The 144179-nt window shown below is 42.5% G+C and overlaps 2 protein-coding genes across 2 annotated transcripts; both read right to left on the bottom strand.

Annotated features, from left to right (window-relative positions):
• Positions 1-66790: 66790 nt before the first annotated feature.
• Positions 66791-112499, bottom strand: CYP19A1 (cytochrome P450 family 19 subfamily A member 1). The gene is made up of 9 exons (XM_075276203.1): positions 112355-112499; positions 110799-110949; positions 88878-89032; positions 82050-82226; positions 75345-75459; positions 75118-75232; positions 74061-74223; positions 70458-70699; positions 66791-67036 (listed from the first exon to the last, which is right to left on the bottom strand). The coding sequence occupies exons 1-9, from the start codon at positions 112497-112499 to the stop codon at positions 66791-66793; spliced, it is 1509 nt and encodes a 502-aa protein (XP_075132304.1).
• A 13185-nt stretch (positions 112500-125684) lies between these two features.
• Positions 125685-143059, bottom strand: GLDN (gliomedin). The gene is made up of 10 exons (XM_075273443.1): positions 142545-143059; positions 138604-138655; positions 135695-135712; positions 135161-135268; positions 134039-134194; positions 133772-133900; positions 130172-130255; positions 129970-130098; positions 128521-128671; positions 125685-127054 (listed from the first exon to the last, which is right to left on the bottom strand). The coding sequence occupies exons 1-10, from the start codon at positions 142917-142919 to the stop codon at positions 126589-126591; spliced, it is 1668 nt and encodes a 555-aa protein (XP_075129544.1). The 5' UTR covers positions 142920-143059; the 3' UTR covers positions 125685-126588.
• Positions 143060-144179: the final 1120 nt, after the last annotated feature.

Here is a 144179-nt window from a genome sequence, read left to right as displayed (position 1 = left end):
CACTGCTACATCAGATGTAGCAATCTGATGTAGCAGAGCCGAGGGTGCACTAGAACCCCTGTGCAAACTCAGTTCACGCTAATAGAATGCATTGGCCAGCGCTGATTGGCCAATGCATTCTATTAGCCCGATGAAGTAGAGCTGAATGTGTGTGCTAAGCACACACATTCAGCACTGCTTCATCAAGCCAATACAATGCATTAGCCAGTGCTGATTGGCCAGAGTACGGAATTCGGCCAATCAGCGCTGGCTCTGCTGGAGGAGGCGGAGTCTAAGGTCGCTCCACACCAGTCTCCATTCAGGTCCGACCTTAGACTCCGCCTCCTCCGGCAGAGCCAGCGCTGATTGGCCGAAGGCTGGCCAATGCATTCCTATGCGAATGCAGACTTAGCAGTGCTGAGTCAGTTTTGCTCAACTACACATCTGATGCACACTCGGCACTGCTACATCAGATGTAGCAATCTGATGTAGCAGAGCCGAGGGTGCACTAGAACCCCTGTGCAAACTCAGTTCACGCTAATAGAATGCATTGGCCAGCGCTGATTGGCCAATGCATTCTATTAGCCCGATGAAGTAGAGCTGAATGTGTGTGCTAAGCACACACATTCAGCACTGCTTCATCAAGCCAATACAATGCATTAGCCAGTGCTGATTGGCCAGAGTACGGAATTCGGCCAATCAGCGCTGGCCAATGCATTCTATTAGCCCGATGAAGTAGAGCTGAATGTGTGTGCTAAGCACACACATTCAGCTCTACTTCATCGGGCTAATAGAATGCATTGGCCAGCGCTGATTGGCCAGAGTACGGAACTCGACCAATCAGCGCTGGCTCTGCTGGAGGAGGCGGAGTCTAAGGTCGGACCTGAATGGAGACTGGTGTGGAGCGATCTTAGACTCCGCCTCCTCCAGCAGAGCCAGCGCTGATTGGCCGAATTCCGTACTCTGGCCAATCAGCACTGGCTAATGCATTGTATTGGCGTGATGAAGCAGTGCTGAATGTGTGTGCTTAGCACACACATTCAGCTCTACTTCATCGGGCTAATAGAATGCATTGGCCAGCGCTGATTGGCCGAATTCCGTACTCTGGCCAATCAGTGCTGGCCAATGCATTCTATTAGCTTGATGAAGCAGAGTGTGCACAAGGGTTCAAGCGCACCCTCGGCTCTGATGTAGGAGAGCCGAGGGTGCACTTGAACCCTTGTGCACCCTCAGCTCTGCTACATCAGAGCCGAGGGTGCGCTTGAACCCTTGTGCACACTCTGCTTCATCAAGCTAATAGAATGCATTGGCCAGCGCTGATTGGCCAATGTATTCTATTAGCCTGATGAAGTAGAGCTGAATGTGTGTGCTAAGCACACACATTCAGCTCTACTTCATCGGGCTAATAGAATGCATTGGCCAGCGCTGATTGGCCAGAGTACGGAACTCGACCAATCAGCGCTGGCTCTGCTGGAGGAGGCGGAGTCTAAGATCGCTCCACACCAGTCTCCATTCAGGTCCGACCTTAGACTCCGCCTCCTCCAGCAGAGCCAGCGCTGATTGGCCGAATTCCGTACTCTGGCCAATCAGCACTGGCTAATGCATTGTATTGGCTTGATGAAGCAGTGCTGAATGTGTGTGCTTAGCACACACATTCAGCTCTACTTCATCGGGCTAATAGAATGCATTGGCCAATCAGCGCTGGCCAATGCATTCTATTAGCGTGAACTGAGTTTGCACAGGGGTTCTAGTGCACCCTCGGCTCTGCTACATCAGATTGCTACATCTGATGTAGCAGTGCCGAGTGTGCATCAGATGTGTAGTTGAGCAAAACTGACTCAGCACTGCTAAGTATGCATTCGCATAGGAATGCATTGGCCAGCCTTCGGCCAATCAGCGCTGGCTCTGCCGGAGGAGGCGGAGTCTAAGGTCGGACCTGAATGGAGACTGGTGTGGAGCGACCTTAGACTCCGCCTCCTCCAGCAGAGCCAGCGCTGATTGGCCGAATTCCGTACTCTGGCCAATCAGCACTGGCTAATGCATTGTATTGGCTTGATGAAGCAGTGCTGAATGTGTGTGCTTAGCACACACATTCAGCTCTACTTCATCGGGCTAATAGAATGCATTGGCCAATCAGCGCTGGCCAATGCATTCTATTAGCGTGAACTGAGTTTGCACAGGGGTTCTAGTGCACCCTCGGCTCTGCTACATCAGATTGCTACATCTGATGTAGCAGTGCCGAGTGTGCATCAGATGTGTAGTTGAGCAAAACTGACTCAGCACTGCTAAGTCTCTGCATTCGCATAGGAATGCATTGGCCAGCCTTCGGCCAATCAGCGCTGGCTCTGCCGGAGGAGGCGGAGTCTAAGGTCGGACCTGAATGGAGACTGGTGTGGAGCGATCTTAGACTCCGCCTCCTCCAGCAGAGCCAGCGCTGATTGGTCGAGTTCCGTACTCTGGCCAATCAGCGCTGGCCAATGCATTCTATTAGCCCGATGAAGTAGAGCTGAATGTGTGTGCTTAGCACACACATTCAGCTCTACTTCATCAGGCTAATAGAATACATTGGCCAATCAGCGCTGGCCAATGCATTCTATTAGCTTGATGAAGCAGAGTGTGCACAAGGGTTCAAGCGCACCCTCGGCTCTGATGTAGCAGAGCTGAGGGTGCACAAGGGTTCAAGTGCACCCTCGGCTCTCCTACATCAGAGCCGAGGGTGCGCTTGAACCCTTGTGCAGCCTCGGCTCTGCTACATCAGAGCCGAGGGTGCGCTTGAACCCTTGTGCACACTCTGCTTCATCAAGCTAATAGAATGCATTGGCCAGCACTGATTGGCCAGAGTACGGAATTCGGCCAATCAGCGCTGGCCAATGCATCCCTATGGGAAAAAGTTTATCTCACAAAAATCACAATTACACACCCGATAGAGCCCCAAAAAGTTATTTTTAATAACATTCCCCCCTAAATAAAGGTTATCCCTAGCTATCCCTGCCTGTACAGCTATCCCTGTCTCATAGTCACAAAGTTCACATTCTCATATGACCCGGATTTGAAATCCACTATTCGTCTAAAATGGAGGTCACCTGATTTCGGCAGCCAATGACTTTTTCCAATTTTTTTCAATGCCCCCAGTGTCGTAGTTCCTGTCCCACCTCCCCTGCGCTGTTATTGGTGCAAAAAAGGCGCCAGGGAAGGTGGGAGGGGAATCGAATTTTGGCGCACTTTACCACGTGGTGTTCGATTCGATTCGAACATGGCGAACACCCTGATATCCGATCGAACATGTGTTCGATAGAACACTGTTCGCTCATCTCTAATTTTTAGTTCTAAATATTTTGGTGTTTGCAGCAGCCATTTCAGTTTGATATATCTAATAACTGATGGACACAGTAATATTTCAGGATTGAAATGAGGTTTATTGTACTAACAGAAAATGTGCAATATGCATTAAACCAAAATTTGACCGGTGCAAAAGTATGGGCACATATTTAGTAGATCCTCCTTTTGCAAAGATAACAGCCTCTAGTCGCTTCTTGTAGCTTTTAATCAGTTCCTGGATCCTGGATAAAGGTATTTTGGACAAACAATTCAAGTTCAGTTAAGTTAGATGGTCGCCGAGCATGGACAGCCCGCTTCAAATCATCCCACAGATGTTCAATGATATTCAGGTCTGGGGACTGGGATGGCCATTCCAGAACATTGTAATTGTTCCTCTGCATGAATGCCTGAGTTGATTTGGAGCAGTGTTTTGGATCATTGTCTTGCTGAACTATCCATCCCCGGCGTAACTTCAACTTCGTCACTGATTCTTGAACATTATTCTCAAGAATCTGCTGATACTGAGTGGAATCCATGCGACCCTCAACTTTAACAAGATTCCCGGTGCCGGCATTGGCCACACAGCCCCAAAGCATGATGGAACCTCCACCAAATTTTACAGTGGGTAGCAAGTGTTTTTTCTTGGAATGCTGTTTCTTTTTGGACGCCATGCATAACGCCTTTTTTTATAACCAAACAACTCAATCTTTGTTTCCAAAATGAAGTTGGCTTCTCCAAATGTGCTTTTGCATACCTCAGGCAACTCTATTTGTGGCGTACGTGCAGAAACGGCTTCTTTCTCATCACTCTCCCATACAGCTTCTCCTTGTGCAAAGTGCGCTGTATTGCTGACTGATGCACAGTGACACCATCTGCAGCAAGATGATGCTGCAGCTCTTTGGAGGTGGTCTGTGGATTGTCCTTGACTGTTCTCACCATTCTTCTTCTCTGCCTTTCTGATATTTTTCTTGGCCTGCCACTTCTGGGCTTAACAAGAACTGTCCCTGTGCTCTTCCATTTCCTTACTATGTTCCTCACAGTGGAAACTGTCAGGTTAAATCTCTGAGACAACGTTTTGTATCCTTCCCCTGAACAACTATGTTGAACAATCTTTGTTTTCAGATCATTTGAGAGCGGGCTGTCCATGTTCGGCGACCATCTAACTTAACTGAACTTGAATTGTTTTGTAGAAAGAAATGGTCCAAAATACCTTCATCCAGGATCCAGGAACTGATTAAAAGCTACAGGAAGCGACTAGAGGCTGTTATCTTTGCAAAAGGAGGATCTACTAAATATTAATGTCACTTTTCTGTTGAGGTGCCCATATTTTTGCACCGGTCAAATTTTGGTTTAATGCATATTGCGCATTTTCTGTTAGTACAATAAACCTCATTTCAATCCTGAAATATTACTGTGTCCATCAGTTATTAGATATATCAAACTGAAATGGCTGTTGCAAACACCAAAATATTTAGAACTAAAAATGATTAAGATTAATAGGGGTGCCCAAACTTTTTCATAGGACTGTATATAGAAGAGAACAAGATAAATGTGTGAAAATAATAATTAAATATTATTATTATTATTATTATTATTATTATATAGAGCACCATTAATTCCATGGTGCTGAACATTTGAAGGTGTACATAAAGTACACAAAACAAGTATATTACTAACAGTGACTAACTGGCACAATGAGATAGAGACAGTAGGTGAAGCTCTTCAGATGGTGGTGTGGTGGCAGTAGAGCTTTTGGAGATTGTATACCTTCCTGAATAGGTGAGTCTGCCTGTCACCCTCTCACAATATTACAGCACTCTACTTGGTGTTCAGTGAACAGGCTACAACACTTTCTTGAATGCTGTGATCTCTTCATTCCTAATAACACAATACATATTAGTCAGCAGTACAGAATGTACAAAAATAATAAAAATTCTAAGAACTGTTTTACATTATTACAGTTCCATTGTTATCATTTAGAGGTCTAATATCATATTGTTATATCATCCTTTTTGTAGTGTCATGTTGCTGAATACCTTACGGACAGTTTTATTGCTAAGTTATATGCTCACCTCCAAAGCACTGACCTGTTCTTTGTTCCTGTGATAACACAGTGTAGGAGATTAATGAAGACCAGCAATTTCAAGAGTGGTCTTCATATCTCCAGCAGTGGTAGAGGATGCTCCTCATTTATAAGGAGGTATACGGCTCTTAATAAATCAGGCACAACCTCCACTGGCCTTAACTGGCTTAGGTTTCGGAAATAAAAACTCCAGTTGAGAGAAATTTTGTTGTATCTGGCATTTCAAGAAATTGCAAATCTAAAGTGGCATAGGCAACTAATAAATTCCCTCTAGTGAGGTCAGATTCACAATGCACATATATGGGAAGGAGTCCAATAGAGACTGACAGAATGATATTTGCATTGTGAGTTTGACCTCCAGTTGTACAGGAAACACTAGGGCATATTTAATATGCCTTTTAGGCTATTTTTCCGAAAAGGGGGCATGGAGAAGGCATACAGCGGGTGGAGTCATTGTCCCACTAGATTTATCATCATTTATGCCATAAATCTGGAATAAATGATGATGGAAACCTATGCCACTCTTCATAAATCTCCCCCATTGTGTGCAGAAAGGACATCAGTGCTCTGGAGGAGAGTACCGAAGCGTCGCAATAAAGCTGTTAGTAAGTTATTTAGTAAGATTCCACAATACTCAGACTCATTTTAAAAGGATTTTGGTGATGAGCAAATATGCTAGTTTTAGCAGGAAAGCCTAGACTCATGTGTTTGGTGGTATCCCCACTTTTCCCCTTTGACACAGGTCTAGAAAAAGAATAATCAGACTGTGGGATATTAACATGCCCAATCATTTAGTTCGTAGGGGACATTCAAATGGGGTAATGCAGCGCTGATTCTTGCACGATAACTCACATAAGAATCAGCGCTGCAAAACAGAATCCCATTGACTTCAATGGGTTCCGTTTAATGCGTGTAACACATTGAAATCAATGGGAGGCTTTTTAACCCATTGATTTCAATGTGTTTTGCTGCGATAATTCTTACGCGAGTTATCGTGAAAGAATCAGCGCCGCGTTACCCCGTGTGAATTCCCCCTTATGGAGGAGAAGCTTCAGATAGAGGTCCTTCTCTCTGCCTATGCAGAACAGGTACCACAAGTATAATGTTATTAGAGAGTTGGAGTTATTTTAGTATATGGACATGAGTGTGAGCTCCAGAATAAATATCAGCAGAATGACATTGATAATGAGATTTTTCTATTTCACACTGAAAAAAATTTAAGTTACTCTTGTCTCAGCTGTGGCATTTTTGCTTATGAGGTGAGGCAAGGTAATACTTTACAGTACACATGATAAGGTGTTATGGGGAAAACATCTGAATTAGGTCATGTTACTGTTATAGACTAGGAGGAGTCCTGCAGAGAAAACAGGAAACTTGTGTACAGGCTATAGGTGCCAGAAATAATATGTCTGCTTAGCTGGTGGATAGCTGGGTATACTGAAGGTTACAGCTCAAAAACTGCTACAGAGATGGCTGATGGCATCTGCCACTTTGCTTCGGTATTATATGGTTTCATAGCATAAATAGAAACAAGTATGTTTGTTAAGCACTGATGTGGCAGCATTACATGCTACTAAAGCTGCCATATCATGACCGCTTCTGAGGATGCCAGGTGACAGACATCACCATTTATTTCATTCCTTATTTCAATGTATCAGCAAACTAGCTATATATTTATGCCAGAGAAAATGTGATCACACTCTTTACATTTTGCAAATAAACTTGTCTAAGCATATGTTACCCAAAGTACATTTCCACTTGTCATGAAATAATATGGAGCCAGGAAGTTAGCAGCTGCTTCTTGAACACATGCTTCTGTTGAATTTGTCAAAAACATGAAAATGTGGATTTACAGCCTGTAAAAGAAATATCACTTGTCAAGGGATTTATATAAGAGGAAATCCAAAATTAAGTAATTTTATGTATTTGTGAAAACTAGCTATTTAGCAGTGGATAAGAATTTGCCATAGAGTTGACAATGAAAGTTGCAGCAATAGCACTGAATGCAAATAGCTATTTGTACAGAAAGTCTACAACTGCTATTGCACCTAAATGAAGCTGCTTTACTGTGAAGATGAAAGTGGCAATTACTTTAAGAATAAGTGAATTGTTATTCTGGTCCTGATGTTAAGCAAGCAAGCATCTCTAGACCTCAGATTGTGAGAAAAAATTTTAAGTTCATCTAGTTTCTGTTCTGCATTGGGAGGTCTGGAGGGCCTATTACCTACATCGACAGATTGATAAATACGCTGTTTCCATCAAGGATATTCCCTGGGTTTGTGCTATTGGTAGTTGAGAGGGTAAGATCATGGCAAAAAAACCAGAAAACCGTTAAGATGTTTCAAAATGTTTCCCATTGTCTTTAATGGGAGCCGCTTGCTTTTTTCCCCCCACTAGCTAGTAGTGGAAAATAGAAGCAACATGACCTATCTTGTCATGGAAATTTGTTATCTGATAACTAAATTTTAACTGGACAACTTTACCACCAAATAATAACCAGAAAAGACACGCAGAGCAAAAAAAGTAAATAATAATTCTATATAAATTAATTGATGAAACCCAAAAATATTTGTAAAAGTATGTATACAAAAATATTAAATCTTAAATATAAACTGCCTTGGCCCAGCAGCTACTGGAAAATTTCAAAAATTAAAATGGGATGAGTTTTTGGGTGCAGTAGTTGCTGGGAAAGGGGAGGGGGTGTTTTGGTTGTCTGTCTGCCCCTTCCCTGAGCTTGAGGACTGCTCTTCCCCCCCCCACTTGGAATTCAGCCTGGCTGAATATAGCGTATCTGCAGTGCTCCTATTAACCCCTTTCCGACGGAACAGGAGCACTGCAGATACCCTATATTCAGTAGACCGGGCACTTTCAGACACAGGGATACCTAATGTTTATGCGTTTCACAGTAATTTTCTACTTATGTGTCTATTCTAGGGAAAAAGGATGTCAATCGCAAAAAAACATTCACAGCCCTAATCGGCCTGCCAGCAGATATAATCTTAAAAATCCGAAAACATTCTGGTATCAGATTTAATTACAATGTCCAAAATTGTAGGTCACTCACTCATCAGAAGCGTGTTAGGAAATCGCAACGAAGCTCCTTGGTTCCTCCGGCTTGGAACACAGATACATAGGACATAGAAAAAGACGTGGAGTCCAGCGAAATCCTCATGGATAAAAACTTGTCACTTTATTTAATCCATATTAAAAAATACATGCATCTCCATATAAAGTGCGCGTCTCAAGAATGTGTGGATAACTGAGAACACAGCAGATGTCAACGACAGACTTAGACTGACCAGCTGACGCGTTTCGAAACAAATCGTTTCTTAGTCATAGCTTGGTTTGTCTAACAAGCCCACACCCTTATATGGCGGAAGGGGTAGTACGTGATATCAGCTGAAACCCAGACTTGGTAAATTACGTACCACTATCTGTCAAAACACGTACATACCCCAAAACATTCAAAACAAAACACATCACATATAAATGATGATAAAATGGAATAAAAACAAACAAATAGTCTGTCATGACATAAATTACAGATGAAATACTATTGTAGCTAACAATGTGTTCATATGACGATATAATAATACTGTATTCATACAAAGAACCAAACATGTCACATAAGGACCCTAATGGTAATACACTATCCAACTATAACTATGATTGAATAGCCATATATATGTAAATGTGTGTATGTTCATCACACACTGAACCTCTCTGATATACAACAGACACAAAAGCTGGCTAAACAGTTTAGAAGGGCACAATGTACATAACAAATGGACCAACTTCAAACTGAAATGATCCTCTATGTGCATCTAAGTTGTTTAGATGTAAAATAACTCACCATAAGTCCAGCATGGAAGACCCCGAACAGAGGCCTAAATCCACGGTATCCATGTGAGTATAAGCGATGCACAAAAACAATGCGCATGCGCGATCTGGGACCCTACACGGAACCCCAGAAACATGATCTTCATGATATTCTAGGCAAAGGAGTGATTTAGAACTTTTAATTTTTTAATTTTTTTTAAAGCTTCTTTTTTTCCCCACTATTTTATGGGAGATTCTATACATTGATATTGCTGCTGTTTTGGTTTTTTTGCTGACTTGAGTATAAGCCGAGGGGGGCTTTTTCAGCACAAAAACTGTGCTGAAATATTCTGCTTATACTCAAGTATATACAGTAAATAACATAATTCATCATCAACGTCACTGCTTAGGAGATGGGTTGGTGAACACCTGTGCAAATTTGGGCACTTGCAGTGAGGTAATGTTCTCAAGGTATGTTCTGTAGAGTGCAATATTGGCAATGGTCCCATTTACCAATTAATATACCCCACCATAGATAGCTATGGAATTCTCAATCCAATGACCAAACAAACCATACCACTGTGAGCTGTATCCTGTATCATACCTGTGTGCTGTTCAGAGTGCTTTGCATCATGCATGTTGTGTGCTTATAGAAAATGATCATTGAAATTTTATTAAAGGTAGTCCACAAGGGCCTTCAGAGACACAGAGCTACTCCTATATGAACTAACTAATGCTACCCCATTCCATAAAGGTTTGAAGTAGTTGGTTGAGAGTAGTTTCTCACAGATTGACTTCAGCAGAGGAACACAGGCTGAGAACTAACAGTCAATTTGGTTCAGTCTGTCTTGGTAAGACATCCGGTAGAGTGTAAGTTTTTAACTCTTATTAAAGTAGCACTCAGAATTTTGTACCACTGTTCAATAATCTTATGATTTTCATGCACTGTAGTCTGGATTTTAAGTAAAAATGAAATATGAAAGTTCTTAGGATAGCCTATACACTTCTACCTTAAATTATATTCATCGCAGGATGACAAAGTCAAGTTTAATGTTGCTCCAGTTATATCAATGCATTTCTCTGTTTCACTTGTGAGACACCTAAATGCTCACTAACTTTTCAGACAACTTAGTCTCATTTAATAGAGCATATGATTCTGGACCACAATGTAATGTTTTTTAATGGAAAATGTGGCTGTTTTCTGCCTGAAATACCTACCCTAAAGTTCCTGCCACTCTTTGTCTCTCTTGTAGCTAGTTTGAAGTTCACTCCCTTTTTATAATGTTCATAGCAAGACATCTTCACAGTGAGGGGAGGGGTTGATTCTCCTCATACAACATCTACAAACAGATTTCTCTGTCCAAAGGATTGAACATTCTCCAAGCCTGACAGCTTACAATGCAAGACAAGTCTTATATGTACTTATTTCCCCTTCTGTCTGCTTGTGCGATGACAACATGGATATTATTCAGACAGCAAGCAGCTTTCCTAACATTGATCATAATTTTTTTCCCCTTGTGTTTTAGCTGCACATCTCCATGTAGTTACCCTATATTTACAGTGTTCCTGGATCTCCTACATTGTTGGCCTAAAGTATTGGCACCTCTGCAATTCTGTCAGATAATACTCACTTTCTTCCACAAAATGATTGCAAGCACAAACTATTTGGTATTAATATCTTCATTTATTTTGATTGCAATGAAAAAACACAAAAGAGAATGGAAAAAAAAGTCAAATCATTGATCATTTTACACAAAACTCCAAAAATGGGCCAGACAAAAGTATTGGCCCCCTCAGCCTAATACTTGGTAGCACAACCTTTAGACAATATAACTGCGAACCACCGCTTTCGGTAACCATCAATGAGTTTCTTACAATGCTCTGCTGGAATTTTAGACCATTCTTCTTTGGCAAACTGCTCCAGGTCCCTGAGATTTGAAGGGTGCCTTCTCCAAACTGCCATTTTGAGATCTCTCCACAGGTGTTCTATGGGATTCAGGTCTGGACTCATTGCTGGCCACTTTAGAAGTCTCCAGTGCTTTCTCTCAAACCATTTTCTAGTGCTTTTTGAAGTGTGTTTTGGGTCATTGTCCTGCTGGAAGATCCATGACCTCTGAGGGAGACCCAGCTTTCTCACACTGGGCCCCACATTATGCTGCAAAATTTGTTGGTAGTCTTCAGACTTCATAATGCCATCACACGGTCAAGCAGTCCAGTGCCAGAGGCAGCAAAGCAACCCCAAAACATCAGGGAACCTCCGCCATGTTTGACTGTAGGGACTATGTTCTTTTCTTTGAAGGCCTCTTTTTTTCCCCTGTAAACTCTATGTTGATGCCTTTTCCCAAAAAGCTCTACTTTTGTCTCATCTGACCAGAGAACATTCTTCCAAAACATTTTCCTGGGTATGCTACCATACAGTCCCTTTTCATTCAGACGCCAATGGATAGTACGGGTTGACACTGTTGTACCCTCGGACTGTAGGGCAGCTTGAACTTGTTTGGATGTTAGTCGAGGTTCTTTATCCACCATTCGCACAATCTTGCGTTGAAATCTCTCGTCAATTTTTCTTTTCCGTCCACATCTAGGGAGGTTATCCACAGTGCCATGGGCTTTAAACGTCTTGATGACACTGCGCTGCGCACGGTAGACACAGGAACATTCAGGTCTTTGGAGATGGACTTGTAGCCTTGAGATTGCTCATGCTTCCTCACAATTTTGCTTCTCGAGTCCTCAGACAATTCTTTGGTATTCTTTCTTTTTGTGGTACACACAAGGACACAGGACAGAGGTTGAGTCAACTTTAATCCATTTCAACTGGCTGCAAGTGTGATTTAGTTATTGCCACCACCTGTTAGGTGCCTCAGTTATGTAACAGGTGCTGTTAATTACACAAATTAGAGAAGCATCACATGATTTTTCAAACAGTGCCAATACTTTTGTCCACCCCCTTTTTTATGTTTGGTGTGGAATTATATCCAGTTTTGCTTTTTGACAATTCTTTTTGTGGTTTTCCATTGAAGACCAATTAAATGAATAATAATAATACCAGATAATAATAATATTATTATTAATACCATAATAATAATAATACCAAAGAATTTGTGATTGCAATCATTTTCTGGAAGAAAATTAGTATTATCTGACAGAATTGCAGGGGTGCCAATACTTTTGGCCAACACTGTATATTATGGTTACTTGGGATTTTCTCAGCTATTTGCCTGCTCTTGTACAGTTACTCCTGGCAGAATTACATATAAAGAATTCAGTAGTATCAGTAATGGATGGGGGGACAGATTGCTCCTTATTGTACAAACCCACAACTTCAGAGATGAATGCAAAATGTTCTGCATAATGATCCACCAGAATAACTGATATGACACTATGTATACAGTCATAGAACAGACTGCCTGGCAAGACCCTGCAGATATTTCAACTTTTTTTAAAAAACTCAGGTACCCTTTAAGACTTAAACAATGCTGAATGTTTTAATAAAAAGCAATCTATAAATAATTTAATTAACACACCAGTAACCCCAAGCTTTTCAGGCATCTGTGCTATTTCTGTGGTGGTTCAGATTCTTTCCTAGTGATCAAAGACGTTCACAGTAGGGACTGTATAATGAGTTCAGTCAATCAGCCTTATGCGTTTTCATGCAGATAATGTAACCTCAGTTTAAAAGTGCAATGACAAGAGTATCACGTATATGCCCTCAATGCACTTTTACTCTTTAAATGCTTTACACTCCATGAATGAATTTACAACTTAACAAAACCATGTGACTCATTCATTTTCATTATATTTCATTTTTCCTATGGGACCGTGCCTGACAATATCTATAAAAGCTCTGTGGAATATGTTGGTGCTATAGAAGTAAGTTAAATAAATGCATAGTTGAGTGGTGTAGCCAGATTCTCTTATTCAATGTCTTTGTTATTTTGTGATACTATATTTCTATGTGCTCTGTGAGATGCAACAATCTTTATATTCAGTATGTTGATCTCCATTAAGCACTTCTGCATATAAAGCAAGGTGTGTAATATTAGTACAGTTTACGAAACCTAAAGTCACTTGCCTATACCAATAGGAATGGTTACAGCTCACATTTTGCCTTATGGCTCTGGAGAATATACTACTCTACTTTGCTCTGCTGCACCATAAATGTGTATATGGGCAGAGAAAGCATCTCTTAAAATACTTCTAATAGCCGTACATCCAGGACATAGCTCTATTTCCTATAAGTGATCATCGATAATAGCACTATTTCATCTAAACACTGACGCAGATGCATGTCTGCATTGACTGAGGTGAAACACTACACAACATAGGTCAAGCAGCTTTTTCATGTTTGCATTGTATTTACTTGGTTTACAGCTCATGATCATTTTTTTAATACTTTTTGATAGATCCATCTGAGTGATACTGAATGGCCGATAATTTTATATTTTTTGGCTGCTGAAAAGAGTGGGAGGTAAACAGGTGCAGGAAATATTCCATCATTCGGAGCTGGAATATCTCTGAAGGCATTTATGTGCCAGAATGATAATACCGTGGCCAGAATATTATGTCCAAAATTGAGTAATTATTAAAATAACACATTACATGTTTACTCAACAAGTTTCTGTTATTATGGAACGAAAAGTTTGTGCCACTCCTGTGTGACAAATATATACATACAAATGGAAATAATTGGGCAAGGCTGCAGATGTCTGTGTTTTGGTTGGAAACATGTACAAGCACAGGTAGGAGATATATGAGTTGGAGATGTGTTCATGTACAGAGATAACGTGTATATAATTTCACAAAGTACATGCGGAGTGTCACATTAGGGTACCTAGGCTCCACCAGTAAAGTTCATTCTGTGGGCCCTCTATAGAGCTACATGCAGAAATTACCAGACCCTGCAAATTCTTAAAATGTCACCAACTAGAGATGAGCAAGTAGTATTCGATCGAGTAGGTATTCGATCGAATACTACGGTATTCGAAATACTCGTACTCGATTGAGTACCACTCGCTATTTGAATGGAAAAGTTCGATGCAGAACCAGCATTGATTGGCCGAATGCTATACAACCAATCAATGCTGGTTCTTCTTTACCTTTAGAAGTCTTTTCCGCGCAGCTTCCCCGCGGTGTTTTCCGACTCTGAATTCACTCTGCCAGGCATCGGGCCTGGGCAGAGCCGACTGCGCATGTAGTGCGGACATGCGCAGTCGGCTCTGCCCAGGCCTGATGCCTGGCAGAGTGAATTCAGAGCCAGAAGATGCTGCGGGGACGCTGCAAGGAGAAGACTGCTCGGAGGATCCAGCCCGACCCTCACTCGTGGACTTGGTAAGTATAATTTGATCGAATGTTGCCTACCCCTGAAACAAGCATTTTCCCCCATAGACTATAATAGGGTTCAATATTCGATTCGAGTAGTCGAATATTGAGGGGCTACTCGAAACGAATATCGAATCTCGAACATTTTACTGTTCACTCATCTCTATCACCAACATAATTTTAGTAGTATTTTGCTACCAAGCCAATGCCTCTGATTGTTTCTATCCTGGGGTCCTATCAGTAGCCTGCAGCCTGTCGCTTATCTTGAACGAGGGCTTGCTTACTGTAGATCTGTAAGCAAGGAATATACAGTGCCTTGCAAAAGTATTGATAGACCAACACAAAGTAGCCGATAATTATGAAGTGGAAGGAAAATGATACATGCTATTTAAAATTTTAATCAAATAAAAATCTGAAAAGTGTGACGTGCAAAAATCTTCAGCCCCCTGATATCAATACTTTGTAGAGCCACCTTTCGCTGCAATTACAGCTACAAATGTTTTGTGGTATGTCTCTAACCAGCTTTGCGCATCTAGAGGATGAGATTTTTGCCCATTCTTCTTTGCCTGTTGAAGATGTACATCTTGGAGATATGTACTTGTTCAAGGAGACGATATATAAATACAGAGCTAGGTGATCAGTACAAGTACAGGTAGAAGATGTTCAGAGTTAAAAAGTGTAAGTATACAGATAGAATACACACATGGAAAAAAAAGATATTCGCATTGTACATACAGTATACACTAGAACAGGTAGGAGATGTTTACTTGACAGAAGATCAGGGGAGGTTTTGCCAGCGAGGGCACGATGTTGACAATTACAGAAAGGGGCCATGATGATAACTTGTCTGTGGGATTATCCCGGCCTAACTCTGAGATTAGAAACAGCCGGCCTTTACTAGGGTTCTTATTTGATGCCACAAATGCGAACTCATAATGACACCTGTATTGTGTTTCCTGCCACTGCAGGGACAATTATTTCTCTCCCTTAACCACTGCGGTCTGGATATATTGTGAGGGTGTGGTCTGGGGTCTTAATTTATGTGCGCTGCTATAGAAGTTAGGGATAGCTTACAGAATCTAGAAGCCAAAAATGTCCTTAAGGTCGGGGCCCCATATGGCGTAAATGATGCAGTTTGGCCTTGGTGGAACATATCGTTTTACAGTCACTGCAAGGTGGATTAGATTCTAGCAAATCCCATCAGCACCTTGCAGAAAAATACCGCTTGTAGTTTTGGAAATTGCAGCATGTCAATTATATCTATAGAAACACTGTCGGTTTCCTTATAGGTATAATGAAAGCAGAAACTTTCTATGAAAAGGGCTGTGGGAAAAATCGCAATGCCTTGCCATCACGTTTTTTCCTGCAGCACTTTTTTTACTGCAGTCCACTACGTGGTATCTTAGCCTATAGCAAATTCTGCAGCTGTCGGGGAAAAAGGAATCATAGTAATCTGGGATGGACAGAGATGAAAAAGAAAGATCCAGTCAGAAGAATGTTACCTATGAGTCCCTGGATTATATTGGTATGTACTCTGTCTATGATTGTTTCTGATCAGTGACGTACTCAAATTTATAGTCTGCTACATTTTTATATGCTGCAAATTGCCTGTACGGACCAAATATCTGAACACTATTTGGCAACTGTATAGCAATAGAATAACCAGTAAAAATAAAAAAAAAAAAAAAAAATGTTGGATGCCTGGATGAGGTTTCTGCCAAGAGGACAACACCAAGTAATTGTCATTGAAGCAGATTTACAAATGCTGTCTAAGTTGGAAAAAGGGTAAACTTAGAATGGGCAGCTGTAAAATATTGTAGATTTATCACAGTGATGAAGCTGAATGATAAATCTGGCACATCGATAGAATGTGTAGACTAACTTTACACCAATGAAGAGCTGGCTTAGTTTCTGATAAAAATGTGTCACAATTTTAGCACACTTATGTGTATAGTATCACATCTTAATCCATTCCCAGGTACAAAAACTGTAAGAAACTGTGTTTAAAATAAGTTAATAAGTGTGGTGCAAAGTAAATTTGACTATTTTTCGTCACAAATTGCTCAAGAATTTTGGTGCTTTTTCAATAGTAAATTTGCTCCATTATTTGAAAAACCAAATGTTTTCATTATTTTTGTGTCCAATAAAATGAATGTTAAGTTTACATACAGTGAATGAAGACGAGATATTGATATGGCTGTCCGTATATGCTAAACAATAAAGATCTAGAAATGGGGTGCACTTACTTTTTCATATGACTGTTGGACGCTTAGGAAGAGAAAAGTCGTTTGTATTCATCTAGAAGTGTCTGTTCCTGTCTAGAACTCTGCGCTCTACTGAATTTAGAATACATTGCAAGATTTAAAAATGAGTTGAATATTCCTCAGTAAGCGCAGACATTTTATTAATGCAGATCCATCTGTCACGTAGTGATGGCTCTTCCTTTTTTCTTTGTTACTATTCTGTAACTGACAGTACTGTAGTTTAACTGCCCTGTACTGTAGTTTAACCTCCCCCTCCTTTCTCAAGGTACAATTGGCGGAAAGCTACACATGCTTCAGTGCCACCTCCTTGAACACGGTCTTGGAAACGTTGTGAAAATTAAAGGATTATATGAACATTTCTTGGCCACAATGGATTTGGGTGAAGTGCATTTATTTATAAGGATGGATTTCATATGAGGTGAGGAGAGAACTTCATCTGCAGAGGTGTTGCTTGTGGCTTGAACTTCAGTCAAAGGGACAAATTTATCAGAGGGGGATATTGAAGCACAAGTTTGGCACAAGGTCCGTTCTTGCACTGAACACTTGCCTCAAGCCCCGATCTGCACCTTGCTACCATTCTATCTTAACTGGCATGAGTAAGAAAGGAAATGTATGGCAGTTCCTATCTGGCGTAGATTTCTATTCTTGCACAAAGACATCTGAGAGATTTATGAAGAAGCTGCAGACTTTTCATAAATCTGCTGTTCCCTTTACTAGTTGGGTCATTTATTAAGACTGGCATACAATTCACCAGTCTCAATTAACTTGCTCTAGAGTGTATATTTTGCCTTACACGTAGTATAAATCCTGTACTCGTGTCACCCCTATTTGCTCATAGATTGTAAGCTCTGTGAGTAGTATCATCACTCCTATTGTCTGGATTGTTAGTTTGTTAAGCCTCATTCAATGTCTGTGTCTGCCTGGAGTTCTTCAGCATTGGGTACAGTGTGCTCTGGTGGTGGCAGGGGAGTCTGGCCTGGAACAGATGAGTAAATTATCAGCGATTAGTCACATACTGTGTGGGGGTCATTTACAGTGTGGGGGTTATATACTGTGTATTGGCCATATATTGTGTGGGGTTCATATGCTATTTGGGGCTCAAAATAAATGGGGACATAGACTGTATGGTGGCATAAAATAGGGTCATATACTATGTGGGGGCAAAAACCATCACTTTGTTCTGTGACATCACTTTGTTCTGTCTTCATCTGGGGAGTGCTGTGGACCTTCTGACCAAAGACAGACAGCACCGCACCTCCCATGAGGCGATCTGAAGCAAGTGCTTTAGGCGGCGCTATGCCAGGGCCTCAGGGAGGGCGGCATTTTTGGTTACCTAAGCCAGTCCAGGACAAGCTGTCCTGGACTGGCTTAGCACCGAGCGGTGGTTTGCGGAGGCCACTGGAGCAGCGCTGCTTCAGCAGCCTCCTCTCACGCTCAGGCAGAGAGCAGGTCGTCTCCGTGCCTGCTCTCTGCCGGCGAACGGCGCTAAGCCACGCCCCCTGCACTTCGTCACTCCCCCTCCGCTCCGTCACGCCCCCTCCGCTCCGTCACGCCCCCTCCGCTCCGCCTCCTCCTCCCGTCGGGGGGGGGGGGGGCTTTCTGTAGTTCGCCTCGGGTGGCGAAAGGGGCAGGTTCGCCCCTGCCCTGAAGACAGAGGCTTACCTTTTCTTCCTGGAAAGCACTGATCTGGCTTTAATGTCCTTCTGGCCATGTTGTCTCCTGCTCTATGGTATCAGTTGCAGTACCATAGTGCAGGGGACAGGATAGCCAGCAGGACAGTAGAAGATGTGCATGGTTTGGTGACACATCAGCGCTTTGCAGGAAGAAAGAGTTAGTATAAAATTCACCAGAATTGTGTGGCCTGGACTATAAGTGATGTTATTTGGAATGGGCTAGGGAGAACTATTACCTGTGGGAGTTACCTATATCTATGTGGGGGGGACAAATAGGACAGACTACGACACCGCCGTCAAAGATGTTTATTGTGTACACCTCGAAACCTGTCACAAAGTTCTCTGATTATCTTCATGCTCCTGTTTTCATGTCATAGCATATTATTTGAACTTTGATTGGGGAAATTCACCATCGTACTATCTGCCTCCACACAACTAGGCCTTTATGTATATATTTTGTATATATTGTGTAAATTATGTGCACATCACTGTATGGGGGGCACTCGTCCACATTAGGGAGAGTGTTTGCCTACATAGGCAGTACGGAGACTTACAAGTCATTCCTGCTCCGCTAGGGATTATGGGTAAAAAATATGCAAATCTAGTCTCCTGGATGGAATTAGGAGAGCAGAGTGCACTCTGTACACCACCCTATAGAGGGCAGCATCCTTAACATCATGAACAACTCAGTTATAAAGTCTTTTAATCATAATGTGGATTTAATTGCTAAATCAGTATTTCTGTCCCAAAAGGAACAGATTCCCAGCTATGGACAGCGCTGTTTCGGTCTATTGGGCCATCCTCAGCATAGCGTAGGGATACTGATTTAGCAGAGTGAGAGACTATAGACCAGGGTATGGGGGGCACTCGTCCACATTAGGGAGAGTGTTTGCCTACATAGGCAGTACGGAGACTTACAAGTCATTCCTGCTCCGCTAGGGATTATGGGTATAAAATATGCAAATCTATTCTCCTGGATGGAATTAGGAGAGCAGAGTGCACTCTGCCACCTGTAGCTCCCCTAGTTAATATTGCAGGGATTGGTGCTGGGGCTGTTTCTGGGGATGTGATAGCAGCAACAGAAGTAAGACATTGGTGAGCTGATGGACAAGGCCACTCCTCACCCTCTGAAGTATTTGTGTCTTCATGTTCAGTACTGTGATCAGAAGACGCCACAGGAGCATCTTGTAGATTGTCCATAGTTCTAAAATAAAATGGAAATAAAAAAAAAAAAGTTGCAAAAATTTTTGAAATAATGCTAAACCAAAACTAACATAATTTTCATTAAAAAATTTTTTACATTTGTTCTACAAGGCAAATTTCTAACATGGTTTTAAAAGACTCAAAAACCTTTGAGAAATACAGAAGTCGCATTAGTACTGGTACATTATACTGTCACATTATACAGATTTCTATTTTTTTTCAGCATGGTAATTTTTCCAATTTCATATATTTTATACTTAAAAGGCTCTTTTGAAAACCTGTATTTTCTTTCCAGCTTGGAATACTTGCAATGATTAAGAAAACCGCATAGATTGTCTTTGGTTAAGTGCATTGTGTTTGGGACACATTGTATCAGTTCTTCATAAAGACAGTGTTTTCTACCCATTAACATGCACATTCTGCAGAACAGGATTGTCATCTGTCAGTTACAATATCTGCTCAGTATCTCATAAGGTTTGAAAAATGGTGCTGAGTTTTTGAAACCCCATGAATATTATGAAATCCTTGGTGTCAGAGGTGCATGATATTATTGGTTAGGGGGCTGAGAGCTACGTAATTCAGATCATTCTACAAAAGTACAAGACAAACCAAAAACCTATTGACTGTAAACTAATCTTAATTTTATCACAGAACAACTATTAGCGTGTATTTAGGTATGTACGTTACAGACACACTAAAACAACAACTAAAGCCTGGATCACATCTGCGTTCGGGTTTCCATTTGGGTAGTCCACTAGGGGACCATGATGGTTTTGGAAATTGCAGTGTGTGCACTGCATGTATTTTTCCGCAAGGTGTGGATGATATTTGCTAGAATCCCATGCACCTTTCCAGTGCCTGTAAAACGCTGCATTTTTTAATGCATTTACGCTAGGTGTCCCAGCCTAAAAGGTAAACTGTCACCAGGTTTAGGACCCCTTTTGGGGTCCCTGGTAGGGAATTTATTTAGTGAATCTAGATTACTAGATTTAGTACCCTAAACCCCAGCAGCATAAGGGTACCTTACTGATGGGGAAACAAATATGGCAACAAGTTTCCTTTTTGTCTTTTTGTATTCCGTCAATATTACCACTTAATTCTGTCCATTTTAAGACTTGTAAAAAATAGAAAACTGCCTTATCCAACAGCTTTTCATGTACTACTATATAGTATCAATTGCTGGGACTTGTTCTGTCTCTTCACACTGTGGGTTATATATTAGAATGAATCTAAATTAGGAAACATCTGTGGACTGGGAGTTCTGTTATGTGTGTAGTTTAATTTGCAATTAATTAAAGCACCACATAAAGCTATAATTAACTGCCGATAACAAAAAGCGCCATGTATCCATGATAAGATTCTAGTGTAGGATTAGAGTGTCAGGATCTGACATTATTACTTGCATCAAACACCAACTACACTATGACTGTGAAAGAGATTACATGTAGGCACAAGGCCAAGAATTATTTGTCCATTGGTCCAGTTATAATGTTATATAGGTTTGGTTAAGGAATGATCTGGAATACCATGTCAATTAAATTATATTGCACTTAGAATATAAAGCTGTACAAGCTGTCCCCAGATAGTGATTTTGTATGCACAGATCTAAAGAGCTTGGCCATGAAGGGTCATAGATTATGAAAGCATCATTTGCTATAGGATAATGCAAATGAGAAGAGGTAAACAGAGATCAGGGATAATTTGGGGTGAGTAAGTATAGAAGTGTTAAATTACAATGTGTGATATGCCTGTCTAAAGAGATGTGTTTTTATGGCGTGCTTGACACTATGGAAGTTGGGAATTAATTTGATTGTCTAGGGTAGTGTATTCCAGAGAACTGGTGCAACCTTAAAAAAAGATTATAGAGGATTTTGACCTCAAGTTTTAAGCAGAATGTGGAACACAAAGATGAGATACAGGGAGGTAAAACACTGTGGACATACAACCACTGCAGGTACTGGCACAGAGTGGAAGCATCAGCATATTATTTACAGTCCTATGAAAAAGTTTGGGCACCCCTATTAATCTTAATCATTTTTAGTTCTAAATATTTTGGTGTTTGCAACAGCCATTTCAGTTTGATATATCTAATAACTGATGGACACAGTAATATTTCAGGACTGAAATGAGGTTTATTGTACTAACAGAAAATGTGCAAGATGCATTAAACCAAAATTTGACTGGTGCAAAAGTATGGGCACCTCAACAGAAAAGTGATATTAATATTTAGTAGATCCTCCTTTTGCAAAGACAACAGTCTCTAGTTGCTTCCTGTAGCTTTTAATCAGTTCCTGGATCCTGGATGAAGGTATTTTGGACCATTCCTCTTTACAAAACAATTCAAGTTCAGTTAAGTTTGATGGTCGCCGAGCATGGACAGCCCGCTCTCAAATGATCTGAAAACAAAGATTGTTCAACATAGTTGTTCAGGGGAAGGATTGAAAAAGTTGTCTCAGAGATTTAACCTGTCAGTTTCCACTGCGAGGAACATAGTAAGGAAATGGAAGACCACAGGGACAGTTCTTGTTAAGCCCAGAAGTGGCAGGCCAAGTAAAATATCAGAAAGGCAGAGAAGAAGAATGGTTAGAACAGTCAAAGACAATCCACAGACCACCTCCAAAGAGCTGCAGCATCATCTTGCTGCAGATGGTGTCACTGTGCATCGGACAACAATACAGCGCACTTTGCACAAGGAGAAGCTGTATGGGAGAGTGATGAGAAAGAAGCCGTTTCTGCAAGCACGCCACAAACAGAGTCGCCTGAGGTATGCAAAAGCACATTTGGACAAGCCAGCTTCATTTTGGAAGAAGGTCCTGTGGACTGATGAAACAAAGATTGAGTTGATTGGTCATACAAAAAGGCGTTATCCATGGAGTCCAAAAAAACAGCATTCCAAGAAAAACACATGCTACCCACTGTAAAATTCGGTGGAGGTTCCATCATGCCTTGGGGCTGTGTGGCCAATGCCGGCACTGGGAATCTTGTTAAAGTTGAGGGTCGCATGGATTCCACTCAGTATCAGCAGATTCTTGAGAATAATGTTCAAGAATCAGTGACGAAGTTGAAGTTATGCCGGGGATGGATATTTCAGCAAGACAATGATCCAAAACACAGCTCCAAATCGACTCAGGCATTCATGCAGAGGAACAATTACAATGTTCTGGAATGGCCATCCCAGTCCCCAGACCTGAATATCATTGAACATCTGTGGGATGATTTGAAGTGGGCTGTCCATGCTCGGCGACCATCTAACTTAACTGAACTTGAATTGTTTTGTAAAGAGGAATGGTCCAAAATCCAGGATCCAGGAACTGATTAAAAGCTACAGGAAGGGACTAGAGGCTGTTATCTTTGCAAAAGGAGGATCTACTAAATATTACGGTCACTTTTCTGTTGAGGTGCCCATACTTTTGCATCGGTCAAATTTTGGTTTAATGCATCTTGCACATTTTCTGTTAGTACAATAAACCTCATTTCAATCCTGAAATATTACTGTGTCCATCAGTTATTAGATGTATCAAACTGAAATGGCTGCTGCAAACACCAAAATATTTAAAACTAAAAATGATTAAGATTAATAGGGGTGCCCAAACTTTTTCATGGGACTGTACTTTGAAAACTGTCTTTCTGCTGCATTCGGGATACATTGGAGTGGGGAGAATTTAGTGAGGGGAAGTTCAGTTGGTAGGGAGTTACAGTAGTCAAGTTGAGAGTGACCCAGGGCAACAATAATGGTTTTTGATGTTTCCATTATTTATTGTAAAGGGATAAAATTACATCTTAACATTTCTACCACCTCGTTTCTGCCTCTTAGAATGTCTTGGTACTGTCTGATACAAAAGGCGTAAGGTCAAATTCCAAACCAAGTGCTATACTTCTAGAGGGGGGCTAGTTACATCATTATAAATTTTCACAAACTGCTAGGCCAGGCAACTTATCGCCCAGAAGTCTGCTTGGATTCCCATCATCTGTGATTTTCCTGTATTTCTTTTGGTGTCAGCTAGCTAACAATGCGTTCACCCTAGGCTTGTGAGTAAATCTGCTTATATTCTTGGTTATTGTCTTGATTGCACTTGTTGGTTTATTTTTTTCTATCCTTTAATTAATCACTTACATCATTGGTGTTTGGCATTCTTAATTTCCACTTTCCTTAGAACTGGACACAGAGACTGGGATTGGGTCAAAGTGTGCATAGATGGAGTTAGAAATATGGCTTGTTATATGTGTACATATATATTTGTCCTTGATGGGCACCCAGTGGAATTGACAAGTACTGGTAAGCCTGGTCATGATTTGTCAGGAATGTGTTTTGCCTGAGTGTTTCATTCCTTGCAAATTTCTAAATTGACTTTCACTACGACACGTAGGATTTTCTGCCTGTATCTTTGAAATGTAAATGCACTAATGCTCGGTTACCATTAGTAATGGCTTCAGTTATTACCGAAGCTGTGCCAGATCCATTATGTAACTGTCTTATAATGAATACACATAGTACTGTAAGTTTTCCATATTTATTACAGAAAGGAGTACCCCAGTAATGGAAGTTAGGTGGAACAGAACCTAACTATAGTGTGAACAACGCATAAAGGGTTATATCTTCAAGCTTTGCAAAACTCAATAGTACAAGCAAATATACTATGTGATCAAAATTATCCGGACACCTGGCTGAAAAGGACTTACAAGTTCGTGGCGCCCTCCATCGGTAATGGAGGGGGCTTGCACCACTTGTTATTTTGCGTGGCACTATCACAGCACAGACCTACATTGATGTTTTAAACACCTTCTTGCTTCCCACTGTTGAAGAGCAGTTCGGGATGGTGATTGCATCTTTCAACACGATCGAGCACCTGTTCATACTGCACGGCCTGTGGCGGAGTGGTTACACGACAATAACATCTCTGTAATGGACTGGCCTGCACAGAGTCCTGACTTGAATCCTATAGAACACCTTTGGGATGTTTTGGAACGTCGACTTCGTGCCAGGCCTCACCGACCTACATCGATACCTCTCCTCAGTGCAGCACTCCATGAAGAATGGGCTGCCATTCCCCAAGAAACCTTCCAGCACCTGATTGAACGTATGCCTGCAAGAGTGGAAGCTGTCATCAAGGCTAAGGGTAGGCCAACACCATATTGAATTCCAGCATTACTGATGGAGGGCGCCATGAACTTGTAAGTCATTTTCAGCCAGGTGTCCGGATACTTTTGATCACATAGTGTATAAGGATTTTTTAATATAACTTGGCAAAGACAAATTCTCCTTTCTACTCCGTTCAGTCTGTTCCTATTCCTCTACTCTCCCCTGAACTGACTTTCACTTGAAAATCTTTGTTATATCCATCTGGAGACCATATGGGCATCAGGTATCAGATTTTATATGCCCATAGAAGTCTATGGAGAATGGAGAGGGAAGATTGAACAGTAGCTGAGGGAGGTAGAAAAATACACATAGCATAGACTTTTTCTGCAGTCAAAAAAGACACTTCTAAAGGCTCCCATATCTGCCATAGAAATATTACTATTAAGCTCTACCTGTGTAAAGGCTCAATAGTAACATTTCTACATAATGCTTGGACTATTAAGCATAAAGTATTTAGTCATATGGATGAAAGCTATTGTGGGAAAAATTGCTCAATCATGTTTTGTTTTTTTCTGTTTTAACACTTAAGAAAAGTTAAAAGAAACATCACCTCATCCCAAAAAAACATGCTCTGGGGGTCAGAATAAGGTAATGCAAAGAAAATATTGTTCCCACAAAAAGTTTTCCCCATACGTCCAACACAGCAGCACAACAGATGGGGTATTCCTGCCCCTGCGTGCAATCAGGACAGGTGGAACTTTTACTCAATCAAAGAACCTCCCCTATAAGAGGTCACCAGACCTCCCCCTCCTCGTGTTTTTTTCTGTCCTGCGGACAGGGACAGGTGGTGAGGAGGCCTGTGGCCTCCTCCGGGATCGGAAGAAGGTGGCTGTTAGCTCCTTCTTCTTTCCCTTTCTTTCCTTCTCTTTCTTTCCTTCTGAGAGAAAGATTTAGGTTTTGTCTTACCTGCTTTGCAGGATGTCTGATGGTTCAGCTGTGCACAGCTCATTCACTGCCCAATAAGGTAAGCTGAGTCCTAGCTTTCCTCTGTGTTTACTGAAAACTAAAAGCACTGATACTTTTTGCTATGGGCACTCTATTATGTCGATTGTATGTCTATTGCAATGGCCTGTATGTACCTGTCTGTGTTACAGTCAGGCATGGAATTTTTGTGGGAGCCTTGCTTCCCTTCATGCTTAGTGCATAGTGTAGCACTTATGTCTATTGCAGTAGCCTGTATGTACCTGTCTGTGTTACAGTCTGGCATGGAATTTGTGTGGAGCCTTGCTTCCCTTCATGCTTAGTGCATAGTGTGAGCACTCATTTCTATTGCAATGGCCTGTCTGTGTTACAGTCAGGCATGGAATTTGGGTGGAGCCTTTGCTCCATTCATGCATAGTGCATAGTGTAGCACTTATGTCTATTGCAGTGGTGTGTATGTACCTGTCTGTGTTACAGTCAGGCATGGAATTTGGGTGGAGCCTTTGCTCCCTTCATGCTTAGTGCATAGTGTGAGCACTTATGTCTATTACTGTGGCCTGTAGGTGCCTGGCTGTGTTACAGTTCACAGGCATGGAATTTGTGTGTCAGCTTCTGCTCCCTTTATGCTTAGTGCATAGTTGTGCATGTCTATTGCGATGCCCTGTGCGATTGTTATGGCTTTACCGCACCTATCTGGCCGTGTCTTCCCGCTGCCCTAAAGCGCAGCTAATGGGAACTGCAGCCTATGAGATGGCAGTGAGTTATCCAGCAACTCCCACAGCTCTGGTGAGGTAAGCTAAGGTGCACCAAGACTACTTTTGTGAGTGAACAAGTCCCTTTAAAAAAAAAAAAAAAAAAAAAAGGGGGAGTTTTTTTCGTGTTGCTGTCTGTAAGGAAACAGACTTTTATGTTAAGTGCACCGGGTCTAGAGTTCTATACTGTTCGTACTCTACCCGAAGGCTAGATCTGCCTTCTCCATCTGTGCCATCTGCCTGTGGGCTGCCTGACTAACGCCTACTGTGTCGGCGTAACTACAAATTTGATCATTGGGGTCGTCCCCCAAGAGTCGATATGGCTGTCTCTAAATTATCGAGGCGCACGTTAGTGCCATCAGAAGATGGCTCAAATCTCCAGGAGGCGATATACAGGCGTGCAGAGGGTTCCCTGCACCGAATTTATACTGCAGCATCTGCGCAGGCCTCCGTGGGAGTTCAACAGGAGAAGTCGTTCAGTTCCTGCGAGGTAATAGATCTACTCTGTGTAGAGATATCTATACAGGTGTTCCCTGTGATGATCTTCTGGCGTTCCTATCCTCCACCTCCGTAGCAGTGGATTATTTGGCAGAAGCAGGTTTGTATCAAGTGAAGATTGCGGCGAAGGCTATCTAATTAGCCACGGCCGCAAAACGCCCCCTGTGGATGAAGCCCTGGAGGGCAGATAGTACTTCCAAATACAACTTGTGCGCACTTCCGTTTGAGCCGGGCAGGCTCTTTTGGAAAGAGCTGGATACCATTATGGAGGTATAAATTGACACACCATCTGAGAGCCTGAGAAGGAGAAAACTACCTTCTGACGTCTACTCCCCCCTCCCCTTGTATCCGCTTTGCCAGTGGAAGGTCGACTTTCCCACTTCTAGGCGGCATGGAGCCGTCACATTCAGGACCCATGGGGCCTCCAGCTCGTGTATTCGAGCTACAAAATAAAGTTCACATCTCACCCACCCGACAAATTTGTGTAAACCCGCGTTTTGTGTTCAAAAGCAGATCCTTCTGGAGAACGCTGTTCAGGGATACCTGGACAAAGGCGCTCTAGAGCCAGTGCCTGGCAGAGCAATCGACCGGATTTTACTCTCCAGTGTTTTTGGGACCCAAAACATCGGGAGTCAGAGAATGGTGGTCGATTTAAGATTTCTCAACCAATACGTCCTCAAGACCCGTTTCCGGAAGGGAACTATCAGGTCAGTGACACCTTTTCTGCACCGAGGAGACAGGTTTGTCACCCTAGATTTAAGGGACGCATATTTACACGTCCCGATATTTCCGCCACACAGAAGGTTCTTGAGGATCGGGGTTGTGCTGAACGGTACTCTGTGTCATCTGCAGTTCACAGCTCTTCCGTTCGGAATATCCTCGCCCCCCCCACACCTTTACAAAGGTCGTGGCCCCGGTCGTTGCAGCTCTTCGGCTCCAAGGTATATTCATCATACCGTACCTAGACGATTGGCTGTTAAAGGCCCACTCAACAGAGGTTCTCGCGGCCCACCTAAGGATCACTATCGCCTTCCTAGAAGAGTTAGGCGGGCTGATCAATGGTCAAAACTCGGCAGTCGTCCCCACCACCAGAATCCAGTTCTTGGGTTCATTGTGGACTCTCAGAGGATGGAGATATCTCTCCCTCACAGTCAGAAGGAGTAGATTTGTCGGGCGTTGCAACATCTGGCGGATACGCGGGAGGTTCGGGTAAGAACCTCAATGAAGGTCCTAGGTTTAATGTCAGCAGCTGCAGATGCAGTTCCATGGGCACTAGAGCATATGCGTCCACTACAGAGCGAGATCCTCAAGGTTTGGAGCCGCAGCCCCTCAGGGCTGAAGAAGCCTATCCAGTTGTCCATCAGTACCCGTCGATCACTGCAATGGTGGTCCCTATTGAAGGACGGGATGTCCACGGTCCAGCCCGACTGGACCCTGTTGACAACGGATGCCTCCTTCCATGGCTGGGGAGCGCATCGGGGGGAGACCCTGGCACAAGGGACATGGAGCCGACTGGAGACTGCTCAGTCATCGAATTGGCGCGAGTCTGCGCAGTGTATTGAACTATACTTCACCCAGGATCTACGCGGCAAGGCGGTCAGAGTCAGGACGGACAACGTCACGGTGGTCCTCTACCTGAACAAGCAGGGAGGGATGAGGTCCCCTCCCTCTTCAAGCTAACAGATCAGATTTTTTTTTTTCCTGGGCTGAGGAAAATCTAAGCCACCTCAGTGCGGTGCACATAAGGGGACATCTGAATGTGCTGGCAGACCAGCTCAGCAGGGGAGAAGCAGTGTCGGGTGAGTGGTCCCTCAACCAGGAGGTCTTTCGTCAGTTGACTCGGATGAGGGGTCTCCCCGAGGTGGATCTGATGGCCACCCAGTACAATGCCAAGGTGGAGAGGGTCTGTTCCCTCTACCAGGAGGACAACCCCTTGGCAGTAGATGCCCTATCAATACCTTGGAGGTTCAGGCTGGCATACATCTTCCCTCCACTTCCCATGGTTTCGAAGGTATTGGCCAAGATCAGTCAAGACCAGGTATGGGTGATTGCCATCATACCGTTCTGGCCAAAAAGGGCATGATTTACCCACCTCATACAGATGAGTCGAGGGAATTACTGGAGGCTTCCACTTCTTCACAACCTGGTAACCCGAAACAAGTGGCTATGCCAGGACCTGAAGAGGTTCAACCTGACAGCCTGGAGGTTGACCGCACCCTATACGGACATGGGGGATTGTCACAGGCCATGCGGACAACACTGGCCTGCTCAAGGGCAGATTCTATGAATAGAAGCTACATGAGGATTGGCAGAATTTACCAGCAATGGTGCACAGAGAATCAACGTGCAATACCAGTTATGGAGACGGTATTGGAGTTTTGGTAAAGCGGGCTGGAGAAAGCCCTCACCCCGGTGACATTAAAAGTGCATGTAGCTGCCCTTTCAGCCGTATTAGGGATAAGATTGTCTCAAGATTCGTTGGTAAGTTAATCCTTAAGAGGGGCCGGTGGCTCCAACCCGCAATCCAAGTCCTAATCCCCCAATGGGATTTAGCTATGGTACTGCAGGGGCTCTGTGGGCCCCCCTTTGAACCACTACAAGACATAGGACTAAAGTTCCTCTTCTGCAAAGTGGAATTCCTCTTAGCCGTCACAGCAGCTAAGCGTACTGGAGAACTGCAGGCTTTAGCAGCCTCTGAGCCGTATTTACTATTCTTCCAGACAGGGTACAATTAAGATATCTCCCGGGATTTATTCCAAAAAGTCCCGTCGACCCAGAAAACCTTTCTGGTAAGTCTTTTCAGAAAATACAAGGGGTGTAGAGCCTTGAAGGCAACATTGGCGAGATGGATCAAGGAGGCCATCTCTCAAGCATTCAGTACTCAGGGCCTACTTCCGCCTGAGTTTTAAGGGCACATTCTAGTTGTGCAGTTGCCACGACATGTGGGGAGAGATATTCCATCTCCCTGGACCAGATTTGTGCGGCAGCGACCTGGAGTTCTCACTTGACTTTTGTGAGACATGATAGGTTGGACGATTTTAGCGCGGAGGCGGCTGCCTTCGGTCGCTCGGTATTGACATCAGTTTGTCAGGAAGTCCCACCCTAGGGGGGGATTTCTTGCTACCTCCCCATCTGTTGTGCTGCTGTGTTGGACGTATGGGGAATGGAGGATTATGTAGATAATCTGTTTTCCCATAGTCCAAACAGCAGCACAAAGCTCCCTCCCTGTATGTTTGGCTTGTTAATTTTCTGAAGGGTTTGGAAATCTCTACTTTAGAACTAACATGAGGAGGGGGAGGTCTGGTGACCTCTTATAGGGGAGGTTCTTTGATTGAGTAAAAGTTCCACCTGTCCTGATTGCACGCAGGGGCAGGAATACCCCATCTGTTGTGCTGCTGTTTGGACTATGGGAAAACAGATTATCTACATAATCCTCCATTTTATTTCATATAATGGTATTAAACATAACAAAACTACGTAAATTTGGCATTGTCATGATTGTAATAATCTATAGAATATAGGTAATTGTCATTTTTTACTGCATGGTGAACGCCATGAAACATGAAACCTGCATTAAAATTGGACAATGGAAAGCACGGAAATTGAAAATGATTAACATGGAGTTCATGCATCCTTATAAAATGAACATGTGAATAAGCCTTAAGGAAGGATATGTTTATATGGAATCATATTGCAGAAATCTGAGCAACTGAAAGTCTCTCTCCTTTTAGCTGTGTCTCGCTATGTGGGGACTTTAGGAAGCATTCACACTACTGTTGGAAGCCCGTTTATGATAGCCCATTTAAAAAAGACCCTCCAAAAAATGGACGGTATAATAATAATAATAATAGGCATTAACGGACTCTAGCTGATGCTAATGTTTTTGTTTGTTTTAACTGACCTATTTAATGAAATTTTAATGAATTGGTTAAAAAACCCCATAGACATCAGTTAGTGTCCGATAATGCCTATTATTATTATTATTACATTGTCCAATTTTGGAAATTGGAAATAATGGACAGTATAACTGACGATAGTCCGTCATATGTCTGTTAGCCATAGATATTAAGATAAGATAAGATAATTCTTTAATAGTCCCACAGTGGGGAAATTTCAGCATGTTACAGCAGCATAGTAATACAGATACAGGATAATACACCGTAATATATTACAGACGTAGACACAGATATGCTGAGAAGAGAAGATATACTAGGAGTCCATAACAGCTAAGGAAACGGAAGAGAAAGAAGGAAGACTTCATAATCATACTCATTTACTCATTAATGTTAAACATTTAGTGGACAGTTCACCTCCGTCATAAGTCTGTAATTTTGGACGAAGCCAAAAGTCCTGCACCCTGTGTTATCTCCACCAAAATAACACTTTTTTTTTTTTTTTTTCATGTAGATTGTGAGCCCCCTATAGAGATCACAATGTATATTTATTTTTTATTTTTTTCCTATCCGTATGTCTTTGTAGAATGGGAGGAAATCCACGCAAACACGGGGAGAACATACAAACTCCTTGCAGATGTTGTTCCTGGCGGGATTCAACCCCAGGACTCCAGCGCTGCAAGGCTGCACTGATAACCACTGAGCCACCATGTTGCCCTATCAAAATAACACGCTTGTGGCGGATTTGGTAAAAATGGACACTAAAGGACAACAGATCAAATCCCATTGAAATCAATGGGATTTTTAACAGATTTTTGATGGATCTGTTAGTGTCCGTTGTAAACATTTTCTGACATATGCTAACAATGGACACTAACAATGGTAATGTGAACGCCCCCTTAACCTAAAGTATTTAAATAGGGTTTGTGAAAACTGTACACACTTGCTGCAGAAACAAGGGATACATTTGCCATGTGTGAACATACCTGAGCAGGACCTTTTCCACTTGAGTGTTAACTACATTTTAGACTTTCTACACCGAGATCTTTTAGTGTTCTACTAATTACAATGGGAGAAAAAAGAGCATTGCAATTTTCTGAAATGTCTTCAGGAATAAATCATTAGATTTCTACTTCTTTTTGACTGAAATTGGTCACTGTGCAACAATTGAGAGTGATTTTTATTGTATTTGCCTCCAGCTGTGCTTGCTAAGTTAATGGCTAATCTAATGTGACAATTTTCCTTGGTCATCTCCTAAGAAATATATGTCATATATTCCCTGAGCTCTATGTAAATTGTGCGAAAGTTACTGTACTTATAAATAAAGAATGTTAAAGTTTGTCTCCAGGAAATTAGAATAAGGAGATCATATTTTGGTCAGGACATTTCAAGTGTAAGTCTCTTTGGAATTATATCATAAAGGGAATCTTGAAATGCAGTACAATCCATAATTCGTACGTTACAAAGCAGGAGCTGAGCAGACTGGTATATAGTTTTATTAGAAAAATTTTATATAAATTTCCATTTATTCATTTAAATTCCTGTTCTGTCTAGGCTTGGTTCACTGTGCAGTCCTACTCAGTGAAAGAGAACCATCCATGTATGAAAGTCTATAGACTGGTATCTGGTAGTCACTGATAGGAGTGCCCACTGGACTCCCAAGACTAGAAGAATTAGAAATCAATAAATGACATGTAATATATTAATCTGCTCAGCTATTGGCAGGTTGTGCTACCTTTTCAATGTAATTATGTTCCTTTTTTATGTTCCGAAGCCGTACTACTATAGATGGTGCACAAGATTGGCGAGGACACCCCCCCCATCCCGCACGCGCTCCGGGGAAGCTTTCTCCCACCCAGTGCAGTGAATTCTCCTCATGGCACAAATAGTGATTATTACACACAGGTAGCTCTCTGTGACTAAAGCAGGCAAGCTTGGCGTGATGTCATTCTAGTAGGCATGTCTATACTAGAATCGGGGATAGCAGCAGAGATATTGGTAAAGAGCACATGCGTGGATCTCTGCCAATAGTAGAAGGCGTGGGTGGAGTAACCTAACTCCAAACATCCCACTGTCTTCGTGACTCAATGTTCCCGCAACATCACTAAATCACAAACAATTGTGCTCGGTGGGGTCATGTGGTGATGGATCCAAACAGCACCCAGAAGCAAAATTCACAATGTAAGTGATATACACATTTTCATGCGGGTACATAATATTAAAATATCTCTTTATTCCGGACAACCCCATTTTTTGAACCAAATCCAGCAGTGGATTGAGCAGAAGGTAGAAGTATAAGGGCTTCCTATATATTTTCCATTCTTTTTGTAGCCATTCTTGGCTTTTGCTCAAAAAAGCGCAGCAAAATCTGCAACTAAAAAAAAATCACTGCATTTCCGCAACGTGGGGCCTCATCCTTATAGTAGCTATGCAATGTAATTACATCCTTATCATGTAAAAGAGATGTAAACAGTGAAGCGGTCACGATGCACAAGTAAACAGCTGGTTAGCTAGGTCCAATTTTGTCAGTCCCCCACTGGTCTCTTCTTGATGACCTATTCTGAGGATAGATCAATGACAAGGAACTGGGATACCCCTTTAAAGGGGTCATTCACCTTTTAAAAATCAATGGCCTATCATTAAAGGGGGTTATCCAGTTTCTAATACTGATGGCCTATGCTTAGAATAGGCAATCAATATCAGCTTTATAGGACTCCGACACCTGGAACCCCTATGGATAATCTGTACTGAGACAGCGCATGGCTCTGATCAGTGTTTTTATATACCACTAGCTGTGCTGCTCACTTGCCTCAGAAACTGTAGCAGCGATTGTTGGTACTCCAGCATTGTCACATTGGCCCCTTGCAAATCTAATATTGATGGCCTATCCTGCATTACCCAGTTTTAGATCAGCAAGAGGATGACTATTAGGACCCCTTTAGATTAGCTGTTTCCCAGAGCATGCACCTCCCAGGATTGTTTGTGGGTTCTCATGCTGGGGCTTCTTACTTACCATATTCTTGATAACAATAGTTTAAGGGTGCTATAGCTGTATACCTTTTAAGTTTATAGGACACTGCCGCAGCACCCATAACTGCTGCGGCTATTAAAGAATACACCATAGAGATGGGATAGGGAGCCCCATTCAAAGGTGGCAAACTCAGTATGATATACAACATAGATAGTTATACAAAAACATACAGAATAAATTGTAGGAACATAAGCAGTTATTTAGCACTGGAAGCAAATGGATATTATAAGAACATAGAAAACACCCATCTCTAGGACTGTATACCTTCTCACACATGATAATAGTATATTTTATGAAGCAGTAATTTTGTACTCCTGGCTTTGACTGCCCGTTCTTGCTTTCTGCTAAAGAATTAGCAAAGGGTTTGTCACACAAGTGTTAATTAATCCCATTTCTGACCCGTTCTGTGTCTGACAGCGCTGAGATGGAAATTCACACTGAGGTAATTGATCATTGATCTCGAATGAGATTGCAGTCCACATAGACATCTTGGCAAGGAACTGTGAAGAACGACAAATGAGGTTTGATCCTTCTTTGTCCATCTTTATCTGCTTTATGACATTATCCATCTGTAAGCATCAATGATCTCTATGAGGTTTTAGCTTATTGCATAATGAAAACAGTTATTTTTCATGGAGAAATTGGTTGGAAAAAGATTTAAAAAACAAAAAACTGTAACAAGTGAAATTTCTTTCTTCGAAAAGCAAGCTAAATAAAGAAATAAAAGGCGTACATGTATATGAATCTCTGACCTATGTTCATTCCTGTGTTATGTTAGATGGATTGGATACTATTCTTATATATTCAATACTTGTATTAATCTAGTGTACTTTCTATAATTCTATCTTTTTAGAACAGGGGTAGGGAACCTTGGCTCTCCAGCTGCTGTGAAACTACAACTCCCAGCATGCTCCATTCACTGCCATGGGAGTTCCCAGAACAGCAGAGCAAGTATGCATGCTGGGAGTTGTAGTTTTGCAACAGCTGGAGAGCCATTGTTCCCTACCTCTGTTTTTGAATAAAGAGTACTATTTGTGAATTGGTGCAAAAGGGCTACTAAATCTGTGATTTGATGGTCTTACACAATAAAATAAGAAGCATTTATATTTGGATAACCTCTTCTGGGTAAAACTAATAAGCCATGTTTCCCCAAACAAGGCTCCTTGGAACCTAGGACTCTGGGGAATTTAGTCAGAAGTTCCTCATAACATAGCTGCAGCAAATGCTGTCACTTGTAATATAAAGGTTCCTGTACACATATGTGAAAAACCATACCCCCAATAGATGATGTTGAGGGAAGGGACGTTAAATTTGCAATCTATTTGGGCTGCCTTATGCCATTAAAGAGGCTCTATCATTGGGAAAAGTAATTTTTAACTAATCACATCCTTGCATAGCCTTTAGAAATGCTATTCCACACCTACCTTTAGTATGTAAATTGCTTCAGTGGTTTCTGAATAAATCCGTTTTTATTCATATGCTATTTAGCTTCCAGCCAGCACAGGAAGTTCCCAGCCAGTGGCAGATCCAGGTTTTGCGGGGCCCTGGGCAATTGACTTTGGCGGGGCCCTACGCGCAGTGTGCCGCAGCAAATTAGGCCCCGCCCACTTTATGTTGACTCCGCCCATTATCATTCATTTTTCATGTGGTTCCACACAGTATAATCCTCCTACAGTCACCCGTAAATTATATGTCCCCCCCTCCATCTCTCCCCATTTTCATATACACCCTTCATCTACCCCTAGTTTCATGTCCCCCCCTCTATCTCTGTCCCCAGTTTCATGCCATTCTCCCCCTTTATCTGCCCACAGTTTCATGTCCCCCCGCCGTCTCTGCCCCAGTGTCATGCCGTTCTCCCTCCGTTCATCTGCCCCAGCGTCATACTGTTCTCACACACACTCACCTTCCCTCGTTCCCCCGCAGCTCTCTCCCTCATACACATATTGTAGGCACGATGTGACATCATCACATCGCGACTACAAATGCCAGAGCTCAGCGTTAAAACAGGAGCTGAGCTGTGACACCTCCTGCTTTAAACGCCTATGTATTCAGCTCATCGGCGTCCGTAGGTCGCCGATGAGTTGAAATCGGGACATGCTGACCCAGGGCCGGCTGCAGGTTTTTATGGGCCCTTGGGCGACAGAGCCTCAGTGGGCCCCCTTGTAAAGGAGGCAGGGGAGTCGAGACATTGTGCATCGCAGATGAAGCGAGTGACGTCATGCAGGAGTGTGGCGTCACCAACGCCATACCTCCTAATTTTTAATGAGTAGAAAGAGGAGTAAAATGTGCGGCGCGCTCTGCGTGCTGCAGCAAATTTGGCTCCACCCACTTTTATGTTGATTCCACCCATTCTCATTCATTTATCATGTGCTCCCACACAGTACAATCCTCCTACAGTCACCCGTAAATTATATGCCCCCCCTCCATCTCTCCCCCAGTTTCATATACACCCTTCCTCTGCCCCCAGTTTCATGTCCCCCCCTCCATCTCTGTCCCCAGTTTCATCACGTTCTCCCCCTTCATCTGCCCACAGTTTAATGTCCCCCGTCTCTGCCCCAGTGTCATGCTGTTCCCCCCCTCCCCTTCATTTGCCCCCCAGTTTCATTGGGCCCCCTCCATCTCTGTCCCCAGTTTCATGCCGTTCTCTCCCAACCCCCTTCATCTTCCCCAGTGTCATGCCGTTCCCCCCTCCCCTTCATTTGCCCCCCAGTTTCATGGGGCCCCCTCCATCTCTGTCCCCAGTTTCATCACGTTCTCCCCCTTCATCTGCCCACAGTTTAATGTCCCCCGTCTCTGCCCCAGTGTCATGCTGTTCCCCCCTCCCCTTCATTTGCCCCCAGTTTCATTGGGCCCCCTCCATCTCTGTCCCCAGTTTCATGCCGTTCTCTCCCAACCCCCTTCATCTTCCCCAGTGTCATGCCGTTCCTCCCTCCCCTTCATTTGCCCCCCAGTTTCATGGGCCCCCTTCATTATGTTCCACCTTAATATTTAATACAAAACAAACACTTACACTCACCTTCTATCACTCACCTTCCATCGTTCCCCCAACGCTCCTCTCTCCAGTCACATACGTGATGCAGGAGCTGTGACCTCAGCTCCTGCTTAGCTACGGCCCGGCTTGCGTGTGTAAGCGTGATGTGATGACGTCATCGCGCCTACACACGCAAGCCGGGCCGGAGCTTTAAAGTAGGAGCTGAGGTCACAGCTCCTGCTTTAATCGCGTATGTATTCCAGCTCATCGGCGGACGGACCCCGATGAGCTGAAATCGTGACAGGCAAATGCCGGGGGGCCCCCAGAGGCTCTGTGGGCCCCGGCACTTGCCCGACTGCCGAGCTGACCGGGACCATTTTGTTAGGGTCGGGCCGCGGGGCCCTGGATCCGCCCCTGTTCCCAGCAGCACTCGTCCCTGCTATTATCTTCTATGTGTATGTGCAAAAAGTAAGCTGAGTCATCATCAGCAGCAGCAGCAGCAGCAGTCTGTGCATAGGAAACAACAGCAAAGAGGTGCACGATGTATAGTGCACCAGTTAATTAATTAATTAGCATATGAATAAAAACGGACTTATTCAGAAACACAATTTACATACTAAAGGTAGGTGTGGATTAGCATTTCTAAAGCCTATGCAAGGATGTGATTAGTTAAAAATGACTTTTCCAAATGATAGAGCCCCTTTAATCTATTGGCAACACATGCAAATTTGGTCAAACTGAAAATACATGTGCAGCATGGCACGGGGAGAACAGCTAAACCTTTAATAAAAGCAGAAACATACATTTATGGCCAGAAACTGATGAAACATCTTGTAATGGATATGCAGAGCATCCTGCAAGTGCATCAGGTGTACGGTCTGGCTAGCTAGATTTGCCTACAGATAGCTGTGACTCAGGAAGATCCGGAAAATGTCAATCAGGGCTAATGAGGGGGACATTGGATGACTGTGAAGGACTTTTCAAGAACTTGTGGCTGTCTATAGACAAATCAGACCCACCTTCAATTAGCTTTGGCTTCATCTGATGAATGGCTTCATCTCTTTGTGGTCATGAAGGTACATTTCTACTCTAAAGCCCTTATTATTGGTTTGGGAGACACTGTAGACCTGAGATACACCCTTTAAAGATAGCAGCTTCAGCATGGGAACAAAGAAAATCATCCATGAATCCCAGCCAGAAAATAGAATTTAGAAAACCCTCCTGTACAATTGTTTGTGAGTAAGGGTTCTTCAACAAACAGTTTTATGTGATGCCATCATGATAATAATAATGGGACTCTCTGCCTTATATGGTCTTGGGGAATCTGGGAATCTGTTCCTTTTGGAATAGAAATACTAATTTGGCAATTAAATCCACATCATGATAGTAGACTTTTTAACTGAGTCATGCATGATATTAAGGATGCTGCCCTCTAGAGGGCGGCATACAGAGTGCACTGTTCTCCTAATTACATCCTGGAGAATAGATTTGCATATTTTTTACCCACTTATATGGACTTGAAATTATTATTACTTTATATACTGGAAATATAATATTGTTACAATGTATAGCTGTGCTATTTTAATCCATACTACATTATATTGTACCTCCTCTGGTTTTGGCCCCTAACCCTGATATAACATACAGCTACTGCATGTAAAACCTATACATGATCTACAAATTCCCCGGTGTACTTTTAAACATAGTGATTTTTTGCCCTGGGAATCAGATAAGGGTTAATGCAGAGTTATCCTCTTCTTTTACTTCATTTCTTAAATTATGCATACCTCAACTGATTAAAAAGAAAGGAGAATAGAAAATGGCATTCATATCAAAGAAATTGCAACCTTGTAAATGAGATATAATTTTCGGTTCTTTTTTCGACATAATGAAACATGAATAGTCAAAGTAAGAGCTTGTTTACAAGGAGCTCTCGTTTTTCCCAAGCATAATTTACTGTAATTAACATGCTGCATGAAGGAATTCAGGATTACGGAGCCTAAAGTTTCCTGTAAAGCAGATTCACGTAACCGCTCTTTTGTTTGTTTAATACAATTATTCATTAGACGTGTGATACAATAAAGCTCACCTTTAGATTACTATGAATACTAAACTCAAATAAATCACAAAATACAGAATTATTCTATTACCTACTGAGAAAGGCGCAGGATAATAAGTCCATTATTTCATTATAAATTTGCCAGTCTTATTCTCTACAACTGCGCATCCTCCTATTCATTGAGCTTACTAGTTGTCCTTACATGGATCTCGTGTGTTTCTGAGATTTTTTTTAAGTAATGCAAAAACTTGTTTTAGACCTTTAGGGCCCCTTCACACGGCGTAAGTGCGCCGCTCATTTAGACACGTATACACATGTCCGAGCGCGGCGCTTCAAAACAGAGCCCATTGATTTCAATGGGAAGCGCGCGTATGTCGGCATATAGGCGCGCTTCCCATTGAAATCAATGGGCTCTGTTTTGAAGGGCTGCACTCAGACACGTGTATACGTGTCTAAATGAGTGGCGCACTTACGCCGTGTGAAGGGGCCCTTAGTCATCAGTAAAGCCTCCCTATCATCTCTTTGCAAATTATAACATGTTGGTTCCTTTCACAATGCATTGCTTATACCATTATTCTAATTTGTCATCGGATCAGAGCTGTGGACTGAAAAATTAATAGAATGTCCTGTTTATTGTTTCACCGTAAGATAGGTCTGTGTACATGAGTTAAAATCCACTGAAAAAATATAAACAGGACAAAAGAAAGCTTCAATCTCTTATGTTATAATCAATGGTGACTGGTGTGGACAATGAACTAAACAAGGCAGTGTGAATGTAGTCTTAATAATCAAAGTGCTTAAAGAGGACGATTTACCACCTGCACCAACTTTAAGGCTGAGGCCCCACGTTGCGGAAACGCAGCTTTTTTCTTGTTGCAGATTTTGTTTCTTTTTTTTGTGCCAAAGACAAGAATAGCTACAAAAGGAATGGGAAATATATAAGAAGGGCTTATACAGTATATCTCCCTTCTGCTTAATCCCAAAAAAATGCAACAAAATCTGCAACAAAAAAAAGCTGCATTTTCGCAACGTGGGTCTTTAGCCGCCTAAATGGGTTTTCTGGGCAAAAAAGTTTTATTAAAAAATGTCTTAGTGCTACTAATGGGTTAATAAATGCACCCATATACCTATATTCGTGTTTTGAGTGACTTCTGGGTGTCTCTGGGGGCTTCCTGCTATGTAACTTCCTCACTAACTCTGCTTACTGCCCCCTCCTTCTTCACTCCCCTCCTCCTTCCTCACTCCTCTCCCTGTCTCTCTAACTATCCCACCCTTTTCTACCTGCTCAGCCCAACCCCGAAAAATAATATATATACTTACCCCTCCATGCTTCCAGTGAGACGGCCCCTCCTCGTCCTGTACTGCTCCTACATGACCGCCCCAGGAATATGGGTAAATATACATCTTTGACAATCAATGTTATTTAGAGTAGGAGGAGAGAGGGTGTTTAGATTAGTGTAGGGATTTTAGGTTATCCTGGACAACCCCTTTAATTCTTTGCTTTGGTGGGAATTTTTTCTCAAGCCCCAATATTTCATGACTAATCGTGGATGTTCCTTTCAGCTCCTCATATACTAATTAGGCTCTCTACTGTCAGATGAGTGGTCCTGAGCTGGAGCACACAGTTTAGCACCCCAGAGTTGAAGGTAGAGATCCTCATTATAATATTGGGTACTGTAACTGACAGAACTGATTGGTCAGGAATGGTGGTGGTGAGAGAAAATATTCCAAATGCACCAGAATTGGTGCTTCTAGGAAATGTAGGGGACCCAATTTTATAACCTTTCCAATGGATAGGAGTTAAATTTTAATGGTTGGAATACCCCTACAAACTTCTATAACTCTATATTCCATCCCTATCAGATCAGTGCATGGTGCCGTAATGATCTAGAGAGAAACACCAACTTGAAGTACAGATGTGTCAAGTGATAGGAGCATCCGCTTTTATTCAGTATCAAATTATTTTGTTGTGTCTGCATGTTTGATTGCTAATATAATCAGAACAATGTCACAGAATAACGTCCCTGCAGGAAGCCTTGTGATGGCAGCAGAGAAAATAGCAGGAACATCTATAAGGACATGATTACCGGTAGTTTTATGGACAAATGTTGGTTTCATATATCCAGAGTCTAAATTTGATTGCCATCATAAATGCACATAAGTCTTCATTCCAGCTGTAGTTCACCTCAGGTAAAACACATTTAGAAGATGGCCTGCAATTGAAATCATTTTAGTCTACAAAGGTGATTGGGTTAAAAACTTGATAATGGTGGCATTATCTAATATTATTTGTATAGGAAGCAATAAAAAGAAATCCTTTGTCTTGAAGGGATTTTCTGAGACCTTAACCCTTTCCCGCCATAGCCATATTTTCAATTTTCCTTTTTTACTCCCTCTCTTCTAAAAGCCATAACTTCTTTATTTTATTTACTATTCACAGAACCATTTGAGAGCTTAATTTTTGGGGACAAATTTTACTTTGTAATAGTTCCATTTATTCCTTACAATGTACTTGGAAGCTGGAAAAAAAATTCAAAATGGGGTGGAATTAGAAAAAAAACTGCATTTGATCGATAAACACATTTTTAGGGGGGCAAAACAGCGAGAAGACAGCGGTTTAGCTATTTAGTAGAGCTGACTGCGCATGCGCGCAATTACGGTATCGGAACTATGACCGCAGGCATGCGCAGTCGGCTTTACTAGTGTCTCACTGGCAGAGCCAACTGCGCAGGTGTCGGAGGTGACGCTGAAGAAAGACAAAGAAAGAAGGGGAGGATCCAGTAGAAGATAGAGGCGTCGCTTTAGCCTGTTTTCGAGCAGCAGTGAGGACGCCCCCATTGCTGTGAGAGAACTAATTTGCATACCGGTAAAAACTGTTATTTCTAAGGAACGACGCGGTGGAGATCACATCTAAAGGTAAGAGACGAATAGCCTTTCTAAAGGCTATTCTGACGTCTTATCTACAAAAAAAAGGGTTTTAATGGTAGAATCCCTTTAAGTGTTTTTAGACCCCCTAGGATTCCTGAATCTCTGGGGTTCTGATCATAAATACAATGCACTGCAAAGCTAATGCATTGCAATGCATTATAGCATTGCTGTACTTCTATTACAATTTGCCTAGAACAGCCTTCAATAGGCTCCTGGCTGTCATGTCAATGGATCACAGCCTCCAGACTTTGTTCAGCCCATAATGATGGCGCCCATACACAACCAAAAAAATAGGATTTTGGGCAGCTTTTACCAAAGTGTTAGGGGGTTAAAGCAGAGGCCTGTTGGCTGTGGCAGCTGCAATATTAAAATATCCAACATCCGATGTAATAGTACAGCGAATGTCTGGAAAGGGGTAATCCTTAAAATAAGTCATTAATATCAACAACAGCAAACTTGTGTAATGCGCTGTTCTCATAATAGACTCAAAGTACAGGGCGAAGGTTAACTAAACGGTATTTCCAGTATTCTATGTAGAGTGAGGGTATTATTTATTGCCCTCAAATATCAAAATGAATAGATGCATTTTCAGTCTTGATTAAAAATTGTTCCAAGATGAGATCTCTCTAATCGGTTTGAGTAATGCATTCCGGAGAGTAGGGACTGCATGATAGAATACATGGCAGGATAATGGGGAGGACGAGAGGGAGGGAAAGTTTATTCATACCAGCAGATCTGAGACTCCTGCCAATGAAATGAAACCCCGGCTCCTCTGTCAATCACTTGATTGAAGAGGATGAAGTATTCAGGTGAACACCATGTCCTGTTGTTTGGGGCTGAGACATCACGTCCATCAGCCATGTGGCCTTTCTGCAGTTCACTGCCATTAAAGTGATACAGACACTATGCAAAGCACATGGCTATGCCTGGTGAACAATGAAGGGGATGTGGTGCACCTTGCAGCCACAGTCCTAAGAGTTGGACTTTTACTGACTTGGTTTTGCTATAACCACGTACCTGGGAGATAGGACAAGTGACATCACTTACTCCGTGCCGGCAGGACAATCCATTCAGATAATTGCAATTTGATGATAAAGGCGAGTCTGTTATCTCTCTAAGTAAACACACAGATAACACATAGTCCATTCTGTACAAGAATCTGCCTAATATCCGACCTGCATAAGTGTTGTGTGTCCTGTTCAGCGGGAGGGAGGGGGAGAGAAATACAGGAAGTGAGAAGCAGACACTGCATACAGCCTGGCTAAAAGGCTGAGATGGAAGAACCACTTTAAGAACTGGACTAACCACAAACCAATTTCCCTGTTCATCTCCTTGGATAGGTTGTTGTAATGGGCAGTGCAGAAGCAAGATGGGAGGAAGCAATTACTACTTAAGTATTGGATTCTGCCACCAAGTCCAGGAGAGGTGAATAAGATTATGTTTACACTTCTCCCCTGCTTATTATACTCTGAGGTCTGAAGAAACTCCATAGTATAATAATAGCAGTTCAAGTTTGGCCCAAAACAAAACTGCCAGATAGACCTTGTGAATATTGTAAAGACAAATCTTGTAAGGTGTATCCAACACTAGCGAGTCATGTGTGTACTGTTTGGACTAACTTCTTCAAGCAGTTGAGTAGTACACCTGGCCCCGCAAAAAAAAAAAAAAAAAATGCCTTATGCAGCCCCTTACATGGAAATATATAAAAAAGTTACATATGTCAGAATATGGAAACTCTGAGAAATTTTGCCGTAAAAAAGTGAAGCCCATAAGAAACTTGCACAAATGCAGTTTTTCTCCAATTCCACCCCATTCTGAATTTTTTCTAGCTTCCCAGTATATCGTACAGAATATTAAATGGTGCCATTACAAAGTACAGTATGTCCCACAAAAAATAAGTGTATATGTATGGCTGTGTGAATGGAAAAGTAAAAAAAATGTATGGCTTTTGAAAGGAGGGGAGTCAAAAATGAAAAATTCGAAGAATGACTGTGGTAGGAAGGAATTATATAATTTGATGAGGTTTTTTTCTAACATTTTTCATGTTATAATCTACATTTAACAAAATCCTAAAAATCCTGCAGTTCTGGCACAAAGCCAAATATTATGCCTCCTGTTTCTGAGGCGGTTTCTTTGCTGCAGCCACCTCACTTATCAGTACATTGATCATCACAGGTACACAATGACCTCTGCAAGTCACAAAACATGCCTAGAAAACTCTGACACAGGAATTAATAGGATCTGCTCTAGATTGTTGTATCTGTGGCTCATGGTCCACCACCAAGAAACGGGAAGTCATAAACTATTTTAGGCTTAGTGGTAAGAGTTGGAATTGCAAGCTTTTTCGGCATTATTAAAATATTGATAACAAAAAGGAAAATTAAAAATATCTCCAAATATTTCAAATACTGAGGCACAGTGGTAGCCAAGAAGAGGTAATCATCAGAAGATGTTGAATTAGGGTTAAAGGGTTGGGCCTCTTCTATAGCAGTGGAAAGTGTAAACATATAGTATCTGGGCCTGGATGCCTTTCTTGAAGAGAAAAATATAACTGGTTATGGTCTCTAGATTTTAAGGACACGTTGATCCAGGGTTTTATACTGACTGCCAGATTTGGAGTCGGGAAGGAATTTTTTCCCCTGAAATAGGGCAATTGGCACGAGCCTCATGGTTTTTTTTGCCTTCCCCTGGATCAACACTGTAGGGGAGTGTAGGGTTTTAGGTTGGACTTGATGGACTAATTTCTTTATCCAACCTCATCTACTATGTACATCTAATCTATGATCCGATGAGTGAAAAACTGGTTGTAAACGAAAAGACCTCAATTTGTCTTCAAAACTTGAGATTGAGAGCAGCATCTTTCACATAATGGACACCACGGTATCTGTTGAGGGTACTTGGTTGGAACTTTTTTCACGAGGTGTTACTTGGCTTGAAGGGGTTGAGAAACACTGATATAAATGAATAATGTTCTACGCCAGGGATACTTAACTGGTGGAGCGTTGGCCGTCTGCTCTCAGGACCCTTGCCTCACAGACTTTCATCTCCCACCTGATCTCCCATAGCCCAGATCCCCTGCTGCCACGTAGTGTAAGGGATCACGGCTTTGGGAAAGCAGGTGGGAGATGAAGGTTTCTCATGTTATACTGTGTGGGGACCAGTTTAAGGGGTTCTATCTAATTTGGGAGCCAGTAAAGGGGTGATCAGCGGGGTAAGGTTTTCTTCGGCTTTCCACCACGGAGAGTTGGAATGCAGGAAATTTAAGAGAAATCTACCTAATTTCCTCTACATTTTCCACCATCTGACCCTCTGAGAACTACAATCCCCACTCGCCCCAGATCCTCAGGACCTGCAGAGACTTGTACTTTTTCCCAACCACTGTACAATTATGCTGCAGTGAAAGTGCCTGCTCTAATAGCTGAGACAACAATCTCTGCCATTCATTTATTCATTTTGCTTACTTGTCTGCTTGTCATATTTGTCATATTCTGCAGCAATTTACAGACATTGTCAGTCACTGTCCCATATAGGACTCGCAATCTAAATTCCCTATTAGTATATCTTTGGAGTTAACTCCTCAAATGCTGCAGTGAATACAGACTGCCACTTCTGAGTAATATAGAAAATGTAAAGGCTGATTTATCAAGAACAATGTTTTCCACCAACTGGAGTCTGAACTTATTTGATAAAGGATCCAAAAAGTATCACCATGTCCCCTGGGAACAATCCTACAATGCTATTTATTTAAGAAACTCACAGAACCTATTTTATTAGTAGACTACTAACTATTATAAAAACTTATTAACTGTTTTATGTTTTATTCCAATACAAAGAGTGAAAAACTTTTCAATAGAGAGTCACCAATAAAAGAAAACTTCAACCTCTATCTATATCTATATAATATTTACTCGGCACTCGAGCAAGCACTGCAGCTTCTCTATTGTTTACACTGGTGCTGGAAGTTGCACTGCTCAGAATTCTGTACTTTTCACTATTGCCTGCTTTAGGTATTGCAATATTGTCCTGTTAACCTGAATGGGACAAAGCTGCAATACCGAGAACAGCCACTACAAAGCGTAGCAAAAGTCCAATGCTCCTAATCTATTGTTGATCGCCTATCGTAAGGATAGGGATATCAGTTAAGTCAAATTACCTATGGGCATGGATTTGTTGATATATCGATAAAGATTACATTTGTAAACAGGAGAAATTTCACAGCATTAAATTTCAATCAGAGTTAAATAAATTCCATTTTACAAAACCAACTATTTATAGTTAATTTCAGCCCCTTCATATGTCTCCAAGCATTCTAAGATCTATGTTGAGCACCTAAAATCATTAAACATTATTATTATAATTGACAGAACAGAATCAACATAACTCTTGATGAAGAATTTGACCAATGGGGAACAGCCTGAAGATAGACTCTGATCGCGGGCATTAAAGGGGTTGTCCCATCACAAGGATCCTATCTGTACTGCTTGTTAATGTGAATGTAAGACTTTTCCTAAATACACTGCTTCAGCAAAAGTGCTTAGTTTGTCCACTATCTTACTTTATTCAATTCATTGTTGACACAGCCCTTGACTTATCTGCTCAAAAGTCAAGTGATGTATCTGCTGCTCTCAGGGGGGAGGGAGGAGGGGCTAAGTGCACGGGAGCAAGCCTGTGTATCTAGCTATTCCTGTGTCTACACCATGTGATCTTCCTGCAATCAGATAGGGGAGAGGAGCTGATTTCATTTCTGAACTCGTCTTCTGTTCTCCCAGTTATCAGGCTAGCTAATTTAATTGTGTTCATTATGGCAGAGACAGGCAGTCTCTGTGTGTAACACAGAATGGAGTTGCTCCTGCCTGTACTTCATAGTCCAATATAGTGCATATAGTGTTGTTTGAGGACCTTTGATGACATCACAGGCCCTTCAGCCACCCCCTAGGATCATGCTATGCGGTGGGCAGAGCTACATGCTAATTTGGGGGCGGAGCTAAATGGCAGGTTGCATGTGAAACCCTGCCCACCAAATGACGTAAGAAACCAGGAAGAAAGAAGATTTTACAGCAGTGAAGAGTGGTGAGTATGCAACGTGGGAATACCCCTTTAACTCAATAGCTATAACAGTAACCATAGGGGTTGGGACTGGCCCTGGGTGTTACCTTGGGAGGGTCACACTTAACAATGTCTGCGATCAAAGTCCACTCTGATCGTAGGCATTAACTCCGGGCAGGGGTGAGCCTGCTCCTTTCGCCGCCCGAGGCTAACTGCAGAAAGCCGCCCCCCCCCGCCGGGAGGAGGGGGCGGAGTGGGGCGTGGCCGAGTGAAGGGGGCGGGGCTTAGCACCGTTCGCCGGCAGAGAGTAGGCCCGGAGACTGCCTGCTCTCTGCCTGAGCGTGAGGGGAGGCTGCTGGAGCAGCGCTGCTCCAGTGGCCTCCCCAAACCACCGCTCGGTGATAAGCCAATCCAAGACAGCTTGTCCTGGACTGGCTTAGGGAAGCAAAAATGCCGCCCTCCGTGAGGCCCTGGCTCGCTTCAGGTCGCCTCATGGGAGGTGCGGCACTGACTCCGGGTCTCCACTCTCTGTTTACAGCGGAGAACTGGTAAACTAGGTATGGTAGCCGCCCCACAGCAAAGCGGCTGCCATCTTTAAGAACTCAGCATCCACTGTAATCACACGGCAGATGTCAGGAAGGTGTTACTTGTTAAGATATTCAAAGGTACATTGAGAAATTTTCAAATTTAGGTTAGAATTTAAATAAAGCTTTCATATTTTCCTTTGTAACCCGATGATTCCACTTGTCCAATACCCTTTGAAGCCAACGCCCTAGCTTTATGAAGTCTGTTAAGGATATCGCTTTTTTTGTCCAATGTTTTCTATGGGCATTGTGAAGTTTTTTTTTTAGCTTTTTTCAGCAGCAGTCACTGGTTTGAGTTCAAGTACTGTTATCAAAGAAGTAACTTAATTACAGTTCTCCAATGTCCTAATCAATGTATTTTATCTATTTTCTATGTTGCACTTGGTAGCAGTGGTTTCTAGTAATCAAGAAGCATACATCCAGATACATAAATCATCATTACACCGAACAATGCCAGACACCGCAGAATCAGCACTTTTTATCTGGGTATCCTGTTATTTGGAAAATGCTGATGTTTATTGTATAAGCCACAGTACTGCTCCATCTGTACACATCAAATGCAGCTGAGAATTGCAAAAATGCTTAGCTTCTTATTGCTGTTTCAGAGCTTCAATACCCTGTATGGCGTGATTATATATATATATATATATATATATATATATATATATATATATATATATATATGTGTATTATTGTGTCTAGTTAGAATATTTGTTCCTTGGTAGCCGTTATGCCTTGTTGTATGAGTACATCTACATTGTGTATATGTAACAATTCACATTACACATGCCAGGATGTTGGTAACTAATTAGGTCCAGGATGTCAATTCAATTGTATATAGGAAAGCTCATTTACAGGTCAATGTAAAGGAGTCAAGTGACTATGTGTTGGCTTTTGGAGTGACAGCACAACACTGGGTAACTGCAATGGGCAAGTTATATGAATATAACTTCAAAGCCATATATGTCATAATTAGAGATGAGCGAATGGCGTTCGATCGAATTGATATTCGATCGAATATCAGGCTGTTCGAGGTGTTCGATTCCAATCGAACACCAGGTGGCAAACTCACTAAAAATTCGATTCCCCTCCCACCTTCCCTGAAAAAAAATCGGAAAAAGCAATTGGCGGCCGGAAACAGATAACCTCCAATTTAGACGAATGATGGATTTACCATTCGACTAATTTGGGACTGTGAACTATATGAATGTGAGACAGGGACAGATCTACAGGCAGAGTTAGCTAGGGATAACCTTTATTTAGGGGGGAATGTTACTCACCTAGCTCTTTGGGGCTTTATCTTGTCGAGATCCCTGTCAGCTTGCGATATGCGCGAGCTGACTTTTTCCCATAGGGATGCATTGACCAGCGTTGATTGGCCGAATGCCCGTACAGTGGCCAATCAACGCTGGTCAATGCATTCCTATGGCTCGGAACTACTAAAGGAATAGCTGAGCTGAGCGTGTTAGTACTACTAAGGAATAGCCAGCTGAGTGTGCAGTGTGGGAGATTATCCTATTCACTACACAGCATGTACCCCACGCTGTGTAGTGATTAACCCCACACTCCCCCACATGTCTACAACAGAGTGTAGAGATGTAGCAGAGCTGAGTGTGTGCTGAGCTATGTTACACCAGAGATGTGTGTGGCAGGCTGGCTCTGCTTCATTTCGCTATAGGTATGCATTGACCAGCGTTGATTGGCCAGTCTTACAGCATTCGGCCAATCAACGCTGGTTCTGCTGGAGGAGGCAGAGTCTAAAATCAGACCAGAATGGAAACTGCTGTGGACGGCTCTTAGACTCCGCCTCCTCAGGCAGAACCAGCGTTGATTGGCCGAATGTCGTAGACTGGCCAATCAACGCTGGTCAATCCATTCCTACGGGAAAAAGTCCGCTCCGGCATATCGCAAGCTGACAGGGGATCCCGACATAATAAAGGTACTTGATGCCCCCAGACATGCTTCCCCTGCTGTCCCAGTTGCTTTCCAGGGTGTTGGCATCATTTCCTGGGGTGTCTTAATGGACTTGGTAAAAAACAAAAGAGACACCGAGCACACTATATAGTGTAGAATGTCTGATAAATTTTGGTGGAAATAACCAGAAGATTTAAAAGGACCAAATGGCCTCTCACCTGATGAGGTTGTGACAATCGCTCACAACTACGTTTGGGGTTTACCGTCAGGTGGAGGAGGCAGCACGTCTGATGGACACCGGCCAAGGCCAGGGAAGATAGAGTTTTCAATGAAATGGAAAGACGGCGCTCTCAGGTATCAGACGGCGCTCTTAATGGACTTGGTGACTCTCCTGAGTCGAATGGTGGGATCCCCTGTAGCGAAGCATTTTCTCCCATAGACTATAATGGGGTTCGATATTCGTTCAAATAGTCGAATATTGAGATGCTAGTCGTAACGAATATTGAATCTCGAACATTTTACTGTTCGCTCATCTCTAGTCATAATTCATGTTTTATAACATTGGTAGAAATGAGTATGGTCAGGGAACAGAGATGTTTTCCTGGACTCAAGAACTTGCAGTGATAGCCTCTAGAATTACCATAATTTACTTATCTGATGAAAGAATTATGATTTCACTTTCATGTTTTGTATGCCTGGACTTGTTAAAACATTCTGCATCATTTGGCGAGCATATCATTACGATATTAAGTGTTTAATAAATCATATCACTTTTTACTCGGTGCATGTAATTTTTAAAAGGGGACTACTTTAACGTCCTACAAAAAATAACCATGGACATGTCATTATGGTGAGATACCTGAAGATACAACCAAGCATGCAGTTTCTCACTGTTCTTCCTGACTAGGCTTAGTAAGAAGTGTTTCTTTTGTTATTCACTTTAATTTGGTACATTGTTTTGCTTGTTTGCCTTTTATATTACATGTTTTTCTTTTGTAACTGTAAGCACTGCACATTAAATCTTAAAATTGACTAAGTTTTTTTATTTTTTGTATACTACAGGTTCACTTTTTTATGTAGATTGTGAGCCCAATATAGGGCTCACAATGTACATTTTTCCTATCAGTACGTCTTTGGCGTATGGGAGGAAATCCATCCAAACATTGGAAGAACATACAAACTCCTTACAGATGATGTTCCTGGTGGGATTTGTACCTAGGACTCCAGCGCTGCAAGGCTGCAGTGCTAACCACTGAGCCACTGTGTTGCCCCTACTAGAGGTTCACTGTAAGGTGCTAGAGGTCATGGATGTGAGTAGTCCTGGTATATTGGTTTCTCATCTTCTGTACGAGGCAGGTGTTGACATCTGTTTTTGAAGATCTGTGGGTTTGGGGTTTTATCACTTCTTTGTAGTCTACTGTGATATTTCAGTGTGAAAGTGAAGTCCCCCTTTTAAGGTCACATTCAGGGTCACATGTACTTATGTGGATGAGGGTTTTTTGGATCCCTGACAATGGTATATCTTAAAATGTGTTGTTTTACAAATACCCTTGTTCCCTTATTACCAGTAACCGGAGCCCATTATTCTAGGTTTACATACTCCAGAAGCTTCATGAAGACAAAACCCCACCTGGATGCTGCAGCCAATGATCGCACTATTCTACATGTGATATCCTGCATATTCATGCAATTATTATTTGCCACGTTAGCGAGCTTTCGTCCACATGCAAATGATGGTATTTTAGAGTACAGCCTTAAAGCCACAGTACTGCATAATATCTTGCATAATATCCACGAGACATTCCCAACATAATGGTTGTCTGCAGTATTGGTGTTTTCATGCTCAAGCTGAATATTCAGTTCAAATACGATTGATTATTTTTTAATAGAGATGAGCGAACACTAAAATGTTCGAGGTTCGAAATTCGATTCGAACAGCCGCTCAATGTTCGTGTGTTCGAACGGGTTTCGAACCCCATTATAGTCTATGGGGAACAGATACTCGTTAAGGGGGAAACCCAAATCCGTGTCTGGAGGGTCACCAAGTCCACTATGACACCCCAGGAAATGATGCCAACACCTCTGGAATGACACTGGGACAGCAGGGGAAGCATGTCTGGGGGCATCTAACACACCAAAGACCCTCTATTACCCCAACATCACAGCCTAACAACTACACACTTTACACACTCAATACCACCTCTCTGACAGTAGGAAAACACCTTGAAACATGTGTATTTGGCACTTGCAGTGAGGAGAGCTTGTCACCAGCAGTGAATTTGGCCCTTGTAGTAAGTTGAGGTTGGCACCAACATTTGTTTTGAAAATCAGGGTGGATTGAGCCTCTAACCAGCAGAGTTTGGGCAAATTCATGGTGGAGGGAGCCTCTAAACACCCCAGTTTGGGCAAATTCATGGTGGAGGGAGCCTCTAAAAACCCCAGTTTGGACCAATTCATGGTGGAGGGAGCCTCTAACCAGCCCAGTTTGGGCAAATTCATGGTGGAGGGAGCCTCTAACCAGCCCAGTTTGGACCAATTAATGGTGGAGGGAGCCTCTAACCAGCCCAGTTTGGACCAATTAATGGTGGAGGGAGCCTCTAACCAGCCCAGTTTGGACCAATTAATGGTGGAGGGAGCCTCTAACCAGCCCAGTTTGGACCAATTAATGGTGGAGGGAGCCTCTAACCACCCCAGTTTGGACCAATTCATGGTGGAGGGAGCCTCTAAACAGCCAAGTTTGGACCAATTCATGGTGGAGGGAGCCTCTAAAAACCCCAGTTTGGACCAATTCATGGTGGAGGGAGCCTCTAACCAGCCCAGTTTGGGCAAATTCATGGTGGAGGGAGCCTCTAAACAGCCCAGTTTGGGCAAATTCATGGTGGAGGGAGCCTCTAACCAGCCCAGTTTGGACCAATTAATGGTGGAGGGAGCCGCTAAACAGCCCAGTTTGGGCAAATTCATGGTGGAGGGAGCCTCTAAAAAACCCAGTTTGGACCAATTCATGGTGGAGGGAGCCTCTAAACAGCCCAGTTTGGGCAAATTCATGGTGGAGGGAGCCTCTAAACAGCCCAGTTTGGGCAAATTCATGGTGGAGGGAGCCTCTAACCAGCCCAGTTTGGACCAATTAATGGTGGAGGGAGCCTCTAAACAGCCAAGTTTTGGGAAATTCATGGTGGAGGGAGCCTCTAACCAGCCCAGTTTGGACCAATTCATGGTGGAGGGAGCCTCTAAACAGCCCAGTTTGGGCAAATTCATGGTGGAGGGAGCCTCTAAAAAACCCAGTTTGGACCAATTCATGGTGGAGGGAGCCTCTAACCAGCCCAGTTTGGACCAATTAATGGTGGAGGGAGCCTCTAAACAGCCAAGTTTGGACCAATTCATGGTGGAGGGAGCCTCTAAAAACCCCAGTTTGGACCAATTCATGGTGGAGGGAGCCTCTAACCAGCCCAGTTTGGACCAATTAATGGTGGAGGGAGCCTCTAACCAGCCCAGTTTGGACCAATTAATGGTGGAGGGAGCCTCTAACCACCCCAGTTTGGACCAATTCATGGTGGAGGGAGCCTCTAAACAGCCAAGTTTGGACCAATTCATGGTGGAGGGAGCCTCTAAAAACCCCAGTTTGGACCAATTCATGGTGGAGGGAGCCTCTAACCAGCCCAGTTTGGGCAAATTCATGGTGGAGGGAGCCTCTAAACAGCCCAGTTTGGGCAAATTCATGGTGGAGGGAGCCTCTAACCAGCCCAGTTTGGACCAATTAATGGTGGAGGGAGCCTCTAACCAGCCCAGTTTGGACCAATTAATGGTGGAGGGAGCCTCTAACCACCCCAGTTTGGACCAATTCATGGTGGAGGGAGCCTCTAAACAGCCAAGTTTGGACCAATTCATGGTGGAGAGAGCCTCTAAAAACCCCAGTTTGGACCAATTCATGGTGGAGGGAGCCTCTAACCAGCCCAGTTTGGGCAAATTCATGGTGGAGGGAGCCTCTAAACAGCCCAGTTTGGGCAAATTCATGGTGGAGGGAGCCTCTAACCAGCCCAGTTTGGACCAATTAATGGTGGAGGGAGCCGCTAAACAGCCCAGTTTGGGCAAATTCATGGTGGAGGGAGCCTCTAACCAGCCCAGTTTGGACCAATTAATGGTGGAGGGAGCCTCTAAACAGCCAAGTTTTGGGAAATTCATGGTGGAGGGAGCCTCTAACCAGCCCAGTTTGGACCAATTAATGGTGGAGGGAGCCTCTAAACAGCCCAGTTTGGACCAATTCATGGTGGAGGGAGCCTCTAAAAAACCCAGTTTGGACCAATTCATGGTGGAGGGAGCCTCTAACCAGCCAAGTTTGGGCAAATTCATGGTGGAGGGAGCCTCTAAACAGCCCAGTTTGGGCAAATTCATGGTGGAGGGAGCCTCTAACCAGCCCAGTTTGGACCAATTAATGGTGGAGGGAGCCGCTAAACAGCCCAGTTTGGGCAAATTCATGGTGGAGGGAGCCTCTAAACAGCCCAGTTTGGACCAATTCATGGTGGAGGGAGCCTCTAAAAAACCCAGTTTGGACCAATTCATGGTGGAGGGAGCCTCTAAACAGCCCAGTTTGGGCAAATTCATGGTGGAGGGAGCCTCTAACCAGCAGAGTTGTGGGAAAGCAGGGTGGAGGGAGCCTCTAACCAGCAGAGTTGGTGGAAATCAGGGTGGAGGGAGCCTCTAACCAGCAGAGTTGGGGGAAATCATGTTGGAGGGAGCCTAGTATTAGCAAAATTGTGCAACGCTTATGGTGGATGAGTATGAGGATGCGGAGGAATTGGAGAGGTTGAGTACAGACATGGAGTTTCATGTTGGGGTGCTTTACACAGGTGGGCACAAAAATGAAGGCTCTATCCAGTGGTGGTTCATTTTTATCAAAGTGAGCCGGTCGGCACTCTCAGCTGACAGACGGGTGCGCTTGTCAGTGATGATGCCACCGGCTGCACTGAACACCCTCTCAGATAGGACGCTGGCGGCAGGACAGGACAGCACCTCCAAGGCATATAGGGCAAGTTCAAGCCACAGGTCCAACTTCGACACCCAATACGTGTAGGGCGCAGAGGGGTCGGAGAGGACAGGGCTGTGGTCGGAAAGGTATTCCCGCAACATGCGCCTATACTTCTCACGCCTGGTGACACTAGGACCCTCCGTGGCGGCACTTTGGCGAGGGGGTGCCATCAAGGTGTCCCAGACCTTAGACAGTGTGCCCCTCGTTTGTGTGGACCGGTGAGAACTTGGTTGCCTACTGGAGGAACTGCCCTCCCTGCCGCCAACGTCACATGCTGGAAACATCTCCATCATATTCTGCACCAATTGCCTGTGGCAAGCATTGATGCGATTGGCCCTCCCCTCTACCGGAATAAAAGACGAGATGTTGTTTTTATACCGGGGGTCAAGGATAGCAAAGATCCAGTACTGGTTGTCCTCCATGATTTTGACAATACGCTTGTCGGTTGTAAAGCACCCCAACATGAACTCAGCCATGTCTGCCACAGTGTTAGTTGGCATGACTCCTCTGGCCCCACCGGAAAGTTCAATCTCCATTTCCTCCTCATCCTCCATGTCTACCCATCCGCGCTGCAACAATGGGACGATTCGAAGTTGCCCGGAAGCCTCCTGTATCACCATCACATCATCGGACAACTCTTCTTCCTCCTCCTCCTCCTCCTCCTCCTCCTCCTCCATTAAACGCAGTGAAGCGGACAGATGTGTGGACCTACTCTCCAGCTGTGACGGATCGGATGCTATCCCTAACTCCTCTGTGTGATCTGAGTTATCCCTGATGTCAATCAGGGATTCTCTCAGAACACACAAGAGCGGGATTGTAAGGCTCACCATCGCATCCTCAGAGCTCACCCTCCTTGTGGACTCCTCAAAGACCCGTAGGATGTCACAAAGGTCTCTCATCCATGGCCACTCATGGATGTGAAACTGAGGCAGCTGACTTTGTGGCACCCTAGGGTTTTGTAGCTGGTATTCCATCAAAGGTCTCTGCTGCTCAACCACTCTATTCAACATCTGAAACGTTGAGTTCCAGCGTGTGGGGACGTCGCACAAAAGCCGGTGTTGTGGCACATGCAGGCGTTGCTGGAGAGATTTTAAGCTAGCAGCGGCTACTGTCGACTTGCGAAAGTGGGCGCACATGCGCCGCACTTTCACCAGTAGCTCTGGAACATTGGGGTAGCTCTTTAGGAAACGTTGCACCACTAGGTTGAAGACGTGGGCCAGGCATGGAACATGTTGGAGTCCGGCAAGCTCCAGAGCTGCTACCAGGTTCCGGCCGTTATCACAAACGACCATGCCTGGGCCCAGGTGCAGCGGCTCAAACCATATTGCCGTCTCATCGAGGAGGGCATCCCTCACCTCGGAGGCAGTGTGCTGTCTGTCCCCCAAGCTGATCAGCTTCAGCACAGCCTGCTGACGTCTACCAACGCCAGTGCTGCAACGTTTCCAACTCGTAGCTGGGGTCAATCTAACAGCGGAGGAGGAGGCGGTGGCGGAGGAGGAGGCGGTGGCGGAGGAGGAGGCGGTAGAGGAGGAGGAGGAGGGGGGTGTTCTTCTCGTGTCCCTGCCAGGAATGTTAGGCGGGGAGACGAGGTACACCGGGCCAGTTTGGGAAGCAGTCCCAGCCTCAACTACATTCACCCAGTGTGCCGTCAGTGAAATGTAGCGTCCCTGTCCGCATGCACTTGTCCACGCGTCGGTGGTCAAGTGGACCTTTGTGCAAAGCGCGGAACTAAGGGCCCGCCTGATGTTGAGTGACACGTGCTGGTGCAAGGCGGGGACGGCACACCGGGAGAAGTAGTGACGGCTAGGGACGGCATAGCGAGGTGCCGCAGTTGCCATCAGGTCCAGGAAGGCGGGAGTTTCAACAAGCCGGAACGCCAACATCTCCTGGGCCAGCAGTTTAGCGATGTTGGCGTTCAAGGCTTGCGCGTGTGGGTGGTTAGCAGTGTATTTCTGCCGCCGCTCCAATGTCTGAGAGATGGTGGGTTGTTGTAAAGAAGCGCCTGATGGTGCCTTTGATGGTGCAGGAGAAGGAGATAAGACAGGACCAGGGGAGGATGAGGTAGAAGTCAACAAAGTGGCGGAGGCAGATGAAGTGGTGTCCTGGCTCGTCCTCTGGAGTGCATCGCCAGCACAGTCAGCAGTGGCAGTGGCAGAGGCAGAGGCAGTGGCAGTGGCGTGAACGGCAGGCGGCCTTTGTCCTGCCGTTGCTGCCTGCCACTGATTCCAGTGCTTGGATTCCAAATGACGGCGCATTGAAGTGGTGGACAGGTTGCTCTTCTCAGAGCCCCTAATCAATTTCGAGAGGCAAATTGTGCAGACAACACTATATCTGTCCTCGGCGCATTCCTTGAAAAAACTCCACACCTTCGAGAAACGTGCCCTCGAGGTGGGAGTTTTTCGGGGCTGGGTACGAACTGGAACATCTTGGGAGATTCCGGGTGTGGCCTGGCTTCGCCTAAGCTGCTGACCTCTGCCTCTGCCTCTAGCTACCCTTTTTGGTGCTGCACCTGCCTCAACATCCACACTACTTTCCCCGCTTGACATCCCCCCTGTCCAGGTCGGGTCAGTGTCCTCATCATCCACCACTTCCTCTTCCAACTCCTGTCTCATCTCCTCCTCCCGCACAATGCGCCGGTCAACTGGATGCCCTGACGGCAACTGCGTCACATCATCGTCGATGAGGGTGGGTTGCTGGTCATCCACCACCAAATCGAACGGAGATGGAGGAGACTCTAGTGTTTGAGCATCTGGACACAGATGCTCCTCTGTTAGGTTCGTGGAATCGTGACGTGGAGAGGCAGGTTGAGGGACAATGAAAGGAGCGGAGAACAGCTCTGGGGAGCAGGGACAGTTTGGGTTATTGTTCTGTAAAGCTTCGGAATTTTGGGAGGAAGGAAGACAAGACTGTTGGGTAATAGGAGGAGAGGAGGCAGAGTCTGACTGGCTGCTGGACAATGTGCTGTAAGCGTTCTCTGACAGCCATTGCAAGACCTGTTCCTGGTTCTCGGGCCTACTAAGGTTTGTACCCTGCAGTTTAGTTAATGTGGCAAGCAACCCTGGCACTGTGGAGTGGCGCAATGCTTGCTGCCCCACAGGAGTAGGCACGGGACGCCCTGTGGCTTCACTGCTACCTTGCTCCCCAGAACCATTCCCCCGACCTCGCCCACGGCCTCGTCCACGTCCCTTTCCGGGAGCCTTGCGCATTTTGAATTCCTAGTTAGAGATTGGCACTGTATACCAGTAGTAAAAATTGTGGGTGCACGTAACCCCAATATATTCTTTGAATTCCCAGTCAGACACTGGCACTATATGGCAGTAGCAAGAAATGAGGGTATTTGTATTCCCAATATATTCTTTGAATTCCCAGTCAGACAATGGCACTGTATACCAGTAGTAAAAATTGTGGGTGCACGTAACCCCAATATATTCTTTGAATTACCAGTCAGAAACTGGCACTATATGGCAGTAGCAAGAAATGAGGGTATTTATAACCCCAATATATTCTTTGAATTCCCAGTCAGACAATGGCACTGTATACCAGTAGTAAAAATTGTGGGTGCACGTAACCCCAATATATTCTTTGAATTCCCAGTCAGACACTGGCACTATATGGCAGTAGCAAGAAATGAGGGTATTTGTATTCCCAATATATTCTTTGAATTCCCAGTCAGACACTGGCACTATATGGCAGTAGCAAGAAATGAGGGTATTTGTATTCCCAATATATTCTTTGAATTCCCAGTCAGACAATGGCACTGTATACCAGTAGTAAAAATTGTGGGTGCACGTAACCCCAATATATTCTTTGAATTACCAGTCAGAAACTGGCACTATATGGCAGTAGCAAGAAATGAGGGTATTTATAACCCCAATATATTCTTTGAATTCCCAGTCAGACAATGGCACTGTATACCAGTAGTAAAAATTGTGGGTGCACGTAACCCCAATATATTCTTTGAATTCCCAGTCAGACACTGGCACTATATGGCAGTAGCAAGAAATGAGGGTATTTGTATTCCCAATATATTCTTTGAATTCCCAGTCAGACAATGGCACTGTATACCAGTAGTAAAAATTGTGGGTGCACGTAACCCCAATATATTCTTTGAATTCCCAGTCAGACACTGGCACTATATGGCAGTAGTAAAAATTGTGGGTGCACGTAACCCCAATATATTCTTTGAATTCCCAGTCAGACAATGGCACTGTATACCAGTAGTAAAAATTGTGGGTGCACGTAACCCCAATATATTCTTTGAATTCCCAGTCAGACACTGGCACTATATGGCAGTAGCAAGAAATGAGGGTATTTGTATTCCCAATATATTCTTTGAATTCCCAGTCAGACAATGGCACTGTATACCAGTAGTAAAAATTGTGGGTGCACGTAACCCCAATATATTCTTTGAATTCCCAGTCAGACACTGGCACTATATGGCAGTAGCAAGAAATGAGGGTATTTGTATTCCCAATATATTCTTTGAATTCCCAGTCAGACAATGGCACTGTATACCAGTAGTAAAAATTGTGGGTGCACGTAACCCCAATATATTCTTTGAATTACCAGTCAGAAACTGGCACTATATGGCAGTAGCAAGAAATGAGGGTATTTATAACCCCAATATATTCTTTGAATTCCCAGTCAGACAATGGCACTGTATACCAGTAGTAAAAATTGTGGGTGCACGTAACCCCAATATATTCTTTGAATTCCCAGTCAGACACTGGCACTATATGGCAGTAGCAAGAAATGAGGGTATTTGTATTCCCAATATACTCTTTGAATTCCCTGTCAGACAATGGCACTGTATACCAGTAGTAAAAATTGTGGGTGCACGTAACCCCAATATATTCTTTGAATTACCAGTCAGAAACTGGCACTATATGGCAGTAGCAAGAAATGAGGGTATTTATAACCCCAATATATTCTTTGAATTCCCAGTCAGACAATGGCACTGTATACCAGTAGTAAAAATTGTGGGTGCACGTAACCCCAATATATTCTTTGAATTACCAGTCAGAAACTGGCACTATATGGCAGTAGCAAGAAATGAGGGTATTTGTATTCCCAATATATTCTTTGAATTCCCAGTCAGACAATGGCACTGTATACCAGTAGTAAAAATTGTGGGTGCACGTAACCCCAATATATTCTTTGAATTACCAGTCAGAAACTGGCACTATATGGCAGTAGCAAGAAATGAGGGTATTTATAACCCCAATATATTCTTTGAATTCCCAGTCAGACAATGGCACTGTATACCAGTAGTAAAAATTGTGGGTGCACGTAACCCCAATATATTCTTTGAATTACCAGTCAGAAACTGGCACTATATGGCAGTAGCAAGAAATGAGGGTATTTGTATTCCCAATATATTCTTTGAATTCCCAGTCAGACACTGGCACTATATGGCAGTAGCAAGAAATGAGGGTATTTGTATTCCCAATATATTCTTTGAATCCCAGTCAGACAATGGCACTGTATACCAGTAGTAAAAATTGTGGGTGCACGTAACCCCAATATATTCTTTGAATTACCAGTCAGAAACTGGCACTATATGGCAGTAGCAAGAAATGAGGGTATTTATAACCCCAATATATTCTTTGAATTCCCAGTCAGACAATGGCACTGTATACCAGTAGTAAAAATTGTGGGTGCACGTAACCCCAATATATTCTTTGAATTCCCAGTCAGACACTGGCACTATATGGCAGTAGCAAGAAATGAGGGTATTTGTATTCCCAATATATTCTTTGAATTCCCAGTCAGACAATGGCACTGTATACCAGTAGTAAAAATTGTGGGTGCACGTAACCCCAATATATTCTTTGAATTCCCAGTCAGACACTGGCACTATATGGCAGTAGCAAGAAATGAGGGTATTTGTATTCCCAATATATTCTTTGAATTCCCAGTCAGACACTGGCACTGTATACCAGTAGTAAAAATTGTGGGTGCACGTAACCCCAATATATTCTTTGAATTCCCAGTCAGACACTGGCACTATATGGCAGTAGCAAGAAATGAGGGTATTTGTATTCCCAATATATTCTTTGAATTCCCAGTCAGACAATGGCACTGTATACCAGTAGTAAAAATTGTGGGTGCACGTAACCCCAATATATTCTTTGAATTCCCAGTCAGACACTGGCACTATATGGCAGTAGCAAGAAATGAGGGTATTTGTATTCCCAATATATTCTTTGAATTCCCAGTCAGACAATGGCACTGTATACCAGTAGTAAAAATTGTGGGTGCACGTAACCCCAATATATTCTTTGAATTACCAGTCAGAAACTGGCAGTAGCAAGAAATGAGGGTATTTGTAACCCCAATATATTCTTTGAATTCCCAGTCAGAAACTGGCACTGTATACCAGTAGTAAAAATTGTGGGTGCACGTAACCCCAATATATTCTTTGAATTCCCAGTCAGACAATGGCACTATATACCAGTAGCAAAAATTGTGGGTGTATATAGCCCCAATTCTATTGCTAGGGGACTTGCAGGGTATTTCTGAGGTGAAGGTGGGGGGGCACACCGTTGGAACGGTGATTTGGGGTGTATATATGGGGTATACGGGAATACACTGTCAGTGTGTTCCATTCAGGATCCTGGGAAAGCTGGGTTGCGGCGATTGAGCCCGTCAGTGCCACGTTACACTGACAAGCTTCTCCCTGGAATTGAAGTTATATGTAAGCCCAATATATTCTTTGAATTCCCAGTGAGACAATGGCACTATATGGCAGTAGCAAAAATAGTGGGTGTATATAGCCCCAATTCTATTGCTAGGGGACTTGCAGGGTATTTCTGGGGTGAAGGTGGGGGGGCACACCGTTGGAACGGGTATCGGGGGTATATATCGGGTATACGGGAATACACTGACAGTGTATTCCATTCAGGATCCTGGGAAAGCTGGGTTGCGGCGATTGAGCCCGTCAGTGCCACGTTACACTGACAAGCTTCTCCCTGGAATTTAGCTCTTACAAGAGCTGTTGTGGTTGTCTTCTCCTTCCTATCCTAGCCTGTCCCTGCCTACCCAGAATCTAAGCCCTAGCTAGCTGGACGGAAACCTCCGTCCTCTGTGAATTGCAAGCTCAGAATGACGCGAACCTGGGCGGCGCTGTTCTTTTAAATTAGAGGTCACGTTTTCGGCAGCCAATGGGTTTTGCCTACTTTTCTCAACGTCACCGGTGTCGTAGTTCCTGTCCCACCTACCCTGCGCTGTTATTGGAGCAAAAAAGGCGCCAGGGAAGGTGGGAGGGGAATCGAGTAATGGCGCACTTTACCACGCAGTGTTCGATTCGATTCGAACATGCCGAACAGCCTAATATCCGATCGAACATGAGTTCGATAGAACACTGTTCGCTCATCTCTATTTTTTAACTATTTTGCATTTTAACATTTTTTAAATTCAAATATTGGAAACATTCATGCAAATATGGAAACAGAAGAGACTCATGAGAAATGCCGAATTTGCTTATGCAATGTTTTTATTCTCAATATATTCTACATATCTAAGGCAAAGGTGCTAGTTCTGTTTTTGCTCGAGACAAAAAACGGCATTGCCTTCTCAAACTGAAAATGGTCTGCCTGCCTGCGTCTGTGTTCCAGCATTAGGAGATAACCTGGCCAAAATAAGGCACCCATGGTTGGATTTCTGACAATACCAGACCATAGAAAGTTCCTGAATTTATGGCAATCTATTAACGCTAGATTCACATTAGCATACAGGGACCTTTCTCTTCAATGATGTCCGTCTGCATTTTAAACAGATAGGGTTTCCGTTTTTCGGTCCCCAAGTGGACCTGAAGAAGAGAAACCAGAACACTAGTGTGAACCTAGCATAAATCAAAAGACTGCCGCCTCTAATATGGTTAGTGAAAATCTTTAAAAAAATTTAAAAAATTTTAATGGATTATATATTTGCAAAAATTTTTACCTTTTAATTATCTACAAATTTAAATATGTTTCCGTTTATTAGAGATCCAGCAATGTTGTTGAAATACATGTATGAGCCACAGCTGGCAGGCATGAAAAGTTGCATGGAGAACCCAAGCCCCTGAAAATAGGACAGCATGTGAGGGGCTTGAAAGTGGTTTTGGTGGTAGTAGACCCCTTTAGGCTAAGGCCTCATGTTGCATAAACATAACTTTTTGTGATTTTGTTGCAGTTTTTTGAGCCAAAGCCAAGAATGGCTACAAAAAGAATGAAAAATATAAAGGAAGTACTGATGCCTGGTTCACATCTGGTTCATGTAGAACATTCCCTGAACGGAATACCGAACGCATTGGCAAGCGGAGAGCTTATGAGAGCACATGGACCCCATAGACTATAATGGGGTCTGTGTGCTTTCCGTGTGGTGTCCGCATGGAACATGTGGACAGAAAAGTAATTCATGATCTACTTTCATGTCCGCATGACTCATGCAGGCAGCGCATGGAAAGCACATGGACCCCATTATAGTCTATGGGGTCCGTGTGCTTTCACTGCACACTGCTTGCCAATGTGTTCGATAGTCCATTCGGAGAATCCCTATGCAGACTTCCCAAACGTATTTCCAAACGCAGATGTGAGCTTGGCATGATACTTCTCCCTTCTGCTCAATCCACTGCTGGCTTTGGCTCAAAAAACACAACAAAATCTGCAACAAAAAAAGCTGTGTTCCTGCAACATGGGGCCTTAGCCTTAAATATTGTTGGGAGATACGAATTAGTATTCCTTGTAAGATGATAATAAGCCAGCTTAAATTGTTAGTCCCGTAGGCTACCTATTTGTTCCTTAATAAAATGTCATTTATGTTATTGAGAAATACATAACATGTTTCCAGTTAATAAACCACATAAGTATACTATTTAATCAGCACATTACTACTTGCCTGAAGTATGTATTTGCTCAATTACTATTTGATTAAATATGATTTTCATGGTGTAAAGTACCCATAAAAGAGGTGAATGGTTACGTGGGCTGCAGATAATATCTAAATGTATAATGGAAGAATCACTTCTAATTGGTAGATGTGTGTTTGTAGTGGAATTAGAAGTGGTCTGGCTCTTTATCTTGAGTACCAACTATATTAATTTAGTTGTATTCAGACGTCTTAAATAGATGTCCAATTTTAGACACAATTTTCAGAGATGAACATGGTGATTATGACTGGAAAAATAGCTGAATTCAGCAGTGATCCAGCAACTGGAGTAAACAGGACACATTGCCTCTTTGCTATTTATTGGCACTGTCCTGTGGACAACAGCATTGTGATATCTATTAGATTACACTGTGATAATATTTCATAATGCTATTGTATTGTTCACTTTTAGTACCAATAAGGAAAAGATTGCTGTGAATTTCTGCTATAAATCTGTGTTAAATATTTAATATCTACCATCTGGTACAGCTTGTAACTGGTAAAATAAATACATATCCTTATAAACAAGTACAAACAGAGCATTCACTGGAAGATTACATTGATCCATGTAGAACAGTATTCTTTAGACTATATGTATCACTAAGGGCTCATTCACATCTGCGCCCGGTCTCCATTCATACAGGTTTCCGTTTCCTGCACAAAACCGAGGCAGGAGACGGAAACCTGCAGGACTCTTTCATACTCATTCATTTGAATGGGTTTGAAAGATGTCCGGCCGTGAGCGCCGGTGAGTGTTTTATGCTCTCCGCTGCAAAACTGTTTTTTTTAAAACCGGACACAGAGTCGGACATGCAGTACTCTGTGTTCGGTTTAAAAAAAAACGGTTTTGCGACGGAGAGCATAAAACGCTCACCAGCGCTCACGGCCGGACCCGGTCTGACAGCTTTCCGTCTTCTGCATGCAGAAGATGGAAAGCTCAGAACGGAGTCTGGGCGCTAGTGTGAACCTAGCGTAAGTCTTTGGTGTTCGTTCTTTACTTTAGTTTTCTGTTGACTTTAGACTCTCTACACTAACATTACTTACATTGTGGTCTGTTCCATCAGGATTCCATCGCTGTTTGACAGCTAGAATAATGTATTTCTATCCAGTAAAAATATAGAATCTTCACAGATCTGTTATAAGTCATATCTCTAAAATGACTGATCATAATAATAATTATTATTATGTATAAATCCTGTATGGCTTGTATCCTCTGAAATATGGGGGATGCCAAGACACCAAAGGCAATTCATGAAGCAGATAGTTATTATTTAAGGCTCACATTGACAGGTGTAAACATTTATGGCATATCCAAAATATATATACTATAAATGAGCGATATGTTTACATCCCAGGTGCAAGGACTCTCCCCTACCAGAGAGGAAGGGATTTGATAAAAAATAATAAAACATGGGGTGTCTTGATCCATTCAGATAAAAAAAGAAGTCTCTTAATTCGTATAGATAGCACTAACCTGGGCCAGTGACAGCCCTGCCATGTACTGACTGCCTGACTTTGTCTTTCCCCACTTCCCCCTCTGGGTCTTCCTTTACAACTAAAGGTGTCTGCGCAGACTGACAGCTCTTTCCTCCTCCCGGGGTCTTATGCCGCAGGGGATGACAGGCTGATCAATTACATTGGGCTATGGAATAACAATGTAATCAATCCCTGACTCAGCACTAGATACATGCTCTCTTCTGTGTGTGTGTGTGTGTATATGTATATATATATATATATATATATATATATATATATATATATATATATATATAATTTGTTCTGTCTGGTGTGTGTACACATGTTCTGTGTTTGTGTGCATACATGTTCTGTCTTCTATGTGTGCATCTTCTGACTGTCTGTGTGTGTGCACATGTATCTTCTGTGTGTGTCTATATTCTGTTTTCTGTGTTTGTGGTCATGTATGGACCATTCCCTCCAGTTCCCTCCACTGACTCAGTTTTGCACTCAATCTTCACTCAGGTTGCAAATTGAGCATAAATCATACCCCACACAATTCATGCACCCCAAATTGTAATGACGGACGTAAATTACGGACGTCTTTTCCTATAGAACTCTATGTAAACGTTTTATGACGGCCGTAAAAGACACACAAATTACACACATATGACGCCTGGCGTAACTCTGTGTGAATAGAGCCTAAGGGTCCATTCACACGGAGTAAACGCGTGCTCATTTTGGCAAAATACACGTATAAAGAATACACATGTAAAGAATACACGTGTAAAAATAAGACTCTCATTGACTTCAATGACATTTTTTACACGTATAAAAACGGGCCAAAAAACGCAACGTGTTTTTTTAAGCGTTTTTTGGCGCATTTTTACACATGTAAAAATGTCATTGAAGTCAATGGGATTCTTATTTTTACACGTGTATTTTACCAAAGTGAGCGCGCGTTTACTCGGTGTGAATGGACTCTAAGGCATATGTCTGCCTCAGATTCCTCTTAATTTTCTGACGTCTAAGACTTACATACTGCCTCTGTATTTTAGTCCATTCTAGCAGGTCTGCTTTGTCGCCCAAGGGCCCACACACACTAGGAGCAGTAATCTGAGTTTCTGCAATGAGCACTTCAATAAATACAGATGACAGCGTTCATTGCACTGTTAACAGAACTAAGCCCAATTCACACAGTGGAATCTGACACTGAAATCTGACAGTGGATTTCACATCAAAATCCATGGTAGCTTCAGCTCTCATTCTGCCTCTCATTGTTGTCAATGGGAAGCACAGATTGGATCAAGAAGCTGACAAAACAAGCACCCTGTTCGATCTTGAATTTCATAGCTGATCCAGCCACAGAGTCCATGGCTCATGACCCAGGTGATTAGGCCCATTATGCTATGTTGTGAGTATACAGAGGAAGCGGAGCACAGACCTATATAGTACATGCTGTGAAGAGAGACTAGCTCCTCATCTCTGCATTCACTGTACAAAGAAAACCAGCCCCTCCTCCCACCACTCACTGTGAACCCATCTTGATTTTGATGGTAACTAAGGATGGAACTTCCCCAGTAACCAGGAGTGAACGGTAAATTAGCTAGAAGGGAGAAACCTAGTGGCAGCAACTTTACAAAGTTTTTTTCTGGCAGAAAACAGCAACAGTTGTAAATGAAGTTCAATTCATTTTTGTCCAGAATCACATGCTGCTTAATGAGACAAAGTTGTCTGAAAAGTTAGTGACCATTTCAGTGTACTGGGAATAGTGAAAGAGCTAAGCACATGTTTGTAATATGTGAAAATAAACAGGATATTTTATTAATAATAATATTGTTAAATATACATAAAATAGATCACTCTGACAGACTGTAATCCTGTTACTCAAAATTACAGCTGTCATACAATGGCAAGAGTAGACTCAAGATTTAACACAGACCCACACTGTGACTAGATGAATCATGTTTCAGAGTTCCAGACTTGGCGTAAGGAGTATGTTGTGTGCTAGTTTGTGAGCTGATCTGTGTGCCGGGGAATGAAGATCATCTCTAATGATGACTGCGATTCATCAGGATGCATGGACAAATTGTTATTGTTGTGGATGTTCTCCAAGAACCGTCCTTGCAAGTTCTGCACCTTGTATCGCTTCAGCAGAGTCACCAGGATCACTTTCATCATCACCATAGCTATGTATTTTCCTGCACATGCTCGGGGACCAAAACCAAAGGGCTGAAAATAGCGATGTGGCACCTGGAAACATCAGGGAAATCGATTAGTTGATTCTCTCTATATTGGAAGACATATACTGTATATAGTGTAGAGTTCTATGAAGTGTGTGACTCTCTTAATACTAGCATCATGAGTCCAACTCCATTTCTAACACCATTTGGGGTTCTGTATTAGTACTGTATGAATTCTAAAGTATTTTTTTTATTCAAAACCAGTATCCTGTTCCAAAAGGAGGTGGAGTTCGTGAATGTTTTGGTTTTGCATTGACATTAAGGATCCATTCACACAGAGTTTTTTGGCAAGGAAAAAATCCTCTTCAGGAATTAGGAAATGTTTTTTTCCCTCCAGCACAGTGTATAGACATTGAAAAAATAGGCTACTGGTTTTCCATGCGGTTTTTGACAATACCACATGGATTTTCCGCCTCTCATTGACTGCGTTGGTTTTTGCAGGCGGAATCCGCCTGAAGGAAGCTTTTTTTTTGCTAGTGGAAAAAAAAAGTTAGTGGAACCCATAGAACTCTATGGGGAGGCGTTTTTTTCCACGTGGATTCTGACACAGATTCAGCGCCAAAAAACTCAGTGTGAATGGACCCTTACGGGAAAGTCACTCAGACAGCATCCAGTGGCAGCCCACAAGGTATATAACAAGAAACAAGCAAAATTCTGTACAATCAGTAAACCTTCACATAGGATAACTTTACTGCTGTATTACTGTCCCATACCACTAAGAACAGATAGTAAGCCACAATCTATTGGCATATGTTTTATATACTTTTGTATGACCATCCAGTGGATACATGGTAACGTGTCTGATACAGTTAAAGGGAACCTGTATCAGGGAATATCTGACATTCCATTTAATGCTCAATTAAAGGAATTCTACTCAATACAAGCAGGTTTAATTTACAGTATATAGTTTGTTTTTTATCCAAATCCAGGAGTGCATCCAGAAGTAAGGAAAATGACAAGAATAGGACATCTTCTTTGTATCCATTGCTGTGTTTGGCTTGTAATTCTTCATTAAAACTTCACCAAAAAGTGCATATGTGAATCCAGCCATGCATGGTAATTCCTGGCTTTTCTACTTAGAGCCATGTCATCATTTAGGGTGTTTTTTTTTATACAATACAGTATTGTATCTGCGCCAGAGGAAAGTCCTGCACCCACTGATTCTTTCAGTTTGAAGACAGTGGACACCTGGCGGACCCCATTATAGTGAATTAGGTCTGCCGGTACCTATGTGTAACCTGGCTCAGTTTGTGCATTGGCATGGAATGTGCCAGACATATTTCAAGGCTCTGGCACAGGTTTGTTACACCTTTTGCCGGTTTTCTGGAGTAACTTTTAATAAATTTGTACCATGATGAATATGTATTAAAATATCTTTAAAATGCCTCATCCGACAATGTCAATGTCTCTATAATAATTCTTCCGACTGTTACTAGAAGATAAATGATCAAAAGAAGCTTTGAGAATGTGTTTTGGAACAGGACTGTGTGCATCATTTTCTACGACATTGTCATATTAATGTGCCCACGTTCTGTATTACTCACCAATTACTCCCAATTTTAATAACAATAACAGCGTGATTATTTCAGAGGATTATTGTAGTAATGGAAACTAGCCATGGCATATGTATCCCTGATGAGCACATCTTCAAAAAAAATACCACACGTCAGATGCACTCTTAGAAAGGGTCATCTGCAAGATGCTTAGAAATGGTTAGACATCTACTCTACCGCTCTCAGAGTTTGGTTGAACCTATTACTATACCTAACATCAATACATAGGTTTAGCAAAGAGATCTGTAGAATGGGACAGATAAGCAGGTGTGTTGGTGCATATTTATCAACCAATTATGCCACTTCTCAGGCTGAATATTATATTTACAAACCTTGATCATCTAATAAATATCTCCAAAAGAATATGAACATTTTCACTTTGAATTGCAATTTGAAACAGGGCTCCTTTAAAGGGTGTCTAACATCTTTCCCGAGCATATTCAACTACCACTACCATATTTAAGAGATAAATATCTTACCTTTGTTGTGTGTGTCACTTTTGTAGATTTGGACAAAAACAACTTTGAAGTGATATGCAAAAGAAGCAGATGTTACACTGTAGGCAGGGCTTGAGTTACCTGAGAAGCAAGGGCAATAATCCAGAAAGCTGAAGGCCCGCCCCCAGTGCACCAACTCCCTCATTTGCATAACATTTCAAACCTGTGTCATGTATGGACTGTTTTAGCATGTGACGTGGTTGCGACTGCAGCGACTGTAACACACACCACCACCGACCTATTCAGAATCAGGATCAATAGGAATCCCAGACATACACTACACCTCTCAGCAGTCAGGCGCAAATACACTTCTAAATGGAAATTGGTTTATAGAGCAAACGAAAAGTACCGGTAAATCTATCGATTGAATCCCCAATGGGTTCAATGCTACATATAAAAAAAGACAACAAACAATTTTAAAATAAAAGGAGAAACACAAATACTAAACAAAACCTAAAACGTAGAGTCCTTTTTTTCCAGGAAGCATGGAGATGAAGTATGGCTGTCACCCAGCTGGTTTGCTGGCTTCCAAGATGTGACACATGTTCTAAGATAAACACAGTCTCTTGTAAGGTAAAGCTCCTGGCTCATGCTTAGCTATGCCTCCTGCCAGTGTGCCCCACATCTTAGAATCTGGAAGGTGACTGGTTTCTTCTGTGCCTTCGAAAGAAGAATATTCCACAGATGGCCATGAGGTCACTATTTGGTCACACTCTCTTATTTATGCCTGACTGGGTTGGTTAAAGACAAATAGTCACAAATCAATAAAACCTGCCTTGCAAGTATCTGGTCTTGATGGCAAGAAGAAACAGTTTCCCTTTACCCCCCTGATATTACTTGTATACACATACCAATGCAATATACAGATGACACATACATAAACACTATATTCACTAAGGATACGTACATGAGCAATATAACTCAGCATTAATACATTTAATATGCTTGGGGTAGGTGATAGACTCTCTTTAATGGAAAAGCAATATATTGAGCTGCAGTGTGATTCTTAATAATGGCATTTTTTATGTAGGACACCTACTTACCTAACGTTCACACTACTGCAATTACAGTCTGTTGGTTTGATCCATCATAACAGTGCAATGGACTAAAATGCAGATCGAATGACTGATGCAGACTGTAGGTATGACTTTATCTTCCATTAGAAAAGTAGAGAAACAAGACAAAAGCAAGTGTTCATCTTGTTTTTACATTACAGTGAATGGGGATGGATGCAGATGGAGGCTGCTGTCTGTATCATTCATTCTGTGGGTGTTTCAGTCCAAATGACTGAATCAGAGCAACTAACTGTAATGATTATAGTGTGACTGTACCCTTACTTTGTAGAGTAATAATACAGTATATAACAATAATATGTACATACCGTTTTCTCAAAATTATCCAGGCTAAATTCATTCGGCTTTGGAAAAAACTCCACTTTGTGCATACGTCCAAGATTCAAGATGATGTTGGTACCTTTCTTAACATAATATCCATCTATGATATCATCCTCCAGTGCTTTACGCATGACAAGGTCTACCACAGGCTGGTACCTCATACTCTCATAGATGAAATTCTCGACAACCTTAAGACTTTGCAAATCGCCACTCTGTACTTCCCGATCACCTAGAATTATAAGGAAGACATTTACAAATAGTGTATCATGTTATTTCTGGTCTTTGTATAAGGATATTAATAATCTGATCTATACTTTAAGCTAAGTATTGTTTTCACTCAAGGGCCATAGTAAACCTATAAAAGTCTCCCATGGGTTCAGTTAAGATATCTAGACTGTAGCTGGGCAGTTTGCATCTATCAAGCTTGCTATTCTTTGTACCTAGGTAGACAGACGGTTTTTCAAGATTTAAAGGGATCCTATCATTAAAACTCAATTTTTTATGACTAACACGTAGGAATAGCCTTAAAGAGGACCTTTCACCATTTTGCCCACAGGCAGTTCTATATACTGCTGTAAAGCTGACAGTGCGCTGAGTTCAGCGCACTGTCGGCTTTCCCGATGTGGGCCCAGTGTGAAGAGCTTACGGTCCGGTACCGTAGCTCTTCTATGGTCAGAAGAGCGTCTCTGACACTCAGTCAGAGACGTCCTTCTTCACAGCACAGCCAATCGCGCTGTGCTGTGAGAGCCGTGAGGAACTCCCCCCTCCCTCCCTGATAATGCTCGTCTATGGACGAGTACTGCGAGCAGATGGAGGGGGAGTTCCTCAGCGCACTGTCAGCTTTCCGGCAGTATATAGAACTGCCTGTGGGCAAAATGGTGAAAGGTCCTCTTTAAGAAAGGCTATTCTTCTCCTACCTTTAGATGTCTTCTCTGCGCCAATACTTTGTAAGGGGGCATTCAGACGGAGTAACGCCGGGCGTGTATCACAGCCGTACACGCCGGCACTACGGCAGACTGCCAAACCCTTCCCATTCACTTCAATGGCAGCGCTCGTAACAGCGGCGTTTACGAGTGCTCCCATTGAAGTGAATGGGAAGTGTTCGGCAGCCTGCCGTAGCGCCGGCGTGTACGGCTGTGATACACGCCTGGCGTTACTCCGTCTGAATGCCCCCTTAGTGGTTATTTTCTTGTGGCTGGCAGGCATGTCGGCTTTGCCCTAGGCCCGAGGCCTAGAGGTTTGAAGCCTGCGCCGGAAGAAGACACGTGAAGAAGACGTTCCTGAAGAAGATAGAGGAGAGGCGGGGCTGGAGAGCTCTCTCACAGCATTGGGAACGCCCCCAGTACTGTTTGAGCGCTAGGGTCCACCCCCAGTGCTGAGAGAACTCATTTGCATACCGACGAAAACCGGAATTTATACCGAACGGTAACGCGGAGAAGACATAAAGGTGGGAGAAGAATAGTCTTTCTTAAGGCTATTCCTACGTTTTAGTCACAAAGAATTTAGTTTAATGTAGGATCCCTTTAAAAATAGCTGCAGTGAGGAAATGTGAAATAAATAACAATAACCAATATTCATCTGATAAATGCTGAACTACTTAAGTCTTCATGGTGGTCCTACCAGATCTTTGTTGAATTACCTGCAGCGGTGAAATGCCATACACCCACATGACTGCTGCAGCCAATATTTGGTGGTCTCACAATATACAGGTATTGTGGCTGAGGCCAATAGGTGTATGGCTCCCTTTATATCACTGCTGTAGGAAAATCAACAAAGACTTGTGTGGACTACAGATGAGGCAATGGAACTGCCCTTGAATTATCAGGTGAGTTTTTCTTGTTGTTTTATTACATTTCCTCACTCTAGACAACTTTTTGAAGGGTTTTCAGTGGGATTTTTTTAACTTACTGCCCAGGTTCTCCAGGCATCCAGAATGATTCCGGCACCAAGTCATATGACCAGGAATCGGAATCCGCTTAGGGCTCCCTCCTTTCCATGGTATAACATGTTCTATTGGGGGCTGGCAGAATGCAGGAGTTAGGATATGTCTCAAAATACATTATAACTGCTTCATAATGTGAATTTCTCCACATACAAGTGGAATATTAACCTTCCGTTGTTAGGAAACTGTATATGACTTGAGCCTTACAATGTCATTTAATATCCCTACATATTACAAAATAATCATTATTTATGTAACCAGTTGCCACAAGCTCTGTGCAGCAAGAATCAGGGCAGACTTTTGACATTGCACAGCTATGGAAGTAGAATCAACCATTGCCTAGTGTAGACAGATGTAATGATGTAATGTGACATATTGACCATCTCTAGGCAGTGTGCAACTGTTCAGGCAGGTCAAAGTCAGTTAGGACATATACAAATACATATGTGTGTGTGTGTGTGTATATATATATATATATATATATATATATATATATATATATATATATATATATATATATATAACATTTTCTCAATAACTAGAGATTGTAGATTGGGTGTACAATGTTTTTTGCCCAAGGAAACAAAAAGTACTGCATACACAATAAGATGTCTAAGAAAAAAGTATATAAAATATACATTTGAAAAAACATAGCCTTCATCTTTTGTGTCTGTAATAAATGATATGACTGTTCATGCATGGGACTAAGCACAGCAATGAACTGGTACTTGAAGGGGTTAGCAGAACCGTATTAGTTACAGTATTTTTCTGTATATTGTGATAACTCTGAGTTGAAGGAGTTTCTCTTGGTATAGTCATTATTAGAGATGAGCGAGTAGTGTTTGACCGAGTAGGTGTTCGCTCGAATACTACGGTATTCAAAATACTCATACTCGATCGAACACTACTAGCTGTTCGAAGTTTAAGGTTATACATTATACTATACATTCTGCCAATCAACGCTGGTTCTTCTCTTACCTTTAGAAGTCTTCTCCATGCAGCGTCCCCGCGGTGTCTTCCGGCTGGAATTCACTCTGCCTAGGCATCCGGCCTAGGCAGAGCCGACTGCGCATGCGCAGGCATGCCCTCGCATGCGCAGTCGGCTCTGCTCAGGCGTCGGGCCGGGCAGAGCCGACCGCGCATGCGCAGTCGGCTCTGCCTAGGCCCCGATGCCTAGGCCCCGATGCCTAGGCAGAGTGAATTCCAGCCGGAAGATGCCACAGGGGCGCTGCGCCGGGAGAAGACTTCAAGGAGAATCCAGCCCGACCGTCACTCGTGGACTTGGTAAGTATAATTTTATCGAATTTTGCGTACCCCTGAAACGAGCATTTCCCCCCATAGACTATAATGGGGTTCGAAATCCGTTCGAACAGTCGAACAGTGAGCGGCTGTTCGAATCGGATTTCGAACCTCGGACATTTTAGTGTTCGCTCATCTCTAGTCATTAGGATTTATAGCAGTTGGATATTCATCAACTGGACACTGGAAGCATATGCTGGGAATATGCCAGCGATGTCTATATTGGAAAAACCTGTTTTTGTCAGAATTACCAAAGTTCACCAAAGATAAAAGAAATAGGAGGTAAATGACTCTTGTTCTATGCTGAGACAGCCCAGGATGTCAGTATTCTTGCCCATGTCATACATACCAACCACAGTGTTGATCTCATTCATTATCATCTCTTCAGCTTTTGGATGTTGAGCGATCAGGATTAGCATGAAGTACAGAGACACAGACATGGTGTCAGGAGCAGCTATCAGCATCTCCAAAATACTTTGGTTCACATTTTCAGCAGTAAGATCTCCATGGTTCTTGAAAGAGAGAAAATATTCAATGCAATAATATTTTAGGATGATTGCAGTTTCCTTTTTTAAAAAAGCAACATGTTTATCTTCTATACCCAACTACTTGGACTGAGGGATGTTACAGTTTTCTGCCAAGAGTGCCACACCGCAGACAACAGGGAATAATGTGGCCAATAAGTAGTGATAATTACTTTATTCTCGGGATCAGTGGAAGTCCCAAAACTCAGATGCTCTCTATAAAGTCAAGGGAAAAATTTAAAAATTAAAAAAAAAAGGATTTTTCTATGATTTGGGTGGATTTTGGAAAACTTTACCGCTGTACTACATGTTGGAAATAAAAATATTACAGTCTTCAAAAAGACTGGTCACCACACCATTGTGATGTCCATTGAGATCATAGGTGACATGCAAGCGAATCATGGCAGCCAGAGTGGATGTAGTTTTACAAGTCATGTCAAGATTGTCTGCTATAGCATGGTGACATGTGAACAGGTACAAACAGTTGCAGAGGAAGCAGTGATAAGTACTATACCCGCCATCAGTACCATACAATATGCCAACAGCAAAGATCTAGCTTTTTATTGTTGAACTTATACACATGTATCACACAGACCCCATATGTTCTCGCATATTCCTCATTACAGAGGCATTCTACCCTAGAAACATGTCTGGTCTCATGGAGGCTCCATACAATAATCCATGGAATTCAATATGAGCCTTTGCTGTGGATTCATAGTGCACACTCTGCATATAAAATGCCTATGTGCGTGAGATGATGTTTCAGATTAGATCAGATTCTTTTTAGCATTCAGTTCTTAGATTTGTAAGGAAAGTGCCATCTGCTATTCGCCACACACTTACTTATACATGTATTTATTTAAGCCGACTCTTACCACACACCTGTGCAAAAATAAGCTCCGTTGCAAAATCGATATTCTCATCCAGCTTGTCTGAAGTGGAAAGCTCCCGTCGCTTTTGCTCAATGAGAATTTCAACAGCCTCCTTCAAATCATTGCTGAAGAAGGCAGAAAGGATGGTTACTTTCGGGAATCAGCAAGACAATTTTTGAATTCATAGACAATTACATTCACAGTGGGGAAAGCATTGTTTAGACATTAGGAACTCACGCAGATTTCTCATACTTCTTGTAGAGCCAGGAAATCTTAAAGAATATGTCTGGTTTCAGTAGGAGTGCCTGCCAGGCATCAAAGTATTTCTGAATCTTTACCACAATGTCATTCTCTGAAACAACAACCATAAAATGATAAGGAAACAACCCACCATGACAAGGATTCTGCAATGTATGCATATAGCCATGATCACTACAAAATGATTGAGAACGATTCCTATATTAAGAGTATCTGTCACCAAGTCACCATATTTGTATTTTATTAGACTAATTGCATGAAATTAATCATTTATACTGGAGATTTACTAGGGAAGATTTATTAATACTGACACTTCATACACGAGTCTTTATAAAGGCCCTAACAGGTGCAAGAAGCGTGCACCAGAATAAAGATCTCAGTTATGGCTAGTGAGGCACAAAACAGGGATTGTGGTACACGTTTAGTGTCAGAAAGGGTCTTGTGCTAAATGTGTGCCATAACATTATTCCTCTATTGTAGAAAACTGGTGTAGAGGAATTGATAAATTCCCCCCATTTTTTAAGTAGCCAACACATTAATTCTCCAGAATTTCCCACCGAAAAACCTAATTTAAATATAAGCAAATGATAATGAGCAGGGGCGGATCCAGGGCCGGGCGAGCCGGGCAACCGCCCGGGGCCCCGCGGCCCGGCCCTAACAAAATGGTCCCGGTCAGCCTCAGCATAGTCGGGCAAGTGCCGGGGCCCACAGAGCCTCTGGGGGCCCCGGCACTTGCCTGTCACGATTTCAGCTCATCGGCGTCCGTCCGCCGATGAGCTGAATACATACGCGATTAAAGCAGGAGCTGTCAGCTCAGCTCCTGCTTTAAAGCTCCGGGCCGGCTTGCGTGTGTAGGCGCGATGACGTCATCACATCACGCTTACACACGCAAGCCGGGCCGCAGCTAAGCAAGAGTTGAGGTCACAGCTCCTGCATCGCGTATGTGACTGGAGTGAGAGAGAGGAGCGTCGGGGGAACGATGGACGGTGAGTGATAGAAGGTGAGTGTAAGTGTTTGTTTTGTATTAAATATTAAGGTGGAACATAATGAAGGGGGTCCATGAAACTGGGGAGCAAATGAAGGGGAGGGGGGGAACGGCATGCCACTGGGGAAGATGAACGGGGTGGGGAGAGAACGGCATGAAACTGGGGACAGAGATGGAGGGGGCCCAATGAAACTGGGGGGCAAATGAAGGGGAGGGGGGAACAGCATGACACTGGGGCAAATGAAGGGGGAGAGAACGGCATGATACTTGGGCAGATGAAGGGGGGGATGGCATGACACTGGGGCAGATGAAGGGGGGGAGAATGGCATGACATTGGGGCAGATGAAGGGGGGAGAACGGCATGACACTGGGGCAGAGACGGGGGGGGACATGAAACTGTGAGCAGATAAAGGGGGAGAATGGCATGAAACTGGGGACAGAGATAGAGGGGGGGGACATGAAACTAGGGGTAGATGAAGGGTGTATATGAAAATGGGGAGAGATGGAGGGGGGACATATAATTTACGGGTGACTGTAGGAGGATTATACTGTGTGGAATCACATGAAAAATTAATGAGAATGGGCGGAGTCAACATGAAAGTGGGCGGGGTCTAATTTGCTGCGGTGCGCTGCGCGTAGGGGCCCCGCCAAAGTCAATTGCCCAGGGCCCCGCAAACCCTGGATCCGCCACTGATAATGAGTACTTCAACCTAAAAATAATTCTATAATATAAAAAGCACAAGACCCTAAAAATGTTGTTCCCCTTTGTTTGATTACACAGGCATAGTGTAAGGGAATTGCTAGTTGTGCAATTCCCTAGTGGCTGCTGAAACCAGGAAGAAGGGAAGACAGAGACAGTGAGTCCTAAACTTGACCCAGCCCCTGTCCCTACCTACTCGCCAGACGTGCCCTAGGTGACAGATGGCAACTTGGCGATGGTCCCTTCTCTGAGTAAGTGTACACAGACAAGACAAAAAAAAAAAAACAGAAAAGAGGAGTCAGCAAGCCGAGGATCAAAGCAGTACAAAATCGTAATCCGAAATAGTAGTTACAAGGGAAGCCAAAAGTCAGAGGTCAGCAATACAATAGTAAGAGAAGTAGGAAGCTAGTGAGGACAGAGTCACAGGACAGCGTCAAAGTAGCTAGCAAAATTGTGTGGGCCTTAGCCTTTACCCCTGGTTCACACTAGCGTATGTATTCTGTCCGGTTAGAGTGCGCATGGAGTCCCCACGAACGGAATGCAATTGCAAGCGCTGTGCTGTAAAAGCACACGGACCCCATAGACTATAATGGGGTCCGTATGCTTGTCGTGTACTACCTGCACGAATGAGCAGGCAGTGCGCGGCAAGCACACGGACCCCATTATAGTCTATGGGGTCCGTGTGCTTTTACAGCACAGCGCTTGCAATTGTGATTGCATTCTGTCCAGGGGGACTCAATGCGGGCTCTCCTCAGACAGAATATATACGCTAATGTGAACCGACCCTTAGGCTAGATTCACGTGCCCAGTTTTACTTTTGTGGGACAGATTTCCCAGCCTGAACAGTGTGCAAGCAGAGGGTCTCCTAGCTTAATAGTTATCTATAATGCCTGGAGTCCCTACCTCCCAGTAACATACTGCCCTATAGCGATTATAGTACAGAATAGTATGTCACTGGGAAGCAGGGACTCCTAGAAAAGTATTATGCATTATAAACACCTGCTCTTAATCTTAGCTGCAGGGGCTTGGAAAACCATTCTGCATACTTGGATTTCTCCCATGGCACCCTCCATTACTTTGTTCTTGGAAAAGATACAAGGTATATTTAATATGTATAGATAACAAGAAACCCTAAATAAAGACTGACAGACTAGGAGATTAACACTAGAAGAATAAAACTTTATTCAGATGAATAAATTCATCACTAGAAACAATGGCTACGGGTCATTTACATGCACTATTTATTTATAGATGAAGCTGGAATTAATTGGATTATATGCAGAATTCTAGCAAGTATACCCAATGTAACTCTAATGTCTCCCCTCCATGCAACAAAATGATTTGTAAATGTCATTGCCTACGGACTTATACAGTTGTGCTGACATAAAATCATCCACAGTTCTCCATAGTGTCACTGTATTTTATTCCCAGTTGATAGCAGATACAATATTAAATTGATCCCAAGAGACAGTTATGGAAATCATAACCATAGAATAGGTTTGGATAACTTTCCCATCTCTATTCTCCTGGGTCCCCATTCCATGATTTCTGGTTCACATGCTGTGTATACCCATGTCATGTCAGAAAAGGGAAACATTATTTTCTGGCATAAACATTTTTATATAAATGTAGAATAATTAGTTCATCACTAGTCACAAGATCTCAACTATATTTCTTACAAAGAACAAGTGTTATAAAAGAAGGAAGCCATTGACTCACAGAATATATAAAGCGATCCCTGGTGATCTTGGTGACCTCTTCGCTAAAAACTTTCTGCCTCTCCTCAGAACGGTCTGCCTGGACTTGAAAAAGTGGCCTAGGGGTACCTATACCTGGTTTGGCCGATGTGCCATCTATAAGATGAATGTAATGCCTAGATTCCTCTACCTGCTGCAGACTCTCCCGATTCATATTCCTCCCAGTTTTTTCCGGTTGCTATACATTGATCTTGTCCGGTTTGTCTGGCAGGGTAAGCGTGCCAGGTTGGCTCGCTCTACCTTGACCCTCCCGAAGCAGTGGGGTGGCTTGGGTTCTCCCCGATCCCCGTCGCTATTATGAGGCTGCCCTTTAGCAGAGAGTGATAGACTGGTGCCGACACTCCCCCTTCAAACAGTGGATTTCTCTACAGGGCTCCTTTTCTAATCTCCCGCTCCATCTGCTCCACTGGCTGGACTCAGCTGCCCCTCCTTCTGTTAGCTCCCATCCTACCATTGGGCCCACCCGTAGATTGTGCAGGTCGCTTTTTCAGAAAGGCTCCCTCTCTCCCTCTCCTTCCCCCCTCTTTCCTGTTCTAGGCAATCCAGCTTTCCCAGCTGGGTTCTCTCTGGGCCTGTTTCGTGCCTGGCTTGGTGTGGGTATGCAGAGAGTCCTTCACTTCCGTTCTAATGGTGCATGGCGTTCTCTTGGGGACCTGCATGCGGATCTGAACCTTCCCCCCTTGGCCCTTGGAGAGGGTTGCAGCTCTCTCACTTCCTTTCCTCCTTGCCTGGTCCTGGTGACTTCGACAGACCTCTCATGGGTTTTGAGAAGGCCTGCACTGGCACTGGCCTTCTACGCCACTCCCTTTTGGAGTTTTACAGGTTGTTGGTTTCCCCTCCTCCGGACCACAGGCCCTCCTTTCTGACCAGATGGAAAGCTGATCTTAGCCTCTCTTTTTCGGATGCGGACTGTGCTAGGATCTTGGAGCTCGCCCATAAGTGCTCCATGGCTTGTAAGTTTCAAGAGGCGGGCTACAAGATCCTTACTAGATGGTACCATGTGCCATCTTTACTGCATAAGTTCTTCCCGTCTACCTCCCCGCTTTGCTGGCGCTGTGGCTCGGAGGAGGGGACTCTCCTTCACGTCTTTTGGAGCTGTTCAGCTCTGCGAGACTTTTGGGATGGTGTCCACTGCTTGACGTCCCAGATCTTTCAGACCTTTTTCTCCCCAACACGCCGAGCTTTTTTCTGCTTCACCACTCTGATATATCCCGCCGGACATACCGTCGATCAGCGATACGACACTTGATTAATGCTGCCAGAGCCTGTATCCTGGCTCTTTGGAGATCCTCCAATCCCCCTTCTCTTCGTCACTGGCTCCGCAAGGTGAAGGATATTCATTCTATGGAGGCCCTCACGGCGTCTCTTCGAGACACTCATGAAGCTTTCTTGAGGGCCTGGACTCCGTGGATTCTGTTCCAGGGGTCTCAGCAGTACAGGGATATTATGGGCTAGGCCTGGCAGTTTGGTTATTTGTTCTGGTCCCAGGCCCCCCTCTCCCTCCCTTCCTCTCTTCTTCTCTCTCTCCCCGTCTCTCCCCTTTCTTGCCCTCCTTTGCCTTTTCCCCACTCCCTCCTCGCCTCTGCTGTTTTTTGGCAGAGTTGGTGCCTCTCTTGGACTGCTGTTTACTGAGAGGTCCTGTTCCTGTGTTAATTGCCAAGTTTTGATTTATTGGGCCTTGGTGTTTTTCTGGGCCCTTCTTGACCTGTTATTTTACCATTTGTTTGCTGTTGCAATTTGCTATTCATCCTGTTTGATTTTTGTTTTATAAATAAAGAATTTATAAAAAAAAAATAAAAAAATAAAGCAACTGTACCCATATTGGGATTCCTGTATCAGTGTGCATACAACGTAATCTGTCAATCACTGTGTGTGGGCAGAGTTATCAGGACTCTCACTGTCTCTCCTAGGAGTCCTGCTTTTTACTCAGATATCCATCTCCAATTTCTATAAACCTATATATGATAAATCTCAGCTTCCTTCCTGCTCTCATATAGGGTAAAATAAATCACATGACAGGTTTGCTTTAATTAGAGTATCTTTTCTCTGATGGTTTCCAGTGTTAGACACTATAAATCTTGTCAATGAAGAAAAACTCGGGACTGAAAATACTCTAGTGGTGACCCACACTAAATGTGTACTCGTAGTGAGATTATTCATTATAGTTCCTCTTTATTAGGGTTGAGCCGATCTTGAGATTTCAGGATTGTTTTTTAAAATCCAATTTCCAATCATGTAGCAAAGCATTGTGGGAAATAACCTTGATCCTGCCTAAAAACATCGGGATCGGAATTCCGATCGTGAAATTTACTCAATTGCCGATTGGAATCCGATTTTTTCTGATCCCGATCATTCAACCTTATGTATAAAATCTATCCAAGAAAACTTCTATTTTCATTTTTATTAACCTTGAGACCCCTTAGCATAACTTGGGGTCCGCTTTACCAGGTTATGGAATTTTTAGAATGATGTATCAGCCCATGTCTTTTCTGTCTTTCCTAGAGGGTAAAGCTATGTTTGCATCTGCATTGGAGTCTCTGATATGGGGAGACAACAAACTCCTGCATGTATTGCATTTTCATCCATCCGCTGCATTCAGTTTAAGAACAACAGACATCCAACGGACCCACATTATAGTCAAAGGGGTCCATTGGGCTCTGTATGTAATTGCTATTTTAGTGGTCCACCTGCTCATTGTTCTGGTCCTACAATGGACCAGAACAACAGAGAGCCTGCTGCAGATGTGAATTTCGCGTAAGAAGTATAAGCACCCTGAGGGGGCATTCACACAGAGTATTTTGGCGCGGAATCTGCGTCAGAATCCACGCAGAAAAAAAGCCTCCCATTGACTTCAATGGGTACCGTTTTCTACACAGAAACCATTGAAATTAATTGGGAGGCTGTTTTCCCATTGATTTCAATGGGTTCTGCGTGGAAAAAGGAACCCATTGAAGTCAATGGGAGGCTTTATTTCCGCACAGATGCTGACGCGAATTCCGTGTCAGAATCAGCGCATGGGAACTCTGTGTGATCGCCCCGTGACTGGTCATATGTAAAGCATTTACTAACAATTTTTTGACAATGTTATTTTACAATTTTTTACTTTACTGGGGCTGCAGTGTACACTAAGACAGAAGGACAGAGAGACAAATTATGGTTACATTTAAGAAGACCTCTACTTTTCACATTCAACTATTCCCATAGATAACCTCATAGCCTTATAGTTCTGAGGATTTACCTACCATCTAATGGAATTCTGAGGAAAAGCTTGTTGGAAGTGTCTAACATAATCAGTCTCATGAGCTTGAGGACATTTACTTTGCCCAGATCATCGGTGAGATCACTCAGCTTTGCAAGGAAATGCTTGGTTGAGTTAATGCAATGCTCCGTGGTCTGTTGTAGTCCAGGTCCAGACAGGGCTAAAAGATCAAGAAGTATACGGTAAATTCAACAACATTGTACACCATCAACAAAGGAATAAAGTCACATTGCCTCGCTACATTGTGCTAAATCCAGTGTGCAAGTGTACCTAGAAGAATTGATGGTATGTTTAAAGGGCGGTCACAGCAAATTTTGAGTTGATTTAGATTTTGTTCATTCACTTTATTTGGTTTGGAAACTATAAGCCCTTACCAGAATTTTCCACACTTGCCTGAAACACATGTACAAGGCTATAATATTTTATTTTATGTGTAATATTTCTATAATTGACTTGCTACGATTTACAAAATTGGAACTTTTTATGTAATTCCAGCTTTTCTGCTGTGGGTAATTTTTCTGCAATGTGTGGATGGGATTAGGCAGAATCCCATCCACTTTGCAGGTACTGTAGAAAGCAGTGGTCTAAGGCTGAACTCCATGTTGCGAAAACACACAGGTTTTTTTTTTTTTTGCTGTAAGAAGCACAGTGGGAAAAAACGCTGTTTTTTTTACAATACCAGCAACATTAATGAGATTCTGGCTAATCCTATTCACACACTACAGAAAAAAAATGCAGAGGAAGAGCTGCGTTTTCAAAAATGTAATTTATACCTGGGAAATGCTCGTGTTTTCCCTATAGTTTTAATAATAGAAGAAATTCCGCAGGTAAAAACGCAGCAAAAACACAATGAAAAATAGTGTGGAAAAACAGGATGCGTTTCCACTGGATTTTTTTCACAGCGTTTTTTAGCTGCATTCCGCAACGTGGGATTTTAGCCTAAAGAGAGTATGTCAGATCTCTTGACATATTGTAAATATATGTAGTTCTCACAAAATATGACATAAAATAACAATTCTGCTGTATATTTTGATGAAGCTCTTATGACATTCTGTCATTACCATCATTTCCATTTTGTCAAAGGGGCGTGCCCCTGCATAGTCTTACACTGCCCAGTCAGTGCAGAGAGTATGGCCGGGGTGCCACATGGCACAAACCGAAAAAAATGCAAATTCCATCCACACCTTGCGAAAAAATACATACTGCTGACACGTTGTGATTTCCAAAACCATCCCGGTTTTATAAATTGCAGCATGTCCATTATACCTACAGAAACGCTGGAGGTTTCCGTATATATGTATAATTGAAACAAAAAGTCTGCGGAGGAAAGCGTTTTCACTGCGGCCTGCTACGTGAGGGCTTAGCCTATGAGTGGTTGTAGATACAGACAGTTATCTCTTTATTAGAGGCATTACAGAGGAATGGCGCGGTTTTAGATCAATTCAGTGAATCTACTAGGGTTGAGGAATGGATGGAAGAAATGGTCAAAGTTGGTAAACAGCGTGAGAAGGGCAAAACACTACATGAAAGAACGCTGCTTGCACCAACCCATCCAACCATTAAATGTGCCAGACCGCTGCATTGTCCAGTAATTGTATTAACTGTTCCATATAAGACGAGCAGTCAGTACATGCCGGCCATCAGTGAATGTTCTGTAAAGATTTTTATGAATGTTAATAACCAGCTAGAAGTACAGCACAGCTTGTGCAGCTCCCATGCTTTATACAACAACTGCTATGCTGATTACATTATGCTGCTTTCTTTGGTGATTTGTGCTAAGCCCTTCATTGTCAATACCAGACTCAAGAAGAGAGACAAATCTACTGAATGTCTGAACAACAACAGAATTCCGAAATGTATTTATATAGCTTTTATGAACAATCTTGTTCACAATAAGTACCCTGAATAAGAGGATGTTGATAAAAATCAGTTTTAGTCAGCCCTCATATATGCAAAGTCAATTAAAAGCAACTTGTCAGGATGGTGTACTATAGTGACTAGCATGCGGTCTGCCATCTATGTGGATCAGAGTAGTAGCTTCTGAGCAACAGTAAGCTTTGTAGCATGCACCTAGTGCTGGCAACATGAGTCCAATGGTATACCCAGCCATACCCAGTATACAGTCTCTCAGGTCTCTCTGTATGTGCAGTAATATAGAGGGACGTGTGGATCAGTGGCTGAAGAGTGGGCTAGGGCAGGGGTCATCTCTCTTAGCGCTGGCTGGGTTCTGCAGCGTTTAAAATATAATAATAATAAATTTTATTTATATAGCGCCAACATATTCCACAGCGCTGTACAATTTGTAGGGTTTAAATATAGACAGAAAAATGCATAACAAAGAAAGTCATTTCACACAATGGGACTGAGGGCCTTGCTCGCAAGAGCTTACAATCTATGAGGTAGAGGGGGTGACACAACAGGTAGCAGGGGCGGCGTTGCTTATACAGAGGTCAGACAATGTTGTAATAGAGGTGACTGTCTTTATGAGCCATCACTAGTGGTGTCCTGTAACATGTGGATGGAGCTTGGACATATAAAGTTAGCCTGAAAAGACATCATATCATGTGGGGTAATGTGGGAGCAGGGACAGAGGAGGGTTAAATTTTGGGGATTCTAATTATATTATGGAAGGGTTTACATTAGAAATTGTGATAGGCTTGTCTGAAAAGATGCATCTTTAGTTTGCATTTGAAACTGTAGAAATTGGGAGTTAATCTGATTGTCCAGGGTAGAGCATTCCAGAGAAGTGGTGCAACTCGGGAGAAGTCTTGTATACGAGAGTGGGAGGTTCTGATAATAGAGGATGTAAGTGTTAGGTCATTGAGTGAACGGAGAACACAGCTTGGGCGGTAGACAGAGATGAGGGAGGAAATGTAGGGAGGTGCGGCATTATGGAGAGCCTTGTGGATGAGGGTGATAACTTTATATTTTATTCTATAATGAATAGGCAGCCAGTGTAGTGACTGGCACAGACCAGAGGGATCGCTGTAGCGTCTAGCCTGATAGATGAGCCTGACCACTGCATTCAGAATAGATTGTAGAGGGGAGAGTTTAGTGAGGGGAAGACCGATTAGTAAGGAGTTACAGTAGTCAAGGCGAGAATGAATCAGAGAGACAATAAGTGTCTCTGGTAAGAAAATGGGGGAATTCTGGAGATGTTTTTGAGGTGGAGGTGACATGAGCGTGCGAGTGATTCAATATGGGGAGTGAAGGAAAAGTCTGCGTCAAACATGACCCCGAGGCAGCAGGCCTGCTGCCTAGGAGTTATAGTAAGGCCTGAAACTACAATGGATATATCAGGGACAGATCTATTAGATGGTGGAAACAGTAGTAGTTCAGTCTTAGAGAGATTTAGTTTCAGATAGAGCGAGGACATGATATTAGAGACAGCAGTAAGACAGTCACTGGTGTTCTGTATGAGTGCAGGGGTGATGTCACGGGAAGATGTGTATAATTGGGTGTCATCAGCATAAAGATGGTACCGGAAGCCAAATCTGGTGATGGTTTGTCCAATGGGGGCTGTGTAGAGCGAAAAGAGCAGGGGGCCTAGGACCGAGCATACAAACATATAAGTGCACAATAGTACTACACCAATCCACAAAAGTGGCCACTGAATCTTACAAAAGGAGAGCATAAGGGGCCTGATAAGTTCTCTTTAAATGTGACTAAAACAGAATTGTATAAGTACATTGCTCTTTGACTGCATGCATACTTGTCTACATTTACTTCTATGGGATTGCTAGACATCCCTATGCTCAAAGACACATAGAAGTGAATAGAGGGTGGCTAAGCACACACATATATATATATATATATATATATATATATATATATATATATATATATATATATGTATATATATATATATGTATATATATATATATATATATATATATATATATATATATATATATATATATATATATATATACCCTTCAAGATGTAGAGGTTGAACCCAGTGGCCTCATCCCAGTAGTTTATGGTACCTCCAAAGAGTAAATAGGTATCTTTGATTGAGGGTTTCTGTCCACTCTCCTCCTCAGTGGTATACCTACCATGAAGGCAGACCATGCAACAGCTATGGGCCTGGGGGTGGAGGAGCCCAGCACTGATCCTCTCCAGCATCCAATACTGATTAACTGCATTTTACTGCAGTCGCCACTAGGGGGAGTACAGTATGAGGAGATTTTTACTTTTTCCAATTGGCTGAGTGGTAACTGTATTAATTCCTAGTGCTGGCTGGAGGTAGAAAGTTTTATCATTCTAAAGCTGAGTGAACTACATAGAAGGTATTTGTCAATGTATTTATAGCAGTTGTCTGGTGTAAGGGCTTATTCTCATGAACATAATAAACGGATAATAAATAATAATAGTAAACTGTGACAGCTGTTTTTGTAATATACATCATGTATCAAGTATTGAAAACACATTGGCTACAATAGAGCTATTTTTTGATGGATGGTTTTAACGTTCTAACCAAAAATATTCTGTCAAAAAACTTTATAAAAATATCACGGGGATCGGGACACTTACTACATTTTGCTATGAAGCCATAGAATATCTATGTATGCCCCTGTCCCTCTTATGTCTTCTCTCTATTTTTTCCTGTTACAGTGTTTTCTTTGAGATGAAGGGAACATGCAGTGGCGTAACGATTGAGGTTGCGGGGGGTGCGACCGGGCCTGGTGGGTATGAGGCCCACTATGATAGTGGTCGGGGAAAGCCTGGATCCCCGACCACTATACATACTGTTATTGGAAAGGGGCCCTGGCATATTGCCAAGCCCTTTTTCAATAGATGGCAGCCCAGGGGACGTGATTGAAAATAATAAATACATATACTTGCCTCTCCTGGGCCCAGCGTCCTCTCCAGCGCTCTTCCGTCATGTGACTGAGGCCTGTGATCAGTCCCCAGCGGTTACATGCAGCGCGGCGGCTTAATCACATCAGTGCGCCCCACTTGACCGCTGAGGCCTAAATGACATCTGAAGAGGGCCAAAGGCGCGAAGGCGCTAAAAACAGCAGGACAGAGCGAAGATGTCCAGGAAAGGTGAGGCAAGGTGAGTATAAGTTTTCTTTACTCTTAATCACCTTCCCTGATCCTCTGATTATTATACTTTGGGGTCTGAGGAGACCCCAGAGTGTAATAATAGCACCAAAACGGAGGGGGCTGTTGGGAGCATATAGTACTGGATAGGGGGCCACTGTGGAGAGCATATAATACTGTGTGGAGGCTACTGTGGGGCATATAATACTAGGTGAGGGCCGCTGTGGAGCATATTATACTGTGTGGGGCGCCGTAACCGTCACTATCAAGAATTTGCAGTAGGAAGGGAGTAGGGGGCCACGGACAAAAGTTTGCACCAGGGCCTACAAGACTTTAGTTATGCCACTGGATACACGGCACTCATTGGCACCCCCACCAATCAGCTGAATGAAGGTGCAATGTCCTCTTGTCCTCTTCATTTGGCTACATATGTGCCTGGTACTGCAGCTTAGTCTCATTGATTTGAATTGGCTTGAGTGGCAGTACCAGACCTACAAACAAACCATGATAAACAATTAAGTTAATGCGGCCCTTTCATTAAACTGATGAACAGTCCCAGAAAACCACTCACAAGTGTCCCTCTTTTGAAAGGACAGTCCCTACTTTCACCCAAGTCCATCTGTCCCTCTTTTTTCCTCCTGTGCCTCTTTTTGATATAAAGAATAGATGTACATAAATAAACCTAACTACAATATATATGGTCCCTAGCTGTACAGTAGAACTCCCATTAAATAATATGTCCAAATTTTAGACCTTAAAATTTCTATATTAAATTATTATTTCTGCTTATATTTTAAATAAAAACAACTAAAACCTTCATGCAGTTTTAGGCTAAGGTCCCACATAGCGTCCCGCAGAAAAAAAGGGCTGCGGGAAAAACTGTGGCAGTTGTTTTGCGCCACTTTTCACAGAAAGCCTGCAGAGGTTTTCCCTGCGGACTTTCTGTTTCAATTATGTCTATAGGAAAACCACCGGCATTTCCGTAGATATAATCGACATGCTGAGATTTCTAAAATCATGACGGTTTTGGAAATTGCAGCATGTCCGCTGTGCATATTTTTCCACAAAGTGGGGATGAGATTCTACAGCAACAATGTGTAATAAGTGGTTCTGGTCAACCACAGTGGATCTGCCCATTTCAATGGCTAATAAGGAGAACCCCTTTAAGGAATAAAAATAGATGTAGTTAGTTGTGCACTTTTATGTCAGTTTAGTTCATAGCTACAATACATTGCATACAAAAGGAATTACAAAAAAAAAATCACAGTAAAATTTGGTTTATGACCGTAATGAAAATAATGAAAATGACTAAAAAATATTTTATTGCTTATCGCTTTTAAATAAAAACAGTATTTTCTGTGACAAGTTATTGTATGTTTTTCTCTTTATATAATTTATATTGCATTTACCCAACATGTATCCTGATTATATGGACAGCATTTAAATATGCTGCAGTGTTGACTATTGCCAGCAGGTGGCAGTGTACTCCTTTACTTCATGGACCATGTAAGTTGTAGCACCATGTATTAATTCACAGCACATATTTTATGCTACTGGAAAGTGATACAGATTGTTTTGATACATATTTTTTTGCATAGTCTTATCTTGGATTTTGGAAGTGAACTGTCCTTCCAAATGTTACTCTAGTGCTGACGTTTCACATTCCCAAATATGTCCACAAAAGATACAAACAAAATGGACTAAAAAGACATTTATTATTGTTATTATTATTCATTTTATGATTACATTGCTTAGAAATGTTTACCTTTGTTAAAGAAAGGCCGTATTACTTTCCACAGAGTAGGGTTACTGTTGAAAATAATCCCATTTTCATTCATGCCAATGCACTGTAATCCTAGTTTACTACCAAACCTTGACACATAATGATTGTGCTTCATGACGTGGCATGTTGCCGAAGATCTGTGGGAAAAGTATTCACATTCAGCGCTATATAACGTACAATAGTAAAAAGGACTTATTAAAAAGGAGTGCCAGTAGAACCCAGTACAGTATATCAACCCAGCTCCACAGGTCCCCGGAATCTGTTAGTTTCTCCCCCGTGCCTCTGTCGCTTATATATCGCCATTTCTAACAATATGCATATGAGCTCTTTGAAGCAACAAGGGTGTTGCGACTTATATCTTTGAAATATCAATGATACCCCCCCCCCCCTCCCTTGTGCCATTATATGCATTCATATGCATATTCACAAAAACTGATATCTCAGCAATGGAGGCAGCCAAAACACCAATTCATTCAGGTGACCCTAACCTGTCTATATAGGGAGTCGGGTTGATATTCTGGCTTCTACTGACAGATTTCCTGTATACTATATTACTATTCAAAACTTACAGTATGTGATAAGTACCTTGGGGTCAGATGTCAAAAGTGTCACTTGTATATTGTACCTATGCTTCTGTTCTGCTAAAAACAATAGGACATGTTCAGACATGGCAGATTTTACTACGTGTTTACCACAGGGTCCAAATATCCACCCTGAGGTTAATCCCTGAGTTAATCCCTCGCGACACCTCCCTCCGACTAGCCCCATTCATTTGGGCTTAATCCGGAGTGGAATGGCGTATGTCGGAGGCCACGACAGTTGCGGCTAGCCGCGGCAGGCGCATTTTGGTCCGGATTCTGACGCGGCTTCTCGCATCAAAATCCGGACCATTTTACTCCATGTGAACTAGCCCTAAGTAGCATATTTTTTTATGTGGTGCACAGATTTTTTTCCAGTGCAAGTGAACAGGTTACAAAATTGCTATTCACGTGCACAATCGAATCTGACACGGATATCAGTGCTGAATCTTTGGTGAAAACCTGAAGGTGTGAATGGCCCCTAAGTCTACATAAGGTTTGATGCCCTGCGCTGTTTTACTTTGTGGTACAATACAACCCAGAAAATATATCCGGCCACACTTTACCTTCATTTGTATCTGTTTGTACTCAGAAACATACTATTTTTTTTTTTTTTTTTTAAATGTAGATTGTGAGCCCCACATGGAGCTCACAATGTGCATTTTTCCCTATCAGTATGTCTTTTTTGGAATATGGGATGGAAATCCATGCAAACACGGGGAGAACATACAAACTCCTTGCAGATGGTTTTTTGCCCTTGGCGGGATTTGAACACCAGGACTCCAGCGCTGCAAGGCTACAGTGCTAACCACTGAGCCACCGTGTGGCCCCAGAAACATACTATTTTTTTCTTATAATAAATTCATACATAATTTATACCAACACAATGTGCCATGCTCGACTGGATGTCATATTACGGAAGTATTCTTTCTAGGGGAGAATACGGTGCCTGCGGCTTAGCAATAAATAACCCCAGGGACTCTGTGTGCCTCTGGAAGGATGCATACGCACATTGTACCCTTATGTATAGCCCAAATAGAATTAGAGATAATTTCAGCAACAGATGGCGAAAGATAAAGAAACATACTTATACTGGAAATTTATGGAAAAAGAATACATTGGCATAAAGTTTTCTCTCTGGAACAAGAGAGTTAAAAAAAAGAAAAATTCTGATGACTGGAAAACAAGTGTGAACACAGCCCAAAACTGACACAAAGTCTGTGGCTTGTCTGATGTAATTTCCTAAGGCCACCGTGTTCTAATATTCCCTTCTCTTTGTGTTCCTTCTGTTGTTACATATATAATTGGTGACAGCTGATGTCGGAGATAGGGAGGCCATGACGCCGCTCACTTTTGATCCTTTGCCTTTTTTCAATTCTTTTTGATCCATTCAAAGGGAATAAACCATCAGCTTTTACATAAAGAAACATTTATCTCGGGAAGGGATTAGTCAGAAATGTCTTATATTATCAGAGTACATTTACCTGCCGATATTACACAGGCTGTTTCAGACTGATACCTTTTGCTAATATATTATTATTATTATGGGTGGTTAGTTTTTTACCTGTATCATTAAAAGATAAAGTGGTTTATTTATTGTACTTGTTGGTTGCTGTCAGAACTTCTAGGTTTGGTCGCACAACGACTTTATGTAAGGTGACAACTCCTAACTGAAAAGCAACAGTTGTAGTCCACTGAAAAATACTAATATACATAGAACACAATGTATATCTCTGGGATGCAGCAGTCACTTGATTGTTAGGTTGAAGCCCCATGCTGCACAAATGCAGCTTTTTTTTACAGTTTACATTACCTGCAAAGTGGATCGGATTCTGGATATTCCCATCCACACATTGCAGAAAAAGATATTGCTTGCGTTTTTGAAAATCGCAGCTTGTCAGTATCACCTGTGGAAACACTGGCATTTTCCATATACAGTAGGTATAATAGAGGTAGGAATTCTGCAGAGGAAAACTCTTCAGCCTTAGGGTCCATTCACACGGAGGAAAATGGTGAGGAATTTGGTGTGAAATTTCAGCGCTGAAAAAAAAGCCTCCCAATGACTTCAATTGGTTCCTTTTTCTGCTGGCAATGGGTTCGGAACCCACTGAAGTCAATGGGAGGCTTTTTTTTCAGCACTGAAATTCCACACCATTTTCCTCTGTGTGAATGCACCCTTCGTGGACACAGTGTTCGAAGCTGTGATCAGGCACAGAAGCCAGGTCACCTTCACCACACTAAGGCCCAGGGTCAGACTGGCCTGCCGGAGCACCGGGAGATCCTCCGGTGGGCCCCAGGCCCCGACTAAATTTTTTTTATATTTATATAAGAAAAAGTATAGGCAGGGGCCCGATCTGCATGATCAAGGGCCGATCGGGATGGTTAGGGGACCGATCGGGGCCCTGACATTGCAATTCGGGCCCCTGCCCAAGAGGAGGTTTAAGTGTCGTACTGTCTGTACCATTCCCTGCGAGTGTGTGAGAATTAGCAGGCGCGAGGCTTCTCCTCCCTGCGCTGTGCACTGCCGGCATGTAGCAGGATGTGTGCTGCCCCTCCCCCACACAGATCGGAGAGTGCAGGGGGAAGTCTGACGGCTACTGCAATGAAGCAGACCTTTCACCACAGGCCAGACAGGACAAAGCTGCACAGGAGCCTCCTCCATATCCAGTGCACCAGGCCAAATGTAATTACATTTTTTGGCTACAAATATGTATATTTAATGTTTGTATATTTGTGTAAAGTGTCTGATATACTGTGTGAGTCCTGTATGTTTGTAGATAGGTGTGTGTGTGTATATACAGTCCTATGAAAAAGTTTGGGCACCCCTATTAATCTTAATCATTTTTTGTTCTAAATATTTTGGTGTTTGCAACAGCCATTTCAGTTTGATATATCTAATAACTGATGGACACAGTAATATTTCAGGATTGAAATGAGGTTTATTGTACTAACAGAAAATGTGCAATATGCATTAAACCAAAATTTGACCGGTGCAAAAGTATGGGCACCCTTATCATTTTATTGATTTGAATTCCCCTAACTACTTTTTACTGACTTACTGAAGCACAAAATTGGTTTTGTAACCTCACTGAGCTTTGAACTTCATAGCCAGGTGTATCCAATCATGAGAAAAGGTATTTAAGGTGGCCAATTGCAAGTTGATCTCCTATTTGAATCTCCTCTGAAGAGTGGCATCATGGGCTACTCAAAACAACTCTCAAATGATCTGAAAACAAAGATTGTTCAACATAGTTGTTCAGGGGAAGGATACAAAAAGTTGTCTCAGAGATTTAACCTGTCAGTTTCCACTGTGAGGAACATAGTAAGGAAATGGAAGACCACAGGGACAGTTCTTGTTAAGCCCAGAAGTGGCAGGCCAAGAAAAATATCAGAAAGGCAGAGAAGAAGAATGGTGAGAACAGTCAAGGACAATCCACAGACCACCTCCAAAGAGCTGCAGCATCATCTTGCTGCAGATGGTGTCACTGTGCATCGGTCAACTATACAGCGCACTTTGCACAAATAGAAGCTGTATGGGAGAGTGATGAGAAAGAAGCCGTTTCTGCACGTACGCCACAAATAGAGTTGCCTGAGGTATGAAAAAGCACATTTGGACAAGGCAGCTTCATTTTGGAAACAAAAATTGAGTTGTTTGGTTATAAAAAAAAGGCGTTATGCATGGCGTCCAAAAAGAAACAGCATTCCAAGAAAAACACATGCTACCCACTGTAAAATTTGGTGGAGGTTCCATCATGCTTTGGGGCTGTGTGGCCAATGCTGGCATCGGGAATCTTGTTAAAGTTGAGAATCGCATGGATTCCACTCAGTATCAGCAGATTCTTGAGAATAATGTTCAAGAATCAGTGACGAAGTTGAAGTTACGCCGGGGATGGATATTTCAGCAAGACAATGATCCAAAACACCGCTCCAAATCCTCAGGCATTCATGCAGAGGAACAATTACAATATTCTGGAATGGCCATCCCAGTCCCCAGACCTGAATATCATTGAACATCTGTGGGATGATTTGAAGCGGGCTGTCCATGCTCAGCGACCATCTAACTTAACTGAACTTGAATTGTTTGTCCAAAATACCTTTATCCAGGAACTGATTAAAAGCTACAGGAAGCGACTAGAGGCTGTTATCTTTGCAAAAGGAGGATCTACTAAATATTAATGTCACTTTTCTGTTGAGGTGCCCATACTTTTGCACCGGTCAAATTTTGGTTTAATGCATATTGCACATTTTCTGTTAGTACAATAAACCTCATTTCAATCCTGAAATATTACTGTGTCCATCAGTTATTAGATATATCAAACTGAAATGGCTGTTGCAAACACCAAAATATTTAGAACCAAAAATGATTAAGATTAATAGGGGTGCCCAAACTTTTTCATAGGACTGTATGTATGTATATTTAATGTGTGTATATTTGTGTACAGTGTCTGATATACTGTGTGAGTCCTGTATGTTTGTAGATAGGTGTGTGTGTCTGTATGTATGTATATTGTATATAATGTATATGAATGTATGTGTGTAAATATATGTTATATGTATTAGGCCTGGTTCACACCTGCGTTCAGTATTCCTTTTTGGGAAGTCCACTTGGGGTTCTCCCGAACAGAAACCTATACGCATTAAAAAGCGGTGAGCAATGAAACCACATGGACCCCATAGACTATAATGGGGTCTTTGTGTTTTCTGTGCGGTGTCCACATGAATCACGTGGAGAGAAAAGGAGTACTTGCAGCACTTTTCTCACCACACGATTCATGCGGACACTGCACGGAAAACACATGGACCCCATTATAGTCTATGGGGTCCGTGTGGTTTCATTGCTCACCGCTTTTTAATGCGTATAGGTTTCTGTTTGGGGGAACCTCAAGCGGACTTCCCAAAAAGGAATACCGAATGCAGATGTGAACCAGGCCTAAGTATATCCTGCAGCATATGAGTGTCTTTCTGTTTTCTTCTCTACATGTCTACCATTATGCATACTAGAATTGTATTTTATAGTGTGATGTTCAGTATACTGAGATGTTACAGGGGTTATCCAGGAATTACAGTTCTCTGCAAGGGAAAGGTCACAAATAAGAAAAAAAAGCAAAACCCATACTCGCCTGTCCCCGGTGTCTCCCACGTCCGTCTGGTCCAGTGGCTCCCGGAGCGTTGTTCTGGCAGATGTCATCGCCACACGTGACTGCTGAGGCCAATCAGCGGCCTAAGGAAAGGACACATGACGTCACAGGTGACATATGTGAGTGATATCGCGGTTTCTTTCCTTAGGCTGCTGAGGCAGATGATTGACTTCATCGATTACGTGTGGCGAGGACTGAAAAAACTCTGGGGCACCGCTGGAGCGGACAGGGGTAGGAGAATCAGGCACAGGTGAGTGTGGGTTTTGTTTTTTTCCTTCACAGGCCTCCTTGTAGAAACCTGTAATTCCTGGGCAAGCCCTTCAAGGATTAGGCCCTACTGAGCAAAACACAGCTAACGCTGGATTCACACCAGCGTCTGGTCTCCGTTCTGAAGTTTCCGTCTTCTGCATGCAGAAGATGGAAACATGTCGGACCAAGTCTGGCTGTGAGCGCCGGTGAGCGTTTTATGCTCTCTGCGGCAAAACTGTTTTAAACCGGACACAAAGTCTTGCATGTCCGACTCTGTGTCCGGTTTAAAAAAGCAAAAACGTTTTGCCACAGGGAGCACAAAACGCTCACAGACGCTCACGGACGCACACTTCATTTGAACGGGTTTGAAAAATGCCTGCAGGTTTCCGTCTCCTCCCCAGTTTCGGGCAGGAAACGGAAACCTGAAAGTGGAGAGCCGGGGCGCAGATGTGAAGGAGCCCTTAAAAACACTTTCTATTTTTTTTAAGCACACAAGCATACTCTCCTGTTCCCAGTGTCTCCCAGTGCGGTCCAGTCTGGCATGTAACTACCAGCAGAACTGCAGGACCGGAGCACTGGGAACACATGAGTGTGGGTTTTTTTTTGTGTGCTTTGTTTTTCACCTCCCCGGAATAATTATAATTAGAGATGAGCGAACACTAAAATGTTCGAGGTTCGAAATTCGATTCGAACAGCCGCTCAATGTTCGTGTGTTCGAACGGGTTTCGAACCCCATTATAGTCTATGGGGAACAGATACTCGTTAAGGGGGAAACCCAAATCCGTGTCTGGAGGGTCACCAAGTCCACTATGACACCCCAGGAAATGATGCCAACACCTCTGGAATGACACTGGGACAGCAGGGGAAGCATGTCTGGGGGCATCTAACACACCAAAGACCCTCTATTACCCCAACATCACAGCCTAACAACTACACACTTTACACACTCAATACCACCTCTCTGACAGTAGGAAAACACCTTGAAACATGTGTATTTGGCACTTGCAGTGAGGAGAGCTTGTCACCAGCAGTGAATTTGGCCCTTGTAGTAAGTTGAGGTTGGCACCAACATTTGTTTTGAAAATCAGGGTGGATTGAGCCTCTAACCAGCAGAGTTTGGGCAAATTCATGGTGGAGGGAGCCTCTAAAAACCCCAGTTTGGACCAATTCATGGTGGAGGGAGACTCTAAAAACCCCAGTTTGGACCAATTCATGGTGGAGGGAGCCTCTAAAAACCCCAGTTTGGACCAATTCATGGTGGAGGGAGCCTCTAACCAGCCCAGTTTGGGCAAATTCATGGTGGAGGGAGCCTCTAACCAGCCCAGTTTGGACCAATTAATGGTGGAGGGAGCCTCTAACCAGCCCAGTTTGGACCAATTAATGGTGGAGGGAGCCTCTAACCACCCCAGTTTGGACCAATTCATGGTGGAGGGAGCCTCTAACCAGCCCAGTTTGGACCAATTCATGGTGGAGGGAGCCTCTAAAAAACCCAGTTTGGACCAATTCATGGTGGAGGGAGCCTCTAAACAGCCCAGTTTGGGCAAATTCATGGTGGAGGGAGCCTCTAACCACCCCAGTTTGGACCAATTCATGGTGGAGGGAGCCTCTAAACAGCCAAGTTTGGACCAATTCATGGTGAAGGGAGCCTCTAAAAACCCGTTTGGACCAATTCATGGTGGAGGGAGCCTCTAAAAACCCCAGTTTGGACCAATTCATGGTGGAGGGAGCCTCTAACCAGCCCAGTTTGGACCAATTCATGGTGGAGGGAGCCTCTAAACAGCCCAGTTTGGGCAAATTCATGGTGGAGGGAGCCTCTAAAAAACCCAGTTTGGACCAATTCATGGTGGAGGGAGCCTCTAATTAGCCCAGTTTGGACCAATTAATTGTGGAGGGAGCCTCTAACCAGCCCAGTTTGGACCAATTAATGGTGGAGGGAGCCTCTAACCACCCCAGTTTGGACCAATTCATGGTGGAGGGAGCCTCTAAACAGCCAAGTTTGGACCAATTCATGGTGAAGGGAGCCTCTAAAAACCCGTTTGGACCAATTCATGGTGGAGGGAGCCTCTAAAAACCCCAGTTTGGACCAATTCATGGTGGAGGGAGCCTCTAACCAGCCCAGTTTGGGCAAATTCATGGTGGAGGGAGCCTCTAACCAGCCCAGTTTGGACCAATTAATGGTGGAGGGAGCCTCTAACCAGCCCAGTTTGGACCAATTAATGGTGGAGGGAGCCTCTAACCACCCCAGTTTGGACCAATTCATGGTGGAGGGAGCCTCTAACCAGCCCAGTTTGGACCAATTCATGGTGGAGGGAGCCTCTAAAAAACCCAGTTTGGACCAATTCATGGTGGAGGGAGCCTCTAAACAGCCCAGTTTGGGCAAATTCATGGTGGAGGGAGCCTCTAACCACCCCAGTTTGGACCAATTCATGGTGGAGGGAGCCTCTAAACAGCCAAGTTTGGACCAATTCATGGTGAAGGGAGCCTCTAAAAACCCGTTTGGACCAATTCATGGTGGAGGGAGCCTCTAACCAGCCCAGTTTGGGCAAATTCATGGTGGAGGGAGCCTCTAAACAGCCCAGTTTGGGCAAATTCATGGTGGAGGGAGCCTCTAACCAGCCCAGTTTGGACCAATTCATGGTGGAGGGAGCCTCTAACCAGCCCAGTTTGGGCAAATTCATGGTGGAGGGAGCCTCTAAACAGCCCAGTTTGGGCAAATTCATGGTGGAGGGAGCCTCTAACCAGCCCAGTTTGGACCAATTAATGGTGGAGGGAGCCTCTAAACAGCCAAGTTTTGGGAAATTCATGGTGGAGGGAGCCTCTAACCAGCCCAGTTTGGACCAATTAATGGTGGAGGGAGCCTCTAACCACCCCAGTTTGGACCAATTCATGGTGGAGGGAGCCTCTAAACAGCCAAGTTTGGACCAATTCATGGTGGAGGGAGCCTCTAAAAACCCCAGTTTGGACCAATTCATGGTGGAGGGAGTCTCTAACCAGCCCAGTTTGGGCAAATTCATGGTGGAGGGAGCCTCTAAACAGCCCAGTTTGGGCAAATTCATGGTGGAGGGAGCCTCTAACCAGCCCAGTTTGGACCAATTAATGGTGGAGGGAGCCTCTAAACAGCCAAGTTTGGACCAATTCATGGTGGAGGGAGCCTCTAACCAGCCCAGTTTGGACCAATTCATGGTGGAGGGAGCCTCTAACCAGCCCAGTTTGGACCAATTCATGGTGGAGGGAGCCTCTAAACAGCCCAGTTTGGGCAAATTCATGGTGGAGGGAGCCTCTAACCAGCCCAGTTTGGACCAATTAATGGTGGAGGGAGCCTCTAAACAGCCAAGTTTTGGGAAATTCATGGTGGAGGGAGCCTCTAACCAGCCCAGTTTGGACCAATTAATGGTGGAGGGAGCCTCTAACCAGCCCAGTTTGGACCAATTAATGGTGGAGGGAGCCTCTAAACAGCCAAGTTTTGGGAAATTCATGGTGGAGGGAGCCTCTAACCAGCCCAGTTTGGACCAATTCATGGTGGAGGGAGCCTCTAAACAGCCCAGTTTGGGCAAATTCATGGTGGAGGGAGCCTCTAAAAAACCCAGTTTGGACCAATTCATGGTGGAGGGAGCCTCTAATTAGCCCAGTTTGGACCAATTAATTGTGGAGGGAGCCTCTAACCAGCCCAGTTTGGACCAATTAATGGTGGAGGGAGCCTCTAACCACCCCAGTTTGGACCAATTCATGGTGGAGGGAGCCTCTAAACAGCCAAGTTTGGACCAATTCATGGTGGAGGGAGCCTCTAAAAACCCCAGTTTGGACCAATTCATGGTGGAGGGAGCCTCTAACCAGCCCAGTTTGGGCAAATTCATGGTGGAGGGAGCCTCTAAACAGCCCTGTTTGGGCAAATTCATGGTGGAGGGAGCCTCTAACCAGCCCAGTTTGGACCAATTAATGGTGGAGGGAGCCTCTAAACAGCCAAGTTTTGGGAAATTCATGGTGGAGGGAGCCTCTAACCAGCCCAGTTTGGACCAATTCATGGTGGAGGGAGCCTCTAACCAGCCCAGTTTGGACCAATTCATGGTGGAGGGAGCCTCTAACCAGCCCAGTTTGGACCAATTCATGGTGGAGGGAGCCTCTAACCAGCCCAGTTTGGGCCAATTCATGGTGGAGGGAGCCTCTAAAAAACCCAGTTTGGACCAATTCATGGTGGAGGGAGCCTCTAAACAGCCCAGTTTGGGCAAATTCATGGTGGAGGGAGCCTCTAACCACCCCAGTTTGGACCAATTCATGGTGGAGGGAGCCTCTAAACAGCCAAGTTTGGACCAATTCATGGTGAAGGGAGCCTCTAAAAACCCGTTTGGACCAATTCATGGTGGAGGGAGCCTCTAACCAGCCCAGTTTGGGCAAATTCATGGTGGAGGGAGCCTCTAAACAGCCCAGTTTGGGCAAATTCATGGTGGAGGGAGCCTCTAACCAGCCCAGTTTGGACCAATTCATGGTGGAGGGAGCCTCTAACCAGCCCAGTTTGGGCAAATTCATGGTGGAGGGAGCCTCTAAACAGCCCAGTTTGGGCAAATTCATGGTGGAGGGAGCCTCTAACCACCCCAGTTTGGACCAATTCATGGTGGAGGGAGCCTCTAAACAGCCAAGTTTGGACCAATTCATGGTGAAGGGAGCCTCTAAAAACCCGTTTGGACCAATTCATGGTGGAGGGAGCCTCTAACCAGCCCAGTTTTGGCAAATTCATGGTGGAGGGAGCCTCTAAACAGCCCAGTTTGGGCAAATTCATGGTGGAGGGAGCCTCTAACCAGCCCAGTTTGGACCAATTCATGGTGGAGGGAGCCTCTAACCAGCCCAGTTTGGGCAAATTCATGGTGGAGGGAGCCTCTAAACAGCCCAGTTTGGGCAAATTCATGGTGGAGGGAGCCTCTAACCAGCCCAGTTTGGACCAATTCATGGTGGAGGGAGCCTCTAACCAGCCCAGTTTGGACCAATTCATGGTGGAGGGAGCCTCTAAAAAACCCAGTTTGGACCAATTCATGGTGGAGGGAGCCTCTAAACAGCCCAGTTTGGGCAAATTCATGGTGGAAGGAGCCTCTAACCAGCAGAGTTGTGGGAAAGCAGGGTGGAGGGAGCCTCTAACCAGCAGAGTTGGTGGAAATCAGGGTGGAGGGAGCCTCTAACCAGCAGAGTTGGGGGAAATCATGTTGGAGGGAGCCTAGTATTAGCAGAATTGTGCAACGCTTATGGTGGATGAGTATGAGGATGCGGAGGAATTGGAGAGGTTGAGTACAGACATGGAGTTTCATGTTGGGGTGCTTTACACAGGTGGGCACAAAAATGAAGGCTCTATCCAGTGGTGGTTCATTTTTATCAAAGTGAGCCGGTCGGCACTCTCAGCTGACAGACGGGTGCGCTTGTCAGTGATGATGCCACCGGCTGCACTGAACACCCTCTCAGATAGGACGCTGGCGGCAGGACAGGACAGCACCTCCAAGGCATATAGGGCAAGTTCAAGCCACAGGTCCAACTTCGACACCCAATACGTGTAGGGCGCAGAGGGGTCGGAGAGGACAGGGCTGTGGTCGGAAAGGTATTCCCGCAACATGCGCCTATACTTCTCACGCCTGGTGACACTAGGACCCTCCGTGGCGGCACTTTGGCGAGGGGGTGCCATCAAGGTGTCCCAGACCTTAGACAGTGTGCCCCTCGTTTGTGTGGACCGGTGAGAACTTGGTTGCCTACTGGAGGAACTGCCCTCCCTGCCGCCAACGTCACATGCTGGAAACATCTCCATCATATTCTGCACCAATTGCCTGTGGCAAGCATTGATGCGATTGGCCCTCCCCTCTACCGGAATAAAAGACGAGATGTTATTTTTATACCGGGGGTCAAGGATAGCAAAGATCCAGTACTGGTTGTCCTCCATGATTTTGACAATACGCTTGTCGGTTGTAAAGCACCCCAACATGAACTCAGCCATGTCTGCCACAGTGTTAGTTGGCATGACTCCTCTGGCCCCACCGGAAAGTTCAATCTCCATTTCCTCCTCATCCTCCATGTCTACCCATCCGCGCTGCAACAATGGGACGATTCGAAGTTGCCCGGAAGCCTCCTGTATCACCATCACATCATCGGACAACTCTTCTTCCTCCTCCTCCTCCTCCTCCTCCTCCATTAAACGCAGTGAAGCGGACAGATGTGTGGACCTACTCTCCAGCTGTGACGGATCGGATGCTATCCCTAACTCCTCTGTGTGATCTGAGTTATCCCTGATGTCAATCAGGGATTCTCTCAGAACACACAAGAGCGGGATTGTAAGGCTCACCATCGCATCCTCAGAGCTCACCCTCCTTGTGGACTCCTCAAAGACCCGTAGGATGTCACAAAGGTCTCTCATCCATGGCCACTCATGGATGTGAAACTGAGGCAGCTGACTTTGTGGCACCCTAGGGTTTTGTAGCTGGTATTCCATCAAAGGTCTCTGCTGCTCAACCACTCTATTCAACATCTGAAACGTTGAGTTCCAGCGTGTGGGGACGTCGCACAAAAGCCGGTGTTGTGGCACATGCAGGCGTTGCTGGAGAGATTTTAAGCTAGCAGCGGCTACTGTCGACTTGCGAAAGTGGGCGCACATGCGCCGCACTTTCACCAGTAGCTCTGGAACATTGGGGTAGCTCTTTAGGAAACGTTGCACCACTAGGTTGAAGACGTGGGCCAGGCATGGAACATGTTGGAGTCCGGCAAGCTCCAGAGCTGCTACCAGGTTCCGGCCGTTATCACAAACGACCATGCCTGGGCCCAGGTGCAGCGGCTCAAACCATATTGCCGTCTCATCGAGGAGGGCATCCCTCACCTCGGAGGCAGTGTGCTGTCTGTCCCCCAAGCTGATCAGCTTCAGCACAGCCTGCTGACGTCTACCAACGCCAGTGCTGCAACGTTTCCAACTCGTAGCTGGGGTCAATCTAACAGCGGAGGAGGAGGCGGTGGCGGAGGAGGAGGCGGTGGCGGAGGAGGAGGCGGTAGAGGAGGAGGAGGAGGGGGGTGTTCTTCTCGTGTCCCTGCCAGGAATGTTAGGCAGGGAGACGAGGTACACCGGGCCAGTTTGGGAAGCAGTCCCAGCCTCAACTACATTCACCCAGTGTGCCGTCAGTGAAATGTAGCGTCCCTGTCCGCATGCACTTGTCCACGCGTCGGTGGTCAAGTGGACCTTTGTGCAAAGCGCGGAACTAAGGGCCCGCCTGATGTTGAGTGACACGTGCTGGTGCAAGGCGGGGACGGCACACCGGGAGAAGTAGTGACGGCTAGGGACGGCATAGCGAGGTGCCGCAGTTGCCATCAGGTCCAGGAAGGCGGGAGTTTCAACAAGCCGGAACGCCAACATCTCCTGGGCCAGCAGTTTAGCGATGTTGGCGTTCAAGGCTTGCGCGTGTGGGTGGTTAGCAGTGTATTTCTGCCGCCGCTCCAATGTCTGAGAGATGGTGGGTTGTTGTAAAGAAACGCCTGATGGTGCCTTTGATGGTGCAGGAGAAGGAGATAAGACAGGACCAGGGGAGGATGAGGTAGAAGTCAACAAAGTGGCGGAGGCAGATGAAGTGGTGTCCTGGCTCGTCCTCTGGAGTGCATCGCCAGCACAGTCAGCAGTGGCAGTGGCAGAGGCAGAGGCAGAGGCAGTGGCAGTGGCGTGAACGGCAGGCGGCCTTTGTCCTGCCGTTGCTGCCTGCCACTGATTCCAGTGCTTGGATTCCAAATGACGGCGCATTGAAGTGGTGGACAGGTTGCTCTTCTCAGAGCCCCTAATCAATTTCGAGAGGCAAATTGTGCAGACAACACTATATCTGTCCTCGGCGCATTCCTTGAAAAAACTCCACACCTTCGAGAAACGTGCCCTCGAGGTGGGAGTTTTTCGGGGCTGTGTACGAACTGGAACATCTTGGGAGATTCCGGGTGTGGCCTGGCTTCGCCTAAGCTGCTGACCTCTGCCTCTGCCTCTAGCTACCCTTTTTGGTGCTGCACCTGCCTCAACATCCACACTACTTTCCCCGCTTGACATCCCCCCTGTCCAGGTCGGGTCAGTGTCCTCATCATCCACCACTTCCTCTTCCAACTCCTGTCTCATCTCCTCCTCCCGCACAATGCGCCGGTCAACTGGATGCCCTGACGGCAACTGCGTCACATCATCGTCGATGAGGGTGGGTTGCTGGTCATCCACCACCAAATCGAACGGAGATGGAGGAGACTCTAGTGTTTGAGCATCTGGACACAGATGCTCCTCTGTTAGGTTCGTGGAATCGTGACGTGGAGAGGCAGGTTGAGGGACAATGAAAGGAGCGGAGAACAGCTCTGGGGAGCAGGGACAGTTTGGGTTATTGTTCTGTAAAGCTTCGGAATTTTGGGAGGAAGGAAGACAAGACTGTTGGGTAATAGGAGGAGAGGAGGCAGAGTCTGACTGGCTGCTGGACAATGTGCTGTAAGCGTTCTCTGACAGCCATTGCAAGACCTGTTCCTGGTTCTCGGGCCTACTAAGGTTTGTACCCTGCAGTTTAGTTAATGTGGCAAGCAACCCTGGCACTGTGGAGTGGCGCAATGCTTGCTGCCCCACAGGAGTAGGCACGGGACGCCCTGTGGCTTCACTGCTACCTTGCTCCCCAGAACCATTCCCCCGACCTCGCCCACGGCCTCGTCCACGTCCCTTTCCGGGAGCCTTGCGCATTTTGAATTCCTAGTTAGAAATTGGCACTGTATACCAGTAGTAAAAATTGTGGGTGCACGTAACCCCAATATATTCTTTGAATTCCCAGTCAGAAACTGGCACTATATGGCAGTAGCAAGAAATGAGGGTATTTGTATTCCCAATATACTCTTTGAATTCCCAGTCAGACAATGGCACTGTATACCAGTAGTAAAAATTGTGGGTGCACGTAACCCCAATATATTCTTTGAATTACCAGTCAGACACTGGCACTATATGGCAGTAGCAAGAAATGAGGGTATTTGTATTCCCAATATATTCTTTGAATTCCCAGTCAGACAATGGCACTGTATACCAGTAGTAAAAATTGTGGGTGCACGTAACCCCAATATATTCTTTGAATTCCCAGTCAGAAACTGGCACTATATGGCAGTAGCAAGAAATGAGGGTATTTGTATTCCCAATATACTCTTTGAATTCCCAGTCAGACAATGGCACTGTATACCAGTAGTAAAAATTGTGGGTGCACGTAACCCCAATATATTCTTTGAATTACCAGTCAGAAACTGGCACTATATGGCAGTAGCAAGAAATGAGGGTATTTGTATTCCCAATATACTCTTTGAATTCCCAGTCAGACAATGGCACTGTATACCAGTAGTAAAAATTGTGGGTGCACGTAACCCCAATATATTCTTTGAATTACCAGTCAGAAACTGGCACTATATGGCAGTAGCAAGAAATGAGGGTATTTGTATTCCCAATATACTCTTTGAATTCCCAGTCAGACAATGGCACTGTATACCAGTAGTAAAAATTGTGGGTGCACGTAACCCCAATATATTCTTTGAATTACCAGTCAGACACTGGCACTATATGGCAGTAGCAAGAAATGAGGGTATTTGTATTCCCAATATATTCTTTGAATTCCCAGTCAGACAATGGCACTGTATACCAGTAGTAAAAATTGTGGGTGCACGTAACCCCAATATATTCTTTGAATTACCAGTCAGAAACTGGCACTATATGGCAGTAGCAAGAAATGAGGGTATTTGTATTCCCAATATACTCTTTGAATTCCCAGTCAGACAATGGCACTGTATACCAGTAGTAAAAATTGTGGGTGCACGTAACCCCAATATATTCTTTGAATTACCAGTCAGAAACTGGCACTATATGGCAGTAGCAAGAAATGAGGGTATTTATAACCCCAATATATTCTTTGAATTCCCAGTCAGACAATGGCACTGTATACCAGTAGTAAAAATTGGGGGTGCACGTAACCCCAATATATTCTTTGAATTCCCAGTCAGAAACTGGCACTATATGGCAGTAGCAAGAAATGAGGGTATTTGTATTCCCAATATACTCTTTGAATTCCCAGTCAGACAATGGCACTGTATACCAGTAGTAAAAATTGTGGGTGCACGTAACCCCAATATATTCTTTGAATTACCAGTCAGAAACTGGCACTATATGGCAGTAGCAAGAAATGAGGGTATTTATAACCCCAATATATTCTTTGAATTCCCAGTCAGACAATGGCACTGTATACCAGTAGTAAAAATTGTGGGTGCACGTAACCCCAATATATTCTTTGAATTCCCAGTCAGAAACTGGCACTATATGGCAGTAGCAAGAAATGAGGGTATTTGTATTCCCAATATACTCTTTGAATTCCCAGTCAGACAATGGCACTGTATACCAGTAGTAAAAATTGTGGGTGCACGTAACCCCAATATATTCTTTGAATTACCAGTCAGAAACTGGCACTATATGGCAGTAGCAAGAAATGAGGGTATTTATAACCCCAATATATTCTTTGAATTCCCAGTCAGACAATGGCACTGTATACCAGTAGTAAAAATTGGGGGTGCACGTAACCCCAATATATTCTTTGAATTCCCAGTCAGAAACTGGCACTATATGGCAGTAGCAAGAAATGAGGGTATTTGTATTCCCAATATATTCTTTGAATTCCCAGTCAGACAATGGCACTGTATACCAGTAGTAAAAATTGTGGGTGCACGTAACCCCAATATATTCTTTGAATTACCAGTCAGAAACTGGCACTATATGGCAGTAGCAAGAAATGAGGGTATTTGTATTCCCAATATATTCTTTGAATTCCCAGTCAGACAATGGCACTGTATACCAGTAGTAAAAATTGTGGGTGTATATAGCCCCAATTCTATTGCTAGGGGACTTGCAGGGTATTTCTGGGGTGAAGGTGGGGGGGTACACCGTTGGAACGGGTATCGGGGTATATATCGGGTATACGGGAATACACTGACAGTGTATTCCATTCAGGATCCTGGGAAAGCTGGGTTGCGGCGATTGAGCCCGTCAGTGCCACGTTACACTGACAAGCTTCTCCCTGGAATTTAGCTCTTACAAGAGCTGTTGGTTGTCTTCTCCTTCCTATCCTAGCCTGTCCCTGCCTACCCAGAATCTAAGCCCTAGCTAGCTGGACGGAAACCTCCGTCCTCGGTGAATTGCAAGCTCAGAATGACGCGAAGCTGGGCGGCGCTGTTCTTTTAAATTAGAGGTCACATGTTTTCGGCAGCCAATGGGTTTTGCCTACTTTTTTCAACGTCACCGGTGTCGTAGTTCCTGTCCCACCTACCCTGCGCTGTTATTGGAGCAAAAAAGGCGCCAGGGAAGGTGGGAGGGGAATCGAGTAATGGCGCACTTTACCACGCGGTGTTCGATTCGATTCGAACATGCCGAACAGCCTAATATCCGATCGAACATGAGTTCGATAGAACACTGTTCGCTCATCTCTAATTATAATCAAAAAAAAAATTATTCTGGACAACCTCTTTAAAGTGTGGGGCATTCGGGGGGAAAATTAAAGGGGTTGTCCAGGCATAATTTTCTATGGTTTAATGTCAGCATAGGCTATAAATGCCTGATCTGTAGGGGTCCCACACCCAGGCCTCAGACCGATCAGCTGTATGGAGCCACTTCTGGCACCAGTCCTGTACACAATACGGGGCCAGAAGCAGAAAGCTCTGTCCACTGTATATCAGCCGGCACCTTCTCTGCATCTCGGCACTTATTGAAGTCAGTGGGAGCTGAGCTGCCGTGAATCTGCCAGGCAACTATATAGTGGATGAAACTTTCTGCTTCCAGTCCTGTATTGTGTACAAAACGGGCGCCAGAAGTGGTTCCGTACAGCTGATGGGGCCGCGTATCAGCCCCCTAATGATCAGGTATTTATGGCCTACCATGAGGATACGCCATAAAAATAATTAAGCCTGGACATCCCCTTTAATATGTATATGTATGAGTGTGTAGGTAACTGTTGTGTGCAGTTTTTGGAAATCGCAGCATGTCATTTATACCTACAGAAACACTTACAGTGTCCCTATAGATATAAAGGAAGCAGAAAGTCCTCAGAGGAAACCTCTGTGGAGTTTCTGCTTTTTTGCTGCGGGACGCTGCATTAGGCCTTATCCTTATAGTGTGATGTACAGTATATTGAGATGTTAAAGAGGACCTTTCACCTCCTGGGACACATGCAGTTTAATACACTGCTAGAGAGCTGACAGTGCGATGAATTCAGCGCACTTTCGGCTTTCCCGTTCTGTGCCCCCCAGTGAAGAGCTATCGGTGCCGGTATCGTAGCTATTCAGTGTCAGAAGGGCGTTTCTGACAGTCAGTCCGGAACGCCCTTCCTCACAGCAGCGCCTATAGCACTGTACTGTGCGCTCAGCGTCATCGCTGCCTGGTAAGCAGCGACCCCTCTCATAGTACAGCGCTATAGACACTACCGTGAGGAAGGGCGTTCCTGACTGACTGTCATAACGCCCTTCTGACGATGAAGATCTACGGTACCAGCACAGAACGTGAAAGCCAATAGTGCGCTGAATTCAGCGCACTGTTGGCTTTCTAGCAGTGTATTAAACCTCATGTGCCCCAGATGGTGATAGGTCCTCTTTAAGGATTAGGCGCAACAGCGAGATGCAGCTAAAAAAACATTGTGGGAAAAAAATTGCAGTGAATCCCAATATATTTTTTCCACATTGAGCTTTTGTCCCCAGCACCCCGTTTGTCCCCACCTGTGTCTGTTGCACATCGTATGGCGGGTGAGCAGCATGGCTCCTGATATGTTATTACCTTCAGCCCCCCTGTCTTGGTATCGCTGGTTTGCAGGGATCCTGATGGTGGGCCCCTAGAAATAATTCCACTGGTGGGCCCTAGACACCCCAGTCCGACCCTGCTAAGGCCTCATTGACACGTCCACATCCAAGCTTTTTACCGACAGCTCTCCACCCAGCCCATTTGCAGATAGTGTATGGACTGTGGTTGATCCACTTTTCACTTCTGAAAAGCAGATATATTTTTTGTTTTTTTCTCTATATTTTGTATGTCTTTGGGTCCATAAAAACAGATGACATAAGGATGTCATCTGTTGTCTTTCAAGGAACCATAGACTTCATTGATGTGATGTATCCATGAAAAAAACAACGTAATCTTTTTTTTTCTTTTTTTTTTTGCAATTCCTACGCTTCACAGAAAAGCACTGATGTCTGAATAAACACATTGAAGTGTACGTGAATGTATGGCTTCCGTGAAAACTTCTGGCGCCATTTGTATATACAAAGTAGATGAGTGAATAAGGTCTAAGACTGACTAAATTTCAATGATCTACTTTCTGATTTCCTTTGATGTCTGGCAGTTTGTCCATCATAAATATATTACCCCTGCCCTCTGGTACACTGGAGACATATGAAGAACATTTATTGTACATAGCCTGGCACTGCCAGAAAAGAGAAAAATAACCTTTTAATGACACAGATGGTAGATGGTGAAGAAGGGATTCTGAAGAGAGAGGCTGTTTCATGATTATTCAGGGGCACCAGTGGCTGGAGACATTTGTAGCTTCGCAGCACCATAACAGTAGTCAGGGAAAGCCAAATACCCCAACTGTTATCTCTACTATAAAACCGCAGCAGCAGAGATTGGATTCTACACTCATCTGCTGCCTGTGGACATCGCCGCTAATGGAAAGGGACCTGACTTATAAGATGCAAATATATATTTTGGGGATCTTTTTCAATAGAAGCATTACCAATAGAAGCATTGTTAAAAAAAAACAATCACTTATATTCACCTTTCCTGAGTGTCTGGCAAGTCCCAGTTTAACCTTCAGGCCTCTTTTGACCACGTGACCACTGAGACCCAATCATAGTCCTAAATGCTGACCCCGGGGCGCATGATGTTAGTCACGGGCAAGAAGAAGCCCAAAGAGGACACTAAAGACCACAAGACAGCGAGAATGCCCAGGAGAGGTGAGACAAGGTGAGTATAAGTGTTTGTTATTTTTACACACCTCCCTTGGACCTCCACTTATTATACTCTGCCATCTAAGGAAACCCCAGAGTACTACAACAACACCAAAACAAACTGGAGTTTGCCTAAAGCGGCTCAGCTCTTATTCAAGTAATAGTCCCAGAGCTGCAGCCCCATTTGCTATGGCACTGGCATATGGAAGCTCTGCACCTATTATTTGGATAAGTAGTCATATCAGCTGCTTGGTCTAAGTATACTTTAATAGCTATCTGCTTCAATAAACAGCAGGCATGTTTTTTTAATGATTTAGCATGGTAGTAGTTAGAGCTGTTAGGGAGCCTTCACACGGAGTAAACGCTTAGCTTATTCTGAACGTAAAACTCGTTTGGAGTGAGTGGCGTTAAAACAGATCCCATTGATTTCTATGGGTGCCGGCAAAGGTGTGTATCACATTGAAAGCAATAGGTAAAAAAGCCTCCCATTGATTTCAATGGGGAGCACGTGTATGCCGGCACCCATAGAAATCAATGGGATTTGTTTTAACGCTGCTCACTCCGAACGAGTTTTACGTTCAGAATGAGCGAGCGTTTATTCTGTGTGAAGGCTCCATTACTTTGCAATGCTGAGGTTCCTGGCTAAAACCCAAGCAAAGACAAAGTCTTCATGTTCTCCCTATGTTTGTGTGGGTTTCTCTGGGTACTTCTGTGCTAAAAAGCCCCCCCAAAACAAAGCCCTACTGATAGGTTAATTTGGAATTTAGGTTGTCAGCCTCAATGGAGATAGTGATGAATGTGAATGATAACAGTCTCTGTACAGCACTAAGGAATATGTTAGTATTCTGTAAATGAATAATAATTAGAGATGAGTGAACGGCGTTTCATCGAATTGGTATTCGATCGAATATCAGGCTGTTTGAGATATTCGATTCCAATCGAATACCACGCAGCAAACTCACTAAAAATTCGTATCCCCTCCCACCTTCCCTGGCGCTTTTTTGCACCAATAACTGTGCAGGAGAGGTGGAACAGGAACTATGACAGTGTAGGCATCGAAAAAAAATCGTGGTAGCCCATTATATGCTAGTCGGGATCCCTGTCAGCTTGCGTTATGCGGGAGCTGACTTTTTCTCATAGTAATGCATTGACCAGCGTTGATTGGCTGAATAGCATACAGTGTACAGCATTCGGCCAATCAACGCTGGTTCTGCTGGAGGAGGCGAAGTCTAAGATCGGTCCACAGCAGTCTCCATTGTGGTCCGATCTTAGATGTAGCAGAGTTGACACAGCACTGCTACATCTCAGGTATAGCAGAGTTGAGCGCACAGCACTGCTACATCTCAGGTATAGCAGAGCTGACACATGGAGACTTCTATGGTCCGATCTTAGACTCCGCCTCCTCACAGGCGAGCCTTCGGCAGAACCAGCGTTGATTGGCCGAATGCTATACACGGTATGGTATTCAGCCAATCAGCGCTGGTCAATGCATTCCTATGGGAAAAAGTCAGCTCCCGCATTATTAGTGGCATAATACAGGGACTTGGGCATGTTAGATGCCCCCAGGCATGCTTCCCCTGCTGTCCCAGTTGCATTCCAGAGGTGTTGTCATCATTTGCTGAGGTGTCATAGTGGACTTGGTGACTCTCCTGATTCGAATGGTGGGATCCCCTGAAACTAAGCTTTTTTCCCCATAGACTATAATGGGATTCGATATTTGCTCGAATATCGAATATTTCACTGTTCGCTCATCTCTTCTAATAATAATAATAATAATAATAATAATAATAATAATAATAATAATTCTACCTGACCTCAGTTAGTAGGAATGGTGGGCACAGAACCCTCTTTCTCAAGATTTTATACCTATCCCATAGGTGGTAAGCAAATAGGTAGCAAATGTCCAGTGTTAGAAAACCCCTCAAATATATCTAGCAATGAATAGAACAATGTCATAAATACATATTTACCGACTGATAATGAGGGTTTCTTCGCCATTAATCCAGACTCTTACAAACTCTCCATACATGTTATTGTAATAATTTGATGCTGTCCCAATTCCTGTCAATAAAAATCTTCCATAGGAAATCAATGGTCCAAGTCCCAGGTAATAGGAAGGACCTACAAAAGTAAAATGACATTAATGCTGATAAACACATTATGAATAGGGAGACCGAGATAAACAGATATATGTGAGTAGAGCTATAACCTGGTCCCTAATAGGGCAGTTTTACAGAGGGTTGTCAGGTCCAGCCTCTACTTGGCTTTTACCCTCCTGGTCTTCTATTGGTTTAGTACTATGAATATGACAACCGCTTTGTAAAGAGAAGCCGGCCCTGAGATCAGCTGATTGACACATATCCGGATTCTCCAGGAGCCACGTCTGACCAGACACTAGTCCTGCACTGGTGGTTGCAGTGGGTGATGTAGAATTAGTTTGTATTTCTATTATGACTATATAATATATGTATACGCTGCTGCGAGACCTGCAGTTTGTGAACAGCTCTTGTATCTAATCCTCAATGGGAAATATCCTGAAGGGAAGGGGAGGGTTGTGGCTCCTTCATGAGTGAAAAGAAGTAAATCCAGCTCACCACTATAGCACTATACCAACAACCAGATTATAAGGCTTTTGTGTCATCTGTATTCCAACTGAAATACTGAAATGGATGGATGGATGGATGGATGGATGGATGGATGGATGGATGGATGGATGGATGGATGGATAGATAGATAGATAGATAGATAGATAGATAGATAGATAGATAGATAGATAGATGTGAATAGAATAGACTAGAATAGAATAGATAGGTAGTGAATAGATAGACAGATATAGAGATAGATTATGATTTTGTTTCAGTATTAAATGTTGAAATTTACTTAAACAGTTATTTTAATTTGGTAATAAATTTGCATGACATTAAATATGTATTCTACAACAATATGTAATTAACTATATAACAATATGCTGTATAATCTATCACAATATGTAATTTACTATATAGCAATATATAATCTATAACAATATGTAATATACTGTATAACAATATAGAATCTATAACAGCATGTAGTATATTGTATAACAGTATAGAAACTAACAATATGTAATATACTGTATAATATATAATCTATAATAATATGTAATATACTGTATAACAATATAGAATCTGACAATATGTAATATACTGTATAATATAGACTCTATAACAATATGTAATATACTGTATAACAATATAGAATCTGACAATATGTAATATACTGTATAATATAGACTCTATAACAATATGTAATATACTGTATAATAATATAGAATCTGACAATATGTAATATACTGTATAATATAGAATCTATAACAATATGTGATATATTGTATAACAATATAGAATATATTACAATATCTAATATACTGTAGAATAATATAGAATCTATAAGAATTGATTAAACATCACTTATTCAAGTTTTGGTAGTAAAGAAAAGCTAAAGCCTCCAGATGTAAAGTCAGTAGAAGGAAAGTGAATCCTCTTACCTGGTATTGTTGAAGTCTCCTCATAATTCCAAATAATTATAAGCAAAAATATGAACACCACGACAGACGCAGCTGTTGCTGGGGCCACACTGGGCATAACCTCGGTGATATTGTACTGCATTGGGTTTAGAGCTTCTGGAATCATGTTTTTCCAGACTTTCTTCTCTCCTAAGTAAAGGTATACATGCAGAGTATTAACCACCTCGGACTTTTAAAAACCCCAAATGACAGCAGACAGGCGATAGGGCATCACATCTAAGGCCCATTGTGTTGGCATTTACCCTTTTCATGTTTTGAGAATCTACTGGATAGCAAGAAAATTTAGTCAAAACAGAAAGATAACATTTCTACATCAACTTTGTACTCCACATTTCTCTTTGATTATACAAGTGCCATCTGTGAAGGAGGGAGATGCCCTTGACAAGTCATTTGCAGCGATGTAACCTCAAAATTCTCAAATTTTGCACATGGCGTTTACTACAAAACAACTATCCTTCTCATACTTTTAGAAGAGATATATAGAATTATCACAGCGCTACAATGTGAACATTTCATTAATTGTATCCAGAAAAGCTTTACAGATATTACAGCTGTTATAAGTTATGAGTATCCATAACCTCAAACAGACAAAAAAAGGGTAAAAACATTAAAGGGGTTGTCCCGTCACAAGGATCCTATCTATAATGCTTGTTAATGTGAATGTAAGACTTTTCCTTAATACAATGCTTCAGCAAAACTGCTTTGTTTGGCCACTATCTTACTTTATTCATTTTTTTGTGGCCACAGCCCTGACCTAGCTGCTCCTGAGTCAAGTGATGTGTCTGACTGCTCTCAGGGGGAGGGAGGAGGGGCTAAGTGCACGGGAGCGAGCCTGGTGGGAGGGGGGGTAGTTTACCCTTTGGGGAAGGGGCCGCCAATACAGGGTTAGACGCCAGCACAAGTGAAGTCAACAACATCTCTATGCTTCTGCCCTACATGAAGCCAGCAGCGGCAGAAGCGATGCTGCTATTCCGGGGCGGAGGAGCGGAATAACAGCATCGCTTCTGCCGCTGCTTGCTTCATGTAGGGCAGAAGCATAGAGATGTTGACTTCACCTGTGCCGGCGTCTACACTCCCCGGCATCCATTGTAATAGAGAGGCGGATGCCGGGGACAGTTAAACACCGGCACAGGTGAAGCCAGCAACATCGCTATGCTTCTGCCCTGCATGAAACCAGCAGCGGCAGAAGCGATGCTGTTATTCCGCTCCGGGGTCACATATGCAAAGCCAAGCGGCGAGATGCCGCCGGCCCTGCATGCACGCTCATAGACCAGTTCTAGCCTTCACAATGCAAATACAGACCCGGCACCCTGCTTTGCATATGTGACCCCGCCCACCAATGACGAGACAAAGCCGGAAGACAGAAGAATTCACAGAAACGAAGACTGGTAAGTATGCGACGTGGGACAACCCCTTTAAAGTAAATAATTATTCACCTTTTAACCCCTTCAAGCCACAGCCAATTTTTGATTTTTGTTTTTTACCCTGTCCAAAAGTCATAATTATTTTTCAATACTCAGAGCTTTATAAGAGCTTATTTTTTGTGTTACAAGTTGTACTTTGCAATGGTACAATTAAAAAAAAATAAATCAGAATGGTGCAGTGAGAAAAACTGTGTTTGTGCAACTTTCTTACCAGCTTCTTTTATATGGTGTTCACTGTACAGCCAAACTGACAGATCACCTGTATTTTGTGGGTGGGTACAATTATGGAGATAGCAAACCGATATAGTTTTTTCTTTTTAATTTTTTCTTTTTAACTTTATTTTGTAAAAAAATAAAGTTTCTTGGAGTCGCCATTTTTCTAACACCTGTAACTTTTTTATATCTCCGTGTATGGGATGCATAAGGTGTCTTTTGGTGGGGAAAGAGGTGCTTTTTAATTCTATTATTTTGGGAAATGTCTACTGTTTTGATGGCTTGTTATCCTAATTTTTATGGGAGGTGCTACGACATTCACCATATGGGAAAAATATTTTTAAAGTTTGTAGAGTGATGTTTCTTAAGTTATTTATTTACTTTTATATATGTTTTAGGGAAAGAGGGGATTTGAATTCACTACTTTATTTTTTTTTATAATTTATAATTTTTTTTACATTTTGTATTATACCTCCAAGGGGTCTTAAACACCAAGTGGTCTGATCGGTAATTTAATTCAATACATTGCAATGCTAATACACTGCAATGTATTGAGAAATACTTATGCTTCTATGACAGGCTGCCTAGTGTAGTCTGCCATAGAAGAACTCTACAAGCCTGGAAGCCTTCATTAGGTTCCTGGCTATCATAGCAAAGGATTGCCAGATTCTGACTCAATGCCTCCATTGCTGAGACATTTTTGTTTTTGCTAATATGCAAATGAGCTCTTTGGAGCAATGAGGGTGTTGCTACTTACTATTTTGAAGCAATGGCAATGCCAAAACTAATTTGCGTATTGGTAGAAAAGCCAATAACTTGGCAACAGAATTCACAATGGGAACACAGTGTTTAATTCAGGTGACCCCAAGCTATATACCATATTTTTCGGACTATAAGACGCACTTTTTTTCCCCCAAATTTGGGGGGAAAAGAAGGGTGCGTCTTATAGGCCGAATGTGGCACCTGGCATCCGCTGTAATAGAGAGGCGGAAGCCGGCAAGTGATAGACGCCATTACAGGTGCCGGGGTCTGCGACATCGCTGCCCTGCCCTGCATGAAGCCAGCAGCGGGAGGAGTGATGCTATTCCGCTCCTCCGTGCCCCCGCCGCTGGCTTCATGCAGGGCAGGGCAGCGATGTCTCAGGCCCCGGCGTCTATCCCTCCCCGGCATCCGCCTCTCTAGTACAGCGGATGCCGAGTCAGTATCAGCGGCCCCTTCTCCCCCGAACCTGTGCCTCCCCCGTACCTGTAAAGATGCAGGTCGGCTCCTGCGCGGCGATATCGCAGGAGCCGACCTGTTCGGGTGACAGCCGGGAGCCTAATGAGGCTCCCAGGCCTGTCACTGCTATATATTAGTATTGCGGCTGGTCTCTATGACCAGCCGTAATACTAATATACAGAATGTCCCATAGACGGCAATACAGTTGTATTGCCGTCTATGGGACTTGCGATCAAGTGACCGCAGGTTCAAGCCCCGGGGGGGAATAAAATAGTAAAAAAAAAAAAAAAAAAAGCTTTAAAAATATATAATAAAAATATGAAATAAATAAAAGTTCTAAATCACCTCCTGTCCCTAGAATATATATATAAAAGTAGAAAATCATATATCATAAACCACCGTTTTTTTTTTCAATACAAGGTGATCTAAGCAATAGATATTCCCCAAAATGGTATAACTAAAAAGTACTTCTGGACCCGCAAAAAAAACCACCCTATACATCCCCGTACAGCTGCAGGGTCACCTGTCAATGTGGCCTTGCAGCTGTTGCAAAACTACAACTCCCATATATTAAATATTTTACCATTTTTTGCTTCAAAATTTTTTTTCCCTATTTTCCTCCTCTAAAACCTGCGTCTTATAGTCCAGTGTGTCTTATAGTCCGAAAAATACGGTATCTATGGATCTGGGTTGATATGGTGCATTGTGGTGACAGACTCCCTTTAAGGCCACAGCATACAAAATATAAAGCTGATGTTCAGAACTTCTTTTTAAACTAAATGTTTATCAAGAGAAGCTATGTCCATATGGCTATTTCACACATGGTGCAATTGGTGCATCAAAGAGAACCCCTTTAGTACTTAATATATCATTTTATATCACAATTTATCACTAAAAAATCCAGAGCAAAGTAGCAGCTATTTTCTGTTTTCACATAAAATTAATGTAAAAATGCATGACATTGTTTAGGATCACATTCAAACATTTATTGAAGCATACAAACTGTACTTTTATATTTCACTTTTTTTTTTGTTTCTTTAGATGGCTTTAACCGTTTTATCTGTAAATTGAACAGAAGATCTATGGATTGAGCAGGATGAGCATGCCCAGTCTAGCAGCACTAAAGGGGGGGCAGTGTGATTCACAGTACTCTTATGTCTGCTTGCTATTGTTAAGAAGGATCTCTAATCCTCTGGAATATGTTTTCTAGAGTTGCTCTGACCAGAAGTACTATGAGAGTCATGTGGATGTGACCATTCAATAATGATGAGATTAGTCTTCTGATCCTGCTTCACTCTCCTGTGTACAATCTGAAAAATGATCAGCATATAATAGTAAATGGCTCGAGGTCACAGAAGAAAATTCTATCTCCCTGCTTATATAACATGCAATTTTCTGAATGTATATTTCCTTTATAAATATACTCAAGGGGGATTTATCATGAGGGGGATTTTAAAGCAAGTTTTTCTGGAGTATTTGTTGGAATGTCTAGTGAAACTTTCTACCACTTTTTGGTTGGTTTGCTTTCAGCCATTTGGCAATCTTGTGCATTTTTGGATTTAAGCTATGCTCATTTTCCTGAATATCCACTCCCACAAGTCTTGCACCCTGTCAATGTATGACCCCCCAAATTATATATATGTAAATATGTTCTTGTTCTCCAAGTAGGCAGTAACCATTTCTTTTTCTCAGAGAAATAAAAGGTTGCCACCTACTCAGTGAATAAGAGCTAATTCATACATAAACTTCCAGGGACCATATTTTTTGAGTGGATAAATGGATTTTAAAAAAATTAAAAATAAAACATAAAAAAGCCAAATTGTTGAGGGGCACCATGTTAGTCAAATGATGTATGCCATTATGCACTTTTAAGCCCAATGCTTCTGTGGGAGATGTTATGCCACTTTCGACAACACACTCATACTGGAGGGAAATTTTGCAATTTTATATAGTTGCATGAGATAAATCTTTTCCTCAAAATTATAAAGGCATTAACCCTTAATGAAATGCAACATCTTAACACAACTTCAGCATTGAAGTCACTTTTCATTCTTCCATTTTTCAGTTAATCTTTGTATGTCTTTGTATGTTCCTACTTCAGTAGTTGATACCCTTTTAATGGCTAACACAAATGATGACAAACTGCAAGATTGCGAGGCTACTCAGGTATCTTCATTAGGCATAATATGACACAATTTCTATGTTATACTATGCCTGATGAAGAGACCTGAGTAGTCTCGAAAGCTTGCAATCTGTCATCACTTTTGTTAGCCATTAAAAGGGTATCAACTACTGAAGACTCTAAATTTTTAGATTTCATATCCATTGGGTAACACGGTACAAAGATATATTTTTCCTTATGTCCCTACTGCAAATGTCATATAACCACAAGCTTCATGACAACACTACATCTCTGAGTCTTCCTGTACTCCATGTATGCTCCAGTCTTTGCCATCAACTTGTATTGAATACAGGCAGGCTGGGAAATTATGTTCTAAATTATCACAATAACAAATAGATAGATATTTTCTTATGATGCCAAAAATATTACCATAAACAACTACTGTAGGCATAATAAGATTTTCTCAATAACATACATATTCATATATAAAATCTGTATACTTGCAATAATGGCACTTTATTTTTTAAACTTCAAAAATTACATTGAAAATAAAGTATTGATGGCTGTATGATAAATAACAGTATCAGAGTGATAAAGAAAATATATAGTGAATAATAACAGAAAAAAGTTAAAATATAATACAAAACATGGTGACATCACATCATTAAATATAATGAAGTAATTGAATTTTCATAAGCCTTCCGAATAGAACCCAAACTATTTATGGAAAATTAAATTTTGTGATGTCAATAAAGTGAAATGAATTGCATTTGGAGTGTTGAATTCTGGTTTCATTTCCCTAAACAATATCGGTTAAGGATAAAGACTGCCTGCATGTCAGCTATAGCAGGATGCTGTAAACTAGTCCACATATTGTTTCTTCTTGGACACTCATACGTAGAACATGTTGAGTTTCATTTTGTAAAGTGTTACTTCTGTTTTGCAAAAATACATGAAACCATTTTTAGAAGTTGTTAGTTGAACATTATTGCAAAAATGCCTGCCCAGACAAGATGAAATATACCTACTAAAGCGGAAAAGTTATAGTCATTATATCGAATGCCAACAATGAGTTGGAACCATTGTGATACATTGTGTTTTATGTCTATGTATTATGGATATTTATGTTTGCAATAATCTGTTTGTTCCGCTTATTATGTAAGATAAGACAATAAATGTAATGCTGGAGCCATCCCCTGTCCAGTAAAGAAAAGTTGTACATTCTGAAATAAAAGCTCTGGTCTCTATAGACTCTGCCAGCAGCTAAGCACATCGATAGATCTACAATAAGAAGCAGATACTTCAGCAAGGTTCTTGGCCATTATGCTGAATTTTGCATTAAAATTACCACAATAAAGTCCTAATGTCTTTTTTTTTTTGGCAAGCAATTTGGGAATGTTTAATGTATTCATTTCTGCAGTTCCTGCCATTACATAGTACAGTGTGATCATATCACACCAAAACTCTCCATCCCACATCTGTGATTTGAACCAAATCTAAGTGATAAACTTGGAAAATCTACAAATCAGAAATATCCACAGACTCATTTATTCACAAATGTGCTATAGCTATCTATCATTTAGTAACAAAACTGTAGAAGGGAAAAGCCTTTAAAAACACTAGAAATGAAAACACAGATTCAGACATCCTTATCTCTATAAGACTATAAGATGTTTTATCTTTAATTGGAAATCTAAATGAGATCACAGTGTTTGTTATATATTGAAATATTAAATGTATTCTATGTTTTAATGCCATTTCCAATGGGAAGCAATAGAATAGGAAGCAATAAAGAAAGTGAACTCTACCTGTGAGCAGTGGGCACGTCTGCGTTCTCTGGAGAGACTCCGAAGTTCTTACCCCTTTAATATACTGACTGTGGAAAAAAAACATTATGATTAGCCCTGTTTGTAGGAAAGGTGCTTCAAGTTGCTATGAGATCAGTTGCTTAGATACAGGTGATTTATTTCATAAGTGACATTACAATAAAATAGGAGAAGTTTGTAACTTGACCTTATATCCGAAGCTGCTTTCATTCAATTAAGGACCTAAACGAAAATTCTTTCAAGATCCATATGAACTCAATACGCCCGACTTTACATCTTCTAATCCTTTTATAAACCTTCTCTTCCATGGTAGCTGGTGATAGTAGGGACTAGTATTATACCCTGCCACGATCATACATATATACAGTATGTGATAATTCTCATATACAGATATCATTCATCTATGCAGAACTATATTGAGCCTGCTAATAGCACTGTTTGTCATTAAGTAGTTCTATATGTCTTCACCATCACTAAACAGTTAAAGAGAATTCTTCACCTCTCCTGACATGTATGGCTTAGATCAGGGGATGATAACACTCCTTATGGAGTGTGCACCTTTACAGGTGTATGGAGACTTACAAACCTTTTTCATCCACTGGGGGATTATGGGAAAAATATGCAAATCTGTTTTCCAGATTTTTTGACAGCAATAGGTATGTGGAGAACCACTGCATAGATATTGCCATTTCTCCTGTGTCCAAAGAGCAAATTTTCAACAGGACAACACCAGGCCACATGTTGCTTCTGCTATTGTGAGCTGCCTGAGTGGGTCTAATGTACACCATGGCCTGTAGCATCTCTGGACTTGGCTCCTATCAAACACAACTGGGGCATCACTGATCAGCGATTGCCAAGGGAGCTGCGTGCCTAAGTGCATTCAGTATTATATAACGTTACTCTGATGACCATTAATAACTTCACTTATGACCAGCCCTGCACGGTGGCTCAGTGCAGCCTGGCAGTGCTGGAGTCCTGAGTTCGAATCCGCCCGAAACAACATCTACAAGGAGTTTGTATGTTCTCCCCGTGTTTGGGTGGATTTCCTCCCATTCTACAAAGACATACTGATAGGAACAAAAAATGTACATTGTGATCCCTATATGGGGCTCACAATCTACATAAAAAAAAACAAAAAAAAAACTTAACTGATCAAGTTAAGACTGATCGTCTGTCAAAGTGTGTAAATGCACTTATTTGTGAGTGTGGTGCTCATAGTCCATAAAGAATAAATTGAATATGTTGTTTCCATTTTTATATCATTAACATATCTATTGATCATGTGATTTCCATAATTCCAAGACATTTCCTTCCTGGCGTTAAATTTCATTCAGAAGGAGTGTATTACATGAGATGACAGGTCCCCTTTAGACTGAGACCCCACATTGCGGAAATGCAGCTTTTTGTTTCAGATTTTGCTGCAGTTTTTTGAGCCAATTTTCCATTTCCTTTTGTAGCCTTTATTCTTCATTCACTTGTTAATTCACAAATATAAAGTACTAGAGGGAGGACCCGTCTTCGCACGGTATATTACATTTTATGTTTGTGTAGTGGCCCCGTAAGAATTGTCCAATTTTGCACTGATGTATTTTGTATGTTGTTTCTATGTATGTCCATAAGCGTCATGTGATTATGTGTATCTCATTTTGGATGTCAGTGAAAAACCTGTGATCAGTTGTTATGGATACCTGGAGTAAAGCTGTATCTAATCCTTCCTCGTGTAGTACTGTGTTTAGATGCAAGTATCCAATCCTTGTTGGTGAGGTACTTTGTGCAGATGTACATATCTAATCCTCCCCATGTGGTATTGTGTGAAGAGGCGCATATCTAATCCTCCAGTAAGTGAAACTGTGTGCAGACGCGCGTATCTAATGACTCTGGCGTGTGCTACTGTATCTAATCCTATGACATGTGGTACTGTGTGCAGACGGGCGTATCTAATCCTATGGAATTTGGTACTGTGTGCAGATCCGCTTATCTAATCCTCTGGCATGTGGTACTGTGTGCAGACACGCGTATTTAATCCTCCCCTGTGTGGTATTGTGTGAAGAGGCGCGTATCTAATCCTACGGCGTGTGGAACTGTGTGTAGACGCACGTATCTAATCCTACGGCATGTGGTACTGTGTGCAGACATGCGTATCTAATCCTACGGCATGTGGTACTGTTTGTAGACGCGCGTATCTAATCCTACGGAATGTGGTACTGTGTGCAGACGCGTGTATCTAATCCTATGGCATGTACAACTGTGTGAAGACACGTGTATCTAATCCTCCCCTGTGTGGCATTGTGTGAAGAGGCACAAATCTAATCCTACGGCATGTGGTACTGTGTGTAGACGCGCGTATCTAATCCTACAGCATGTGGTACTGTGTGCAGACACGTGTATCTAATCCTATGGCATGTACAACTGTGTGAAGACACGTGTATCTAATCCTCCCCTGTGTGGTATTGTGTGAAGAGGTGCGTATCTAATCCTACGGCGTGTGGAACTGTGTGCAGACACGCGTATCTAATCCTACGGCATGTGGTACTGTTTGTAGACGCGTGTATCTAATCCTACGGCATGTGGTACTGTGCGCAGACACGTGTATCTAATCCTATGGCGTGTACAACTGTGTGAAGACACGTGTATCTAATCCTCCCCTGTGTGGTATTGTGTGAAGAGGCGCGTATCTAATCCTACGGCGTGTGGAACTGTGTGTAGACGCGCGTATCCAATCCCCCGGCATGTGGTACTGTGTGTAGACGTGCGTATCTATTCCTCCCCCGTGTGGTACTGTGTGCAGACGCGCGTATCTAATCCTCCCCCGTGTGATACTGTGTGCTGAGACGCATATCTAATTCTCTGACTTGTGGTACTGTGTGCAGAGGCATGTATCTAATCCTCCAAAGTGTGATACTGTGTGCACACACACGTATCTAATCCTCCCCTGTGTGGTATTGTGTGAAGAGGCGCGTATCTAATCCTTCGGCGTGTGGAACTATGTGTAGACGCGCGTATCTAATCCTAATGCATGTGGTACTGTGTGCAGAGGCATGTATGTAATCCTCCAAAGTGTGATACTATGTGCACACACACGTATCTAATCCTCCCCTGTGTGGTATTGTGTGAAGAGGTGCGTATCTAATCCTTCGGCATGTGGAACTGTGTGTAGACGCGTATATCTAATCCTATGGCGTGTACAACTGTGTAAAGACACATGTATCTAATCCTCCCCTGTGTGGTATTGATTGAAGAGGCACGTATCTAATCCTACGGCATGTGGAACTGTGTGTAGATGCGCGTATCCAATCCTCCGGCATGTGGTACTGTGTGCAGATGCACGTATCTAATCCTATGGCATGTGGTACTGTGTGCAGACGCATGTATCTAATCCTCCCCCGTGTGGTACTGTGTGCTGAGACGCGTATCTAATTCTCTGGCTTGTGGTACTGTGTGCAGAGGCATGTATCTAATCCTCCAAAGTGTGGTACTGTGTGCACACACACGTATCTAATCCTCCCTCGTGTGGTATTGTGTGAAGAGGCGCATATCTAATCCTTCGGCGTGTGGAACTATGTGTAGACGCGCGTATCTAATCCTACTGCATGTGGTACTGTGTGCAGACGCGTGTATCTAATCCTATGGCGTGTACAACTGTGTGCAGACGTGCGTATCTAATCCTCTGGAGTGTGGAACTGTGTGTATACGCGTGTATCTAATCCTACGGCATGTGGTACTCTGTGCAGACGTGTGTATCTAATCCTATGGCGTGTACAAATGTGTGCAGACGCGCGTATCTAATCCTCTGGAGTGTGGAACTGTGTGCAGAAGTGCGTATTTAATCCTCTGGTGTGTGGGACTGTGTGCAGACCCGTGTATCTAATCCTCTGGCATGTGATACTGTGTGCTGATCTGTGTATCTAATCCTCTGATGTGTGTATCTCAGTTTGGATATCAGTGTTGTATTGTGCATGTGGAGTGACCGTGTGTATTGCAGTTGGAATATGAGTGAAAGTCTAGCAGGTTTGTATTGGCTAAGGGGGGGGGCACTGTGTTTGGAATGCTGTATCTCAGCAACGGTACGTCCGAGCGAGTTGGAGTCTCGTCATAAACCTTCTCGGATATCTGAAGTATCTCTGTACCAAATTTGGTGAAGATCGGTCCAGTCCAGTCGTTTGGTTCGCATTAGAGAACAGACAGACAGACAGACAAGAATTCATTTTTATAATATAGAGATTAACACTATTTCTGATAACATTCTTACCTTGCAACATTATTTTCAACACCTGTCTAAAACTTTTGCAAATGACCATATGTCCCATGTTCTAACAAAAACTTGGTAGCACACAATAATATTAGACAAATATGTGTTTTTGTGTTGCTTTGCCATTATATAGCTAAGTATTAGATGTTTTGCCCTTCTTATTGAAATTACCTTAAACAGCTGACTGATTGTGATGTAACCTTATCAAGAATATGAGACTGGTTGTATGAGAATATGAGATTGGTTATAGATATGTCTGTTTATTTATTTTAATAAATCAAAAAGGAGTTGATTCGGTTAGGGCTTTGTCTGAGAGTCTTTATCTATTGGAAAACCAGATCTAGCTCTTCATCCTACCAACATCTATAGTAAATGTTAATAGCGAGGGGCTATATAACATTATAATTCTGTTATCCATATAACAGAAGCAGTGCCAGGCAGAACTACAAATTCATATAGCATCTTATTATAAAGTGATATTTTGTGAGGGAACTGAATCTTTGCCCTGTGTGGAAGAAAGCCATCCCTTACATGTATTATTAAAGTAGGAGCAGAAAATAAACTGTGCAGACAAACAGGCTAGACGTAACCCAAAAGATCAATGTAACTTTTCTTACAAGGTTCTTATACATTTACAATCTCATAGATTAACCAAAGGGGTTTATGTGTTCTGTAGATGCCATTCAGTGTGGGTAACAGTTGTAATTCCAGATCACAAACTTCACTAACATGATCTTCTTTCATGTACAATCTGTGATCAGTAGATTATTTAGATTGAAATCTCCCTTTCAATTGAATGTATCTGCAATATTATACTTGTATCCTGTCTTTCTGCGCCTCTGTAAAGAATACAAGGGGTAAAACCCACCTATTTCCAATCACAATATAAGGGCTATAATAACACAGGATACCCAATTCTCCAAGATCCAAAACATCTTGACTATGTAACCCATAAATTCAGCAGGAAGTTCTGAAGTTCTGGTTATTCAGAGACTGAGTCCACATGGATGTTTGTATCATCTTGTATTATAGTTTTCACTTAGAATATATACTTCTACAGGTTACTAACAAAACACATGTAAATCATTTACACGTGACTACATGAGGAAGAGACAGGTCCGGACAATGTCTCAATTACTCATCCATATTTAAGGCTTCTTACTCTTGTTAAATGCTAGAACATATTCCATGTAATTATATTGGTCGCATGTACTTCACGCTGTAAGATATGATCTAGCAAAGACATGTTAGGATACATTGTTTCACATTGAGACCGCTAAACACTATGAAGAAACATTTAGTAACATTTATATCCCTAAAGCCCATAAAATTAGTTGGAGACACTAATAACATAGAATACTATAAAACTCGAAATCATTAGGTAGCATATGGGGAGACCTAAAAAGTGTAGCTAAGAAAATATGGAGTAACTGCCCATAACAATCCCAATTAGATTCCACCCTTCATTTTATAGAGGGCATTTGTAAAATCGGATTGGTTACCATAGGCGGCAACTCCACTTTTCTTTTGCATCAGTTTTGATACATTTCACCCTCTGTCTGTTTGAGGATTAGGATGTACAATCAGCAATATTGTTATCTCTGATATATCTGATATGAAAGATTTTATTCATGTAATATACTGAATACACATATCCAAAAATCACTGAGGTAGATTTACACATATACTTGGAGCTTGTATACATTGTTGTTAAGCTGGAAGGTGTATTGCCACTTTTCTCAAAATTAGCATTATGTAAGGGGAAAGCCTGCTAAAGTACAGCATGTGTAAGAAGCCTGCTAAAGTATGGCACTAATGTATTGAGTTTAGTAGCGGAAAATACATTTGGCCGCTCACTTAGAAAGATACATTGCAACCAGCACATGTGTTGCATACAATTACAGTATTCCTTGGTAATATTTACTATGAGAAGGAAGGGGGGATGTAAAGGGAGTCTGTCACTAGTAAATTGGTTATAAATCTAATCATAGTACCTTGTAGAGGTGATTGTACAGTTTCCAAATATGCCTCTGTTATCCAGCTTTGGGGTCCCATTTTCATGCCACTCGCTGTTTTATTAATATGCAAATTAGGGTAAAAGTGCTTTGCAAGGGAATCCAGAGTTGAGACCAAAGTCCAGGAAAGCTAAGGCGTGCCCCCACCAATAGTACTTTGCAGATCATTCTGAATATGAATAAACAGAGATTTACATGAAGATGGGGCTATAAAGCTGAGTAACTGAGGCATATTTGGAAACTGTTAATTACTGTACTGTAAAATTGATGACTTAGCATAGGCCATCAACATTAGATTATTGGGGTCCAACTCTTAGCAGCCCTGTGTTGTGGCTGAACTGAGTCATTACAACTTAGCTCCCTTTAAGTGGCCTGGTCTGGCCACTACACACATAACAATGCTGACTGATTCCAGCTCCATCCTTTGTATAGGTCTAAGATGCCAGACCTCACATATCTGATATGAGTGACCAATTTTTAGGATTGATCATTGATACTTTTAAAACTGGAAACCCCCTTTAATGATTGGCCATTAGTTTAAAATGTGTGTATGTTATATAGGGGAATGTAGTGCATTCTACCCTGCAACTGATATATCGTTCAGTTGTCACATTTAGTAAACGTGTCCCTCTGTGTACAATGACGTACAACTCAATATATTCTACACATTCATATACATCTCAGTAAACATTGGCTCAGGGACTTAGTTGCAGTAGAAGGAAAATTAGAAGGTTTGGCCTGTCCTTTTTCAACTCTGTGTATGATTTCTGGAGAACTGGATACTATCCCTTCCTTCTCAATCCTGTTTACACAACATTGGTCATGCTCCAGGTAATGTAACCCTGTCCAGTCTATTGATTAATACTGACAGCAAAATAACTGTATACTTTATTCTGTCTACGGGATATTGCGTGCCAAGTCAAACACTGCAACAAGGCAGAAACAAGTAAACAGTATTTATTATTACTGGTATCTTTTTTATTAAAAATATCTTTTCAACCATAAACTGAGAATTTGTCTTCCAGAATTACAAACCAAAGCTTAATGCTTAAGAAATGTCCATATAAATGTGGATTGTGAACACATTTAGTTAATTTTGTAGGTAACATGGCATCTTGTAGGACCCCATTAAGTGCTAGATACAAAGCGCACAGGATATAACATCAGGTAGCCATCTTCCCATGCATATAATTGCTGATCTTTAGGGTTGTAGGAGAGCATAGAAAGGACAGATGTGGATGACCTAAGGTCAAAGCTAGCATCAACCTGCTTTTGTTTCAAGAGGTCAAATGCAAAGGTCACTCTCAAATCTTTGGTGTCTGTAACGTAAAGAATTCCACAAGCAATAAATGCATTGCCTGCCTTGGACTTTGGGTATGTGGTATTGATGTGCTGAGTGATTGAAAAGGTTTTGTCATCCAAGTGAGCAACCATGATACTCTTATCTAAGTCAGAAGAATAGATTATCCAGAGATCTTTCTCATCAGCTGCCAGCTTAAAGTAAGACTTGGAATTTGAGAAGAGGTAGCTGCGATTGTGATATGCCGCATTGTCAATGCTGAGAGTCTGGAAGGTTTCAGAGTCAAGTTCATACCTGTAGGAGGAAAAACAAAAAGTAGTCATGTTTATTTATAAAGTCAATATAATGGCATTTTTATGTCCACAGAGTTTTTATGTTCTCCCTATATTTTGTCAGGGATTTCTTCCTAGACTCCAAAAACATACTAAAGGTTAAGGCTGAAAACCCATGTTGCAGAAATGCAGCTTTTATTGTTGCAGATTTTGGCCAAAGCCAAGAATGGCTACAAAAGGAATTGGAAATATATAGGAAGCTCTTATACCTCTATCTTCTGCTCAACCCAGTCCTGACATTGGCTCACAAAACCGCAGCAAAATCTGCAACAAAAAAAGCTGTGTTTCCACAATGTGAGGCCTTAGCCTCATGGGGTGTTTCATATCTTTTTTTTTAACCCTCATAGAGAGGTATAAAATTGCAAACACTATATACTCAACTGTCCATGTTACCAGTCTTTGGTCACCTTTTCGCACAAGTGCGTCAGCCAGTCATTGACTCTGCTTGACTACAATTTCAAGGTTCAGACACTTATTGACTAACATATTCCTGTGCGGGTCAAAGGCCAAGACACACATCCCTGGTGGTGACTATATACTGTTTTTTACTTTAAGCCTCCCTATTGGTTAGAAAAAGAACTGGAACATCTCTTCAACTTCCTAAAATTGGAAGAGGCGTAGCTATAGAGATATAGAGATAGCACTTATAATTGGGCATTGGTGTTTGGGAGAGCCCAAAGACTATTCTGTACCATATGAAGAAAACCAATATCATAAAAGCAAACATGATAGATGGGGGAGTGCTGCTATAGAATGTATATTGGGGTCTGGGAACTTCACATTATACCTGTTCCCTATGGTGGAGAGAGGGAAATTGCAATGTGAACTCCACTGGGGAGAGGAACTGATGTAAGATGATAATTTCTGTACATCATTTAATAATATAGTGTTATATAAGCAACAGGAAAGTTGCTATAGAGCCGCAGGTTGGAAACCACTGGTGTAATGTATGCCATGTCCGATCTTGTGTTAGCTCCATAACAGTATTGTGAATTGTAAGGCTATGTTCACATCTGTGTAGGAGGTTCTTTTTGGACCCTCTATGGCAGATTCTGTGAAAGATTCTGTGAAAAAAATACTTTTTCATCCAGCAAAATGACAGACACTATAATAGAAACCCAATGAACCTGATTATAATCAATGGGGTCCATCGGAATCCAGTTTTGTCAGTCATATGATATATCCGTCCCCATTGGGATTTACATTTTAGTGTTCCACAAAAACAAAAAACAAAACCCGCCACTCTATATCTTTCATATCTTCTCCAATATACCGTCTGCTGCAGTTTCTATCCATGTGCTGTTTTTGAGCATATTCTAGTAATATCGACCCTCTATTGAATAGTTAATACAATACAGAACGGCGAGGCTTGGTGAGTGCTAGTAAAGTGAGAAACATTAATGTAATTGGGGGTTAGTGAGTCTGTACCTTACGATTTTATTGGATCCTCCCTTGTGGTAATACATTGAATTATCATACACTACATGTCCGCAGCCATGGTAGAACCAGCGCAGTTTTGTGATCTTGTAAGTGTCATTCAGCAGGGCAGTTATATTTCCATATTCCTTTACTATTAATCCTGCAGGAAGAACAGTGATATAAAATGAATTAACATGCAAAACTGCACTATGCACACAGCTCCCCCAGTATACTGTACATGAATGTTGTAGCTTTCCATTTTTAGCTCATTTTTTGACATTTCCTGACAACTGGAGCCTCCTTTTGAAAGTGCTATAGCGCAGTTCAGCCCTGTCCACACCGCACTAGAGCTTTCCTACCAGATTCCTGACTTGTACATCCTATGGCAGGCTGTCATGTTTACTGCTATTAATTCGTATACACATATACACCACCAATAACCTCCCAATAATAATTATTATTGCAAAATAATGGTATACTTCAAGTTATTCTTTTTTGCTGGATCTTTCTAAATTAAAAAGCATAACCTACTGAGCTCTTTCTGTACTGCAAAAAAACATTATACCCCGTGGTGAACTTTTGACATGAGGGCCCCCCGACCGACGCCAAAGACCTCGACCAAACTCCCCCTCCCCACATTCCTGCGCACACTATTATGTCCCATAATAGCCCCTGCACACAGTATTATATTCCCTAGTGGCACCTGCACACAGTATTATACCCCATAGTGGCCTCTCACCCAGTATTATACCCCATAGTGGCCCCTTCACCCAGTATTATGCACCAAAGTGGCCCCTTCACCCAGTATTATGCTCCAATGTGGACACCCATTAACAATTATTATACTCTGGGGTCTTTTCAGACCCCAGAGTATAAAAATCGGAGACCCAATGGGGAATACAAACATAAAAACCACTGTTACTTACCTATCCCTGGCTTCACGGCACTCCATACTGATGGCGGCCATCTTCAATGATGTCCAGGACGTCCCGAGGGCCTGCGTAGCGACGCACAAGGATGCAGGTCCCATTCATGGTGGTCAGGGACGTCACTGAAGTAGGCCTGAAGCCTTCTGGAGCCAGGAGAGGTAAGTAACACTGTTTTTTATGTTCCCTTACCTCTTCTGGGCCTCCGATCATTATAGTTGGAGGTCTAAAAAGACTTCCGAGTATAATAATAGTGCTTGTGGTGCCCGCAGCATCACTTACCGATCACAGCCTCTGCCAGGATCAGAGCCTATGGATATGTTCAGCATATAGACATGGAGCCTGTGACCAGCATAGTTTACAAACATGATGTGAGTATATTTGTAATTTCTACTTAATGGAAAAAAGAAAGATACTATAGTTCACAGAGCCAAAATATAATTGACTAGTTGTTTAGATTTTTAATTTTGACTCTTAATATTTGTGTTTTTGATTCACAAGGATAGTATGGTTGCATTTAGTATTTTTGTACCTGAAAAATGTGCCACAATCCAAATCCTTTGATCACTGGTTTTGTTTGAGAAATCCATCATCCAAGCTCCAAATGTCTCTTTCACTTTTGCAATGTGAATTGGATTCTCTATGGCCTTTATGGTGCAATCTGATAAAGCAATACATGTTGTCAGATATGAACAGGACATTAAGGTATTTAATAACCTAAGAAGATTATTTACCATCTTTCTTTGGAGGAATGCCATTAGTCTTCTCGCTAGATTTACCCACCATGGTGTCATCATTAGGGACGGCACAGGTCTCACCTTACAATTCAATATGAAGTCAGGTTAGCACATATGATAACATTAAGCATGTCCATATACAGTATCTCTTCATTAGAAGAAGCCCAATCATAATTTAATAACATGGTAAGTTTATCTTAAAGCAGTAACTCGTTCAGTAGAGTATTATCTCATCCAGTATACAGACACTATTCTATAGTATTTTGCCCAGAATAGGGGATATAGATATTTATGTACATTGAAGGCAATGCCCTAATATCCCAAGTATGTTGCTATATGGATCTGTACAGCAATTGTAGATATTGAATACCCTTTTGCATTATTAGGATCAGACTTGCAGTGTAACACACACACACAGAGGAAAAATCTATATATTTATATAAAAAGAGATTTAGATTTAGGCATACAATGACTCGAGTCCTCATGTCTCTTTCAGCAATAGTTTTCAGTGTTACGCTATATGTGGGTGGGTGACACTCCTATATGATGGAATAATACAAATATTGATACAAAGTGACGTTGCAGTCACGTTGTAGTTGAAAGGGTCTTAGACATAGCAGTGCATGGGGTCACATGCGCTGCCATGTATTTTGCTATGTATACTGCTATGTATTTTGTGGCTTAATGCAAGAATCTGTTAAGCACTTTACTTTTTTGGAATAAAGATGTAAAGTTATTTGTATGTTTAGTGATTTCTACAGGTAACTAAGACATGATGATATCTAGCTGACAGATACATGGACAATGTCTTCTTAATTACTAATGTCAGGGTGAGACTTTCCACGTGGCAATTCTGCCACGGTCACATGTCAGCATCAGCACTGCCCTGCTGGGGAAATTCCTATTTTCTTTGAATAAACAGAGCACAAACAAGACTGATTTCAATTATCTCAGTACATTCGTATTAGAAACCCCATCTACAGAGATATATAATGTACATTCATGTGTGAGGGGATCTCTGGGAATACCAAACACAAAAGATAGGGAAATGAACGTGGTAAGATATAGTTTTAACGTGCATGTGCATTATACTTTAAGAGTTTTCAGGGCTGAAAATATTGGGATAGATTATCATAAGAACAGGTCATCAATATCAGATTAGTGTGGCTCCAACACCCAGTACCCCAATATGGCAGCTGTTCTGCAGAAAAAAAGAGCAAAAAGCACACAGCTCTGTTCTTTGTGTAGTGGCCATTAATTTGAATGGGACCAAAGCTGCAGATACTCAGTTTCGCCATTACAGAGAGACCAGAGCTGTCTGCTTCTTCCTTCATGTTCTGTGCATCATCTATCGCCTCAGTACCTCAGTGCACAACTGTGTTTACTAATAGGTTATGTTCGGACTTGTGTCTCTGTGGTCTGCTGCATATCTATCACTGGGTTAAGCAAGGACTTGTAGTATCCCTGTGTTCCAATGGGCAATTTAGGTTATGCTGGAGCGTGTAGTGCCTCAGTGTTTCCCTGTGTATTTATTCACTATTAGATTTTTCTGACACTAACAGTCTCAGTGCTCTGCTGCAGATTTATTTAAACTTATTATAGGCGATGCTTGGACTTGTAGTACTTTTCTTCTAAATGCTGCGTTTACTTATTTGTAGCCTTTGCTTGGACTTGTGCTTTTTTCCTCAACTGTAGACTTATTACCAGGATATTCTGGGACATTTTATGCACCATTGCCTATTTATTTATTGCTAGGTATCCATAGACTTGTAGTGCCTTTGTTCTCAAGGGCATTTACTGTTAGATTGTGTTGAAGCTTTAAGTATCTCAGTGTGCCAGTGTTGTACCCACTCCATTTACTTACACTTTGCAGACATCAGATGAAAGGAGTTAGACAGCATTTCAGAATCCCAATTCCATTATACATGGTAACATTGAGAAGCATTAGTCTTAGAGTTATGAGGATCAAGATTAAAGATGTCAGGAACAAGATGAAAGATAGGATGCCAGGACTGAATATTGCAATGTGACTGACTGTAGGGGATCATGCTATACATCTTCTTGTCATGTTTCACTCTCACCGTACAGATAGTCGGCCTGTGTACTTGTAAATGCCAGGGTTGAGTTTCAGCCCCGGTCCGACCCTGACTAACGTACACATTAACATTTCAAATAATCAAAAATCTCTCTCTCAAGATTTTATCCATCCCAGTGAAAGTGTCAAGGACGATGACAGCGGCACATCTATAGTCATCAGTATGTATTTGGGTTCTGGTGAGTATATCACAAGTTTTCATAATAAACATACTTTGTACTGTAGTAGTTCTGTTATCTGCGTGTCTACTGCTATACAGTGCTGACTATTGTGTATGCAACTCACAGCCAAATAAACAAGACTGATTCCAATTATCTCAGTAAATGCGCATTAGAAACCACATCTACAGAGATATATAATGTACATTCATGTGCGAGGGGATCTCTGGGAATATCAAACACAAAAGATAGGGAAATGAGCGCGGTAAGATATGGTTTTAATCTAGCTAGTTCTAGAAGCGCTTCTGGGTTTATCCACAATGCATATGCAGAAATGTTTGTGCACATGTCTCATCTGTGGGCTCCCTCCATGTAAGCGAATATTTACAGCCATAGTCGCAGAGATCCACTCTGTCCTATGTATTATGTAAAAGCTGTTATATATAATTGATTTCCCTATGGTCTGTCACTATGAGGGGGTTGTCCAGGGAAATTAAAACTGGTAAAGTGGGATATTAACATGAAAATGTAATACTCTCTCTTACAGATCCCCTGCCACCCTGATTCTCAGCCTGCCGGGGTCCACGCTGGTCTTTACTTCCTGCTGTCTCCTGATGCACAGGAAGTGTCTGGAGATGGCCATTCAGCCAATCACTGCAGGTTACTGCTTCAACCAGTGAATTGCTGAGCAGGCATCTCCAGGAAGTAAAGACCAGTGTGGACCCAGAGACCATCAGAACCAAACTGCGGAATCAGTGAGAGGTGAGTATGTTAGGACCCCTTTTTTTTTTTTTTTTAATGTAGATTGTGAGCCCCACATAGAGCTCACAATGTACATTTTTCCCTATCAGCATGTCTTTTTTTTTAAAATATGGGATGGAAATCCATGCAAACACGGGGAGAACATACAAACTCCTTGCAGATGGTTTTTTGCCCTTGGCAGGATTTGAACACCAGGACTCCAGCGCTGCAAGGCTGCAGTGCTAACCACTGAGCCACCGTGTGGCCCCAGGACCCCATTTTTAGCTGCATTAAATATAATGTCTGCAGTATTTCCCTATTAAATTCCTATAACACAGAAAAACTAAGCAAATAGTCTTTTCGACTGGTTTTAATTGTTTGTACAGGATATGAACAAGGTCCAGTGAACTGTTCTAGCTGGCTTTAAAAAAAATGTGGCCGACCGTGTTGAGTTTAATGTAGGTATAATTTAAGTATAATGTAGGTGACAGGTTCCCTTTAAAGCATCTTTAACTATGTATAGTGTGAAGACATTCTAAGTATATTTCTTATAAAGGAAAACAGTAACATCTCTAATGTAACAGCTGTATAGTATTCACTTACCTGTGCATTTGGTGCTGAACTCCTGTACAACCTGCTGAGCTTTGACTTTCTTCCTGCCAGGGGGACCCATGGGGCCAGGAGGACCAGGTGGGCCCGGGGGTCCTGGAGGTCCCATTTCTCCTTTCAGACCTGCAGTATTGTTTACATATGATCAGAAAAATCACCTATGTATTATGAGGGCAGGTATTTTAAGGGATACACAATGTGCAGTAGAATGCAGCTCTTCAACAAACAATATCATAGAAGACTACAAAGATTGACATCTACCTTCACTAAGGACATCATTAGATGTGTCGCCTGTGTCCCCTTTTTCCCCCTTTTCACCCCTCTTTCCTGGTATGCCTTCCTTTCCTGGAGTACCAATTTCACCAGGATCTCCTTTCTCTCCCTTTTCACCTTGTTCACCTTTCATTCCGGATTCACCTAAAAAAGTCAAGACACAAAAAATACTCTATGTAATGTTGCATTATAATATGTAACTGATACTGTGTAGAACTGCAGGCAAGCTGTAGCTGGCTGTTCTGTAACATGAAAAGCAGTTTGCAGACTCCATGGTTATTGAGGCAGTCAATGTTCTTGGCACAATTTCTTCTTCAGGGCATGTTTTATAGAAAGTGCCTTCCTGTCTGGGAAAAGAGAAATCTGCCTAGGACATATTATCTGTTCTCAGAAACATAGCTATACATAATATCTTGCGAACAGATCAAATAGTTAACCTAAAGGACCTTTACTTATAGGATCTTTACCTAGGTCTGCTTTAAGAATGGCGTCTTTAAAAGCCTCTCTCATTTCTCTACTGTATCAGGGAATGTCCTGTTTTGTGTAGAGAAGGGCAGGTCACAGGTCACAAAGCATGTCTAGAACAATCTCCTATAGAAATCAATGTATAATATCCAGACATTGGTTTCTTATGTCTTTGTGGTTGTGCTAAAGCAAATATCTATGGCCAAGACCTCACGTTGCAGAAACACATTTTTTTGGTTGGAGATTTTCTTGGTGCTTTTTGAGCCAAAGTAAAAAAAAAAAAAGCTACAAAGGGAATGGGATATATTTAGGAAGTACTTAGACTTCTACCTTCTGCTCAATCCATCCCTGGCTTTGGCTTCAAAAACTACAACAAAATTTGCAACAAAAAAAGCTCCATTTTGGTGGCATGGGGCGCAGCCTAAAGTTGTTAAAAGTTGTACAAGCAATATGGCCATCCCTATAATCACGTACAGGAAATAAAAATATAACACCAGAATATGAAAATGAAGTGAAAAAATAAATCTGGAGAATATATTCCCTTTAAATATTGAATTAATTAGTTAGAGTTATATAGGTTAGAAAAACTACATTGCTAAAATAATCATCTTCTTTGGAAACAACACTGAAGAGAATATATTTTACCAATTTTTCCCCTTTTTCCGGAAGCACCTGGCTCTCCTTTTTGCCCAGGAATCCCATCAGAACCATTAAATCCTGGCATCCCATCCATGCCATCAAGTCCAGGGGGTCCTACAATAAACAAGTAATATTAGATACAACACTTGTTATATTATATACTGTATAGAGTCAACTTTTTAACTCAACATTTTCCATTGGGCTAAAAAAAAGTAGCTTATGTCATAAATTACAAAGAGATTATATGGCTTTTCGCCTAAACACTACCATACCATAAATGTGCGCTCATATCTATATACATATATACACCGTATATATCAGTTTTAGCCCAAATGGGCTTTTACGGTGGAATCCTGTGGAATCTGTATTCAAAAAGAACAAAGCTCCAGGCAAAAAGTCTTAATTACTCAATGACAATTACATTAACTACGTATGGGCCATATTCCAGCTAGGATTGCCCAGATGCTTTCTTTGATCCTCAGACCAATGGCGTATTAGCATTATATAATAAGAATAATCAGATGATGGGATGTTACTTACCTGGAGGCCCAGGTGGACCTGCAAATGAGATAATTATAGTTATTAACTTGTGAATGTTTTATATCACTTTATTTAATGTTCTTTAAAATGTGCCCTACAGTTAGGTTTTTAATGTAAAACCCCTCTCAAAGAATTGAATGATGTTATGTACTTTGTGAAACAAAATGGCCTTCGGCAGGGGGTTAGTTGAGGTCCTTCCCCAGAGGTCCTTGCACAAGATTGGTCTCTACAAATAAATAATATATACAGGACAAAAAGCTGTGTAAGATCTATATATATATATATATATATATATATATATATATATACTCTTAGCTATTACAGTTTCATATATATATATATATATATATATATATATATATATATATATTAGCAAAAAGTTCAGTGTAACACAGCAGTAATAATGGTGGGTGGATCAGGCCTGGCAATAAACCACACAAGTTTAGATTATTTGATTGGAGTGCTGCCAGTTTGTCCTGAGGTAGATAGACAGATAGATAGATAGATAGATAGATAGATAGATAGATAGAGTTATAAAAACTAGCATAATTGGACAAGCACACGATATTGTTTATACAATAAGATTATCACCAAGTCAATGCATCTTAAAAAACCCATGGATGGCAGCACTTAATAAAGACACATGGGCCTTGCGTCATATGGAAAGAGATAAATGTCTCCATCTGGACAAAACCACAACATTTTTGGCTGTTGGTCTTTTGTGGCTTATTTTCTGGATCTTTCTTGACTTGTTAATTTTATCAATAGCTATACACGCCATAAATGTTTCAGTACTGTAGCACTACCAGTCCGTGCTTCAAGTTTCTCATTGTGAGAAATTCATAACACGTCTGAAGGCTCGCCTTCACCAAAATACACAGACCTCAAGAAATGATATGAGGGGCCACAGGGGAGGGAGCTATGTTAATTAAACGTTGCTTGTCTAAGGTCAAGCTTCCATAGGCACAGCATGTCTCGATAATCTCTGATGAAGGGCTGCCAGAAATGCTGAGACTCGCATGACTACTGAGGTCAAATAAAGGCCTAATGATCACATATGTACTTGCATTGACATCACATGTGACCACTGAAGCTATTGATTGCAGTGGTCACATGAACACCAGTGCTTCTATTTGGGGTTCAAGTGAATGCGGATGGGCCACTTGAACAGAGGACGGAGTAGGTGAATATAATTTTTTTTTATTTTAAACTACGTTTGGCCACATCTTGGATTTTAAGTTCTATGCATTTCAAACACCTTTATATCAGATGTTTCTCCAAAAAACAGGCATACGGCACAAGATAGGCCATACACACAGGTAAAGCCTGGGGCTGGCAGTACAGTTTACATGCTGAGAATGCAGTTGTGAGTCTGGCATACTGTTATTATTCCCTCTGTTTAGTGACTGAAATGCTATTACGTATTAGTGTCAACCCCCAAAAATCCCATTAGTGCCAGAATCTTTAAGCAGTGCCTATTAAAGAATGCAAAGAAATGGAGTTGGTGGAAATGGTGAAAGTTCCCAACTCTTGTTTAACAGCAGAACAAGACATCCTTCTAATATTATAAATGCGAAAGTTTGTGTGTTTGGATGTTTGTTACTCAATCACGCAAAAGCGGCTGAACGGATTTAGATAAAATTTAGCACATAGATTTTATGTAAACTCGATTAAAAATAGCCTACTTTTTATCCTGGTAAATGACATGGCTTCACGACTGTTATGAATTTATGTTCATATACTATATTAAACTGCTGCCAGCAGTACTCTCTCAGCTAATTGGAGACAAATAGCTAACACTCAGTCCATTGTGAACAAGTATTTGCATATTATCTGATCTGCTTCAGGCAGCCCCTTTAATCCAAATTGGCAGTTTGCCAATTTTAAACATGCCAGGAAAAAGAAAATCTAATTTGTTGCAAAATTGTAAAACCACGAGAGCTATGAAGGTAGCCAGAAGTCACAGACTTCTCCTCAAGCGGAGCTCAGGGGGAATGAGCAAGCTAGGCATCACGTGGCTTTTAGAGCAGCCAAAACCCTGGAGCAGGTGAATCAATGACGCCAACAACACACTCATTATATGGCGTCCCAGCGAGCTGCTGAGATGCCGGAACAATCACAGGCACGGAGTGAGGTACAAGTTCAGTAGCAGGCCAGCTTGAGAGCTGCCGAAACACCGGAGTAGGCGGATCATCGACACCCACAACACGCTCATTATATGGCGTCCCAGCAAGCTGCTGAGATGCTGGTACAATCACAGGCATGGTGCGAGGAACAAGTTCAGCAACAGGGCAGCTTGAGAACTGCCGAAATGCCAGAGCAAGGGAACCATTAATGGCAGTAATTTGCTGAATATAGGCAGATCATCGATGCCAATAACACACAGACGAACTTGCGGGCAGAGGCTAGTAATCAATAATTGGTTAACAAACCAAGTAAAAACACCAGTAGCAAGAACAAGAGCTTGTCTTTAACGTTAATGCAAGAGCCTCTAAGATACTGTTGTATCTGTGAGATTTCAGGCGTTTCAGTGCTGACTAACACACAGGTTTACCCAGTAACAAGTAAAATCCTGTGACCACGATAACGTAATGATGATCATGCACATTATTCATGTGACCGTTGCTGTAAATCGCTGCCCTCACCGGTGGCGCTTTCCCGGTCATTGACTGCAGCGCCAATTAAATCATGTACATGACATCATTGGTGGAAGACCAGTTGGGACCACAGGAGTGGTAGAGCAGGTGTGGAGGGGAATTTACCATGATAATATTGGTTATTATTATTTTCATACTATTCCATTCTCTTATGCGAGTTTCTGAACATCTTGGACCACCCATTTAACCCAGAGTTTACCCTCAATTTCCATCATATATGCAGATATTTTGTAATTAAAAATGAGGACATACCTGTTAGACAGATTCCTTTTGTACTGTTGCATAAACCAAGCATGACACGAACCTATATAACAATGAAAGTGGATGTTATCAATAGCATGTAGCTACATAAAGCCCGGAGAGTAGATTGGATGGAGCGGGAGACAAAGGGTCAGTGAGATTATAGTCCCAGTGGAGGGCATGCTACAGCACACTTACAGCAAGCACAACTGATGTAGTGTCAGCTTGCAGAACTAAGCAGGGCCCTATTAAGGGACAACAAAAATTTCATGACTACCACTATAAGGTGCCTCTAGTTTTATAGTCAGACACATGTTATATAGATATTTTGAACCATTAAAATAAAAGGCATTTTATACTATACAGTATGTGAGTATAAGGAAACTCATATATCATATATAGGGTAGTAGGGTGTTTCTCAAGACCCTGAGCTGATACTACTGACTTCAGTGCACTTTGGTAGTACAAGTTAACTTCAATCTAATAAAGAACGATCAATGTGCAAAAATGAATTTATTTAATTACTATCAAAAAATGAGAACAGCGGGGGAACTGATCCTGAACAAAAACGGTGTTAGACTCATTCATTTCAATATCCACCTAATTTCCATATCTCAGATGAATATTGTAACAGAATTATCTTTGAAGTGGAGAATTGCTCCAATAATCTGAAGGCCTTGGGCCAAGTTCTCACAGGGCATCTTTTCTCAGCTAAGGTCAGTGTTGAATACAATATAGAGGTTGATAATTTCCTCATTTTAGGACTAACATTCAAAAAACTAAGTCAAAAAGTTTACCAACGTCAGACACGTGGTATAAGCTGTTATGCACCCCAATAAAAATCAGAGAACATTGCAATCCATAGAATGAATGAAGCTACTATACATTGCAATGTATATTAGTCCTGAATTATGGTTTTAGAATACACACATTGCATGCACACTGTCATGCTTTAATGTAACATTCAAAACACACTTTTTCCGTTTTTTTTAATGTAAGAAAAAAATAATAATCATAACATATCTGTGAATCAATGTTATGCATTTTTCAGGGACTCAAATTTGTGCATCAGTTCAGTCATAGGGACACATCCGTGTCAGAGAATTATTTTGGAGACTCTGTCCATATTCACACATAAATGCCCTAAAATTGTACAGTATGCTGCATTGTATTTTTGTGGGATGAAGATGAACACCATGATGGAAACTCAATAAATCCCATTAGGGTTAAGGCCCCATGGGACGTCCCGCAGCAATAAAGCGCTGTGGCAAAAACCGTGATGGGAACGAATCGCGGTTCTTCCTGCAGAGCTTTAAACAGACCGTTTGCAGAGTTTTCCTCCGCAGACTTTCTGTTACAATTACATCTATGGGGATACCACCGGCATTTCCGTAGATATAATTGACATACTGCGATCTCCAAAACTGCGTATCCATACAACAGTTTTTACCACAAAGTGGGCATGGGATTTGCTGGGATCACATCCACTTTGCTCTTATTGTAAAACTCTGTGACTTTTCCTACGGCGTTTCTAACCCATGGGCCTAAAAGTCAGTGGTGGGATCCGTCATGTGACAGATGTGGCTGTTATATTGTTAGTAGATGTGAACCATAGCCATAAGCAGCTTATTTTTTTTATTGATATAAGTAGGTAAATGATTGAGAGAATAAACTGATGATAACTAGTGTAAAGTAACTGCACGTTGCCATCAGTTTTTCATCTATTCTCACAGTGTGTATAATGCATGGTTAGCATGATACACACTAATAGTATTCACAGACTTCTATGGACCTATACCATGCCAAAAAATAGTGTGAAATGTGGAAGAATACCTTATTAACTACACTGGAAAGCATAGTTGACACTCCTTCTAAAAGAAAACTAAAGTGCTGTATAGGATTTTATCCAGGCCTTATGTTTGGCAATCTCTTATACAATGGGAAAAAAAATGTACTGCAAAAATATACAAGTGTGAACCTAGCCTAGCAGCACTGCCCAGTCAGCCATAAAATGGAGTGAAATATACAACCAATACAAGTCACCAAGGAAGCATCATTCAGCATAACTCCAGTCTGCAACGGTGAAATGTCATAACCCTGAATGTCTGGGTTGCAACAGTTCTTCTTAATTTCATTAAAGGGGTATTCTCATGTACATAGTTAGTTTAAATTTGTAGATAATTAAAAGTTAAACATTTTTGCAAATATAACTAATATAACTAATGAAACATTTTGCAGGGTTTTAAAGATTTTCTCCAAATATCTTGTGGTCACAAGTTGTCCCTGCATCATAACCCAGCTACAATAAGAAAATCATAGCTGAGTTCCTGACAAGACCCAGACCATAGAAAGTTTCTGCCTTTGTGGTTGTAACCATTGGCAACTGATCAAGACAACAGACTGTGACCATTAAGAAAGTTAGGGAGGGTTCACACTACCGTCGGTGTCCGACAGCTAGTGTCCGCTCAAAATCTTGTACGGACATTAGGAGCGGACACTAGCTTTAAAGGGGCTCTATCAGCAAAATCCTGCAGATAGAGCCCTACATATGTGTGCATAGCCTTTAAAAAGGCTATTCAGGCACCGTAAAAGTTAAATTAAACTACCCCCCCGTTTTAAAATAATAACTTAAAAAAGAATGTTCTCTACTTACGGAACGTGCACGCTGGGCGGGCATTCTGGGTGCGTCTTCATCTTCTTCCCCGCCTCTTCTTCCTCTGACATCTTCGGGTCCCGTCCTCCTCCGGCGCTTGCTCGCGGACACTGATAAAAAAAAATAGCCCGGACGCATGCGCAGTAACACGCGGCTTCTACTACGGCTACTGCGCATGCATCCGGGCTATTTTTTTTTATCAGTGTCCGCGAGCAAGCGCCGGAGGAGGACGGGACCCGAAGACGTCAGAGGAAGAAGAGGCGGGGAAGAAGAAGACGGCGCACCCTGAATGCCCGCCCAGCGTGCACGTTCCGTAAGTAGAGAACATTCTTTTTTAAGTTATTATTTTAAAACGGGGGGGGGGGGGGGGGGGGTAGTTTAATATAACTTTTACGGTGCCTGAATAGCCTTTTTAAAGGCTATGCACACATATGTAGGGCTCTATCTGCAGGATTTTGCTGATAGAGCCCCTTTAAAATCTTTAAAACTTTGCAGAATTTTTAATTACTTATATTTGCAAAAATGTTAAGTATCTAGAAATATAGATATGATTATGTACATGGGAATACACCTTTAATGAACATAGAATGCTACATATCATTGTATATTATATATAATCTGGTACATATCACTATGATGCTATAATGTCATTCAACTTAACATTATATGTGACTTATAATGACTGCTGTAGTATCTTACACTATGTAGGGCAGTATATATGATGAGAAATGTCAATGATACAGATGGATTGTATAGCTGTAAGCTCTTGCGGTCTATCTCACAGTTGGTCACTAAGTTAGTCCATTGTACTAAAAATACATAATAATATCTGTAATTTTATGAACCAAAGCTGAAGATTATCATGATTATTATTTCACCATTAATTCCTTGGTGTCTTACATTTGAAGAGGGTTTACATACAAAACACAATATACACAAGACCAAGTACATTGTGGCTGACATTGTGACCACCTAGTACAGTGGGACAGAGGACCCTGCCCACAAGGGCTTACTATCTATAAGGGAAGGGGGAAAGATTCTGTAGGTGAGGGGAGAAGCTGTTCAGATGGTGGTATGGTGGCAGTGGGATTATTGTAGGCTTTCCTGAAAAGCGGAGTCATGAGGGTCATGCTAAAGATTAATTTTAGACTCTGACAATATGAATATGATGATAAAGTGTATTATATACTATTCATCTAAATCTACACATAAAAGCAAACTATATTTTCTGATAATACATCAAACTATTTATATGGCAATGTAGGTATAGAATGTAGGTAGGTACGTGTTTCTAGATTACCGGGACCATTGAGTAGGTCATCATCATAAGCATGTCTTCATTCTCAGCTCGAATGTAGGATTCTTGATGCCTGCGGTGATGACTCCTTTTGTTTCTGGATACTTGTGACCTTGTTTCTTCCAAATCTTTCTCTTTTATCTCTGATACCAGCTGGTTCAGGTGAGAGGTCAATAAGTCCTCCTGGGATGGTCTCTGATAAGATTCCAGTTCCTTGACTCTAGATGCAAGGTCTTTCCATTGAAGTAAGATGAATAAGGTTCCACCTACATTGAGAACTGTGATAATAGCCAGTACAGCTATCACACCTCTGAGGACTACACTAGATTGTCCTCTTTCAGAGCAAGCCACCAAACTTACAACCCTTTCTGTCCCCATTCCAGTGGCTGTGGATAAGCAAGCACACTCTACTCAGCCTCCTTTCCTTAAGAGTCTCCACAAGAAGAACAGCGTCTTCTTCTGGATAACAAAGCAGGTTTTATAGACTGGAGTCTGTTTAAATGCCTTGACTTGCCGTGGGCTGTTTAACAAAGATTATACTTTCAGATCCAAATTAATGATGTGGAAGTGATGGCAGAGGCGTGTGTCCGGGAGAAGCAAGGAGGGGCCCTATACAAGAATGGAGGGTGTCGTGGAGACAGCAGTCACACTCAGCTTTTCTTATAGACAGAAGCACTCAATTACCACAACATGCTAGAAAACCTGACAAAGACATTGACACTGTATTGAAATATCAGAGACAACTAGTCTATTAGGCACAAACGTCAGCCCTGCGGTAAATATCACATCTGTATAAAAGGCATAAAACTGAAAAAGATCATGTCCATAATAAAAAAAGGGCCTGTTATATTCAAACAATGTAAAATCTATCATGGTTTAGTCTTTTAACATACACACTAAATATGCTTATTACATAGACTAAACATGATTTCCAGACTGTCTGGGTATATAACTTACATTTTATACTATCTGAAATGAATAACCCACTGAGGACACAGCAGAAATATTATTATTATTATTATTAATGATGATAATAATAATATTAATAATAATAATAATAATAATTGCAGATTTTGATATAAGTAGATTTTTCATAAATTAGTAGTGCAGGTGGAGGAAACAGAATTGGAGATATGTATTTCACTACAGAAAAATGCCCCGTCTTTACTTCTTAATTGAGTGGTTCTGGTCCATACTATGTACAGAAGCAGATAAGTATAACACAGAATCTACTGAAAGGAGAGAAGAGGGGTCGAGGAGAAAGAAAGAAAGAGAGAGAGAGAGGTATATGAGGCAGTCTACAGCACTGAATGAGTCATTTCTGTCAGGAGTCGGTTGGATACTCTGGAAACCCATTTGTATTGTGAGAGAAAACAGTCAGTCTGTGATGAAGAAGTCTCTCTACTGCAAGTTCTCCTGTTCCTCCCCCTTCCCTCCCCATAGACTTCTATTGTACAATTTTTTTCAGTGGCAGAAGGAGGCAAATAAGTGTATAAATAGGTAGTTTTCTTTAGTGAAGTTACATTAGTTTGCCGTAAAGCAAATGCTGGGGAATCAGTTCAAGGGTCAAGAGATGATGGTGGGAAGATGAAACACAAGGTCCTTCTGTCTTCTTTGGCAAAGCCTGGCTTATAAGGG

This window comes from Leptodactylus fuscus, chromosome 5 (genome assembly GCF_031893055.1).
Source record: "Leptodactylus fuscus isolate aLepFus1 chromosome 5, aLepFus1.hap2, whole genome shotgun sequence".
NCBI classification, from domain to species: domain Eukaryota; kingdom Metazoa; phylum Chordata; class Amphibia; order Anura; family Leptodactylidae; genus Leptodactylus; species Leptodactylus fuscus.
Note: the sequence above shows the minus strand (reverse complement) of the source record. Positions and strands in the feature narration are given on the sequence as shown.

Bases quoted from the DNA above. Each gene is read 5' to 3' on its own strand.
- CYP19A1 (XM_075276203.1), bottom strand. From the start codon at position 112,499: ATGATTCCAGAAGCTCTAAACCCAATGCAGTACAATATCACCGAGGTT. The intron at 110,950-112,354 runs GTAAGAGGATTC...TTACTTTTGTAG, and splicing joins GGAGACTTCAACAATACCAG to GTCCTTCCTATTACCTGGGA. The intron at 89,033-110,798 runs GTAAATATGTAT...CTTTTCCCACAG, and splicing joins GAAACCCTCATTATCAGTCG to ATCTTCGGCAACATGCCACG.
- GLDN (XM_075273443.1), bottom strand. From the start codon at position 142,919: ATGGGGACAGAAAGGGTTGTAAGTTTGGTGGCTTGCTCTGAAAGAGGA. The intron at 138,656-142,544 runs GTAATCTAGAAA...ATTGTTATATAG, and splicing joins TGACCTACTCAATGGTCCCG to GTTCGTGTCATGCTTGGTTT. The intron at 127,055-128,520 runs GTACAGACTCAC...TTCCTCCTACAG, and splicing joins GGATCCAATAAAATCGTAAG to GTATGAACTTGACTCTGAAA.